Genomic DNA, 136,823 nt, shown 5'->3' on the forward strand with positions numbered 1-136,823 from the left:
CAAGTAGTGCCATTCCCTGATGACAAGAACTCAAATATGTGAGCCCATGGGGCCATTCTTTTTTTGTTTTTTTAATATATTTTTAAAATTTATTTTTTACATTCCCAGTTCCCCCTCCCTCCTCTTCTCCCGCTCTTCCCACTCACCCCCTCCTCCCATCTGCTCCTTGGGGAGGGTAAGCCCTCCCCTAGGAAGTCTACTAAGTCTGTTCCATCATCTCCTTGGGGCAGGACCAAGGCACCTCTCCACCCCCATAGGCCATTCTTATTAAACCATCACATTCTACTCCCCAGCCTTCATAGGATTATAGTCATAATGCAAAATTACACTCAGCCCATCTTCAAAAGTCCCCATAGTCTATCAGAGTTCCATTTAGACACCGTTTAGAAGTCCAAAGTTCCCAGTCTCTTCTGAGACTCACGGTAATCTTAACTGTAACCCCAGTAAAATAAAAATTAAAAATCTGGCAGGTAGTGATGGTGTACACCTTTAATCCCAACACTCAGAAGGCAGAGGCAGGTGGATCTCTGGTGGGGAGCCTGGTGGCATACAGGCAGACACGGTGATGGAGGAGTGGAGAGTTCTACATCTGGATCCATAGACACCAGGAAGAGAGAGCCACTGGCCTGGCTTGGGCTTCTGAAACCTCAAAATAGCAAAATCTACAGAGTGAGTTCCAGGACAGCCAGGGCTACACAGGAAAAAAACCTGTCTCGATAAATAAATAATTGCATACTCCCAACATACGATGGCACAGAAAAGACATTACCATTTCCAAAGAGAAGAAAGTAAGCATAGTGAGGAAATCTGAACCAATGCAAGACTGAGAACCAACAGGGCAAAACTCCACATTTTCATATGTGATGACAAAGGGCTCTTCAGATCTTCAACTCTTTCCAGCTTTGTTGACTGCATTTCTCCCTCTTAGGCTGGTTCCACGCCTTTTTATGAGCTGTCATCTATGGGGAAGTAATCCCATGGCTCTGTAATCTCCAAAATCTTGGAGTTTCCAAAGCAATCCAGGCTTTACCTTACAGTTCCACACACTGGCTTCCCTGGACTTCCATGCAGGGATTCCCCTGACACATGCTTGGCCTCAGCAGCTTTCCTTGCCTGCAAAAGGGAGAGTCCACAGTGCCTTTCTTATATCCTCGACTCTATAGCCAGAACCACGTGGCCAAAGCTGCCAAGTTCTGCCACTTTCTGGGGCTAGAACATGGCCCTCTCATTCAATTACATCTGTATCAGCTTTCTACTGTTGGTTTCCTTCACTGCAGCTTTTTTAAAAATACCTTTCCACAAACTGGAAGCTTAGCTGGGTGGGGGTATTGCCCTGAGGTCATCAAACCCTTTATTCCACTTAGCTTTGGGGTTTTCTTTAAAATTTTTATCTCTTTAAGCACTGAACTTAGGTTCATTACATTTCACGAAGCTCTTTTTCTCCTCAAGCTTGCTTCTTTTCATTATATATTTGCATAAGTGTAACTACTAATAACCACACTAGCGAGTGAGTCAATACTAGGCTGCCAACACCATTAATCCAAAACTCTTCAGGCAGTTTCTTTTGGACAAGGGCAGAAAGCAGCTACATTCTTCACTAAAGTATCTCTTTCTCTCTCTCTTTCTGTCTCTCTGTCTGTCTGTCTCTCTCATTCACACACACACAGAGAGAGAGAAAGAGAGAGAGAGAGACTGAGACTCCAGGCCATTTATTAATATTCTTCTCCTCTGAACCTTCTTGAGAAGGGCCATCATAATCTACATTGCTCTCGGCGTCACTGTCTTCCATGCGCCTACTAGTATGGCCCATTAATCACTGCTTAAAGCATTCAACTGCTTTCCTAATCCAAAGTGCACATTCTACAAACAAGCAGCATTATCAGGCTGTCAAAGCAATACCCCACTCCTGGTACCAACTTCTGCCTTAGTGTTGTATTGCTGTGAAGGACCAACTCTTAGAAAATAAAACACTTAACTGAGGCTTGCTTACAGTTTTAGAGGTCTTCCTGAATGTTCCTAGTTCTAAGCCACCTCTTGGGGTCGCTGGAGATAGAGTTTCCAGCAGAGATATAGTGAGATCCATCCTGTGCAGAGCCAGGGTGATTGTAACTTCATTTTTTCCCCAGGACTGATCCCTAGTACAGGATATAGCTAAGGGTGTATCCTGGAGAGGTTTCTCCCTGAAAGTGCAGCCCAAGTCCTTCCTCCTTGTCTGACAATGGTTGTCCACTTTACAGTAACTAAGACCTTCCCAGTTCACTGAGCAGCAGCTATCCCTCTAAGATGCTACATTCATGCTCAGGGAACAGAGTTCAGGCTCCTTCCCAGAGTCACCCCTGGCCTGCCCCTCTCTCTCCCTGTCTCCCTCTCTGCCACTACCTTCTCCTCACCAGATAGGTCCCTCTCAAATTCTCTTCTTCAGAAGAACCTGCCTAGCCACATTCACAGAGATCACTTACCCTTGACTTATATATGACACATTAAACTTATCTCAGGAAAAGGTTTTTATTCTTGCTTTTTTTCTCTTTCCCTGTGTTCCCTGTTTAGAAATTCTCTCCTGTAGGCAGAAGTCATGATGACAAGGCCACAGTTACTACCCAACACTTACTCTTAGGGCTCAGTGGAAAGAAGCAGAGTTGCCTGGAAAGACTGGCCACCTGAGTTTGATCCCCAGAGTCCATGTGGAGGGAGAGAATCCACCAATTCCACAATGCTGCCTCTAACCACCACAGATGCACTGTGGTGGTGAGAGGCACAAGGCGCAAGCCCATCACACACACATACAATCAAAATAAATAAAATGTTTACCTTTTAATTAAAACAAAAATAGTTTAGGACAATGGGCTGTTGAGACAGCTCAGTGCATAAAACTGCTTGCAACCAGACCCGACAATCTGAGTTCAAACACTGGAACCCACAGGATGGAAGGAGAGAACTGACCTTGATATATAAGTGGAGAGCATCAACACACCTACACACCCATGCGCACGCACACACATACACACAAATAAATAAATAATAAATGAAAAAGAAGCATTTAAGACAAAATGTCCCCCTAGGATGTTTAGCAGCCTCATCCTAAACACAGATGGTTTTGACTCTTTTTCTCATGAAGTAGGGAACTCTTTGTTCCTGTGACAAATGTCTAAAGCAGCTAAAAGAAAGGTTTGTTATGGTTCAGGGTTTCCAATGTTTTAGTACAAGGCCGGCTGAATCTATTGTGTTGGGTGTGAAGTGGGGCAGAATACCATGGCAGCAGAAAACATATGGTAGAGGCTGTTCATGGCAGCCAAGAAGAGACAAAGTGAGGCCAAGGGGCAACCAGGTGAAGTGAGCTGAAGTGAGGAGAGATAATGTCTTCTTCAAGCTTACCACCACAGATCTACATCCTCCAGTGGGGCCCCCATTCTACAGTTTCCAACTTCTCACAAGATCACCACCAGCTGAGTACCCCTACACCTAAACCTGTGGGATATGCTTCACATCCACACTCTTGACATACCCCTTCAAAAAGAATAATCACACCCAAATGCTGCTGCTTTGGAGCTCCTTGATCACATAATTGGAGACTCTCAGAAGCCAAAGAGACTGAGAAATCCAACTGTTAAGGGATGCAGAGATGGCTCATTGAGAGATGACTCAATACATAAGGGCACTGCAGTGCAAACTTGAGGACAGAATTTGAATCCCCAGCTGGGTGTGGCCCCATGTATCTGTTACCCTAGCATGATAAGGGAGGGAAACAAGATGACTTGGGCTTGCTGGCTGCCAGCCTGGCTCCAGGTCCAGTGAAAGACCCTGTCTCAAGGGACTAAAATGATAGGGCAGAACACCCAACGTACTCCTCTAGCCTGCACGCACACACACACACACACACACACACACACACACACACACACACACACATGAAAGACAAGATTTTAAAAAGGAAAAGAAAGAAACCCAACAGTCTAAACTCTTATTTTCCAAAGAATACATTGTTATGGAATAATCTTTCTGTACACTGTGAACATGTGTCTTTGCCAAAGTGCCTTCTGATTAGTTTTATAATAAAGGAGCTAAATGGCTGATTGTTGTAGAATATTATTTTGAGGTGCATTACTTTGGTTATGCGGTGGGACATTTGTTTAATGATGTGAAGATGTGTTGCTTTTGTTTATGCTGCATCTCTTTAACTCTGTGAAACTGTGAGTCTTTGCCTGTCTAAAACACCCGATGATCTCATAAAGCACTGAACGGCCAATGGGGAGGCAGGAGAAAGGATAGGTGGGGCTGACAGGCAGAGAAAATAAATGGGAGGAGAAATCTGAAAAAGGGGCAAGAGAGAACAAGTAGAGGAGGACATTAGGGGCCAGTAAATCACAGAGAAAGAAATAAAGGCATACAGAAATAGAGAAAGACAAAAACCCAGAGGTAAAAGATAGGCAGGATAATTTAAGTTAAGAAAAGCTGGCTAGAAACAAGCCAAGCTAAGGCTGGGCATTTATAAGTAAGAAAAGGTCTCCAAGTTCGTATTTATTTGGAAGCTGGGTGGAGGGCTCCCAAAGAGAAAGGGCAAAGAGTAAGAAGAGTAGATAAGCTTCATGGCATTACATAGATTAATAAAAATGAATTAATTTAAGTTGTAAGAGCTGGCCGGAGACAAAACTAAGCTATCAGCCAAACAGAACATTTATAATTAATAATATTAAGTCTACGTGTGGTTATTTGGGGAGCGGTTGGTAGGACAGAAAAGTCGACCTACAATATACTGGAGAAACTGAGGCCCAAAGAAGTAGCCTTACTGCAGAGGGAGTTGTTGAGATAGTTTGAGCAGCTCTATTGGAAACTGTCATTACTTGGCAAAAATGGAAAAATCACAATCCCTAAGGCTCTGCAGGTCTACTCTTATGTATACATTCTTAAGAATCTCATACACCCTTGTGCCAGGAAATACCTGTGAAGTTGTCCCAGCAGCACAATTTGGTGTGATCCCAAACTGGAAAGAGCCCGGCTATCCTTCAGCAAGGGATGGATGGACGGGTTATAACAAGCAAAATAAGTGACCTGCAGCTATGTGCACCAACATGACTGCCTTAGTCAGGGTTTCTATTGCTGAGATGAAACATCATGACCAAAAAGCAAGTTGGAGAGGAAAGGGTTTATTGGGCCTACACTTCCACATTGCTGTTCATCCCTGAAGGAAGTCAGGACAGGAACTCAAACAGGGCAGGATCCAAGAGGCAGGAGCTGATGCAGAGGCCATGGAGGAGTGTTGTTTACTGGCTTGCTTCCCCTTTCTTATAGAACCCAGGACCACCAGTCCAGGGATGGCATTACCCACCATGGGCTGGGCCCTCCCCAATTGATCACTAATTGAGAAAATGCCTTACAGCTAGATCTCATAGAGGCATTTTCTCAACTGAGGCTCCTTCCTCTAATGACTCTAGCTTGTGTCAAGTGGACACACAAAACCACCCAGCACAATGGCTGACTCTTAAATGCAGAGTGGAGAGCAGAAGACAGTAGAAAACAAGGTTCTGTTTCATCCCTGCAATTCCAGCACTCAGACTGAGGCATAAGGATTACCTTAGTGGTGCATGCCTGTAATCCCAGCACTCAGGAGGCAGAGGCAGGTGGATCTCTGTGAGTTCAAGACCCGCCTAGCCTACAAAACAAGTTCCAAGACAGCCAGAGTTGTTATACAGAGAAACCCTTCTCAAAAAACAAACAAACAAAAAAAGACAAGATTACCTTCTAAACTACATTGTAAAGTCTTATCTCAATGCACCACCCCCTACTAAAAAAGAGAAGTATTTATTGAGTACTACCAGTGTGCAGGCAATTATTCTACAGTGCATAAAGTGGCAGCCCAAATAAGAAATGGCTGTAAGATATGAATATTTACTTGTGCAGGGAAGATAAATAAAGGATGCTAATCAACACATGAGAAGATAGATGCTCAGCATCTCTACTCAGGAAAAACAAAAACCAACAGCAGTAGAGCCAGGCATGATAGCACATGCCTATGATCCCAGCACTTAGGAAATGGAGGCAGAAGGATTGTGAATTCAAAGATACCCTGAACAAGTCGTATTTCAAAAACCCAACAAACCACAGCCCCTGGGAGGCACCACAATAAGGTCCTGTAGGGACCACCACAATAAGGTCCTCTCTCCCGACCACCTTTCCACATTAGAAAGACAAAACTTTCCTTTCTTCTTCTCTTCTGCCCCTTTCTCTGCTTGTTGTTGTGGCTTGAGCCAGGGTCTTTTTGTATAGTCCTGAGTGTCCCAGAGCTCACTATGCAGATCAACTGCCTCAAACTCACAGAGATCTGCCTTCCTCTTCCTCCCAAATGCTGGGATTAAAGGTGTATGCCACCATGCCTGGATTCTACCTTTTTCTTTTAGGTGCTGGCCAGCGCTTAAGGATGCTTTCTCTGGTATTTCTGGCTTGTTCACTTCCTCTAAAGCTCCTCTCTCTGCCATATGGCTGTTTGTCCATGGTGTGGCTATCCTCCATGCCAGCTTAACTCAAAGTGCAGCATGGCTTTTCCTTTATCTCTCTACCTCCCTGCTCCTGGCAGCTACTGACATTGACAGTTGCTGGCCCTGGGGTTTTTCTTTAAAACTCGAATGAAACTGTCCCCAACATGAAAAAAAGAAAAGGAAAAATCTCAACAACAATGAATGAAATAGTAAAGGACTCTGGGTAAATTCCTGGCTGCTCTTCTAGAGGACAAGGGGTTAATTCCCAGTACCCACATGACAATTTACAACTGTCTATGACTCCAGTTCCGGGGCTTCTGATACTCTCTTCTGGCCTCTGTGGGCACCAGGCATACACATGCAAGCAAGACACCTACACACATAAAATAAAATAGCTTCACTGAGATGTAATTAATGTATGGTAAACTGCACACAGGAGCTAGACCTGGCCATATATTAATCCCTGCTAGTCGGGAGACAGAGGCTGTGGATTTGCCAGCTCAATTCCTACCTGAGGTAGAGAGGGAGTTACAAGGCCAGCCTGGGAAATTAAACATCCTATCTCAAAAATACAATGTAAGAGGCTGTACTTACAGCCCAGCTGATAGACTGCTTCCTAGCGTGCCCAGAATCCTCGGTTTGCTCTCTGACAACACAACACATAAACCTGGAGTGGCAGCACAAACCTGTAACCCAGCATTCTGAAGGTGGGAGCCAGGACGAAAACAGCAAGGCTATCCCGAGTTGCACAAGGAATTCAACAACAGACTGGTATATATTATACCCTCCCTCACTCAATCAGTAAAAAAAAATAAGTAAAGATGGGACCGGAACGGACAGGTTAATGGCAGAGTGATTTCTAGCCTGCCTGCACAAGGCCCTAGATTCAGTCTCTAGCACTAAGGGGGAAAAAAAAACTGACAAGCAAGCAAAACCCAAGCTGAACCTTGTTTTCTACTGTCTACAAATGACATCTGTGCAGATGTCATTTGTAGAATTCGGTTTTACCACATGTGAACATCCAGGAACCTATTAGCACCACCAGGCTACATAAATTGCGACTGGACCATGCCTGGGTTTGGGGGATCCTGCTCCTACGGACTGAGCTATCTCTACAGCCATTAATCCACTTTATCTATCTATCTTTGTTATTGAAGGTTCTGAATCTATGGCGAAGGTTGTCAGAATATCTTAGTTTAGATTTGCTATTAGCAAATAAATAGTTCATTCAATAAATGTGTGAAATTGAAAGCTAAACCCATCCTACTCTCCATTGTATTTTCATGCAAATCCTCAAGTCCCTGAGGCTCTATTATTTTTTGTCATTTGGCAGGTGGAACGTATACTTTTCTGCTCCCTAATGTACTTGGTCCAGGATCACGCGGCTAGAAAATGACAGAAGCGAAGAACTGCCCTAGCACTCTGACTTCAAGTCCAAAATTCTCTCTCCTTTCTGATGGGACCTGGAGCGCCTAAGCTTTATGCCTACTTGGAATTTTGCCTCCAATTCTCATTTTCTTGGCTGCCTTGTCGGAGAGGCTTTCCACGTGGCGACCGGGGAGAGAAGCAAGCTGAATGGAACAGCGGTCACTCTGGAGCGCCACCGCCCTGCAGTCGCCGACCACGCGCTCAACACTCGTCCGACCGGTGCGCAGCATGGCCACACGCGCGCATGTGCACACTGGGCAGGTTCGCTCGGGATCCTAACACCGCCAGGGGGAGGGGCCGGAAGTCAAACTATGTCTCTGGGTTGCTAAGAGACGGGACTGCCACAAGCCAGGTGAAGATTCTCTCCTGCCTCTTTCCCTTTCTGGATCCGCTTCAGCATCTTCAAAAGTCGGGTGATCATGTCCGACGGCGAAGCTGATACCTTGCGAAGCACCTTTCCCTCTTACATGGCAGAGGGTGAGAGATTATATCTGTGCGGGGACTATGCTAAGGCCGCCCAGAGCTTCAGCAACGTGAGTCACACTTGAACCTATCACTGCTTCTCCTTCTTCCTCATCCTCCCCTTCTTTCTCCCTCCTCCCCTTTCACTCACTTCCTCCTCCTCTTCTCTCCCCTCCTCTGCCTCCTCTTCCCTCTCCTCCCTTTTTTCTCTTCTTCCCCCTCTTCCTCCTCTCTCCCTTCCTCAATACGGTCTTGTTCTGTAGACCAGGGTGGTCCCAAACTTGGAAGTCTGCCTGAGTGACGATCGCTGGTGTGTGCCACCTTAGGAAGTTGGTTTCCTTGTATATTCTAGAGGCCAGCTCCCTATCTTGCAGTTGACCTGTGGAGTGCTGGAATCCCCCTATGTGGCTCAACTACCTTTTTAAAAAAAGGCTCTGTGTGTGTGTGTGTGTGTGTGTGTGTGTGTGTGTGTGTGTATGCATGTATATTTGTATGTGTGTATACTACATGCATGCCTGGTGCCTGTGGAAGCCAGAAGAGGGCATTGGATTCCTTGGAATTGGACTTACAGGCTGTTATGTGTCACCATGTAACAGCTGGGATCCAGACCTGGGTCCTCTGCAAGAGTAATAAGTGCTATTACCACCGACCATCACCATTTAAAAGTATTTTTACGTGTATGGGTGTTTTCTCTGCCTGTGTATTCAGGCACCATACGCATACATTGCCCTTGGACGTCAGAAGAGGACACCAGATCCTCTGGAACCAGAGTTACAGAGGGCTGTCAGCTGCCATGTGGGTGTTGGGGCTTGAACCCATGTCCTCTGGAAGACAGCTTTCCTAACTGCTGAAACCATCTCCTGCCCCACCCTATCATCACTTTCATCACCAGCAGTATGAGGTCCTGATGATGCCTGACAACGCATTTTGTGTCTCATATTCCTGGTTTCTGTGATACACTACTGTCACAAAAGCCCTGGCCTTTGTCATTTTCTCCTATTTGTCACTTATGCCTGTCAGGTGGTGGCGCTTAAATGTTTCACAATTACCTTTCTCTTGATAAACTTAGTTTCCAGTCGGTAGGCGCAGATTGCCAAGAGGCTACATGTAGAGGCCATAAAGCCTCTGACATAGGATTGCTTGTAAGAAAGTGCTCAGTGAAGTTAGTATATTGTAGTAATCTTACTAAAAATTGCACCATAGCACCCTAAAGGGATTGGGAGTTGTTCTAGAATACTAGACAAACTGCTAAACACAGTGATGTCTGTGTGTGTGGGGTTTACTATTGTATCTCTCCTCCATTTTATAGATGAGGAAGTTGATAGAGGAGTTAGGTAACATGCCCAAGGTCACTGTACTGAACTAGCAGGTGGGGGAGGAAGATCCTTTGAGTGGAGCATTCAGACTCCAGTTGCCTGAGGTGCCAGCCTCCACGCTGTAAAGTGTTCTTACAAACTTTTCCTTTTACTGGAGACGTAGTTTAGTTGGCAAAGTGTTTGCCTCCTAAGCATGAAGCCTTGGTTTTGATCCTGCTTAAAACTGAGCACCTGTGGACTGGGGAGCTGTTCTGCCAGAGGTCCCAGGTTCAATTCCAACCACCCAGAAGCTCACAACTGTCTGTAACTCCAGTTCCAGGAGATCTGACACCCTCACTCAGACATACAAGCAGGCCAAACACCAATGAACATAAAAAAATTAAAACAAACAAACAAACAAAAAACCAGAGCACCTGGCAGGCAAAGACAGGAAGAACAGAGATTTAAGATCATCCATGGCTTCTTAGCAAGTTCAAAGCCAGCCTAAAATACCAGAGACCCTGTTTCAAAAACAAATGAACAAAATAACAATTTCCTTTGCTAGAAAGATATACTGTATATTTAGGCTGTAGTACTGGGACTCAGACCCTTCTGTATGCTAGGCAATCGCTCTTCTACTGAGCAACATGACCAGCCCATAGCTTGCACCTAATTTCCTTTTGTTTGTTTTTCAAGACAGGGTTTCTCTGTGTAGTCTTGGCCATCCTGGAACTTGCTCTGTAGACAAGGCTACCTCAAACTCAGAAATCCACTTGCCTCTGCCTTAAGAGTGCTAGGATTAAAGATGGGTACCACCACATCCAACTCTACTTATTTCAAATGGCATAGCAGTAGGGTATGGTGGTACTTGTAATCTCAATACTCAGGAGACTGAGACAGGAAAAATTCAAGTTTGGGGCCAACCTGGTCTACATAATGAATCAAGACAAGCCTGGGCTAAATAGCAAAAGTGTTTCAAAAGAATCAAATAAAACAAAAACAAAGCAACTGCCAGGCAGTGGTAGCCACACATCTTTAATCCTAGCACACGGGAGGCAGAGACAGGAGGATCTCTGTGAATTCAAAGGGAGGCCAGCCTGGTCTACAGAGCAAGTTCCAGAACAACCAGAGCTGTTACACAGGAAAACCCTGTTTAGAAAAACAAATAAACAAAAACCCTTATACAGGGGTCCAGAGAGCTGGCTCTGTGGTTAAGAGCCCTGGCTGCTCTTCCGTAGGACCCAGGTTCAATTCCCAGCACCCATATGACAGCTCACAACTGTCTATAACTCCGTTCCTGGGCATCTAGCAGGCAAAACACCAATGCACATAAAATGAAAATAAATAAATAAGTAAAACCCTTAAATGGAGTATCAGCCTAGTAACCAAACCCAAGACTTCCATAAACTTGAGCTTCTCAGCTGTTCCCAATCTCTGCCTCTTCCACCTCTTTACACTCTTCAAGAGAAATGATGACCAGATAGACAGATTTAGTCCAGGAGCCCTGCCCCTGCCCAGAGCTCTTGCCCCAAAGCTGTCTGGTCCTGGAGCAGCTGAAACAGAAAGAGATGATGGCCCCAACCAAGGGCAGGTAGCTAAGGAGAGAAGCCCTCCCATTCTAGGAAAGATAGCAGCTACTTCCTCTTCCTGGGGGGGGGGGAGGAAAATGTCAGAGAGGGCAGCCACCATCTGAAGCCTAGGGGATGCCTGTCTGATGTCTGTCTTTCCTAGAACAGGGGAGGCCTTCTCATACATAGCCACCCTCCCTCGAGGCAATGTTCCTTTCCTGTCCTGGCTCCTCCAAGACCAGGATAGACATTCCCCACAGCTGTAATGGTCTCAATCAGATGGTGACAGGACCTAGCTGAGTGTGATAGCACACACTTATAGACCTAGCTCTTGAGGGAGGCTGAGGCAGGAAGATCAGGAGTACAGGGGGAAGCCATCATGGCCCATATGAGGCCCTGTCTCAAGTGACAAACCAAACTAGGCTGGCAAAATGGCTCAGGGGATAAAGGCACTTTGGGCCAAGCCTGATGAACTGAGTTTGATCCCATACCCTCCTGGAAAAAGGAAAGAACCAAGTCTCACAGATTGTTCTCTGACCTTCATATGCACACAAATTTAATTAAAAAAAATAAAAATAAAAAAACAAAAGATGGACATGGGGAGCGAGGGAAGGTGCCCATCCTTACACTAGGGACCCCAGATGATTTCTGTCTTCCTCATGTTTCCATCTTAGTCCCCCCCACCAAAAACAAAGAGGACTCAAGCCAGGTGTGATGGCATGCATCTGTAATCCCAGCTACTCAACTGAAGAAGTAAGAGAAGAGCTGGGTATGGGGGCACAGGCTTTAATTCCAGCACCCACAAGGTAGAAGCCGGAAGATGGCAGGGTACTTAAGGCTAGCCTGGTCCATCTACATAGCAAGCTCCCGTCCAGTCAAGGCTACAGTTTGAAATCATCTGTCCAAGCCAAACAACAACAAATCAACAAGTGGGGGTGGGGAAGGGAGAGGAGTGGGAGACAAGACTTGGGCTAAGGGTATACCTCAAAGGTGGAGAGCTTGCCTCAATTTTCATGAAGTCCTAGGTTCTAATCCTCTCAAACAAAATCTATTTTGTTTGCATCGGACTTTGACATTTACATTGCAAATGGTACACAGCCAACTGAGGCTTGCTACTGAGCTTGGTATACACAAACCATCTTGAAGTTGTATACCTGGAATGAACTAGAAGGATTTGGCAGACAATCGTATATCCACAGCACAGCCGACCGATTCCCATGCCTCAGCCAGTGGCTTCCTTAAGTAACCGGAGATTCAGCTTTCTCCAATATGAGCCACCGGAGATTCAGCTTTCTCCAATATGAGCCAACATGCAGATAGATGTTCATGTTCACTGAGTAAAGACTGGGTTGGACTGCCTGTGTCTGATAAGACTCAGAGGCCAGTGTACTGACCTGAAGGGTCCTCTGGAAACTGTGGGCTGCCCTGTCGGGTCAGGCTGCTGCCTTGCCCATCAGAGTGCTTCCTTTGCCAGGCTCTTCACCTTCAAAGCGGAGATAAGAACTGTCTGGTCGCCCGCTCCAAGTGCTATCTGAAGATGGGAGACTTGGAGAAGTCCTTGAAAGATGCTGAGGCCTCGCTCCAGAGTGACCCAACATTCTGCAAGGTGACTGATTGACTGGCTGCTGGGTGGGAGGACTCAGACTTGCTTTCGCCATTTCCATTACTGCAGACTCTGGTTACGGGGAGTTGAAGAACCAGCTGGATCGCTTGGTGTCTAATGCCCTTTTCTCTTCAGTACCTATCTGCCTGGCTCCCTGCCTCTTGTATTCCAACCCTGACCTCCAACCTAAGACCCTTCCATTCTACCATACAAGCCCTTTAAGGTCTTGTCTTTCCATCTGGATTTGGCTGTCTTTCATTCCAGGGGATTTTACAGAAGGCTGAGACTCTGTACACCATGGGAGACTTTGAGTTTGCCTTGGTGTTCTATCATCGAGGCTACAAACTGAGACCTGATCGGGAATTCAAAGTTGGAATTCAGAAAGCCCAGGAAGCCATCAACAACTCAGTGGGAAGTGAGTGAGCAAGGGGCTGTGCCCTTGCCCGGGAGGGTGTGGGGAAGGTCTAAGGTGCAGTGTGCAAGCACCTACCACCGGGGAGCCTCACATTTGGATTTGGCTGTTGCTGATGCCACAGGTTAGATTCTGTCCATGGAGTGACCTTCTAATCATTGCTAGGAGGGTGCCCCCTGAAGTCATACACATAGGATCCTGAGTCCAGCTTTTCTGAGGCTGGCTCTCCCCTCATCATATAAGTATCAAGAACTGGTATCTTTTGGGTTTTTGTTTGTTTTGGTTTGGTTTTTCAAGACAGGGTTTCTCTGTCGCTTTGGAGGCTGTCCTGGAACTCGCTGTAGAGCAGGCTGGCCTTGAACTCACATAGATCTACCTGCCTCTGCTTCCCAAGTGCTGGGATTAAAGGCATGCACCATCACCAGCCCAGCTTCAAGGGCTGATTTTTATCCTTTAGGTCCATGGCAGGGGAAGAGGGAGGTGGTTGAGAGCTTGTCCCTGTGGTTAGCAGAGCGAGAAAATGCCATGTGACAGAGTCTCCCTGAATCCCAGATCTCCCTTTATTTGGAAATCTGGCTGCCATGGCCTTGGGCTAGTGGGGGCCGCCAAGTGTCTAAGAGAGTGTTTCACCAAACACTCTGCACCATTTGTGTGTTAGGGTGGCTCAGAGCCAGCTCTGCCACAGCCTCTGCCATCTCCTTGCAAGAAGCAGCCATTTCCACATAAAAGTATGTGATAGGTCATGCCTGAGAGGTTTGGCCCAGCTGAGTTCCAGCCTCTGTCCTGCAGGTCCTTCTTCAATTAAGCTGGAGAACAAAGGAGACCTCTCCTTCTTAAGCAAACAGGCTGAGGTAAGGTGCTTTGTTCTGAGGGCCCCGCGTGCCTTCCACACCCTACTGCCCAGGAGCATTTCACTTCTGCCCATCATGGGCTGCAGTGAGATTCTGCCCCAGCTCCAGAGATATCTTGGGAAATGCAGCTGTGCCCAACCAAGGGCATCTCATGGTTCTCAGCCCATAGAGAGTCATGGAGGTGCAGGAGGGTGGAGTCTGAAGACTCGGTCCACGCTGTCTGTGCTCCTTGGTGAAGCCCCATCGGATGTTGCTCCATTTTCCAGAGTAAGAAAGCCCAACAGAAGCCTCCACCTGTGAAGCAACTTTTATACAACACCAAGCACGAAAGCAAGCGAAAGGGCTCGCTCAAGAGCGAGAAGACGGTCCGGCAGCTGCTCGGGGAACTGTACGTGGACAAGGAGTACCTGGAGAAGCTCCTCCTAGATGAAGGTCTCAGACCCGTTGTGGCTAGCAGGGCTGGGGCAGTGGAAACCCTGGGTGGGTGCTTATGGCACAGCCTGTCTCAGGATACAATTGACACAGACCTGCGGCTAGGCTTCACAGTGTTCTCACCTGACTCAAGTCACATGGCACTAGGCAACATGACAGCTCAGATCTGAACCCAAGAAGTCCACATTCGGGGCCACTGCTTTTAAGTATGTGGGCTCCTTTGTCTACTTTCCATCACTGTGACAGAACACCTTTAATTGCAGTAGCAACAGAGGCAGAGGCAGAGGCAGGTGAGTCTCCAAGTTTAAGGTCAGCCTGGTTTATGCAGCAAGTTCCAGAACAACCAGGGCTATACAGTGAGTCCTTGTTTCCAAAGTAAATAAATAAATAAATCATCATTTTGACTTAAGTTTCAGAGATTTCATAGTCAGGTATTCAGGTAACTCCCTTGTTTGGGAGTCTGAGGTGAGGTAGAACATTATAGTAGTGGGAGGCACCTAAGTAGGGCAGAGGTAGGCAAGAGGTAATGACAGAGGAAGGGACACAGATTCCAGTGTTCAGTTCCCTGTTCAAAGGCATGTCCCCAACAGCCTTTCAATAGGTCCCACCTCCTAAAGGTTCCTTCCACCATGTGCCAGTAGTACTCGGGCTAGGAACCAAGCCTTCAAAACACGAGGCTGTTGGGGGAGGGGCATCCAAGATGCAAATCATAGCCACCGATATGCTCATCAGTGGGTAAAGGAAGCTGATGGACAGGCCCTGGGATCTGAGTGCGTTAGTCTGCTTGTTCTGAATTGTCATCCATCCCTCATTTACGGAAATAGAATTCAATGAATGTCCAAGGTGATAAACTAGCCAGTGGGTGGGGTCCTCACTAGGATCCAGTCCAATACACTTCCCATCACACTGTGCAGACAGAGCCCTGAAACATATACCTGCCCCCCCCCACTAACCTGGGGTGGGGGTATTGCTGTGAACTGAGAAGCCTGAGCAGGGGTCACCGTGGAAACAAGTACCTTCCTCTCTCCTGAACTGGTTTCCTGAGGTCATCTGCAGGGTTTTCCTCAGGGTTGTGGCACGCTTCTGGACATCTCCTTGGTAACAGGCCTGAAGGCTTCCTGCTCTCCAGAGGACCTGCTGTGGAGGGCTGGAGTGGCCTGAGCAGGGTTCTTGTGTCATTGCAATTGGCTCTAACCTCAGGCCACACAGCGCCCCCTACAGCTCCCAGCACACACTACTTTCCTTAGCTCCTGGCTACTCAATGAGGACTGGCAACATGGGCCAAGTTTTACATTCACACTCCCCCCCCCTTTTTTTCCCCTGAGGACACTGCTTGAAAAGAGGGACCTCCCCCCACCCCCAGAACAGACTTCTTAGAGAGCTGTCCAGAGAGCTTCTTATCCCTCCTACTTTGTCACGGAAGGCTTGTCCCTTTCCATCCCACCCACACACTGCCTTCCTTCCCTGTTACTCCCTGTTACGATGGCACCCAGAGGTCCTCACTGGGTCCTAGAGCAGGGACTCCAATCTTAGCAAAGATGACTCCTTACTTCCATGTGTGACCTCAGTGACTCCCCCTCCAACACCTCCCCGACAGATCTCATCAAAGGCACCATCAAGGGCGGCCTGACCGTGGAGGACCTCATCATGACTGGCATCAACTACCTGGACACCCGGAGCAACTTCTGGAGGCAGCAGAAGCCCATCTACGCCAGGGAGCGAGACCGGAAGCTGATGCAAGAGAAGTGGCTAAGGGACCGGAAACGCAGCCCCTCGCAGACAGCCCACTACATCCTCAAGAGCCTGGAGGACATCGACATGTGTGGGTGGTGTCCTCTGGGCAGGGGGAGGGAGCGATGTGATAGCCTGAGCTCTGTTCTCTGCTGACCCATGGACGGGAACGATCTGGGAGGCAGGTGAAGGGTGAGTCTGTCTGCCAACAGTGAGGAGGCTGCCCTCACCTCCACGCCACCTCCTTCCCTTCTCAGTGTTGACCAGTGGCAGTGCAGAAGGGAGCCTTCAAAAGGCTGAGAAAGTACTGAAGAAGGTTCTGGAATGGAACAAAGAAGAAGTGCCAAACAAGGATGAACTGGTTGGGAACTTGTACAGCTGCATAGGCAACGCCCAGATTGAGCTGGGGCAGATGGTGGCCGCCTTGCATAGCCACAGAAAGGACCTGGAGATCGCCAAGGAATAGTGAGTGCCTTAGGGTGGCGGGGTGGCCAAGGTCCACAGGCCTCTGAGAACTTTTGCCAGGGATGTTCATAGCTTTGTTCCCATTTTCTGTCCTGCAGATCGGACCTGAGGTAGAGTGCAATGGAAGGGCTGAAGGTAGAAAGCAAACCTACGCTGGTAGCTTTTTTTTTTTTTGCCACACACTGGAGTACAATGGCTCAAAATTCCAATGAGCTCCAAGTGGTCATGTTCTCAGGGATTTTTTTTTTTTTTTAATTCTTGTACCAGGCCCAAGGCATACCAGATATTTCTAGTATTGGGAATAGCAGTGACTAGATATAGGTTTGGTTATCTGACAAGAAGTGGTCTAGCCTTTAAATCGCAATTGTGATCATGTAAAAAGCACGTTGTGGGTTGCCTGGGCAGGGGTATTGGTGCAGCATACTGGCCCCGTGGGAAAGCCTGAGGCTGAAGGAAGCTTCAGGATGGAGTGAGAGGGGCCAAGAGGAAGCTGGATCGAGTTGAGCAGAGCTTTGTGAACCATGCCCGTGGTGACCCAGAGGATAAGGCCTGGGTTCCGTAGATCTGATTGGGCAGTGGGATCTGAGGTGAGTCCTTCAGAGGCTCTGTCTCAGTGTTCCACTCGGTGGAGTGGGGACGGCTGTTCCTGCCCTGGTGTGGAGGAGAGGATAAATGTAAAGGTACAAGGCAAGAACTTGAGACAATAGGGCTGGGAATGTAGCCTAGTGGTAGAGCAACTGCCTGCATGTTCAGTCAGTCCCAGTTGACCTATAGACACACCACACACCACAAACATCACACATGCACACTACACACACCACACACACACACCACACAAACACACACACACCACAAATACACACATACACACACCACACACACACCACAAACACACACACACCACAAACACCACACATGCACACCACACACACACCGCACAAACACACACACCACAAACACCACACATGCACACCACACACACCACACAAACACACACTGCACACCACACACACACACACACCACAAACACACACTGCACACCACACACACACACACACACACACACACACACCACAAACACACACTGCACACCACACACACACACACACCGCAGAGGCACACCACACACGTGTGCAGACGCAGACATAAGAAAAGAACAGAGACTGTAGCTAGTATTTATCTAACAAGGATCCCAAGTCTCCCTGAAATAAGCTGTTCTCAACCTGGAACTTCCTGACAGGGGCATCACTTTCCGGGCATCCTGGTTTTTTGGTTTTGTTTTAATTTATTACGTATTTATTTATGTATTTATTCATCGCATGTATGCACTCATGTGCACATGCATGCCAGAGCATATGTGTGATCATAGGACCAGTCATGGGAAATCAGTTCTTTTCTCCTACCGTATGGGTCCCAGGATCAAACTCAGGTAATCAGGCAAGTTCCTTCCTTCACCCACTGAGCCATCTCCCCGACCCTGAACATCCTGATTCTGCATCATTTGGGGTCATTCATGGCTACAGTGTCCATCCACCCCACAGTCCTGAACTCGTCTCGGTCTCCTGCCGCCCTGTGTGTTGTTCCGTGTCCCTCCACTGTGACAAAATAGCCCAGAGAGCTTAAGGGAGTAAGGATTTATTTCTCGCATGGTGTGGGAGGTTTCCATCCACTGAAGACTGGCTCCGTTGCTCTTGGGCCAGTGGCAAGGCCCTAACATCAATATGGAGGGACGTGGGAAACTCTCCCTTCATGGCGTGCAGCCGGTGAGCAGAGAGAGAAAGGGCCAGGGAAAAAGAGATTGAAAACAATGTCCCCAGTGGCCTACTTCCTCTAGTCAGGTTCCACGTCCTCAGCAGCCATTCCGGAAGAACCCATCAGGGACTGTTGGTGTTCTCCTGACCTAATCTCTTCTCTCTAGTGCCATCAAGTGGGGACCCAGCTTTAACACAAGAGCCTTTTGGGGGAAACACCTCATGTTCAAATTGGACCGCCCCATTTCCCCTCAGTGCCTCAGCCCTTAGTCACAACTGCTGCTCCCACACTGCCTTGGTGTCCCTCTCTTGCCATCTCTACAGATTTTCAAAGCCCTTTGTCTGAGGACTGTCCTTCCCTACTGACTGACAGGGAAGCACCTAGCATGCTTCATAACAGTACCGTCAACACTCCCAGAGATGAGCTCTTCCCAAGACTCAAGGCTTCCCAAGACAACAGGCCATCACTTTCTGGGCCAGAGCCCCCATTGCCCATAGTCACTCACAGCCTTGTGCACACTGGCTCCTGCCTTCTCTCTTATCCATCCACTCCTGGGTGATTTCTTATATGTCTCCAAGGACCAAGGAAGAAGATCACATACCAGCTGCTCTAGAATGGAGCAAGGGGTGGGATGGACCCAGAGTTGGAAATAGCTATGTCCTTGATTCCCAGCTCTGTCACTTAGAGCTGTGTGGATTTGAGTTGTTCATCCCCTCCATTTCTTCATCTGTGTTGAAGGTCTAATAATACCACCTGATGGCCGGGCAGTGGTGACACATACCTTTAATCCCAGCACTTGGGAAGCAAAGGCAGGCGGATCTCTGTGAGTTCTAGGCTGCTCAGGACTGCATAGTCAGACTGTCTCCAAAAATGAAAACTGTGCACATAACACCATGGATGCACCCACCCCCATAGGTCTTTACTTCTTCCCCCACAAGCCCCAGACCTATATGTTTAACAGACTCCAAAGCATTGCTCTTTGAATGTCCTGTGGCAATCCCACATGTAACCAGTTCCAGTCAGTCCCTTGAATCTCTCCTACACATCTTGCTCCAGGAGTCCCTGCTAAACCTTAGGTAGCCACTCCCTCAAGGAAGGCCAGGAGGCTCCTGTATACCTCCCTCTGTCCTGTTTACCACGTCCCTTGAAAGGACAACCCAGTGGTCACAGGCTGCTCTGGCTCCCTTAACCCCGTTCAGCCTGGCCTGAAGTCAGAAGGGTCCCGGCAGGGCTCTGCCTTTGTCCCCTCCAGCGGGGTGTCCCTTCCCTCATGTCAAGCCACTACCACTCATTCTTCAGCTTCTACGTGAGGCTCTCACTCTAGGAAAGCCCTTGGCATTGGGTGGGGGTAGGGATGGGGGGAAGGGATATAGAAATCCCACCCCTGTTCCTCCATGTCCCCTGGTGTCCTAACCATCCTCTTAGACCCTGGGCTTTGGGAGGAAGGTCATTCTCTTCTCATCAGACCTTGTCATGTAACGAGTGCTAAGTGACTGGGTACACAGCAGTGTTCTTGATAGTGTCCCTTTTTTATTTTTGTGTGCTTTGAGATGGGATTTCACTATGTAGCCCAGGCTGGCCTTGATCCTCCTACCTCTCTCTCCCAGGAGTTGGGATTACAGTTATAAGCACAGATCACTTGGCCTGGTTAGTTCCTGCCTCTTCAGCATCTGCAAACAGGGCCTTACCTGGAAACTCTAGTCTAGGTGAGTGCCCCTCCCTCATTCTAGTCAGCCACTCACAGGCCAGCCAGTGATCTGTCCAGGGGGACCTCTCAGTTCTCAGTACTGCAGCCCTCATTTATTTCCTGGGTGGATGGAGATGTGATTTATGTGCCTTCTTGATGCTGGAAGTTTGTGGTTGTTTTCATTGACATAGGATTTCAAGTAGCCCAGGTTGGCCTGAACTCCATAACCTCCTGATTGTTGGGATTATAAAGGTGTACCATCATGCCAGGTTTACGTAGGGGTGGGGATCAAATGCCAGGCCTTGAGTGTGTCTCCAGCCCTTGCTATTATTTTTCATGACTTTAAATTTTGGATGGTAGGGCTAGAACCTAGGCCTCATTGCACGCCAGCCAAGTACTCTAACACTGAGCTATGTTTTCAGCCCTCTTTTTTGGAATCAGGGCCTCACCATATAACCCTGGCTCACCTAGAACTTGTTGTATAGCCCAATCTGGCTTCATACTCAGATATCCACCTGCCTCTGGAATTCTGGAATTAAAGACATGAAGGTATATACTGCCACTCTTGGCAGCTCTCGTTAATATTAAGACTAAATTAAGAAAGCACAGCATATTTACCTGTCACACCACAGCAGAGTGCCCACTCTTTCAGCTGTTATGTGGTGCTCAGGGTTAGTTAGGAGAGCCACTCTGAAGTCATAGGTTAGGGAGGGGTTCAAGTCTCCAGGGCAAACATACACAGGACAGGGTCCTATCTTTTTCTTTTGCTTTGCTTGGTTTTGTGTTTGAGACAGGGTCTCACGTAGCCCAGGCTAACCTCAAACTCACAGTCTAGCAACAGCTAGCTTTGTACTCCTGGTCCTGCTGCCTCAGCCTCTTGAGCGCCAGGATTACATGTTCAAGCCACCATGCTGGGCTGTTTTTGTTTTAAAATGACAGTCTTGCTGCATAGCCCAGGCTGGCCTCAAACTCCTGGCTCAATTGCTCCTTTTGTTGCAGCCTCCAGTGGAGGTTGGAGCTGCTGGCATGTGCCACCATGCCTGGCTCTGGCTCCACAGAAGGATGCTGAAGAGAAGGTGAGGAGAGGCCAGCCTGTGACAGGAAAGAGTGGTCCGCTATTGGAAAAGGAAGTTGGTGGAGCCTGCATTGCTAAACTGAAGCTACACTGTCTAGCTGACCAGAGAAGAGAGAATAACCCATGTCTCATAAATGACCCAGTCTTAATTGGCAAGACAATGAAGTTTCTCTCTGACTTAAATGACCCAGTTTTAATTGGCAGGCTAATGAAGTTTCCCCCTGTCTGAAATCTTACATAAAACAAAACAAAACAAAAATCCTAACAGGAAGTAACCTGATGTTAGCTACTCTTATTTTTTTTTAATTATTCCATCTCTGTGTCTCATGGAAAGTAATTTGGAAATGGCCATCCTCTTCCATCCTCCTCCATTCTCCTCCATCCCCCTCCATCCTCCTCCATCCTCTTCCATCCCCCTCCATCCTCCTTCATCCTCTTCCATCCCCCTCCATCCTCCTCCATCCTCCATCCTCCTCCATCCTCTTCCATCCCCCTCCATCCTTCTTCATCCTCTTCCATCCCCCTCCATCCTCCTTCATCCTCTTCCATCCCCCTCCATCCTCCTCCATCCTCCTCCATCCTCTTCCATCCCCCTCCATCCTCCTCCATCCTCCTCCATCCTCCTCCATCCTCCTCCATCCTCCTCCACTATCCTTCATCTTCCTCCATCCTCTGCTTGCTTGCTTGTCTGTGCTTTCTTTCTTTCTTCCTTTCTTTCTTTCCACCCATCCCTCCGTCCCTCCTTTATTTATTTTTGGAAACTTGTATTTTATACATGGCCAGTCTCCCTCCTGTTCTCCTGTACCGGAGAGGGAGGTAAGAGGGGTGGGTTTCGGGGAGAGGAAAGGGGCTAGGGTAGTGTAGCTTCTCTTGCAGCCATCCAATGCGGTGGCAATGATGCACATATCCCGATCGCTACTGAGTCCAGTTCTCCACGTCACCATCTTCCTTACGCTCTCGGTTGAAGTTCTCCACCGTTCCAACCCACTGGTCTGTCTGCTTGACACACCGGGCAGCCTGGGCCCTGTAGGGCCCACCCTGTAGGGCCCTGTAGGGTCTCCATCTCCTGGTACAGCTTTCTCCAGTAGGCTTGGGCCACACCCACGTTGGGTCGTCCATCAAAGCTTTGGTCAGGCAGGTTGCTGCAGTGATAACCTCTTGCCTCCTTCTGTCACTCCTTGCCGTTCATTCTGCTTGGCCTGGTGTTCTTGGAGCAGGCAGGATGACAGCATGGCCAGAGTCAGACTGGGAATGGGCACAGCAGTCCCCTGCCTAGGGGTGCAAGGAGCTGGATTGCACCTTCCCTCGTTGTCTGTGTTTTCTTGAACCCCTTTCTAATTATATACACACTCTTGTCAGTTCACTGAAATAATTATTTTATTTTGTAGAATAGTCTTGCCAGATTCTAGAACCAAAAATAAAGCCAATTAAGATCTTCAAGCTAAGTTTTAATTGTCCCTTTTGATGGTGAGAGGGTTTTTAAAAGTTATTTGTGTATGTAAGTATATCTATGTGATTGTATATGTACATGTTTGGGGGTGTGCATGGAGGCCAATGGAGGCAGAGGGGGTGTTGGGCATTCACTTCTAACACTTGTCACCTATTCCTTTGAGACCGTGTGCTTTGCTAAACCTGGGTTGTACTTTTCTTTACTATTCTCTCTCTCTCTCTCTCTCTCTCTCTCTGTGTATGTGTATGTGTGTGTGTGTGTATGCATGTATGTTCATTCCATGGCTCTTATGTCCCTTCTGCATCTTCAAAGTCAGCAGTGTGACCCATATTCCCCCCTGTTGCTGAGGAAAGCTCAGGGTCTTGCACACGCTAAGCAAGCACTGCATGACTAAACTACATCCCCAGCCCCCTGAATTTTCACTTTATACAGCATAGACTTTTTTCAAACCTACCAATTAACAATTGTTAGGTTACCCCTATAGATTGTTTCTAAAATAAAAACATTTTAATTGATCTTCTTATATTAGCCTTTTTTGAGGGAAGGGGTTTCGAGACAGGGTTTCTCTGTGTAACAGTCCTGGCTGTCCTGAAACTCGATTTGTAGATCAAGCTGGCCTTGAGCTCACAGACATCCACCTGCCTCTGCCTCCCAAGTGCTGGGATCAAAGGCTTGAGCCACCACCACCTGGTCTGTTACATTATCTTGAGGTAAATTCTAGAAGAGGAAATTGTCGGACTAAAGGAACATCATTGTAAGCTGTCAACTCTGGAAAGAAAGATCCTTATAACCTATCTTAGGCTAAGGACACAGATTGGCCTGTGCACCACAGCCTTGCTAGCCTGGACATCTTCCTCCTAGAACCGTGAATCCCTAGAGCTGGGGCCCCAGTGTTTGCCTTTTCCACTGTAATGTCTGTTTTCTACTTAATGGCTATTTTTGCTGCTTCTCCATAGTGACCTTCCAGATGCAAAATCAAGAGCCCTTGACAATATTGGCAGAGTTTTTGCCAGAGTTGGGAAGTTCCAGCAAGCCATTGACACGTGAGTAACATGGACTGCCCTTTCCCTGCCCAAGACTGGGACTTTCCTCCCTCATACTGGGATTCCAGTCTGGGACATAAAGCCAGGCAAAGCCATTAGTAAACCCAGTGTGGTGGTTCATGCCAGTGATCCTAGTTACATAGGAGCCTGAAGTAGGAGCATTACCAGGGGTTCTGGGCCTCATAGAGTTACATACATAGCAAAATCCTATCTCAAGGCCAGCAATGGTGGCAAACGCCTTTAATCCAAGCACTCAGGAGACAGGGGCAGGCAGATCTGTGTGAGTTCAAGGTCAGCCAGATTGAATTCCAGAACAGCGAGAGCTACACAGAGAACCCTGTCTTGATGGGGGGGGGGGATACCAACCCTATTTCAAAAAGAATAAGGAAGGGGGAAGAAGAAGAGAGATGACCACAGGAAGGAAGGGGGACCGGCCAACCTAGACTCCTAGCTCTGCTGGGTGACAGTTGACTGTCCTAGTCTTTTGGTTTGTTTGGTGCTGGGGACCAAACCCATGGCATATGGAACACCAGTGCTCAAACAGCATGCCACCTTGTCAACCTCAACAAGTTCTCCCCCACCTTCCAATGAGCCACCCCCCCAACTGACAGGCCATTTAAAAACATTTGCTTTTTAAATTATCTCAGGCATGCCAAGCAAGCATTCTACCCACTGAGCCACATCTCCAGCATCAGGCTCTCACTGTGCAACCCATGCTGGTCTTGAACTCACCTTGTAGCTGAGGCAGCCTCGGGTACTGGGATTATAGGATGAGCTACCACTTGGTTAATACTTCTTTTCATTCCAAACGTCTCCCCGTGTTGCTTTTTCTCTCATAGAATGTTAGTTAGGTGTTTTTTTTCCCCTCCAGAACTGAGATTGAACTTAGGTCCTTGTGCATGCTAGGCAAGTGCTCTGCCACTCACTCACATCCCGGCCTTCTTTTTACTTTTTATTTTGAAATGTGCCTTCTCACGGCCTTTCCGTCTGCCCTTGTACTCATACTCTCTTGCCTTCTCCTCCCCCCTACTTGGAATTATAGGTCTGTACCATTGAGCCTAACTTAGTAATTCTGAAGCATTACTTTTGTGTTCTTTTTTTTTTTTTTTTTTTTTTTTTTTTTTTGGTAGATTTATTATATATACAGTGTTCTACCTACTGTTGGCCAGAAGAGGGCACCAGATCTCATTACAGATGAGCCACCATGTGGCTGCTGGGAATTGAACTCAGGACCTCTGAAAGTGCAGCCAGCTCTCTTAACCTCTGAGCTATCTCTTCAGCCTTGGCTGTTTTCTTAACTGTTTGGTTTTTGTGGCTCTGGAATTAGTCTAGGGTCTCACGTGTAGCAGGCAGTTGCTCTACTATTAAGCTACACCCCCAGCCCTCTTTCCAAACATTCTTTTTCAATCGTTATGCCAAATATGATCCCATAAATGTTACCAAAATAGCTTTGGCAGTTTGGAATAGGTTGGTACTCACTAATCCCACTCTGGGCCAGAAAGAATTTTATCTGCACCCACAGGAAGCCAGGGTCTGCTGTGGCTGAGTGCAAAGTTGGGAGGGAACTGACCCCCCCCCCCTTCTTTCTCTTCCAGGTGGGAGGAGAAGATTCCTCTAGCCAAAACCACCCTCGAGAAGACCTGGCTGTTCCATGAGATCGGTCGCTGTTACCTGGAGTTGGACCAGGCATGGCAGGCCCAGAGTTATGGTGAAAAGTCTCAGCAGTACGCGGAGGAGGAAGGGGACCTGGAGTGGCAGCTGAATGCCAGTGTTCTGGTGGCACAGGCCCAAGGTATGGACTTAGAGGCCACCATCCTACCCGTTTCTCCCAGCATCGAGCCTGGCTACTGCCTGTGGATGAGAGTCCCAGGGCCCGAGCCTACCATCTGTGTTTCCATTCTACCTTAAATTTGAGAATGAAGACAAGCCACTCCATTTTTTTTTTTTTTTTTTTTTTTTTTGTTCGTTTGCTTCTCTATTGGCTTGTTTTAGTTAATTAACTAATTTTCTATCTTTCTAGATAGGGTTTCTCTATGTAGCCCTGACTGTCCTGGGACTCACTCTTGTAGACCAGACTGGCCTTGAACTCACAGAGATTCCCCCTGCCTCTTCCTCCGGAGTTCTGGGACTAAAGGCGTGTGCCACCACTATTTTCTCCACGTCATGATGTCATCCATCTGGCTCTTACAGTGTGTCCTCTCCCTCTTCTGTGAATATTCTTGAGACTTGGAATGATATAGCCATCCCATTTAGGCTGAGCACATGTTATTTGTAGTTTGTTCTTCTGGGCACAAGTTATGTGCAGCCCGTTACCCTCTTCACGGTGAGCAGCCGTGGGTCTCTGTGTTAGCTGCCATTTGCTGCAAGGGAAACTTCCCTGATAAGAGATATGCCGAGTCATTGGGAGTCCGTTGAAAGCTCTGCTCATTTGGGTTCTCTCCTAAGTGCTTTATGGTTTTTCTGGCCTCAGGTTCTTGGCTCCATCTTGTAGATTGGGCTTTAAATGCCCACCCCCTCAAAAAAAAAGATGCCGCTATTGCAGCAGTGGGTGTGTCTTGCTAAGTCTGTCTTTATTGTTGCTCTTGGGGTTTACAGCTGGGTATGAATGATGATTACTTTTTCCCTCTGGTAGTGTGCATCTAACTCCACTGAGCCATCGCTCCAGGCTCTTTTTAAGGGAACAGATCTTTCGCTCTGTCACTCAGTGAATCAGTGCAGTCTTAGCTCCAGCACTAGCTGGCTGGGAGAGCGCTGCAGACTACTTGTTCTCCACTCTATCAGAGAAGGGGAATGGAGGTTACAGCAGCTGTCTGAGGCACACGCCCACTTCTCCCCGTCGCCTTTCTTTCCAGTGGGATTATTATTGCTCTTGTTGTTGCTTTTGTTATGTGCATATGTTATGTGCATGTGTGTCCTTGTACATGCACCTATGCACAAACATGCAAGGCCAAGGGAAGACAGATGATGTCTTCCTCTCAGGGTCTCTCAGTGAACACTGGAATCTCTCTATGTCATTTAGGTTGACTGGCAAACGAACACCTGCGATCCACCTGTATCTGCCTCCCAATGTTGGGGCTACAGGCATATGGAGTACCTTCTCCATGGGTACTGAGGATTTGAACTCAGGCCCTTATGTTTGCATAGCCAGTGCCACCACCCACTCAGCCATCTCTCCATCTCCCCATTTTGTGTTACTTGTATTAAAAACAAAAAACAAAAAAACAAAAGACAACCATGAGACAGGTTGTGTCCCAGGCTGGTCTAGAATTTGACATAGTCAATAACGACCTTACATTTCCCCTGCTCCAACCTCCCATGTGCTGGAGTCAGGTCCAGTGTTTCATACATGATAGCTAGGTAGGTAGTCTACCAACTGAGCCACGTCCTCAGCCCTATGTAGTGTTTTCATAACATTTAAAAACTGTCTAAGAAGTACGCATTGCCTCTCTGGGAACCATTTCCACATGGGGTCATATTCCCCACCCTGGAGACACATGCTGTGTGCACTGCTCCTGTCCTGAAACCTCTCCCCTCACTGACTCCTCTGTGGGGCCTGGGATTTCCAGTGCTAGCCCGTGTCCCAGCCCTTAGGGCCACACAGCTTCAGAGATGGGGCCGGGCAGCTCAGTGGTCACACAAACATGTAATGGTCCTGGGAGTGCTCAGGCAGGGCACGAGTGTCTCAATTTGTTCTCTGCCTTCTCCCCTAACCCTCCAGTGAAGCTGAGAGACTTCGAGTCAGCTGTGAACAACTTTGAGAAGGCCCTGGAGAGAGCCAAGTTGGTCCACAACAATGAGGCACAGCAGGCCATCATCAGTGTGAGCCTTTGTCACCTGCTGGGCTGGGGGGGATGCGCCAGTGGCAGTGGGTGGTTGGTCCCTCAGCTCCCCCTCAGCCTTCCCCAGCTGCTTTTTACCCGTGTCACCGACACATGCTGGTTTTGACCTTTGCCACAGCTGTCCATCTCTATAGCAGCTGATCTGAGTGGTTTTATTTGAAACAAACAAACAAACAAAAAACAAAACTGTTACCAAACCTATTCACTTCTTCCATGTACTATGCACCCCGACACTTAACTATTATCTTCTTATATATTAGTTAATCAATTAATGTGAGGTCTCCTTACATTGCCCGGGCTGGCCTCAACCTCATAGACTCAAGTGGTCCTCCTGCCTCAGGCTCCAGAGCAGCTGGGAATATAAGACTATAAGTGTGTGTCTTTGCACTTCACACATGGCTTTCCTCCTCCCCCTTTCTCTGTTTTCCCTGTGTGGGCGTGTGTGTGTGTGTGTGTGTGTGTGTGTGTGTGTGTGTGTGTATTCCTGTGTGCACGTGTGTGCATGTGGAGACCCAAGGTTGACATCCTTAATGGCTCTTCCCCTTAATCATCCGAGACCAGATCTTCCCAGCAAACCCAGAGCTGACTGTTAGGACTGGTCTCCCTGGCTGGGAGTCTCACTGGCTGTTAGGACTGGTCTCACTGGCTGGGAGTCTCACTCACTAGGATCCCCTGTCTGGAATCCAAACTAGTTCCCAGGGTTGTGTAGCAAGTATACATGTCCTCTACACCATCTCCCCAGCCCTTGACTGAGACCTTTCTAAACTGACTAGAGGACTTGCAGGTTGAAAACTCCTGCCTTCTCCAGGGACAGCTGGAACCATCATGATTCCCTTTCTCTTGCATCAACCTTGGTCTCTGGGGGAAGGCTCTGTGGGGCCATGAAGGCCTTTGGTAACCCCCCTTGGAGGTTCTCCAGCATTCCAAAGCCCAGCTCCCAACCCACCTCCAGCCAAAGATAGCTTCTGCCTTGTCCTGAACAGACTGTCTTGTGTCTATAATCAAATGCTTTTATCTCTGTCTAGAATGTTCTAAGTCTTCCTGGGCTCCTGGGCTTGCCTGCTCCAGGAGGCTCTCAGACAACCCTTAAGTTTTGGCTTAGAAACCCTCTTTAAGAAGACCATCTCACCAGGTGGTGGTGGCTTATACCTTCACCTTTTTTTTTTTTTTTTTTTAAACAAGAGTTTTCTCTGTAGCTTTGGAGCCTGTCCTGTACTCGATCTGTAGACCCGGCTCACACCTTCTTTACTCCCAGCAGAGACAGATGGCAGATCTCTGCGAGTTCCAGGCCAGCCTGGTCTACAGAGCTAGTTTTAGGACAACCAGGGCTACACAGAGAAACCCTGTCTTGAAAAACAAAAAACAAACAAAAACAAGGACCTTCTCTGACCCTTGGGTTTGGAATCATGTAGTCCTGCTCAGGAGGCAGCTGCTTGCCGACTTAGGTTAAAGTGAACTAAAAGGAGTAAGATGTAGCGTTCAGCCATGTTTTTGAGTGCATAGTAGCCACATGTGGCTGGTGGGACCACATTGTACAGATTTAGAATATTCCCATTGTTGCAGACATTCCTGTTTGGGCAGTGCTAGGAAGTGCCAGGAAGAGTCCAGAAGTAAAGCCAGGAGGCACTTCAGACTCACATAGCCCATCCTAGTCTTCCCTCGGAGATACTGCTTAGGGTGAATGTAGGACCTCAGACAAGTCAAATCTGCTCACCTCAGGAATCCCCAGTCATCAACCTCCTACTGCCCACCAGATTCCTCAGGCACTTCCCACAGTGAAATCCTGAGGGCACAGGGGTGCAGGCCTACCCACAACCATCATCTGCTATGGTGGCTCTCAGTGGGGACTCCTCTTCTCCGAAGCAGGCCCCCAGCTGGGAGGCCAGAGCACAGGGCTCAGTAGCAATGGCATGTCTGGACTGGGCCAGACTGGAGCCACATGTAGCAGGAACTTGAGGAAGATACAGGGCACCTTGACGGTGACATCCTGAGGACCTACCCAATTGGAGATGGGCCTCGTGCTGAGGTTCAGAGGACGGTTGTGCAGGATTGGTTAGGGATAGCAGGGGCCTGGGGGAGCCTGCCCTGGAAGAATGGGGAATACCAGGAAAGTTTGTGGTGTGTTTGGGAAGATGATAGTGCTTTGAGAGTGTGTGCTATTGCAGTAGGGAAATCCCTCCCAAGAGCCCCCAGACCTTGAGGGACAGCCAGCCCCTGTGATACACATCTCTCCCCTGCCTCTGTCCTGCTGGAGGACTTCTTGATTGTCACTCAGGTCTTCCGAATGACCACCCTACAGAAAGTTCAGTAAAAAGTATTTACTGAGCACAGTTAGTGTGGACCGTGAGTCCCTGTGTGGCTGGCTGTGGTACTGGCCACAAGAAGCTTGGTGGCTGTGGGAAAACCGAGGCATAAGCCTTGGTTTGTGACTAACATCTTAAGGGACCAGGGAGGTTCAGAGTGAGAGCCCTGGTCTCCTGGGAGTCAGGGCTGGAGGCTATTCCAGAGGCAGGGTTGCAGTGACCCTGAAGACTAGGCAGTGTTGCATTAATCGAACCTCAGTGGCTCTTTGTGGGACCAGGTCTGGAGACCCCTCACCGTCTCACATGGCTGTCTCCAGACACGAAAGCTGACAGGGACCCTAGAACCATGCTGCAGAAGAGTAGCCATGCCCAGTGGGCATCCAGCACACACATCCTAAAGCCGCAGGTAACTGTGTCCAGTGCCAGCGTCTGAGATGACTGTGACAAAGATAGGAACCTCATGACCCCACAGAAAGCAGGATCTGGGGGAGGCTTGTAACCCCAGCTGAGGCAGAATACTGTGAGCTGCAGAGGGACAATGATTTTGGGACCGGCTTGGGCTACATGATGAGATCCTATTTCAAAACCAACCATCCAGGTATGGTGGTGCATGTTTGTAATCCCAGCACTTGGAAAATAGAGGCAGGAGGATCAGGAATTTGAGGCCAGCCAGGGCTAGATAGTTAGACCCCTGTCTCAAAAAAAAAAAAAAAAAAAAAAAAAAAAAAGTTCACCAGCCCCTCTGCCTTCCACAGGCCTTGGACGACGCCAATAAGGGCATCATCGAAGAACTTAAGAAAACTAACTACAGGGAGATACTCAGGGAAAAGGCAGAGAAACGTGAGTCACTAACTCCGGGCCCTCCCCTGCCCTTCTCTCAATGGTCCTGCCCCACTCGCCAGTCACTCAAGGCCAGGTTGGCACCGCCTTCCGAGTCCGCTCACTTAGTTGCCAGCAGCAGCCTTATCCTTTCCCAGGCCAGGCCAGGCCAGGGTGAGGATTCAGTTCACCTCCGTCTGGCTTTGCCCCAAATCCAGCTAGCTGTCCTATATATCCATCCATCTCTGTCTTGGGGTTGGTTATTCATGGAGTATTTATCAAGCACTTGCCACATGCCCCGGTAGGTGTTAGATCCTCAGAAGATAAGGCTCTGGCCTGCAGGAACCCAGAGGAAGACCACAGAGTGGCCAGCACTGGGTTCTACATGTGCCGTGTGAACACACAGAGCAGGGTAGACATGTGCCGTGTGAACACACAGAGCAGGGTAGACATGTGCCGTGTGAACACACAGAGCAGGGTAGACATGTGCCGTGTGAACACACAGAGCAGGGTAGACATGTGCCGTGTGAACACACAGAGCAGGGTAGACATGTGCCGTGTGAACACACAGAGCAGGGTAGACATGTGCCGTGTGAACACACAGGCTAGGGGGTGACTCTGGGGAGTCAGGAGGAGCCTCAGGGAGGAAATGGTTTGCCCCTAGTTTCCAAAGAAGCCCAGCAGTTTTCCTGATGAGAGGTAGGGGCGGGAGGAGGCCCATTTCCAGCAGGACGAAGTAAGAGCAGACACTGGCCAGATGACAGGACCACACCCAGGGCCACTACTGCCAGTCAGGTGTACGGTGACTACGTACCTGTCCCTCTCATTCTGTCCTTGTACTGATACTAGGTGGGAAGCTGAGTGAGGGCGGTGACTACCAGGTCACATGCGAGGGAGTGTGCCTGCCTAGTCACTCTCCTAGCTCAGCTCATCTGGGACTTCTGCAACGATTAGATTGGCAGCTTCACTCTAGACCTCCAGGGAGCAAAGGCGACTTTGACCAGTCAGGCTCTGCTTGCCCATTGGGGAGGTCTGAGGGAAAGAGAGTCAAATTATGGGTAAGCCCAGAAGAGCTGGTTTGGGAAGAGAGAGCAGCAGCTGGTCTCCATTTGGTGCCCTGGTGCCGGACATGCTAGGGGTATGGTAGATACTATTGCCCCTCCCCCTTCCAGGGACACTGTCACAGTACCCCGCTTTACAAAGGGGGGCAGTGTGGCAGAGGACTTGGAAATCCACAGTGGCTTTCAGTCTGGCCATTTAGCTTTACCTCTGGGCCCTCAAATATGATTCCATACTGATTTTGGTGACAGATGGCCTTTGTCTTCCTCCCTCTGTGGGACCCTGACCTCAGAGCTAAAGCCCTCCGAGATTCAAGGCCAAGTCCTCTCTAGTCCTCATGGCTGCTACCACAGCACAGCAGCCAGATGACAGCATGTGTACGTGGATAATGTGTGTTGGAAGTTGATACACGTGTATGTGGAAAATAGAGGCTGACCTGTGATTCAGGTCTGTCTGGCCAGTCACATTTGCACTCCAGAAATTACCTGCTTCAACCTCCTGAGAGCTGGGATTACAGGCAGACCTCCATAACGGCCCAGTGTCTCATGTAACCCAGGCTGGCCTCAGATTTTCTCCAAGTATGGTCATCAACTCCTGATCCTCTAGCCTCTGCCTCCCAAACCCTGGGTTTCCAGGTATGTGCCTTCACTCCCAGGGGTCAGGACTCAGGCTTATCCACCGAGTCTCCCCAGTCTTCTCTCTTTTTCTTTTCTTCCTTTCTTTTTCTTTTTCTTTTTTTTTTTTTTTTTTTTTTGAGACAGGGTTTCTCTGTGTAACAGCCCTGGCTATCCTGGAACTCACTCTGTAGAACAGGCTGGCCTCGAACTCACTAAGATCCGCCTGCCACTGCCTCCCAAGTGCTGGGATTAGAGGCGTGCACCACCATCTGGCCAACACCCCTTTCTTTTATTTTCTTTTTCTTTTTTCTTTTAAGATTGATTTATTATATATACAGTATTTTATCTGTATATATCCCTGCAGATCAGAAGAGGGCAGCAGATCTTATTATAGGTGGTTGTGAGCCACCATGTGGTTGCTGGGAATTGGACTCAAGACCTCTTAATCTCTGAGCCATCTCTCCAGCCCCCAACACCCCTTTCTTATCCGGTAACTGCCATGAAGAATCTGATTCCCTCAAAGAGAGGCCAAGTATCTGGTTGTACATCACATGGAGCAGTTAAAAAGCCACTGGAGCGACAAATGTAAGAAAAGATGGCAGGGAAACTTAAGGTGCTCCAAGCAGGCCCCCAGTCATTCGGGCTGGCCACATACTGGGAAAGAGCCTTTCCCTTTCTGCCTTCATGTGGGGGCACTTCCTTCTCTGGACAGTAGAGGGCAATGTTGTACATACTTTTTCCTTTGGGATGATTGTGAACCTGTAAGTCTCTAATGCTGGCTTCCATAGGAACAGCTTCCAGGAAGAGCGTGAAGGACATCCAAGAGGTGACAGTGACTTTCCTGTAATTATCAGAGACAAGGAGCAAGAACTCCTTTGGTCACAAACAGCAGTCTCTCCTGCTTACAGCCTGCTCACCTGTTTACAAGAGAACCCAGTGCTGACTGCTCTCCAGGGGCAAACACAATGGTGGCAGGACAGGGACACTGGAGTAAAGAACCCGTGTCACTTCCCAACAGCTAGGCCATTTTTGTTAAGGGAGGAAGGATGCCTTTTGCATCAACGTGGGGGAGGCGTGGTTGTGGGAGCAGTGTGGTATGCAGGAGCCTGTGGCAGTGGCTACTCATGTGACACGGACCAAGAAACAAGCGCCAGTGCCATTTCTTGTAGGGAAAAGCACCTGTGCTTGGAGGGAGACCATGGTGTAATATCCTTTGTGTCGGTCTTGGGTTCCTGTGCAATCCTGTGGTCATCACATGTGCAGCATCCCGAAGGGTGCCAGAGCAGGGCTGACCTTAGGCCCTGAGTAGTGACTAGGTCTACCGTTTCAGAAGCCTGTGCCGTCGTCACGTCACACCATATGAAAGAGCTGTTGACAGCAGCCAGTTTCAGGGCTTTGTTCTCAGAAGCCCAGGTCTTGAAAGGCCTCGTCACAGCAGGTTTTCATCCTGATGCCACCCTGTTCTGTTTTTCAGAGGAGGTCACTGCATTGATGGAGTTGCCTGGAACCGTATTGGAGAAGGAAACGAGACGTGTGGTGAGAGAGGAAGTGGACAATGTGATGAAATGGGAAAGGGAGCCAACCGAGAGCGAGAGGGACACCACCGACGACGAGGGGCCGAAGCAGGCGCCTCAGAAGACAGAGGAAGAAGACGGAAAGGGCTCTGGAGGACTTAGCAGGAAACTGTTAGGGGAAAGTAGGTCGCCAAACGAAGCAACCAGGAGGGAGTCCAAGGAAATTTTCAGGAGGCTCTCAGAAGACTCTGACCACACAATCTCAGACAATGTAAGCCTAAAGGAGCTAAAAATAGAGAAGAAAATGGCTGAAGGAGCCAGAGAGGAGGATGAAAGTTTGGGGAAGACAGAGGAGGAGGAAATCAAAGACTAAAATGCTTAACAAAAACAGGAAATGAATGAAGACTTGCCTAACGGGCATTATAGGGTCAGGACAGTGCTCCCAGGAGAGATGTTTTTGGTAGGAAAAGCTGGAAGACTGCCACCTACAAGTCACCCCACCTGCCCCTGTTCCCTCATTAAACACGTGTCTTTTACAAATCCTGAGCGTGTCATCGTGCCTCCTCCCTCCCCAGCATTCTCAGTAGGGAACTAGCAGAAGGTTAGAGGGGTGGGTGGAGAGGCAGGTGAGCTGCAGAGGGCCCAGATCCGCTCAAAGGACAGGAAGCAAGCCTTGAGAACAAAGATGTTTCTGCCTGCTTCTCAGCCATTCGCTCACTTTCCCCAGGATGTACTATTAGTTCAAGGCGGAAGTGGGGTATACAGAAACCACATTAGTGGGCCAACTCAGCCTCTCTCAGGGTGGGCTTCTAAGCACAAGAAAAACAACAACAACACACACACACACACACACTCACACCTCAGCCAGAAGCATAACTACAAATGCCAAAAAGCAAGGCTAGTACATTTAAGGACTTTTCCATAATTACGGACTTTGATGCATTAGATCGTTGTTTTTGTTTTGGCAGGTGGTGCTGCCTAGCTGCCTGGTACTCACCATGGCTTCGGTTGTGTTAAGGTCTAGAGGCCTGTTACACAATTTTAAGGGATCTGACTTTGCCACACGCATGCCTATATCTCATTAATTTCCTCCTAACCTGCCTGGGGACGCAGGAAAGGCAACTGCTTCCTGTTTTAAGAGTTAAATCTTTCTCTTCTAGAAGTGGCCCACATCTTTAATCCCGGCACTTCCAGGGGCACGGACAGGCAGATATCTCTGTGAGTACCAGGCCAGCCTGGTCTACAGAGAGGGTTCCAGGGCTACACAGTGAGTCCCCATCTCGGGGGGGGGGGAGTTAAGTGACAAGGAGGTGGCTGACTCTTGTGGCATAGAGAGTCCAGCTGTGCCTTTGCGCTCAGCCAAGGCTCAGACCGCTGCTTCCCAGTACCCTGGTTTCGATTCCCCTGTAGCGCGTGCGCGGAGGCCTCGGCTGACCCCGCCCCTTCCGCGCTCCCCGCCTTCGAGCTATGAAAGGCGCCCTGCGTGGGGTCCTGACACCCTAAGACGCCCGTGTCCCCTTGCGCAGGCGGGCGGCCCCGGAGACATAGTGCCTGCAAAGGCGGTGACGGCGGTGCGCCCACTCATCATGGTGAGCGCAGCGCACGCGTGGGGGTCGGGGCGGGAGAGAGTCTTGGGGGATGCCTAGGCAGAAGTGGCTTGCAAATGAGGGCCCCAGGTTTCGGAGTTGAAGTCCAACCCCTGGACCCTCCGAGGCAGCTCAAAGGCAGGGGGAGCGGGGAAGCTTGGGGGAGAAGTGTCTCAAAGCCTCTGAAGGAGGAAATCCTGTAAGCCCGGAAAATGAAGTCGATGCTCCCTGGCGACACCAGCTGGCAAGTGGGTCTGGGCCCCCCGGGTGGCCAGTGTAGGAGACAGTTGAAACTGCCATTACTTGTTGCTTTTGCAAGAGAGGTACTACTAACACAGCAAAGTAGGGGGCAGAAATTCCTGAATACAGGTGCCCTGTGCCCCCTAGTCCTACAGACCAGGGAGGGGGGCGCTGAGAGGGCAGAGGAGGAGGTGGCTGTGAATGAGGCCCTTTGTCCAATGCCCTGCCCTGCCCCCTACCAGCCCTCTGTGGCACCATTGTCCCCCCACATCCAGACAAGAGAGTATTATCTGTTGATGCCATTGTTGGGTGTAGGGAGGCGGTCTTTGGGTCACCCTCCTCTGCCCTCACCCTCCTCTGCACACTCTGAGAGCCAGGGCAGCTGTGGCTTTGCCCATACATAGAGCCTCAGGCCTCCAAATAGGACATCCTTAAGAAGTGTGGAGAATATATAAGTTAGGGCCTACGGGGAGTAACAGGCATTTGCTTCCCTTGCATGTACTGCCACCAAGGTGTTTTCTCCTAGGGACAGCAGAGAGCGATCCTCGGAGCCAAGGGAATAAGAGGTTAGGTAGTGTCACTGAGGATCCCCCTACTCACCACAGCCCTGCTGCTGAAGACACTGAAGGACCAACTGGGAGGGAAAGGAAGCCACCACTCCCTGCTGGAGAAAGCGCCCACCACCCAAAGGTGCTTTAAATTAGGCCTGGTGATTCCTCAGCTGGCAACTGGTCCCTTGCTGGGAGAACTAGGCCAAAGACTAGGGTTTGGTCCCTGCGGGCCAACATCCTCTCTTCCCTCCTTACACAGAACACAAGCTTTTCTCGAAAGAGCCACACGTTCCTGCCCAAGATCTTCTTCCGAAAAATGTCATCCTCAGGAGCCAAGGACAAGCCAGAGCTGCAGTTCCCCTTCCTCCAGGATGAGGACACCGTGGCCACACTGCATGAGTGCAAGACACTGTTCATCCTGCGTGGCCTGCCAGGCAGCGGCAAGTCCACCCTGGCTCGGCTCATTGTGGATAAGTACCACAATGGGACCAAGATGGTATCTGCCGATGCTTACAAGATCAACCCTGGTTATCGAGCAGACTTCTCCGAGGAGTACAAGCGGCTGGACGAGGACCTGGCCACCTACTGCCGCCGGGACATCAGGGTTCTTGTGCTTGATGACACCAACCATGAGCGGGAGCGACTGGATCAGCTCTTTGAGATGGCCGACCAGTACCAGTACCAGGTGGTGCTGGTGGAGCCCAAGACAGCATGGCGGCTAGACTGTGCCCAGCTCAAGGAGAAGAACCAGTGGCAGCTGTCGGTCGACGACCTGAAGAAGCTGAAGCCCGGGTTGGAGAAGGACTTCCTGCCACTCTACTTTGGCTGGTTCCTGACCAAAAAGAGTTCTGAGACCCTCCGCAAAGCTGGCCAGGTCTTCCTGGAGGAGCTGGGGAATCACAAGGCTTTCAAGAAGGAGCTCCGACACTGTAGGTGGTTGTGGGGAGGGAGCAGGGCCGCTCGCTCAGTCCTGTCCGCCTGCCTGTGTCAGAGAGCCCGCCTTGCCAGGCATTGGGTGCTGCTCCAAGGATGGGGTAGAGGTGGGTGCGGGTGGAGGGTACAGGTGGTGGCTCTCAGGAATAGCCAGAAGCAAGGCTTTGGTGGTGACACTATGGAGAAGGCCTGTCCACAGCAACTTTCTTGCTGCACCCTCTCCCCAGCACCATTCTCCCAGCATGGATGTAGACCACCACCCCAGTCTTGGAGGAGGGAAAACTAAATAACTCTCAGTATAGGAAATGACACCACACGCCATAACCTCCGAGGGAGACCCTGGCTTTTAGCAGCAGAAAACATGTTTCCAAGCAAAATATGAGATGCTTCAGCTACCAAGAGTAGTAAGATCAAGCCTGTTGTGACTTCCCTGGGGCTGGTTCGCAGGCCTTTGGCTCCCGATGGCGCCATTCCCAGTGCTAGAGAACTCAGCTTCATGCATTCCAAACATTCTCTCCTCACAAGAGACATGCCCAGAAAGGATGTGAGTTGCTACCCATACCTGGGTAAGATCCAGCAGGGTTCTCTCCTAACAAAGGCTGTTGGATCCAGTGAATGGGTAGTTTGGGGGTAGGGAGGGTCCTAATCCCCCACAGTGTCCCTCAGGCTGTCTTCCCCTAGCCCTTCCATGCCTTTAAGGCTTTGTTTTTTGAGATAGTCTCACTATGTAGATTTCCATGGGTGGCCTGGAACTCATTATATTCATCAGGCTGGCCTCTGACTTGCAGTAATCCTCTTGCCCCTGCCTTCCCTTTACCAAGCCTGATCTCCTTGAACTTGTTTTTAGTCTCTCAATTTTAGCTGCTCTGCAAATTTGAAATGACCTGGTTTTGTTGTTAGATTGCTTAGAGGCAAACAAGTCCTTTGTGCCTTGTGAGTTCTCAGAACACTTGTTTCTGGGCTCCTAAGGTTCACTCTGCAAGGAAGATGCTGGCTGGGAGCCAGCCTACTTCCTGTACAGAGTGAGGGGCAACCTCAAGAGCCAGGGCTTCTGGCCAGAGCTGGTGATGCTGGCTTGGGCATGCTTGCTGATTGCTGCTGGCTTTGACCACAAACACCAGAATGCTTTTCTGCTCAGGGTGTGGCAGGAGGCATCAGAGGTGATAACAAGGCATGCTCAGAATAGAAGACCCCTGGAAGGGTTAGCCTTAGGGAACAAGTAGGGAAAAGCTGGAGACTGAATATAGCCACAAAGCTTGGAGTCCGGAAGATCAGTTTTGACATTCTAGTCCTCAGCCACCTTGTCCCAGTATACCCAGGACCCTTCCTGTTCCAGGCCCTCCCTTGGTATGCTCAACTCTCCCAAGCATGCCTGAAAGGCATTGGAGGGTAATTGGTGACCCCTGGGTGAAATGGTTGCTGTAATCCCAGGCCCCGAGGAATTTGGGGGATAGCAACTGTTGCAATGGTCTGACAAGAGTCAACCATGTGTCCCACATGGCTAGTAAGTGACAGGATGTGTTTCATTTTCCCATGTCCCACCTTCCCACCCTGCTTTCCCATTCCAGGTATGATGCTGGCCTTTGGCTAGAATTGCCTAGCCCGATTTCATATGCCTCACAACTCAGAGGTGTAGAGATGTATACATTGTAAAGCCAGCATGGTTAGAGTTTAAATTGTTGCCCACCCAGCATTGAGCCCAAGACCTTGGACACCCCCCCCCCAGAACTGCTGGTCCTCTTGCATCTACTTTCCCAATGTTAGGGACTCAACTCAGGGCATTGTGCATGCTAGGAGGTCAGCACTCTACCAACTGAGCTAGCTGCACCTCCAGCTAGCAAATGAGCAAAGCTCAGTGGGCTGCCTGAGCACATCTTAGTGAGGGCCTCTGCCCCTCTGGGCTTGCAATTTCTGTTAGGTGTTGGTAGACCCAGCTCACCACCATGACTGGATCTTCTTTCTGTTCTGCAGTTATTTCCGGGGATGAACCCAAGGAGAAGCTTGAGCTGGTCAGCTACTTTGGGAAGAGACCCCCAGGTGTGCTGCACTGTACAACCAAGTTCTGTGACTACGGGAAGGCCACTGGGGCAGAAGAGTATGCTCAGCAGGATGTGAGTTCTCCCCAGGGACACCCCCTGGGTTAAAGTATCTTCTGGAGCTGTGGCATGGAGACATCACACAGTGGCTGGGAAGTGTGGTTTGTCTTTGGCTTAGTCTCTGCTCTTGTTTCCCTCTTAGGGACTTACTAGCCATCTGTCCCCAGAACCTGCTCAAGGGCCTTTTCCCTCAAGTACATTCATGGAGAATGCCAGGCAGCAGCAGGGTCCTACTCTGGCCTCTTGAACCCATGTTAAGTCCCAGAGTCCCAAATGCTAAGAGTCCTGTGTTCCATCCAGAGAGCCTGCTACACTGGGCTCTAGTCTACTTCAGAGGCGTGGCCTTGCTCCAGAGGGAAGGAGTGGCTCAGGGTAGGGACACACCCATTCCTGAACCCTGAGCACACTGCACACAGCCAGATGCAGCCATCCTAACGTGCTTTACCATTGCCTTCCCAGCAGCTATTTACTGCTCCTCACTGGCCAACCCCACTGAAGTGGCAGCTCTCTAAGAGGCAGGTGTTTGTAGCTCCCTTCACCTGTGTTCTCAAAGCCTAGTCCAGTGGAAGGGCTGAATACAGACCCTTGCTACTTTCTGCTGTCCAGTTAGCAGTACCAACCCTGCACCTCTCACACACTATCAGGTATGGCCAGAGGCATAAGCACATGTAAATCCCAGTGCATTGGCTGAGTTGTGAAGTAACAGTAGTAGCTGATCCAGGCTCTTAATCTCATTTCCTCAGAGTAGGCTCTAGTGTTTCCCCTCTCTCACAAGTGAATAACCAAGGCAGAGAGGCTAGCTAGCAGCACACTCAGAGCCCTGGCCCTAGTAGGCGGGGCTTGTGTCTGGTGCCTGAGAGCCTTTGCCCAACATTAGCTTGAATGGCTTGTGTCTATTTGATCTGCCTTTTAAAAATAACCCCTGCACAGCCACACTTTCTTCTCTGGGGATGGTCTACCCTTGCCAGCTGTCCCTCTCTCTAACTTGGGCCCTCCTCTCTCCCTAGGTGGTGAAGAGATCTTACAGCAAGGCCTTCAAACTGTCCATCTCGGCCCTCTTTGCGACACCCAAGACAGCTGGGGCCCAGGTGGTGTTGAATGAGCAGCAGCTGCTATTGTGGCCGAGTGACGTGGACAAGCCATCTTCCTCTGAGAGCCTGCCCCCAGGGAGCCGAGCTCACATCACCCTGGGCTGTGCAGCCGATGTGCAACCTGTGCAGACAGGCCTTGACCTCTTAGAGATTTTGCAACAGGAGAAGGGGGGCAGCCGAGGTGAGGAGGTGGGCGAGATCTCCCGGGGCAAGCTCTATTCCTTGGGCAAAGGGCGTTGGATGCTGACTTTGGCTAAGAAGATAGAGGTCAAGGCCATCTTCACAGGGTACTACGGGAAGGGCAAACCTGTTCCTATACATGGTGGCCGGAAGGGGGGCGCCATGCAAATTTGCACCATCATCTGAGGGCTCTCACCACTTTACCCCTTCCGCTCTCTAGAAGGGAGGGAGAGGGGGTGGACAGGGCAACATGCCTTCAACTTGATTTTTAAGAATTTTTTTTTTTTTTACTCGAAGCTAACCTATCTGTAACTTTTTAAGAGTCTATAAAGTAACTGGCAGTCCCTTCCTGCCCACCCTCTTCCCCTTAACACTCGAGCTCTCAACACAGGAGAGTGGGTAGAGGAAGATACCATTCAGGAACCTGGACCAGTGGTGATAATAGAAGGCCTGGAGCCACATCTGCCTCACATCCAGGAGCTGGTTAGCCCTCCTTTGGCCCCTGCCTGATGCCCATCCAGAGCTGGGCACACCTCAGAGCTGCACACATCATGCTAAGGACAGTACTACTGCCACAGGAAACAGTGGCAGCTCAAGGGGTCGGAGCCCTGGGTGCCAGTCTTATTTTTAATCACTATAGTGCCTAGGAAGGCTTGGGCTATTTATTGGTGTGTCATTTCTAAGCCCGTCACCTCCTTCACACCATGCCTAGGTTTAGAGTGTGACCACTAGGGGAGTGGGACCACCAGAAGCCATCTCTGGCTTGCCACTGGGTCCCACCCTTCACAGCAACACGTCCCTGCTGTGTGCATAGAGTCCTAGGTCAGAGAGACATAGCCTGAGAAGCTGCAGCTTTCTTCCTACCAAGCCCATCCTACCTCCATGGTGCCTCCAGCCTCCTCTAAAGGAGGGTGATGGGTACCAAGAGCCAATGGAGGGGACCCTGAGCTGGCAAGAGTGTGCCCCATCTCCTGCTCTGGGGAAGGTGAACGAGGTCATGTGTTCCTGGAATATCTCACTCTGCCTTTGCTCAGTAACAGGACCTTGCTAATTGGGTTGTCACCCAAGTATCTGAGATTTATGTTCCTTTCCTGGTTTTGCCCACCTCAGCAACTTCTAAGACTGATACCGAAATAAATCATGTTAATCCCAACTGTGTGCAGTCACTATTGGCCTTCTATGTCCAGCTCAGTCTTCCCTGTGGCCGGGGCTGGGTACATTAAGACTAGCTTTGTCCCACAGCTTGGGGCCATCGGTCCTGTCTCCCTTCTGCTGGCTGGGCACAGCTGTGATGAGGCCAGGCAGTGGAACAGTGTTGGCTTTCATGAAGCAGAAAGGCGAGGCTGGCTTCAGACTCATGCACAAGGTGGGGTTGGCTGGGAGCCAGGAACTGGAGCACAAAGCCTTTATCTGACAGCCAAGGCTACCACATGCAGGTGTCCTTGGCCCAATCAAAGTCCTTTGAGCAAGTCCCAGAGTTTCCTCTGGGGAAGGCCACCTTAAGTTAGTGTTCTTCAAACACAAGAGAAGACCTACAACAGCCCCACCAGGCCCACGGGGCCCCCTTCTGCCACTCCTTAGCACCTGCAGCCTAGCTCCCACGCCTCACGTCTGCCCAGAACAGTAAATTGACTGAGTAGTATGACAAGGGTACAGGTTCCTTCTCCACTTTGCCTCGCGCTAAGCAGGAAACCAGTCAGGCATTTGCAGAGAGTGCAGTTTCTAACAGCACAGGCCTTCACAGCCAGCAAACAGGCTTGAGCTCTGGAACTGCCTGGCACAATTTAAAAGACCCTGGAAGTCAGGAGCAGAATCTTGTTTTCATGTCCATGTCACAAAAGCCTATAGTGACAGTAAGAAGTATAGGAGCATGACAGTGTGGTGGCTCATATTGTAATTCCTGTACTGCAAGGGGCTGAGGCAGGAGGACTACCCTGAGCTCCAGGACAGCCCGAGCCTATGTTGTGAGAGCATCTAAAACAGAATAAAACAAAAGCAAAGCGCGCACGCACACACACACACACACACACACACACACACACACACACACACACACACACACACACGGATATCGAGCACCTATGGTCTTCCATGAATGTCAGGTACAGAGCAGTCACCACAGCTAAGGGCCCCAAAAAATTGATCAAAACACTTTATTATTTTCTTTTTTAATAAAGTTAAACAATACAACAAAAATTCACAAGCTGCCTCCCTGTCTACCCCTGGCTTCCCTCCCCTCCCCAGTCCTCAGCGCTGGCTCCCTTTCCTTCACCCCACTCATACAGACACAGGGCACCCAACTGAGAAAACGAAACTGCTCTAAGTACACGGGGACATGATGGAGGAGGTGAACCATCCACACTCATGGTTAAACTGAGCAAGTCTGCATTTTCTGGGTTCTGAGTAGTTGCCCTTCATTAGCCAAACTGAAAGAAGAAATTCCCTGGGCCAGATGCTGAAAGGGAAAAGAAAGTCTTGTTAGTTACTCTGTGGGTTTTCTTAGGAAAGCCATGGTTGTTATAGAAGTCTTCAAGGACAGCTTAATCCAAACACAGAGACTCCAAGGGTACCAAATCGTCCAAGCCATGAGTGCAAAGGTTAGCATGCAAGCAAGGCACACCCTACCACTAGGCTGGAGTGCGTTTTGTGTCTAGGTTTGGAAAACCTTTACTCTTGTGGAGAAGGCTCATTACTAAGGGGTTTGATGATGCTTCTCTGCCCCGGCCAAGTGCACTGAGAATGGTTCCAGGCAAGATAAGCCCAAGAGCTGCCTCAGCCACACTAGAGTCCATGCATGTCCTGTTGAACAAGGGGCCAGGGCTGGCTCATGACCTGGGAGCTCTCAAGAACAGCAGGCACACCTACCTTCAAAGCTGAATCCCCCAGGGCCACCGAAGAATGCCTTGAAGATGTTGTTTGCATCAAAATCTGGAAGGGACAAAATGGGAAAATCAGAAGGGTCTGAGGAACCAGACACAGAAGAATTCTGAGTATCACTTCCCTTTCCATCATTTCAGACTAAATGTTAGCAAACCTCTCCCCGCCCCGCCCCACCCCAGGCAGAGCCTGCTGCTGACATGCTTTCTGCCCTAGGGCGCAAGGCAGGTGCAGTCCAGAAGGAAAGCCTCTGCTCAACCTGCTCTGCCTACTGTCTCCTTACTTAGCGATGTCATTTGCACTATGCTGCTTTCCGGTAATGCTGGGGCTATTACTGAGAAGGCTCAACTCTTATCACCTGAGTGACTCCAAAATCAATGCAGCAGATCTGGAGATTCCCAACTCCTGAGACTAGCATGTGCTCTTTTCTTCCAGAGCACAGCAGTTCCAAAGTTTCCTGCCCTAGGTCATTTTTTTCTTTTCTTTCTTTTTTTTTTTTGATAGCCTATTGTCTCACATCATTGGCTGACCACTTACAGACTTCCCCTCTGGAGGGTCCCAGGTCAGCTGCCCAAAGGGCAGAAGCCTTGGTAAAAGCAACAGGGCCCTTTCTGGTGCTTTAGGGGGGAAAAAATGTCTCCCAGGGACCATCTTCATTCCAGGTGCCCAAACCAACTCACCGCCCATATTCATGCCCTCCTCATCCAGGTCCTGTCCACTGTCATAACGAGTCTTTTTCTTGGGGTCGGAGAGGATGGTAAAGGCCTCTCCCACTTCCTTGAACTTCTTCTCCTCCTCCTTCTGTACCTCGGCACTGGCCCCACTGTGCCGATCTAGAGGATTCGGTGAAACCAGGGTCACAGAAAAACAAAGTCTGTTTGTGTCCAAGTTTGGAATGTGGCACTTGCCACAATCTGTAGGACAGGGAGCTCAGCACCCCTTCTTCTCACTCAAGAGTGTCTCCCGGGTGCCCACTGCATCCGCCCTGTGGGTTCTTCCTGCTGCACCCCTCTGCGGAGCTCACCTGGATGGTGCATCAGGGCCCGTTTCCGGTAAGCTTTCTTGATCTCCTCCTCAGAGGCATTCTTGTCCACCCCCAGGATCTTGTAGTAATCTTTCCTCTTGCTCTTCTTCAGCTCCAGCTGTGCGTTCTTGAGGAGCTGTTTGTGTTCTGGAGGGACACAGGTGGCATCGACACACAGACACAATGGTTTCCCTTGCTGGGCCCCAGCCCAGCTGCCCAGGGGGCAGAAGCCTTGGTAACCATAAAAGGGGCTTTTTTGGTGCTTTCTTCTGAAGACAGAGGAAGTGAAAATGGCAGGGAGGAGCTAGAATCAGAATACAGGTGCCCAAGCCCCCACCCAGGAACTGCTGATTGCTTTTAGGCTAGTGATCAAACAAGCTCCAGATCCACTCCGAAGTGCTACACCCAATACGCCCACCTTTACATACACCAGACAACCGCAGCTGCTCCGAGTCTGATGGCCCTGTGTTTTCATACCTTTTGTTTTCTCCGTCTGATATACTTTTTCATAGTCCCGCACAGCTTCTTCATACTGCTCTGTGTCCATGTAACTGAGAAGGAAGTACAGGGTAATACAGCACTCAGAGACAAAGAGCAATGGACCGTGGGGCCTTCTAAGGAGAAGGCATCACTCACGAAAGAGATACACGCTTTCGGTAGGATGTTTCAAACAGTAGAATCACTTATCTAAAAAAAAAAAATAAATTTTCAGTTCCTCAAGGCAAAGAAGCCTTATGGCATTTGCACCCAACCAGCAATCCTCTGCTAAAGCAGGCGGTGGCTAGGGAAGAAAGCTCTCGGTGACACAGCATTGCCGCCTCAGGAAAGGTCATGTGAAGGCACCTACTTGACTACCCTGGACTGAAACCTGAGGAAAACTGCTGTGAAAGAGCTTTCAAATCTTCAGTGCCACAAACATGCAGGGTCAGCTCCATCCCAGGGTACCGGTGGGGTTAGTTGAGCCACTAGGAGGATCAAGGTCAGGGTGGAAGCTGCTGCTGATCGCTTCCACTAAGATCAGTCAATGGTAGAGGTCAGACAGAAGGGACTCTCAACACAGCCTTGATTTGATTTCAGAAGCACAAAAGCAAGAGGGATCCTTGGGCCAAAATGGGAGGACTGAAGGGAAAAGGCAGAGTCAGGGCTTTGAATGTACTGCTTTCCACAGAACTAAGTGGTACTTAGACTTATGTGTGTCTGCGTGAAGGTGTCCGATCTTGGAATTAGTTGTGAGCTGGGAATTGAACTAGGGACCTCTGGAACAGCAGCTAGTGCTCTTAACCACTGAACCATCTCTCCAGCCCACTAAGTTCTTATGACCTGATGTCACTAGGTTTGTCCTCTCCATCTAACAGATACAACATCTGCTAGGAATGGGGAGAGCTCACACAGTGTAGCTGCCTGCTCCACACCTAAGAGTCAGCTGATGCTTCCATCATGCCAGCCCATCTTTACACACATCAGCTTTGGAGGCCAGGGCAGGGACACTGATACCAATGTGGCTGGCCAAAAGAGGTTTGGCATCTAAGGCATCTCTGAATTTCTGGAAACACACTCATCTATGACTTTAAAAAAAAGAAAACTACAATGTCCTAAAGGCAGAGGGTACTAGGAACATAGAAAAACAATTCACAGAACAAAGTGTCAGATAATCTGAAGTAAAATAATTTAACATACATTGCTGGGTAGTGGTGGTGCACACCTTTAATCCCAGCACTCAGGAGGCAGAGGCAGGCAGAACTTTGAGGCCAGCCTGGTCAACAGAATGAATTACAGAACAGCCAGAACTACAAAGAGAAACCCTGTCTCAAGAAACAAAACAACACATCTGATACATGACATGATCTCCATCTGTGCATAATCTTTCTCATTCTGTAGCCTGGGCTGGACTGGAACTTACATTGTAGTTCAAGCTGGCCCTGAACTGGCTATCCTCCAATCTTAGCCTCTGCAATATGGGATTACTGGTGTGAGTTGCCCATCAGGATCTGTATTATTTTGCACTTTTTAAAAGTCAAAAATAGCCTTCCAGGTCTCTTAATATTGAAGAAGGGGCAGAAAAATAAGGGAAAGAGGAATCACTCACTCTAGCTTGTGGCAAGGGAGGTGGCAAACATTTATCACCTTGCCCAACTTTAAGGCCGAGTTGAGCCCAACTCAGTGGCCAGGCCTCTAGGAAGTCCAGAGTTAACTGCTGGCATGCTTTAGCAATCCACCTGCTGCAGGGGACTGACTGTTACTACATTCTCAGCCAATTATGCCAGAGTGTCCACTGACCCCCCCCCCCCAAACTGGGGTGGAGTTTCAGAGACAAAACCTCAAGGGCAGGTCTATCCATAACACAAAACAAGAACTTGTCAGATAAAGCAATTACTGATTTTTGCTGACTGTAAGCAAACAAAATCATCTTCTACTCTACTATCTCCTAGCAGATTAAGAATGCACTTCTCTTCATGTATCCTGTTCCCATAATGCAGAGCATCAGGGGAGTAGATACTACAGGGCTCTACTATTTTGCTGCTAGAGAAAATTGCAAGGAAAATAACTTATATAGCATTTTGTGTTGCTTAAAGTCTTTAGTTGGGTTAAAGGTTTTTTGTGGTTGTTGCTGTTTTAAATTTTATTTATTTTGAGACACAGTCTCATGTAGTCCAGGCTGGCCTTGAACTTGTGAGTTTTTAATTTAAAAAAAAAAAAAAAACCATTTACTGGCTGGGCAGAGGCAAGTGGAACTCTGTGAGTTCAAGGCCAGCCTGGTCTACAGAGCAAGTTCCAGGATAGCCAGGCTGTTACACAGAGAAACCCTGTCTCAGAAAAAAAGAATATTTACTGGCTGGGTGGGGGGAGGTGGTAGTGACGGCACATGCCTTTAATCCCCGCACTCAAGAGGCAGAGGCAGGTGGATCTCTGAGTTTGAGGCCAAGTCTACAGAGTGAATTTCAGGACGGCCAAAGTTGTTACATAGAGAAACCTGGTCTCAAAAAAACCAACCACCCTCCCAAAAAATACATTTACTGGCAGGGCAGTGGTGGTGCACAGCTTTGATCCCAGCACCAAAGAGGCAGAGGCAGGTGGATCTCTGTGTGAGTGTAAGACCAGCCTGATCTATACAACAAGTTCCAGTACAGCTATGGCTACACAGAGAAACCTTGTCTCAACAAACAAAATACATTTACTGTGTGCACTCTTGAATACAGATGGTATGTGTAGGTCAGAGTTGGTATCTCTTGGGAGTCAGTTCTCAGTGGATAGAGTTCAGGCTGTCCAGCTTGATGGTAGACTCCTTTACCCAAAGGGCCATCTCTAGCCCAGCCTCTAACTTTGATCCTCCTGCCTCAACCTCTTGAGTGTTGGGATACAGGCACATGGCATCAAGCATAATTTATACAGCGCCAGGGACTGAATCCAGGGTTCTGTGCATGGTAGGCAACCCTACCAATTTCATTCTCTTTTGTGGGGCAAGGAGCAGGTAGATATTAAACCCAGGGCTTTACACATGCTAGGCAGGTTCTATACAACTAAGCTATACCTCCAGCCCAAGCTTTCATTTCTATCTGACAATAAAGTGAGAAGATGGAATGAATAAGAGTTAGTTTTCCAGGATCAACAATACAAGTCTTACAGTTCTCCTGTCTCCGTGGTGAGAATATGAGGTTCTGTGATGCTGATGAGGGAGTTTTGGGCTCACACATTAGTAGTAGTTTGAACTTTATAGTTTATAAAAGGAATGAACTGGGTAATGGAGGAATGACACCTAAGGACTTCCATTTTCCTTTATGATTTTTTAAAACCAGTACCAATTAAATCGCCCAAGCTGAAATGGGGGAAAAAACTGTAAGGCTAGGGGGTGTAACTCAACTTGCATAGTGTTTTCCTAGCATGCATAAAACTACATAAAATGCACTGATGCAGGCCTACAATCCCAGTACTTAGGAGAGGTGGGGACAGGAGGATCAGAAGTTTAAAGTCATCCTTGTTATACACGTAAGTTTGAGGCCAGCCTAGCCAATATTAAAATACAAAAACAAAAACCACCACCACCACAAAACCAACAATCAGGAAGTTCTCGATTAGAGAGTAATAGAAAATGAATTGACTTCTTTTGGTCCGTTCTGCCAGGTGTTAAACCCAGAGCTGTGGTATGTGCGTGTTTCTGTGAATGCAGGCTCGCACTCACTGAGGAACACATATGGAGTTGAGAGGACAACTAAGTGTTAGCCTCATCTTCCACTTTGAGGCAGGGTCCCTTGTTTACCACTCTATAATACGCCAGGCTAGATGGCCTGTGAGCTGCTGGGGATTCTCCTATATCTCCTCCATCTCATTGTAGGAGTGATGGAATTACAGACATCTGAATTCATGTGGGTTCTGGAGATCTGATCTCAGGTCCCCATTGGCTGGCATCTCTCCATCCCTGTTCTACTTTTTTCGAGACAAAGTCTTACTCTGAAGCTCAGCCTGGTTTGGAATTAACCATGTAGCCCAAATTGGCCTTGTATAATGGTGACTCTCCTGCCACAACCTCACAAGTGCTAGAGTTAATTATATTATAGGCACATGCCACCACACCTAGGCTAGAAGAAATACTATTGAGAGATTCTGCTCTGTTGGTACTGTTTTGTCTGAGTAAAATTCTCTGAGGGGATGGATTCCAGAGTAAAATGAAGAGCACCTAGCATCTGGGCCAATATGGGTAGACATGATCCTTGTCACAGAGCCCATGATGCTTGGAACACTTGGCAGGGACAATCGGTCCCAGGTCTATCAAAAGGTTTTGCTTACATAGCTGCACCAATGACTGAGCCAAGTGAAATGGCTTTCACCGGTACCTTCTCTACCCACAACAAACAGGCAGGTACAGCTCAACTGTCTCTGAACACTTCTTTCCTTTTCAAGCACCGTCCATCCATTCAATAAAACACTTACTGGATGAGCACTGACGTGCCAAGCACTGTGCCAAGTTAGAGCGGAAGTGAACAACACAAAATAAAATCTCCAAAGGAAATGGATCACATGTTAACAAAAGGAATTTGGGTCAGGCATCAGAGAAAACTTACTGACCGTGAGGGGCGTTAGACACAGGCATGGGAGACTGAGGGAGCGTGTGCAATCTCCTCGGCTGGAGGTCTATAAAGATAGTCTAGGGCTGGAACAATCCCACCTAGAGGCAGGGGGAAGGACCAAATGACCTCACAACATCCCTGGGTCTGTTTCGTCAACCACAACGCAATTCCCCTAGTTGACCAGTGGCGACCCCATCCTCCACCCTCCAGAGGCACTCACCACTGAGCTCTTCTCAAGTAGGCTTTTATGTAGGTGTCATCTAGCTTCACCGCATTTGTACAGTCGTCTATGGCATCATCTAGTTTTCTAAGCTTCAGGAGAGAGAGAGCAATCACACTTTACATCTTCACTGACGGAGGGAGTCCAGAAACTGAACATAGCTAGATCCCTGTCTTACTATGTTCTTGGTCACTAGAGGACTAAGGACACCAAATTTCAAACTGGTTTCTTTTGAAACTGTGATAAAAGTCACAGTTACCAAACAGCAGACAGAGGGTGGGAGCAGGTCAACTACAGGGGCCAGAATGACTTGCAGTTTAACCACTAGAATTCTACAGGAGCAGAAGTCTCATCTTCTTATGATGCACAGGGTCACAGGACGACTATGGTTATTCTCAGCTGTACATGGTGACCACCAGTTATTTGGGAATTGTAAAAAGTCTGGCTAACACTGTCAGTTTCCTCTGTCTCAGTCCCAAAGAATGAACAATGCAATCCTTGCTCAAAAAGGCACAGACCCACTAGCTACTCTCACAAGAGGAAAGAGACAACAGAGGATCAGCAGGAGACACCCTGCCAAGCTGCCCCTCAAGTTCTCAAAAGAGGCAAATTAGCATCTCAGAAGTAGTTCCTTTACAAAACAGGGCAGCCCTCCCTCTTTTATCTGGCTTACTCTTGCTGAGCAGATCTCCGAAGAAGAGCTCTGACATCACAGACCAAATGCTTACCTTGGAATTAACCGTACCCCGATTACAGTAGAGTTTAGCATTTGTTTTTATGTTGTTTGGGTCTATCCCCAAGGCTTCTGTGTACAGTTCATATGCTAGCTTGTAATTTCCTTCCTTAAATGCTTTATTCCCATCTTCTTTCTTGGCTTTAAGGGCTTTGGCATTCTAGAAAAAAGTAAGGCATAGTCAGTTCAATCCAGAAAGCTTCAGTTCATTGAACAGTGAGGACAGTATTCTCAAATTCTTCAATCCCAACAGTCTGGTAGGACATCTCCCTGTTCCTCTCCCTCCCCCAATCTAGACTACTCAGGGATGCTCCCAACAAACTGACAAGTGGAGCTGTCACATTCCTTTTGAGTCTCAATTCTCCCACTCTAGCCAGCATCTTTATTCTCCTCTTTTCCCACTTAGCTTCCGGGGATGGAACCCAGGGCCTAAGGCTTGCTACACTGACACCCTACCACTGAGCAACAGCCCTAGTCTCATTCATAATTTAAGACATGAGAGGAAGTTTTGTGCCCACTCTGATTCTTCCTTCCATCACCATGACGAGAACTTACTCTACAAGCAACACAAGCCTTCTCGTGGTCAGGAGCCATCCTGAGAGCCTGCACAAAAAACTGAACTGCCTTCTCAATACAATCTTCATAATAAAGGCAAAGACCCCGGACATACAGAGCATCAGCATTGGTGGAATCCATTCGTAAAATGTCACTGCAATAAAAAGGACATATTCAGCTGTGGTTTGGAACATACTGACCATTTCTACCATCTATGGTCTGACTGTTCCTCGATCATTGCTCTAACATTCAAAGAACCCAAAGGTAAATGGATACCCAAGAACTACTCCCAAACCGTGTCAAAATAAACTACCTACTGTTATCCTCAAGAATTTTTTCTTTCTTCATTCTCTCCACCTCCAGTAGTACCAGGGAGTAAACCCAGGACCTCGTCCATGATACCCAAGCACTTTGCTGTTGAGCCTAACCTCTTTCCCCTGACATTCCCACACACTTCTTGTGTCTCATCATCTTTTCTTGTGACTTCTTTTTCAAGACAGGGTTTCTCTGCTTAACAGTCCTGGCTGTCCTTTGTAGACCAGGCTGGCCTCAAACTCACAGAGGTCTACCTGTCTGCCTCTGCCTCCAGAGTGCTGAGAGTAATGGCGTGAGCCACTGCCGCCCAGCTGTGTCTCACAATCTTTTATTGGACTAGAAGAGGGGTGGGAAAACTACTGCCCACAGGGCTAAGTCCTTTCTTTTACTGTTTTATTCTCTTCCTGTCATATTTTGGTGATAACAGGTATTGAACTAAAGGCTTAGTGCAAACCAAGCACAAGTTCTTATCAAAGAGCCACACAACATGCCAGAACTTCTGCCACTGCCTCCCTACCACTGGGATTGAAGCTACACAAGCACTCTACCACTGAGCTATACCTAACCCTGCCACTGAATCATGTAAATAAAATGTGATTTACACCAACTCAGCTATTATCTGTGGCCACCTCTGCACTATAATGGCAGAGGGTAGAGCTGAGCAGGTTTAACAGAGACCTGTGACCTACCTGCAAAGGATAAAACAGTTATTATATGTTTACTTATTTTTGTTGTTGTTGTTGCTTTTCGACACAGGGTTTCTCTCAGTAGCTTTGGAGCCTGTCCTGGAACTCGCTCTGAAGACCAGGCTGGCCTTGAACTCACAGAGATCCACCTGCCTCTGCTTTCCAAGTGCTGGGATTAAAGGCACGTGCCACCATCCCTGGCAATAGTTACTATATGGATAACTAAAGGAGTTTCCTGAAGGAGAAAGGACTGCATCCAAACAAACCAACCCAGGCCAGTGAGACTTCTCACTGGCTGAGAGCATTAGTCGCCAAGCCTGACCACCTAAATTCAATCCCCCAAACCTTCCAAAGGGTGGAAGGAAAGAACCAACTCCCAAAAATACATCTGTCTATCCTAGATATGCATGAAAATAAAGTTTAAAACAAATTCTGTCTCAAACTGCTCAAACACCCGCTATACCACTACATCCTTAGTACCTTGCAGGTCTCGGAACTAATCGGGTCTGACCTTTGGCTGTAAGCTCCAGGAAGGTCTGAACAAACCTTAGCTGACACACCCACAGCTCCCAAGTAGAGAGCAGCTAGCTAGCCGGCATCTGCAGTCCTATCTGCATCTCAGTGACAGATGGGCCAGATTGCATACCTGGCCACAAACTGTGCTTCTGGGTATCGACCCAGCATTGCTAAACATTCTGCTTTGAGGATTTTGAAGCGATGACAGGCAGGGGCAAATTCTAGGGCACGGTCCATGCAGAAAACAACCTAAGGGAAGAGGAAAGCAAGTAAGCTTTTCATCTTGAACTCCAGAAATCTCTTCACTTGAGTTCAGCCACAACAAAAAACAGACAAGACTCAATGCTCAAAGACATTACCTGGGTCTACTGCTTAGTGGTAAAGTAATATCAACATTTATACACATTCATTCAATGAAAACAATGAAATGAAAACAGCAGTCATATAATGACAGCTAACAGTAAGTACTTCATTAGCCCACAGAATTAATAGGTGATATGATTACCTCTATTTTAGTAATGCAAAGACTACAGAATAGAGAACCAAGGCTCTAGGTCACCAAAATTCCACCTTAAATACATCAGGACTCCAGAGACTCTAACCTTAACCAAGCTAAGCAGCCTGCATGAAGAATCCCCAGTGACCATGATCAAAGCTCACATTCTTCTCACACACACTGTTATTTACCACTTTCACTGTTTGTTAAGCTTAACCTGTTAAGCAAGACAAGAATGGCAAAAGTAACCATGGCACAGAATCAGTGTTGCACACATTTCTGCTGTATTTCTTTTTCTGGGACAACAGCTTCATCTACTGAAAAGATTAGGAGAGAGAGATGAGCCTGGAGAAATAGCTCAGTGGTTAAGAACACTGGCTGTTCCTCCAGAAGACCTGGGTTCAATTCCCAGAACCCACATGGGAACTCATAGCTGTCTACAATTTTAGTCCCAAGGGATCCAATGCTCTCTTCTGGCCTATAAGGGTTCTAGGTATGCACATGGTGCAGACATACACGGAGGCAAAACATTTATACACTAATTTTTGAAAACACTTAAAAAGACAGTTTCTTTGTGTAGCTCTAAGTGGCCTGCAACAGACCATGTACACCAGGTTGGCCTTGAACTCACAGAGCTTGAACTCCCACCCTCTTCTGCCTCCTGGGTGGTGGGGGGGGGGTTAAAGAAATCTGCCACCCCAACCATCAAGTTTCACACCTTACTATCGGCTTGGCTCTTCTTACACTTATTTCAGTATAGAAATTCCACAGTGAAAGAGCCCATCTGGAAGGGTTCTAATGGCTGTCACAACAGGCTGCTACATGTAAGTCACAAGCCCAGTATCTCACGCATACCTACCAAAGTTGCAGTGAGTTCACTCTTTCAGCCACATAGGTCTCCATGAATTCATTCCCCTTTCTTTTTTCACAACTTTGGTCTCTGAGCTTTCATTTCTTATTTAGCTGCTATTCCTGGGATATTCTCACTAAATCACATTCTCCCTAAGAATAATGGACCAAAGGAGAAATCTGGGGTTACAGGTACCATTACCTCTGAGACTATGAATAGGAATCCTAAAAGCAAGAAAAGATAACTTTCATCAATGTAGACTGCTATAATAGCATACTCTGTAACTCTAAAGTATAATGTACAAATGTTCCATGTACTACTGTGGAAAGACTTCCAAGACCTATTCAGTTGGGGGGTAAAAGTATAGAATATGAACAGCACACTACCTTTCATGTAAACAAACCTAAAAATCTGTATTTGCTATATGTACAACACTATGGTACAAGAAAATGGAAGATAACATGAATACTGGACAGGGGCTGGAGATACAGTTCAGTGGTGGAGCTCTTGTCTACCATGCTTGACACTGAGCACTTCTCAGCACTGGGGACAGGGAGAAAAGAGAAGAGTAAAAACTAGGCAGACCAGAGAGCCTATTAGAAGAGACACTCATCACTAGACTTTTTTTTTTTTTTTCATACTTTTTTAGCTTTTGCACCATGAATAAGACCTTTTCAAAAACCAAGATTAAAAACAAAGCATGATAGGTACTGTGGAATGCAGGTCTCTGTGAGTTCAAGGCCAGCCTGGTCTACATAGCAAGTTCCAGGAGAGCCAGGGCTACATAGTGAGACTTGACTCAAAAAAGCCAGGCAGTGGCAGTGCATGCCTTTAGTCCCAGCACTCAGGAGGCAGAGGTAAGTGAATCTCTGTGAGTTCAAGGCCAGCCTAGTCTATAAAGTGAGGTCCAGGAATGTCAGGGCTACACAGAGAAACCGTGTCTCGAAAACAAACAAAAAGAAAATCCACAAGCAAGAAGCAAATACTGAGACACTGAGCTGTTGGCTGAGACTTTTTGTACTGCCAACACAGCAATGACAAAATGGCATAGCATAGGTGGCACAGGTCACTGGATGCTCTAAGAACAGTAATGACAACTGAGGCATCTTGTAGGTGGAGCTGTGATACTGATGTCTTTAAACAGAAAAAGAATGAGGAGAGGAAAAAGCCAGCTGACATTTCAGCAGCCACACCCTTTGGCTCAAAAGGACCACGTTCTATGCAGAGCTGGCTCTGCTCATCGTGAGGAGCATCATCAGTTGGAGGCTCAGGGCTGCATCTCCCACCCCCTACCACATCCCCAGTAGGGACAGCTGCAGGCAAAGAAGATCTTTGTTTCTTCCAAGTTCATCTGTTTCCCCTGCCAGGATCATAATTCTTCATTTGTGACATCACCATGAGCTACAGTGGGGGGGGCTGGGATGGCAGAAACAGAGGACTCTGTCACAAACTCAGGCTCCAGAGGAGGCAAGAGAGAAAAGAAATCCAAAAGACTACTTTTCAAGACAAAGCTTTTGCCTATGTGAGCCACAGAAAAAAACGTGACCGTAGTTAGAACTGCTCTCTAAACAGACAGACAGACACACATACACACAGACATTCACACATACACACACTCTCCAGCAACAAACGCATGAATCACACTACAAAGACATTATGATTATCAAAGCCAACGAGCAGGAGGATGACAGTAAGTGCATATTGGGACTCTGCACAAGCCAGTTAGATGTATTAATTCCCGGATAAAGGCCCGCACAGCATGAGGGTTAAGAAAACATTTACTCTACACCTGTTACAGAAAACCCTGAGCAAACTTCTACATAAGAGGCAATGCTCCCTCCCTTGAACTGAAATCTCTTTGTCAAATGGATCCTTAAAAATCTCCCGATCAGGATTTTTGATGTCTGCTGGCCTTCCACTTCCTGCTTTGATTCTTTACTAAAAGCCAGCTCTCTTTACCATCTAAAAACCAGAGGGACCTATACTTCAGGCTTAACTCCATGATCTAGAAAGACCCTGGAACTTTCATACTTGTTCCCTGTTTCAGATACACCAAGCTCTTTAACACAGACTGTCAAAAGCTACCACACACTGTAATGTTTATTAAAGTCTAACAAGCTGAACATAGTGGCAGCAAGAGGATTGACAAGTTTCAGGCGAGCCTGGACTATAGAGCAAGACCCAAAATAATAACATCAAAAAAGGGGTGGTGGCTCATGCTGCAATCCAGCAGTTCGGAGACCGAGGAAAGGACATTGCTCCAAAAGCATAAATAAGGGCTTCTCTATATACTCTTATTTATAGCATCTACTCCATAGAAGGAAGAGTTTAGCTCTCTTAATCAGATAAAAATAGATTATTCAACCCCTGTATTTATTTCCAACTGGCTTTTCCTTCATTAATCAGTCCAGTTCTGAGATACTACCATACATCACCAATGTTAATAAACAAGTTGATTTTTGCTTTTTATAAAAAAGCCAAATATAATTAAGAAAACAACAAAAAGTAAAAGTAGTTTTGAGAGAGAAAAAAGCAAAAGCCACATCTGAATGACAATGCACTATACTTGCTTTCTCTGTAATTATACAGCACAGGAAGACAGACTCTATCACTTCTACTTTACCTTCCGGAAATCTCGTTTTTCAAAATCCGATTCTGCTATTTTCTCATACTCCATGACTGCATTGGCGTTCTTGAACTACACCATACAAAAAAAAAAAAAATATATATATATATATAAAGTTTAGGTTGATCAAACACAAAAATCAGTAAGAAAGACCTTGATGAATTTGTTCTTTTAAAAATATCACTGAGGCCAGGTGTGGTGGCACATACCTGTAACCCCAGCACTGGGGAGGTAGAGGCAGGCACATCTCTCAAGTTTAAGGCCAGCCTGGTCTATAAATGAATTCCAGGATAGCCAGAGCTACATAGTGAAACTGTCCCAACAAAAGCAACAACAACAACAACAACAAAATCATTGAAGCTGGGCTTGGTGGCAGATGCCCTTAATCCCTGCACTTGAGAGACAGGGCAGGTAGATTTCTATGAGTGTGAGGCCAGCCAGAGCTACATAGCGAAACCCTATCTCAAAAAAGAGGAGGGAAAAAAAAAAAGTCACATCCAAGAACCAGGCATGGTGGTGCCTATTTATAAGACCAGCTCTAGGAGTTTGAGGCAGGAGAATATTAAGAATATCAAGTTTGAGGTTAGCCTGGATTACACAATGAGCTGGACAACTTGAGATACAGAGAGAAGATGTCTCAAAAATCCAATTAAAGGTAGGAGAGGCATGGGGGGTGAGGGGGATACAGGAGTGATGGCTCAGTGGTTAGAGGAGTTTTTGCTGTTCTTCCATAGTACTGAGTTCAGTCCCAGCACCCCTGTTGGGCAGCTCACAATTTGTAACTTCAGCTCCAGGGACATCGATGATGTTTTTTGGCTTCTGTAGGTAAGAATATACAGGTGGCATACACATAAATATATATTAAAAAAAAAAAACAAAAACAAGGTTAGGGAGATGACTCAATATATAAACACTTGCCATGCACGTGTGAAGTCCTGAGATCTAATCCCAGAACCCATGTTAAATCAGACATGGCTATGTGCATATGTAAACCTAGTGCTGCTACAGCAAGATGGGGATGGGAAAAGTCGAATCCCTAGTAGCTGGTGTGTCAGTTGGCCTGGAGTCAGCATGTAGCAAGCAAGTAAGAGACCCTGTTTTGCCAGGCATGATAGGGCACACTTTTAATCTCAACCCCTGAGAGGCAAAGGACAGCCTGGTCTATATAGCAAGCTCCAGGCCAGTTAGGGATACATAATGAGACCCTCATCTCAAACACAAAAACTGGAGACCCTGTTCCAAACAAGATGGAAGGTGAGCTGACCTTTAAGACAACAACCCTGACCTCCAATATCATTGCCACAGCCAGTGCAAGCCTGCCTTCATATAAACAAGAACATGACACACATAGGCTTAAAAAACAAAACAAAAAACCCCACATTGGGGAGAGGGGGATTAGAATTAGACATGTCCTTAAAAAGTTGGTGACAATAAAGACCCTCCCAGCACTTGGGAGTAGGCAAGGGAGGATGGGAGGAGGGGTGGGAGGGATAACTTTGGTTGGCATGTAAAATGAAACTAAAAAAATTATTTAAGAAAAAAAAAAAAAAACAAAAAGACTCTCCCAGCACTGAGGATGAGTCCAGTTGGCCTGAGCTACATGGTGACAATGTTTCTTGTTTGAGACAAGGTCTCACATAGCCTTACACTTGGTATATAACTGGGATTCCAAAGTATGCACTGCCACATGTGGTTTTATTGGTAATGGGGATCAAGCCAAGGGCCTCAACCATGCCTGCTGAGCTACATTCCCAGCCGTGAGACCCTATCTTTTAAAAGAAAACAAGGCAAGACTCAAATTTTAAGTTTAATTTGAACTTCATGTTACAAAGACACGAGTCATATGAGTTACACAAAATATAGACAATGCATGCCAGGGAATGGGGAGTTTTGAGATGCTCACTAAAATGCATCCAGGCACCAACTGCATGAAGGTAGAATTGAAAGATGTGTGCTGTCAACTTTAGCCAGATTTGAACACACTCTGATTCTTCTTGACAGCACCTAGGTCTGAAACCAGGAATCAGAGCATACTAGACAAGTGCTCTGTAACTGAGCTACATCCCAGCCCTGAATTTACTCAAAGGCTTTAACTTTACTCAACTCCGTTCCTGGAAGCATCTGCCTAGTACCAAGTCATCTCAGAAACCTTGCACTTTTCACAGACTCAAAACCCACTCAACATTTAAGGAAACAGTCCCAGAGACTATGAGAATTGCCTCAAGTCAGCCAAGTATGGCTGTGGTGAAGTGCGACCGGCAGCCCTGCCTTTTGGGCCACTATCCCTTCCAGGTGCACCACACCACCACTTCTCATAGTAGCAGATCAGACCCACCTCCTGCTGTGCCTGGCCGTTTTTATGATCCAGTTCTAGGGCTCTTTGGAAACTGCGACATGCTGCCATTGCATTCCCAAGTGAGAGGTGGCACTTGCCTTCTCGGAGGTGACCCTAGAAGAAAGAGCACAGAGGAAAGGAAAGCAGAAAGAAATCAACACCAATAGCAAACACTCCATAAACCAACATATGGTGAAACGGCTAGGGTATTGACTCCCAATGGGGAAACTCGCTCTTCAGGGGACAGTTGTCACAACTAGGAGATGGCAATGAAAAGAAGAAGTGCCTTCCTGATGGTTAGCAGAGATACTGTGCAACATCTGCACTGCTCAGGACAGCACCCTAGAGAACGATGCGCAGGCCTGGGCTAGAGGAGCACAACTACAGACCAAAGAGCCACATTACATACCCGGACAAAACTGTCATCCAATCTCACTGATTGCTGTGCATCTCCAAGAGCTTCCCGGAACCGTCCAAGCATCATCAACGTGGCTGCTCGATTACCATAATAGCTAGCATTTTTAGGGCACATATCTATAGGAAAAGTAATAGAACACAAAAAAGTTTAGCACAGAGAGCTAGAGATGGCTCAATGGGTAAGAGTACTTGTTCTTACAGAGGATTGCACCTATATGGTGGCTCACAAGCATCTGTAATGCCAGTTCCAAGGGATTGGATATGATGATACCCTCTCTGATTTTTGTGGGTATCATGCATACACTTGATGCATGCAAAACACTCAATATACATAAAATTTAAAAATATGAAAATACGTTTTAAAGGAAGGTTCATCTGGGTATGGCAATTCACACCTTTAATCCCAGCAGCCCAGAGAGAGAGGTAGAAGATCTCTAAGTTTAAAACCAGCCTGATCTACAAAGCCAGTTCCAAACTAGCCAAGGCTACATAATGAGGCCCCGTCTCAGACAAAACAAAACAAAAAGTTCAGCAGAGGCTACTGATTTAAAACGACAGGGCTATTTCTCACAGAACTATTTCAAGAGAGGCCTGGAGAGCTGTCTCAGTAGTTACGCTTGTCACACAGTGTAAGAATCAGCATCGAGATCTCCAGAGTCCAAGTAGATGCTGGGCAAGCATGATGACCTACCTGCTTATAACTCTAACTGCAGAGGGCAGAGATAGGGGACCCCCCCCGAACAAATTAGCTATCAAGACTAACCCTATCAACTAGCTCTAGATTTGACTGAGAGACTGCCTCCATGAGTAACATGAAAAAGCAATTGAAGATGATCCTCAGCATCTTCAGCGCACACACACACACACACACACACACACACACACACACACACACACACACCCACCAAAAAATAAGGGGAAATAATTGAAACTATCTTGAGATACTTCCTCATCCCAGTCATATTATCATTAACAAATCTGACAATAAATGTTGGAGAGGATGTGGAAAAGAACATTTATTCACTGTTGGTAGGGGTGCAAAGTAATATAGCTACTGTGGAAATCAATTTGGAGATTTCTGGGAAAAAATATACATATACATACATATATACACATATATACATACATATCTACCATATGAACCACCAGTTTCTTTCCTGGCCATATATTTACCCAGAGAACTCCATATTCTATAGTAAAGGCATCAGCATGTTTACTACTGTTTATTCACCACTGAAATAAACTAGAACTGAAATAAACCTAGATGCCCAACAATATATGGGATTCTGTTCAGTTCTTAAGATGCAATCACAAAATGTGCTGAAAATGGAGGGACTTAGAATGTGTAATATTAAGTGAGATCACACAATTCCATAAAAAACAAAACTACATGGTCTCCCTCAAATGTGAATCCTAGCCTAATATATGTATGTATGTATGTATGTATGTATGTATGTATGTATGTATGTAAGCAAATGTACATGTAGTTATAGTGTAACATGCAGAAAAGACAAGATAATGGACATGTGTTATAAAAGAGAATATAAACCTAATTGTTTTTCTAGTTCTAATTCCATCATGTAGTTTTTTGGTTTTGGTGGTGGAAAAGTATATTAAAAATGTATTTGACAGTGAAAGTGTAAAATCTAGTGTAATGCTCCACAGCTTCAAAATACCTATTCTAAGCGGGGCATTGGTGGTGCACGCCTTTAATCCTAGCACTCGGGAGACAGAGGCAGGTGGATCTCTGTGAGTTTCAAGGCCAGCCTGGTCTACAGAGTTAAGTCCCAGGACAGACCCCAAAGCTACACAGAGAACACCCTGTCTCAAAAAACTTAAATAAAGAAAACCAAAAACCCACCACCAACAAAAACAGGGCCAGCCTTAGTAGATAAAGGCACTTGTCAAGCTTGATGGCCTGAGCTAGATCCCACATGGTCCACAGGGCTGAAGGAAAGCACCAACTCCAGCAAGTACCATAGAAGGACATACACATACACGCACATATACGACACACAAGAATAATAAGAAGTCTGAGGGGATGAGTGGGAAGCAGAGAGCAAGCAGGAACTCTGGACTGCATATAACCTCTTCCCGTGCTGACACACGCTAAAGGTCACAGCTAAAGATCACAGCCCAATTTCTATTTGTGGAAGTGGAGAAGAGCAATGATGCATCCAGTTTTAAAAGTTATGGCTTTAGGGGGCTGGCCTGTAGTACAAAGGCAGAGAGAGCCTTTTGACCGAGGCACTCAGAAAGATCTGATTTCATCCCCAGCATCTCAACACAGGAAAACAAGAGCTCTGGCTGTATATGTTCAAAATCATCTTCAACTACAAGCCAAGTTCAATGCTGATTAAATGACACTGACATAAAAATAAGTAAAATATGCTGGCATATTACAGCATGGCCATTTCCTAAGAAGGAAAGAAGGAAGGAGGGAGGGAAGGAAGGAAGAAGGAAGGAAGGAAGGAAGGAAGGCAGGAAGGAAAGGAAAGGAAAGGAAAGGAAGCACCGGTAATCAGATAATCAGATGCATCCGTTGGGTATCTCAGCTAGAAAAAAACAACTGATCCCGGGATGATAAAAGTCATGCGTTTACCAGCTGACTAAGCAAAAGGTACTTCTTAGGCGGAACCACTTACAACAGTGTCTGGCAAATAAATGTATCTAACACAATGACCAGGTCCTTCTCACCTATGGCCTTTGTGTAATAGTTGTAAGCTTCGTTATAGTCCTTCTTAGCATAGTATGCGTTCCCTTGTTCTTTGAAGGATTCTGCTTCCCTGCAAAGGAAAAGGAGAGTCACATGACTGTACTTCAGGATGACCTCTATAACCTCACAGGAGCAGTCTTAAGTCTAGAGCCAAGCTTTGAGTTGGTATGATACTGGAAGTGATTTATCCATCTGTCCAACAGGCCGATGGACCCAAAGGAGTCAATGAAATAATCCAACCCATTCTCATTCTACTCAGAGACATTCAAACTAAATCAGGAGAACTCTGTTCAGCTAAGTGTGGCAGTTCACATTTGAAATTCCTCAATTTCGGGAGGCCCAGAGAGAAGGATTGCTTCAAATTTGAGGCCAGCCTGTGTGTGCTATACAATGTCCCAGGCCATCCTGGGTTACAGACTGAGACTGTCACAAAAATACAACGTATAACAAAACAAAGCCCATCAGGTATAATACCAAAAGCCTGTAATCCCAGCACTTAGGACGCAGAGTCAGGACATCAGGGTTTCAAAGCCAAGCCTGGTTACATATCAAGTTTGAGGACAGCTGCATTATCTGAGATCTACTCTCAAAAAAACCAAACCAGGGGTCAGAGAGATGGCACAGTGGTTAAGAACAGTAGTTGTTCTTACTACCAGAAGACCTGGGTTCAGTTCCCAGCACCCACATGGTGGCTCACAACCATCCGTAACTCCAGCTGCAGGGGATCCAATGGCCTCTTTGGACCTCTGAAAGCACCAGGAACACAAGTGGTGCACATCCATACTTGCAGGCAAAACATTCACGCACGCTAAAAAAAGGAAATAAAGTCAAAATAAATCTTAAAAGAAACAAACAAAAACACCCAAACCATAACAATGCAAACAAAACTACTTCATGCCCGAAACACAAAAATACTTCATGAGTACCCATTCATCTTGCTTGTTATTCCAGTCTACTGTCCCTTCCTACAGGAGACATTTAGCCATTTCCTCATACAGCTGATTTTCCTTCTCTGCTCTTAAAGAGCTCAAACGTCTAGCGCCTTGCACGTACCACACAGTGCTTTATAAGGAAACCACTGAAAGCCAACGCTGAATTTTTCCAGTATGTTACAATTACCCCTTTCATTTTGTTTCTGAAAGGCTGGGTTTGAAGGTTTGAGACTCTCTTAACATGTAGCCTAGGCTATCCTTGAATTTGTGGCAATTCTGCTGTAGCCTCCCAAGTGCTAGGCTTACAAGCCTGTGATACTTCTTTCTATATTTGTAAATTTCTAGGAAAGACATTTTCAGGTAATTCTGAGGGCAACTGGCTTCTCATTATGAAATGGTCACAGCCTTAAGAATCTTAATAATTTAGTCTCATGAAAAGTGGTTTTCCCATTTGTCACTGGAAAAAGGGGGAAAAACATGTGACAAAGGAGTGAAAAGCATACTGGTGCGTAAGATGGAGCTGAGTGATAGCAGAGACGCAGGATGCTGGAGGAAGTAGTTATCTCCTCACACCATGCTCATCTCTGTGATGCTTGCTGACCTTTTCACCACCCTCCCAACAGCTGGCTTCAAATCAAGACATTTGAAAAGAGCAAACTAGGGCTGGAGAGAGAGATGGCTTGGCAGGTAAGAGCACTCGTTGCTCTTCCAGAGGACCCAGGTTCAATTCCCAGCATCCACATGGCAGCTCACAACTGTCTGTAATTCCAGTTCCAGAGGATCCGACACCCTCACACTGTCATACATGCAGGTAAAAACACTGGTGCACATAAAATAGAAATAAAATTATTTAAAAAACAAAGAACTAGAAACCTCAATCAAAAAGTATCCCAAAGCAGCCAGGCAGGTGTGGTGGTGCACATCTTGAATCCTAGCACTCAGGAGGCAGAACTCTGTAACTTTGAAGCTAACCTAATCTATACAGCACATAGTAAGACCCTGTTCTCAGAGTGAGAGGGAAAAAAAGTACTTCAAAACATTCTATTTACCAAGTCGAATGATAGAGATGATTCTTTACTATACCATAACTAAGTATGTAAGCATATTTCTTTTAAAGATTTTTGTTTCCTTTCCTATTCTCCATACATGCAAAAGGAAAATCAATTCAGGGTTGCCTGGAGGAGAGACAAAAGTCATAGTTTTGGCTCCCCCTCTGGTACTGGGGATCAAACCCAGGGATCTGTACAAGACAGGGAAGTACTGACACTGGGCTACATCCCCAGCAGTAACAGTTTAACACTGGTGATGACACAGGAGATTGCAGCTTGAGTCTATGACATGGCATGTGAGAGATTTGTGTTTCAGTTCTTCCATTTTTTAAACTCCCTTTTCATACTTCCCCAACACTGTCCTGATAAGCCCCCCCCTAACATGAAAGGACGGCTGGAAGAAAGGAGAAGGAAAATAGGGTGACCTCTCATGCTGACAGATTTAAACTGTACTGGGTGGAAATCTGCCTGAAAGATCTTATTATACCAACTGTCACAATGCTGTAAAAAGGTCATCTGCTATTTAAAGAACCCAGGAAAGACTCCCCTCACTTGCAGGACTTTTAAGAGAAGCAACTGAAATCTTTTCAATGCAATATACAAAATTCCTTTAAGCATAAATTAAGAATGACATAAAAACTCCAGGAAAAGACCATGTTTTAAGAGCAGACATGCCAAGAGATTTCAAGGGCTTTCCCTAAACTGGATTCCAGAAGCTGAGAAAAACCACTCTGAAGAAATCTGGAGTCGATATTGACCCATCCACAAATAAGATCTAACCTCTTCTTCAGTCAGCAGTGACTAAGAATAAATAGCCAGATCCTTGAGGAAAAGCCAGAGGCATCCAGTCCCTGAACCAGCAGTAACAAGAGCTACTGAATGGTGGATTTTCCTCAACACTTCTCCCATGGAGCTTGAGTGCACTGCTGGATTAGAATATAAACCCAAACGTTTCAATGGAAATCACCAACAGGTATATTAGCCAGGTTCTTTCCATGCACAGGTAGCTAAATAAGGTCCATTCTAGTCGTGCCCCACTCCCTCACCCCCCTCAAAAAACAACCTCAAGTCTGCTGGAGTTGAAGTTAACTTGTCCACTGTCAGGGAGCGACAATGCTGTCAGAATCCAAAAGTCTGCACGTGTTACTATCTAAGCTTTCTTTCTAATGCTCACTTCTATGATATTGATAAGCACTTTAAAACTGATCTGTACTATTGGGAACAAGGCAAGGACAGTAAATAAAAATTTCTTTAAACTAAGACACAAAACAGTTCTGTCGTGAAGAATCTGTCCCAGGACTGACATCTGGATTTAATCAAGCAAAATGAGATCTCTAACCACCAGACACAGAGAGAGTGGGGCTCCTTTCTCTTTAAGATGTTAAGACTCAGTGAACTGTACTTTGCCTTCCCCAAGAAACACATTTCAATCTAGTAAATGGTGAGTAGATTCCATTCTAGAGCAAACAAAGCAAGTAATGTAGAGTCAGCCCACAGCGAAAAGAACAAGAATTGTGTTGTGACAAGTTGCCATGTTTTTAACCTCACATTGCACATCAGGCCAGAATTAGCTATTCCCACAATATCATGAAAAGGACTTATTTTCATAGAAACATAGCTGATTAGCAGCTGCCTAAACAATAGACTTAGGCGCTTGGTGCTTTTAGGCCAAATGCTTATTTTTTTGCATCCAGGTCCTTGGTAAGTGGAGCCTATCCTTATTTTGGATCTCCACAAACACCCATGCCATAACCAATGAGAATTGTAACCCAGTCAATTTGTATGTCTACTGTTATTAATCATATTGGAAATATTGATGTTTGTAACCTTTGCTGTGCTATGTTAAGTGTTCATGGATGTAAGAGCTCAGAGCTCGTTCTGACAAGATTTTGATGTGATGCTTATGGGTCTTTGGATACAATGTGATTAGAAAAGCAGATTTAGACTTTGATAGAGCCAAAGCCACTCCAGACAACCCAGACAAAATTCAAAAGGCCATTTTAACAATCTCCTACTTTTGCAGGAGACTGTGGTAGCCATAAAAGCGAATATGTTAGCTAACACTGAGAAACTTGCTTATAAACTCTTCATGAAAAGTTGGTTTACAGGTACATAGCATCAAGATAAGCAACCCCACCCACCCCCAGTCGCACGAACACTCTGTTACAGAGGCTGATAACCCAGGATGGATAAGACCTTCTTATCTCCAGGCAACCTAAGACAAGTTACACATGATGAAATGTGTGGTTCAAGCACTGGTAGGTTAAAGAGGGCGACCTAAAACAGGTACAGTCATCAGTCCTGCTACAGAAGCACAGGTATTTTATTAATTTAAGAAGGGGGAATTGTAGGGACCCTATATGAGAATCCATTCCATCTTGCCAAATCACTCCTATTGTCCTTCAGACATCAGCTACCCGGCCTCGGTGGTGAATGACTCCTATCTAAATAACAATAGATTTGGGCCCAGACAGTTTCACTTCCATCCTGAAGGCAGAGAGAGTACTGCAGTTATGGAGTGCCTTTAGGAGTAAGGGAAGTAATTGCTATTTGCCCTTTATACATAGTAACAGAAGTCTGCCACTGTCCCCACTTTTGGTTGCTACTTAAGTTGGTGTATGAAATAAACTGAGAGCATTCAGTATGGGCTGAATCTACCCTCCTGACATTATATTGTGTCTCTGTCCTTTCATCCTTGACAGCTAGCCTTTCCTTCATCGACACACCCCCACTAAGGTACGAACTTGGGGCAGCTCTGCTGGTTCCAATTGCAGCCCCACAAAGACCTGTCCCTTTGATTCCAGCAGAGGAAAAGGTGGATCTTCGGGATCTACCAGGACTGCAACCGGAATAATTCCAGAGCTAAATCATTCAAGTCTTGCCTTGAGAGTCTGGGAAAGCTGAAACTGTTCAAGCTGCCCTTGCAGCAAAGTGACTGAAGGATGGGGTGTCAAAGATGTGGGACGGGAAAAGGAGAAGAGCTAATTAACACTGGAATTGAGGGCAATCTGAAGGTGGCATCTGTCAGTATTGCCAGGGTTTAGTAATTCATTTGAGAAGTAAATGAGGCTTCACTATATAACTGCTAAAACATCAGTACTGAGAAAGAAAGAGTTGAGATTATTTTCTGTGGGTACAAAATTAAATTTGCAACATTCAGGAGGCAAAGGTAGGTGGATCTCTGTGAGTCTAAGGCTAACCTGGCCTATACACAGGAAGTTCCAAGCCAAGGGCTATCTAATGAGATCTTGGCTCAAAAAGACAAATGACAACAACTAAAATCCCTAAATTAAGTTCAGACTAAACCCTAAAATACTAAACCAAATTATCCATATCCAGAACTGGCCTGATGGTATTATTAACAACTATAATCCACCTCATGCTTTTCATACTCTCAGACACTTTCAGTCGAGACGTGCACAGGCCTTGATCCTTCCATTTGTCTTCCAACTGAGGACACAGCAGCGACGCACCATGGTGACGCAATGACGTATCCATCATAGTGGCGTCCCTCAATGACTACACAGGTTTCCTAACTTCTAGAAGCCTTCAGAGGTTCACTATTTTCATTTGCTTTGTCTGGTTTTGCCCAGGCTGACCTCAAATTCACTACAAAGCTAAGAATGACCCTGAACTTCCCACCTCAGGCTCCTAAACTGAGCAATTACAGACATGCGCCACTGTACTCAGCTTCACTTGTGCTGAGGACTGACTTCACCCAGTCCAACCTATATAGTTTTGGGTTTTTGTTTTGTTTGATCTGTCCTTGAAATTTTTACTTTTCCCCCCTGACATAACTACATATTTATGGTGTATAACATAGCATTTCAATGCATGTATATATCATATACAACTATAAAATGCTTTACTTTCTTACGGGAACTAAAATATACTGTTAGAGTCAAGATCTCATTAAGTTGCTCAAGGTTGGCCTTGAACTCACTGTAGCTCAGTTAGGCCTTGTAACTCCTAACTCAGCTACTCAAATAGCTTGAGATCACAAGCCTGTATCACTAGCTGGCTACATAAAATTAGTTTATCTAATTCCCCACCCAACCCTTGTGTCAACTCCAAACATCATAAGCACAGCAGCTGTGATTCAACAAGGATGCTGGGAATGACTCTGAATCACTAACAACCAATTCTTACAAAAATAGCTACAGAACAAATAGAAAACAAAACACAGGCCAGCAAGATTGCTCGCTGGCTAAAGATGCTTACCACTAAGCTTAACTACCAAGTTCAATCCACACCATACATGTGAATATCCGTGTCTGAAGTTGCAGGCATGCTCTCTCTGAATCTGTTCATTCACTGCTGCTCCTAATTACTACCACAAGTACTGCCAAGGAATCATTTAGCATTACATAGGTCTTAGCAGGATCATGTGATCAAATCAGACAACTTGGGCTTATGATCACCAGCCAACTTTGCATATCTACAGCTCACTAAATTAAAAATACAATAAAACATCATAGTTGACACTGCAACATATCCTAACTTAGACGGCCTATAAATACATCCATTTTCTCTCTAAATACCTCCAAGATCAACACTTAAGCAATGTTTCTGCCTTAGGCCAAATAGTTAACTTTTTAGCAATTACAGAGACATCAAAAACTTAAGTCAGTCTCTGTTAGATACTAAATTCACTGGGTGACAGTTTTTAAAAACTTCCTTAGCCTGGCAGGATAGATAGGTCGGGGGATAAAGGTACTTACCCCCAAGCCTGGGTTTGATCCCTGGGACCCATCTAGTGGAAAGACAAAATACAGTTCCCAAAGTTTCCTCTGACTTACACATGTGTGCCAGAGTGCATACACACAAGAATGTTGACACACACTCAGGACTAAGAGTCTTTTTAACTCAATAAATTACTTTTTTGTTTTATGTCTGTATCTATGCATCACTTGTGTGCCTGATGCCCTCAGGGGTCAGAAGAGGGTTCTGATCCCATGACTGGGGTTATAGGCACTTGTGAGTGTAACCCAGGAAATACTGATTATATTTCTGCATGACAAAAACTACATAACTGCTTTTTATTTCAAGTATCTGTAGTGTGTACCTTAATTGAGAAAATGCCTTTGTAAGATGGTTCTGTAGACAAGCCTGTGAGTGGTGCCACTGTTGGGAAGGTGGTCTCGGCCTTATTAAAAAGCAAGCAGAGCAAGCCAGTGAGCAATACTCCTCTGTGGTTCTGCTCGAGCTTCTGCCCTGACTTCCCTCAGTGCCAGTTATGAGATAAACTTGTCCCTCCCAAGTCACCTTTGAAGTCAGGTGTTTATCACAGCAACAGGACAAACATTTTTTTAAAATAAGTTGAACTTTTCCAATAGTATTAATAACAATTTAGATCAAGAAAGGTATGGCGGATCTCTGTGAGCTTGGAGGTCAGCCTGGTCTATAAGAGCTAGTTCCAGGACAGTCTCCAAAGCAATACAGAGAAACCCTGTCTCGAAAAACCTGAGAGAGAGAGAGAGAGAGAGAGAGAGAGAGAGAGAGAGAGAGAGAGAGAGAGAGAGAGAGGGTAGTTTGAATGAGGTGAGGTTCCTCCTTTTTTTGACCTGCTTTTTTTTTTTTTTTTTTTTTTTTTTTTTTTTTGCATTCCTTGGTATATTTTCTATTCTCATTAGGTAGCTAAACAGGCATTAGCAAGTTTAGAAGTCATTGAAGATGGGCCCACTCCCTCATGATCAGCTTTATCTCTCTTTAAAAATCAAAATACCAGCTGGGCAGTGGTAGTGCACGCCTTTAATCCCAGCACTCAGGAAAGCAGAAGCAGGTGAATCTCTGTGAGTTCAAGTCCAGCCCCGTCTACAGGACAGGCCCCAAAGCTACAGAGAAACTGTCTGGAAAAACCAAACCATAAATAAAATAAAATAAAATACCATGTGAAGTTATCAGGGCTTAGATCAAACTCATTAAAGGAAAACTATTTCCTCCTGGTCAAAATTGAATTTTTGAGCTCTATCAAGATGTGACTTTCTTCTTCCTTTTTTTTTTTCTTTTTTTTTCTTTTTGGTATTTCGAATTTCAAGACAGGGTTTCTCCATGTAACAGTTTTGGGAACTCAATTTGTAGATCAGGATGGCCTCAAACTCAAAAGATCCACCTGACTCTGCCTCCTGAGTGCTGGGATTAAAGGCGTAGACTATCACCACCCAGCTAAAACATGGCATCCTAAATTCCTACATTATACTGCTGTCCCTTCCCTTACGACTTAATCTAACAGGGACTGCCAAGAGACTACTCCTCAAGAAAGCCGACTTGCTTGCTTCCCCTCATTTAAACCGTGTATTTGTGCCCTGGGAAGACTCTGGCCAGTGCACCTGGGGGTCTTCACCACTTAGCCTGTTTTCCGAATTCTAGCTTTAAAAGCGGAACTTTCCTTTTCTTCCTTCTTATCCCTCCTTTGGATACTTGTCAAGTATTCTTGCCCTCACACTTTGCTGTTCCTTTGTTGAAGACCCTCCACTCAATGCCATGATGCTGCTTGCCGTCATCCACCGACAAACTTGCTGGCTTTTTTGGACCTTAATTGAAAAGGCATGGCTTCCTCTCTTGCTCTTCCCTATCTCTCTCCTCCTGGCAGCTTAAGAGATTTCTGATATCACTGTTTTCTTTTTTGAGGCAGCTGTCAGTCCTGAAATTCCAGAAAGAGGTAGAAGAGGCTGGCCTGGACTCACAAGGTATGCTCTAAACCACACCTACTAGCTTCAGAGATAAACCTTCTTTCTATCTTGCCCACCCTGGGTTTTCTGTCTGACCTATGATTCCTCTCTCAAATAAAAGCTTTCCTCTGAATCTGTTTTTAAATTCTTTCCTCTATGAGACCAAAAACCAACAAAAGGAAATCGCAATTATCCGGTAACATTCTTAAGTAGAAAAAAAACAACAGTTTTACTAAAACTACAACTAAGGACAAATTGCTCTAATTTTCTTAGAGCAGAGGAGTGTTCTTTAAAAGGCTTTGATTTTAAAGAATATTTATTTGGTGGTAAAAACTTAGGGGGAAAATCTTTCCTTTCTTTATGTGGTTGCTGGGACAGCAGCGTGCACCGCATACCTGGAAAACAGAAATCCCCATGTGTTCCTATTATGCTCACCGTATCTACAACACACCTTGCTCTAGACTATGTAAGGCACCTCATTTCTTCTAGTCAAATTTACTAGCTGCTTGTTGATTTAGAAATGCCTCCACCCTACAGAATTTATGAGAACTTGGCCCGTCTCAGAGTAGAAATTCTTTCCTCCTCCCCCTTCCCCAGACCTCTTGTCCCCAATGGCATGTCACAAGGCCTGTTTCATGTTGTACTCTCTCTGACCTTCATGAGAATAGAGTAAAAAAAGGAGCCCAATGGCCTCATGTCTATCACATCCTGCCAACAAGTAAGTCACTCCACTTCTCTTAAAGACATTAAAAAATTATACGAACTTTAACTCACAAGTACAATCTCAGTTAAGTGATAGCACTGACTTGTGAAGAAGTTTCTAAGTAGCGGAGTGCCTTTGAGCTACAGCGTGCTGGGTGTTCTCTAACTGGCTAGAGACAAGGAGAGCGCTAGTCATCAGAAAGCCGCCTGTTCCCCAGTTCCCTTCACCCAGCAGTAGTCTACCTTCCTTTCATCCCTACCCCTCACCCCAAGGTTCTTTACTGTGCTTTCCTCTCAGCCTGGAGATCTAACCCTTGTGTTTGAAATAAGACAGATTCCTCCCAGGCTCAGTGGCCATGCACTGGGATGGACCTCAGGCGCCAGGCAGCTGCCAATGTGGGAAGCAGCACCACTCACACTCCAAAGCACAGTTAAAAGCCCTCAGCTAGACATGGTGGCTTATACCCACAATTCCAGCACTCAGGAGGCTGAAGCACACAGACTGCTACAGAGTTCAAGGCCAGCCTGGGCTATACAGTGAGTTCTAGGCCAACCTGGGCTATGGTGTGTGATGTCTCAAAAACCAAAAACTCGGGGTTGGAGAGAATGGCTCACAGTTGGTAGCACTGACTGCTCCTCCAAAGAACCCAGGTTCGATTCCCAGCAACCACATGGCAACTCACAGCTGTCTAAAAACTCCAATTCCAGGGGATCTAACATCCTTATACAGACATATATGCAGGCAAAACACCAATGCATGTAAAATAGTTAAAAATCCACCAAAACAGAAATTCATCTTCTACTCCCCAAAAAGGAAAGGGGGAAAACGAAGATGGTGAAAATTTCTTAGTGGATGAGTCACAAATGGACTCTGGACATTCAAGGGGAAACGTCCACAGGCGCAGAACCAGAGGGCAAGTGCACTAAGGGGAGCTGTGGGTGAAGTCTACACAAGTCAGCAGCACTCTCTACTGCTGGAGTAGGGAAGGACACCGGACCATGTCTCTGGAGAAGCAGGATGGTGACGAACCAGCCAATCCCACCCCAATCTTCACAGGGATCCCATCGCTACAAGCATAGTGACAGTCACAGAGACAGCTACCTCAACTGTGACTTTCATGCATAACTAACAGGTGTCAGTGTTCTGGCATCTACTTATCCTGCACTTATCCCTGGGAAGAGGAGACCAGGGATAAGGCTGCTTCTGAGTTATGCGCCTCCCTGAAGCCCCTCTAAGAGTACAAGGCATTGGCTTTTCAATGCTGGCTTGAGGCTGATGTTCATACCACATTCCATCTTTTGGTTTTCCTTTCTATGACAATGCAGACATCCTCAAAGGAATGAGGAATTTTTTTTTTTTTTTTGAGACAGGGTTTCTCTGTGTAACAGCCCTGGCTGTCCTGAAACTTGCTTTGTAGACCAGGCTGGTCTCAAACTCATAGAGTATCACCTGCCTCTGCCTCTCCCTGAGTGCTGGGATTATTAAAGGCATGCGCCACCACCTGCCAGCAGGAACAAGAGTACTTTAAAGCACAAGAGTACTTGAGCTCCTCCTTTTGGCTAGCATATTATTTGGTGACGCGTGGTCCCATGGATTGGAATCCCCCAGGAATCTTATGCTGTGGGAAGGCCTAGTGTCAGCCAGGGAGGAACTTGTCTCTCAGAGGTCAGACTCCTTTGTGGGAGAAACTGGTACCCAGACAGTGATGGGTCAGCTCTGGGAAGAACCATACCTTTCTTCATCAGGACTGCTGCTTAACCATGCATACCTCATACCCTCAGTTAAAGCCAAACCTCAGATCATGACCTGACAGACTGGGGAGGGGAGGTGGCGCAGAAACCTCTATATCTGTTCCTCTTCTCAATATGGCCACACTTTCTCTGCTCTTCACTGTGACTTGTCTCTTTAATTGGCCTACTGAAGATGGTGGCTGAGCTCAGCTATTAGCACTGTCAGGGCCCAGGTTGAACCCTAACAGCTCTAGTGACGTCTGCCATACTGATAGAGACAGTGGCATCCCTCAACAATCTAGAACTAAGGAACTACAATTAAGAAAAGGCTGCTTTCAGGGCTGGCAAGATGGCTGGCTCAGTGAGTAAAGACATTTCCTGTTGTTCCTGAGAACCTGAGTTCCACTGGCTAACTCCCACGGGAAGAACAGAGCTGATTACCCCACGTTGTTTTCTGATCCTCATTCGCAGGTACACATGAATTCACAGAGGCTGTTTCCTGATTTTTTCGAGGATATGGAGGGTAGATATGGAAACCAGAGTGGCAGTATCTAACTGTCTCAGATCAAAAACTGACCAAGCAGGAACTTTCAGCCAGAAAATACAGCAGAGTCCTGCTTGTCCCTCATGCTGTCCTCAAACATAACACAGTTCCAGAAAAGACGGTCAACACTGACTGTCTGACAACCTAGCTTCCTCACACGTCACACACCAATAAAACAGGCCTTAAAACAAAACTGGAAAAGTCGTATTCCCCACACAGCACTATTCTCAAAAGTCCATCCATGCACACCCCTGCCCATCATGGTATAAGAACTGTTTTCTGTCTGGTTGGTGTGAGAAAGCAACTGTCCCACCAGTAGAAAGAAAAACCACTCTGAACCCTGTTCCTAAAGATGAAACTCAGCTTCAAAGAATACCTGGACCGTCGTCTACGGAACTTCCACATCATTCAATACTGGAGAACGAGGAGTAAACATTAGGGGAAAAGGAGACAAATGGATTCTCAAAAGCACTTTGTATCGGGTGACAAGGCACCTAGGCAGCAGCCAATCATTGTTCTCTAGTCCTAGAGAAAGAAATCGAAGGCAGGCGTCCAGTACTTTTCTTTTTAAAAACTAGCTTCAATGACCAAGCTAACCCTTATTGGCTGGAATGTACAATAAGGTTAGCCTTCAGGCCAATCAGAATTCCTGTTGCTGGCAAGTGACTAAGCACTAGAGCAACTGCCACTCACTTGGCCCAAAATCCCTAAAATCGCTGTTTACTCAACACTGTTCAATATTAGCCTGAACCACATTAAGGAAAAGAGACGTCCTATATCCTATTTCTGTCCCACTAATGACTATTTAACAAATTTCTATGTGTTATTATCAGGGTTCACCTAATTTGCTATATTCCTAAATTTATCCCCCTCCTTAGCCATAACCTATTTCTCCCATCTCCCATATCTTTACCTCTGAGCCACACTTAAAGCATACCAAATTGAAGTGTTTCTCATTAATTTGACTTTAAAAGTTGAAGATAATTCCCATTCAGCTTTCAGACTACTGAAATGTCTAACTACTTGCCCTACAACTCCACGAGAAGGTGGACAAATTCCTAATGTTAATCAGGTTGAGGGCAGGGATTCCCATCAATACTGGTTAAGTAAAGCTATCAAGTTCAAAAAGCCTTAAAAAGCTACAGTAAACAAATGATAACTACTGCAAAGCCTGGGATATGGACTCAGCAATGTGGACAGAGAAGTAAAAAACAAGTTCCTAATTCCCAAAGGATTTAAGATTTCTAGATAACAAGAGTCTAATAGGAATGGCTTTTTCATACCAGCACTCGGGAGCCAGAAGCAGGTAGAACTCTGTGAGTTGGAAGCTAGTCTGGTCTACATAGCAAGTTTAAAGTCAGCCAAGGCTACAATAAGAAGGCTGAATTGAAGAAGGGAGAGAGGGGCAGAGGAAGAGGAAGACAGGAAAAGGGAGGGAAGAAGGGAAGAAGGAAGGGAAGAAGGAAGGAAAGAGGGAAAGAGGGAGGGAGGGAGACTGTTGTGAAAAGATGTGAGCAGGTAAAACAGCTTTCCCCCAACCCTGACAATCTGAGTTTGATCCCTGGAACCCACATGGTAGAAGGGAGAGAACTGACTCCTAGATTGTCTTCTGATATTCACACACACACGTCCACACACAAAGTTAAAAAAAAAAAAAGAATGTTTTTTGTGTGCATTAGAAATGACACTGAATAACTGACTATTAATATTAGTTCAGGGGCCAGCAAGATGGCTCAATGGTTAAGAGCACAGACTCCTATTCCAAAGAACTCGAGAGCAATTCCTAGTACTCAAACAGTGGCTTACAACCACCTGTAACTCCAATTCCAGGAGATCCAAAGCATTCTTCTGACCTCTTCAGGCACTACACACATTTGGTATGCAGACATATATACAAGCAAAACACTTATACACATCAAATACAATAAAAACATATGTGAATATCAGATCATTGGGGCTCGAGAGATGGCTCAGTTGTTTAGAGCATTTGCTGGTCTTACAGAGCACCTGGGTTCAAGTCATATCACCCATATGGTGGCTCACAATTGTCTGTAATTATAGCTCCAGGGATCCAACGTTCTCATCTGGCCTTCATGGACACTCATACATATAAAATAATTAAATCTGAAGAAAAGAAATACCAGCTCAGGGAAGCAGGCAAGGATGTCCTAGTTTCCTATCTGTGACTCCCTGATGCTTTTGGATCTCTACATCCAGCCATAGCAGACACAAAGTGAAATAAAGATATGCTTCCTCTTTGGTGAACTGCTTAAAATCCACTAGTATGTCATAATAAATAAAGGCTATCTACAGAGACCAAGCTGCTCCTGGAATAAGAGACCTTTAACTCACAACAGCAACTTCCCAGGAACATAAAGCCCTTAAGTTAGATGAACTGTTGAAATGTCTGAACTTTAACCCTTTATCTATAAGTGGCAAGCAAAGAAAAACAATTTTGGGACCAGTAAAATGACTCAGCAGGTATAAAGTTGCTTGCCACCAGGTCTAACCACCTGAGTTCAATCCTTGGAACCCAAATGGTAGAGAACCAATTCCCACAAGTTGTCCTTTAGCCTTCAAAGTTAACACACACACACACACACACACACACACACACACACACACACACACATCACCCCACACTCAATAGAAGAAATTTTCACAAACAAAATTCTATTTTGGAGTATGCTAGCATTCAGCTTAGACTACCTAGAATGATGTAGACTTGGCTTCCATAATCAACACTGAAATAAGAGTGCACAGTGAAATAATGGGCTCTTGTGGGACCTAAGTGTGTATGCATGCTGTGTTAATGTGTGAACGCACATATATGCACATGTGGGTGGAGGACTCTCTTTTTTGGATTGCTCTACACCTCTTCACTACATCTGTTACTTTAATTTCTTTGCTGCTGTGAGTAAAGACTTGTGACAAACAGGTACAAGCACCTAAGGTTTCTTTCTCTTGACACATTAAAGCTAAAGAAATAAGATATAGGCACATAAAATGTTGCAATCATGAGGTCCTGAAGCTCCTCTCATCTTGCCCCCCTGTAGGATGGTGATAATTTAGCAGCAACAAAATCCATTTAGAGCCAAGAAGCAAGTAAGGAAGGATTCCTGCTGGGCCTCACAAAAACACCCCAAAGGGACTTCTAGACTGATGTGTCCCTAAATGAACTGGTAGTAGACGGAGTAGACAGAGTAAAACCAGAGACAGGAACTGAACCAGAGGGTTCTAATGATGCTAGGCAGTAAAGGGGCACTTCCAAGAAATGCCCTTCCCCACCATGGGCTATGGCTGCACAGGAGGATTCTAGGAAACAAGAAAAACATAAATCAACCTTCCAAAACTCCCACATCTACTCCATCTTCAACAATGGAAAAACTACACATCAACAACACTTTCATACTAAAAGATCCTAATGCTTACTCTGCTTTTGTTTGTTTTTGTTTCTTTTTTCTGAAACAGGGTCTCACTATGTAGCTCTGGCTGTCCTGGAACTAGCTCTGTAGACCAGGCTGGCCTAGAATCCAAAAAGACCTGACTGCCTCTGTCTCCCAGTGCTGAGATTAAAGATGTGCACTCTGCCTGCCTAATGCTTATTCTTCTCAGGATGCCTTACACAGCAGAGGTCAAAGTGATTTAAGTAATTTCCTTTTTGCTTTATATACAGAACTGGTATATAATGAACATATAAAACTGAATAGTCAGCTTTTGTATGTCTAAAATTTGAACTCCATAAATATATATAACATGTCTGTTTAAGGAAACATTTTTCGGGCTGGAAAGATGGCCCAGAGGTAAAGAACACTGGCTGCTCTTCCATAGGTCCTGAATTCAATTCCCAGCAACCACATGTAGCTCACAACCATTTGTATGAGATCTGTGCCCTCTTCTGGTCTGCAGGCATGCATGCAGGCAGAACACTGTATACATAAAATAAATCTTCAAAAAAAATTATTTTTTTACTTTTATTTACAATTACGCTGACTTGGTAATATGTTGTGGAATATTATTTTAATTATGTAAGATGTGCTGCTGTTTTACCTTGCCTGCCTAAGGTACCTAACTGATCTAATAAAAAGCTGAATGACCAATAACTAGGCATGAAAGGGATAGACAGGGCTGGCAGGTCAACCAGCCAGGCAGCCACCAGTTCACCAAACAGGGAATAGCAGGACACACAGAAGAAAGGTTAAAAAGCCCTGAGGCAAAGCAGAGATGAAGAGAAACAGGTCAAATTAAGTTATAAGAGCTGGAGGGACAAGCAAGCATAAGATAAGCCGAGCATTCATAATTAATAATGAGTATCCATGTCATGATTTGGGAGCTGGTTAGCAGCCCAAAGGAAAGTCTGCTACAGTGGTAGATAACTGTTTTATAATCAATGACATATTAAATTCCACAAAAATGGCAGTTAACCAAATACCATGGTTCACATGATGCTGTACCATCATCATATCCATCCACCCTCCCCTCCCCCGCCCAACACAGACACACAAAGAATCTTAACATGTAGTCCTGGCTAGCCTGTAGCTGTGCAGACCAGGCTGCCTTTGATTTTATAAGAGTCTGCTTGCCTCTGCCTCCCAAGTGCTGGATCAAAGTGAGCGCCACCAATCTGGCTTGTTTTGTTTTGAGACACTCTTTAAAATCCAGAATGATGAATTCTAGTTCTTTCTGTTTCAGTATCCTAAGTACAGGGGTTACAGATGTGTGCCACCATAGTCAGCCTTCAAATTTCTTGATATACCTCTCCATATTCACTTACTACTATTTCATGACAAAACACCTTATAAAGCTGCTTTGTTTCACTCTGAGGAGAGAATCTGCATTAGGAGGGACACAGAAATGAAATCTAGCCAGGCATGATGGTGCACATCTTTGATACCAGCACTTGGGTGGCAGAGGCAGATAGATGGATCTCTGTGAGCTCAAGGCTGGCTGGTCCACACAGACCCTGTCTAAAGTCCAAATGAGGGACACTCCCTACAGATTTACACTAACTAGGATATATTCCTTAAATGACATATGGCCAAAGTCCCTATTTACATTAGTAAGAAGCACTAAATTCTTCCTAAATACAAGTAAAATAAAACAAACTTAAGCTGTTTGTGTTCTCATTTCACAATTCCTTAAGACAGGTATGAGCTGCTGGTGCTCAACTCCCAATACTGTAATGTGGAAATTCAAAACGAAGGAGACTAGACTAGACTGATATCCCAGGGATCAACTGTGCTTTATCAAGCTTCTCAGCTTCCAACCCACACACTTGACAACTACAATATTCACTGCAGCTGCCCTAGTACCCTCTTGTATTTCTAACTTGGATAGCAAAAACCTCAGAATCCTGGTGTGTAGATCTCCTGATCTAATACCATCATCATCTCAAATTATTCAGACTGAAAACATACCCCACAGGCTTAGTATGAACAGACGAAGCACACGGCTAGAAAACTGAGGCCACTGAAGTCTGTCCTGAACAACAGGATAAAATTAATCTGCAACTGATAAGGCAATCAGTTCACCTTTGGCATCAGAGCAAGTACGCCTGCTCATAGCTGTATTCCAACCTCACTTCAAAACCCTGTCCTCAGCTGGTGCCAAAATTCACAGTGTTCTTGAAAACCACTCACTCAGCAGCTCCCTAGGCTAGTCCAGACTGGCAATCTCGCGCTAATGCAGCTGCCCAGCAATGCCAACTGCATTTAAACAGCTGTCCTCCTTGAGCTTAAGAATGGTCTTGGGAGGAAAGGTGAAGAAGCATCTGACCCGTACAGTAAGAGACGAGCTCCTCATTCTCCCTTATGCCTATCCAATTTTAATTTCCACAGTGATCGGGGGCGACCAGGTCAATAAATGGAGGCATGCAATCTTCTCGGACCCACACTAATGGCCACTGGGTGCAATTACTGTGGAAAAGGAGGTGTGGAGGAGAATGAGGGCTTTGGAGACGTACAGCGAAGACAGACAACAATGCACACAAGTTAACCACCAACAGAGCAGGCGGAGGTTGGGGCTATGTTAAGGAAGTCGTCATCGATGCCGCGACGCCTCCCCCACCCTGCAGCCGACCTCTGAGATTCCACCCCGGCCTGTACAATGAGAACGACCTTCCTATCGAGGCCAAGTCTCAGCTCCCCGCTAGGCAGAAGCAGAAGCGGAAAACCGATCTACGAGAACCTTCAGGGGGTCTAAGTCGACTCCAGCCCAGATTTGGGGGGGGGCGAGGAGTTTGCAGAACGCGGGGTATTGTCTATACATTTGGGGGCTGCCGCGTCGACCTTCCCCGATCCATAAACCCCAAGCTCGCCTCCTCCACTCTCCTACAACCTGGTTACCTCTTTGCTTCCTCGTCCTCCAGCAGTTCAGGCTCGGTCCCCGCCATTACCACATCGCACTCCGCGGTAGCCGCCATCTTACCGCCGGGACCAGAGAGCCGAGTGGGAGGCAGGCGGTGAAGAGCACTTCCGGTCGGAGCATCGAGCCGCTCAGCTGCGCCGCGCCCAGAGGGACTACCTCGAGCCCGTCTACCAACGAGAGGCTCCGCTTGGGGCCAGAGCGGCCTCCCATCCCTGGAGGTCCACGGTGGTCTCCGCCCTGGAGCGGGGGCCCAGGGACGGCTCCTGTGCGTAGGGGGCGCCACTTTACTCGCGGATAGGGGGAAGGTGCAGAAGGATGTTGCCTCTCTAGGCCTCGGCTTGCCTCAGTATCCCGACAGCCTGGTTGCCATAACAACTTGCAATCCTAGAGCGTCTCCTGTGAAGCTGTGGAGTCCCGGGTGAGTGGAGGTGGCTCACCCAAGACTCTTGAGGCGAACAAGCCCGGTATGACTACCTTCCCGACCTTGGAGTGTGTCCACAGCGTCCTCCCCGGAAAGGCATGAAGAGATACTTTGAGCCCAGTCCCCCCAGCTTTCATCGGCGACTGGAAGCCCTGCCCAGCCAAGCGAGGGGAACGCAGGGCGTCTTCACCCTGCGCCTTTCATCCTCCACGGATCTCCAAGCACCAGCTGGTTCATCACCCTAATGACGCGGACCCTTTTATGAGGCCGCTTTCATGTCAACCGCTTGGGAGTGCCATCTCAGCATTAAGTCTAGAGAGGATGACATGGCTCCCCAGCCCCTGCCCCGGAGTTTATAAGGCACCTCACGGGGTGAGGTCCCTTTTCCTTAGTGTCCCCTGTACTCCTACGTCTCGTAAACTCTACCCAGCACGCTTGTCTGGCCGAATGCGGTCTGGATTGGGAAGACAAGTTACGCATTTTTGTAGTCCCACTACTACACCCAACAGTATTTGGGGAGTTGAATTAAATGGGGGCCCTCTGAGGTTAAATGTGCAGAGGAGATGACTTTGGGATTATAATTTAAAGCCAAAAGGGACGAAAATAAGACAGTGGGATTTTAACAGTGTCTATGCCCCTTCCCTTTAGGAAAACTCTGTGCGAAGGCCCCTAACCTGTTTTGTAGAACCTTAGTTGTCATTACTGAGGGAAATGACAACGGGGCTACTGACTAGAAAATGAGAGCTGGGGTTCAGTGGATTGAAAGAGGTCATTCAGCCTTTACCTGCACTGTTTGGGGTGGGAAGGCAAAAACCTTACCACCCACCCTGACGGCCAGTGGCTCACCTCACAGTATGCAGTCTGACTCAGGGACCAATTTGTTTTTTTGCTTTCTTCCAACTTTCTGTCGTTTGTAGCTGAACCTATTGTTAGACCCTAATTCTGGGGTCCTGATGGGCCAATGGGAGAGCCCCAGCGAAATAAACACTAAAACCAGGAGATGCAACAAAAGGTGTTTATTGAACGAGTGCACTGGGGTATCAGCAATCTCGGGGAAAGCTGCACACCCCTCAAAGGGTCCAGGTTCTTTTTATAGAGACAAACCGCAAATCAGCATGCATGCATGGGGCCCAAGGTGATTGATTACAAAGTACGATCTCATGTTTGACAGATCACCCAGGTATGACCTGTTCTTATTCAAAGGATAAACCATAGAATGACTTGGAAAGTCCCCAGGCTGTCCGTTGGCCAGGAGTGACCCAGACAATGCTGTTCATCTGGAATCATTTATTCCAGGGTTGGGGGCCTATTTCCTTGTTGTGGGCCAAGACCTGTGAGAAACTTTTTTCATGCTCTGGCTTTCTCTTGGCTGTACCTTTAGAGCCTTCAGTTATTCCACAAAGGTTTGATGATTCAGTAACTAGCCCTATTTAACAAGATCAGCCTAGCATATAACCATTAGCCCCATCACCATAGTAACCTTTCTTGTTCTGGTAATTCCTGATTTTTTTCTCCCATGTTAACGTCCATTCTTTATGATTTTCTATATTCTGCTTGAAAGAACTATTTTCTTGCCCCTTTCCCACATCCTTGCTCTGCAAACTAAAATGTTTCACTATTCATCTACTCTCACAGCTTTAACTTCATCCCAACGTTCAATTCTTTCCGTTGCCTAGACATTTTTAAAAAGTATGTGTGTGTGTGTGTGTGCATGTGTCTTTGTGAGTGCATACCAGGTGTGTGCAGGTATCTGCAGAGGTCAGGCGAGGGTTTCAGATGCCCTGGAGCTGGAGTTAACAGGCAGTTGAATGTAAGCAGCTGAACATGGATGCTGGGAACAGTGTCCTCCAGCTGGTGCTCTTCGCCACCAACCCTTTTCTACAGCCCCCTCCTAGACTTTTCAGACTTCTATACTTCCATAACCAATTACCTATTATCTCTTAGGCGTTTCAAAAATCCCCAAAGCTTAACCTGTTTGTTAATTTCTTTTGAGACAAGGTTTTGTGTGGTCCAGTCTTTCCTCAAACCTGCTATGTAACCTTGACCTTCTGATTCTCCAGCCTCCGCCTCCAGGATTGCAGGCATCTGATTCCATGCCTGTTTTTATATGGTGCTGGAGATCAAATCCAGCAATTCCTGCTACCAACTGGGCTATATCCCTAGTCCCTTCACCCATTACCCCCCCCCACACACACACACAGGGTTCCTCTGTGTAGCTTTGGATCCTGTCCTGGAGCTAGCTCTTCTACAGCAGGGGGGGTCTTGAACTCACAGAGAAACACCTGCCTCTGCCTCCCAAGGCTGGGATTAAAGGCGTGCCCCATCACTGCCTAACTATTGTTTCCAGACAGGGTTTCTCTTTGTGACCCTGGCTGTCCTGGAACTCTCTCTGTAGACCAGGCTGGCCTTGAACTTTGAGATCTGCCTGCCTCTGCCTCCGGAGTGCTGGGATTAAAGGAGCCCACCTCTCCCTTCACCCATTTATTGAGACTACTTTCACCCATTTCCCAACAACAGAAGAAAAAAAAAGGCAAATTTTTATTCTTTCCTGAATTTCTTTTTTTTAATAATTTATTTAACTTAATTGTATGTGCATTGGTTTGAAGGTATCAGATCCCCTGGAACTGGAATTACAGACAGCCATGTGGGTGCTGGGAATTGAACCTAGGTCCTCTGGAAAAACAGTCAATGCTCTTAAGCCTGAGCCAGCCATTTCCTGAGTTTCTTATGTTGTATATTCATCTGTTCAACTGGCTACCACATGAAACATGGGGCATGGAACATGGAGTCGTCAGTGTTGTCCTTGACTTGCAATCTGTCATCAACTCTTTGTTCGCCTGATACACATTCAAATTTTCTTTTCATCCCCTAACTGTCCCTCAGTGTCATCTCTGTCAAGCCTAGGCCCTTCTGACAGAATGACCTTCCTTGCAGAAGCAGATGGATCATGTCACTTCCCTGGTATAAATCTACCAATGGCTTTCTATTGCTGTGAGTTTGGTCTCTGAGCTACCACGTCTTTGTTATTTGGCTACTCTTTGTAGTCGATGTTGAATGAACCCTTAGGGATTTGTGGCTCTAGAAATGTCATGGTTTTTGCTGTATTCCCTCTGCTTTAGACATCTCGGTCCTCCACAGTCCTTCAAACCTGAACATAGGCATGCCCTTCTCCTCCCTTTGGTATCTGTTGCCCCCAAGTTAAATGCCCCTCTGAAGTGCCCACAGCATCCCACCTCAGTAACGAAATTCATCATAATGTGTGATAATTTTTGGTTTAGCTGTCTAATTCTTCTACAGTGAACTTATGGGCAATCACCCAATCTAACTTCCTTTGCATATGGCAAGATAAAGTCTGGCTTTTTTATTTTTCGTTTTTTCTTTCATTTTTCATTTTTCTTTTTCCTTTTTTGAAACAGGGTCTCTATGTAGACTATTTTGTCTTTGAACTCAAAATCACCCCACTTCATCCTCCAAGTGTTGGGATACAAATGTGAGACCCACTCCAGGTTAAATTTAAAAAAAAAAAAAAAAAAAAAAAATCAGGTTTAGCCCGGAGTGATGGTGCACACCTTAAGTCCCAGCATTTGAGAGGCAGAAGCAGAAAGGATACCTGTGTATTCAAGGCCGGCCTGGTCTATAGCATGAGTTCTAGGTCAGCCAGGGCCACATAAAGAAACCTTGTTTCAAAAAAAAAAAAATAAATAAATAAAGCCAAAAAACAAAACTAGGTTCAAAGAGCACTATTTGCCTAGTATATGCAGAACCCTAGGTTCTATTCATAGCACTGCCAAGAAAACAAAACAAAAAAACACCTGTAGAAAAGATGATAGAATCAACCGGGCAGTGGGGGCCCACGCCTTTAATTCCAGCACTCTGGAAGCAAAGACAGGAGGATCTCTGTGAGTTCGAGGCCAGCCTGGTCTACAGAGCGAGTTCCAGGACAACCAGGACTGATTCACAGATGAAACCCTACCTAGAAACAAAACAAAACCTAACAAAAGATGGTAGAATTAGCGAAGAAATTAGTCCAGTAGAGAGAGAACATTTCGGTATCAGGGCCTGGAAGCATCAGTTTCGTATCCACACACAAGTTCTGGCCCGCATTTCCCCGCCGGCGTCTAGGGGGCGCTGTGGGACCAGTGCTTGCTTTGCGCCACCGGAAGTTGTCTTGAAGGCCTGACGTTAGGGGGCGGGGCTCCAGGGCAAGCACTTCACCCAGAGGAAGAGGGGCGTCCTTACAGTCGAACTGCCCCTCCCATGGTCCGGCCCACTCCGGGGGGCACCTCAGCGGGAGTGCTGCGGGGACCCCGGAGGTATGGAGCTGGGCGGCGGGGCTCAGATCGGCCTCGGTCCTTGGTTCACTTCGGTTGTCCCGTCTCTGCCTCTGATAGTTTCCGAGGGGCGTCCTTCAGAGGAAGTCTGCGGCGGCGGCCTCTGGCAGCCTCCAGAGCCCTTCTTTACTAAAACGCTCAGCCCATGGGGTAGAGATTGGTGTCCAGAGAATCTCCTGGAGAGATTTTTGCTTGGGACCCCTTTGGGGCTGGATCTCTGCTTTCTGAGGGGGAGGGAGGGGAGATCACTGGAGCTCCTCAGGAATCTGTGTTTGAGAGTTTCCCTTTAGGACACCTCTCTCAGGAGTCTGTTCAGAGAGTTTGTAAGCCTGAGCTTTCCTCCGTGCAGTCAAATACTTTTCCCGTGATTCCGTCACTATTTTCTTGTCTGATGTCCTCCCCCTCCCCCCGTGGATTTATTCTCACCCAGTTAATCATACCGGAAGGCAAGTTATTCTCTCACTTGCACACTCTCCTGGAGAAGCTGATTGAGTCGAGTCTTAATCTGTGCTTTTTTTTTCATGGGGGTCATGGTTAAAGAGAGAAATCAGCCTGGTATACACGTGCCTGTTATCCTAGCACTTGAGCGCTAGAGGCAAGAGGATCAGCTCAAAGCCAGCCTCAACTATTTCATTAGCTGGAAGCCAGCTTGGGTGACATGAGAGCCTGTCTCCAAAACAGACAGACAGACAGACAACAGAAGAGAGCAAGAGTACTTGTGGAGCTCCCTTCAGTAATTGGTGCCCTATACACCCTGTGCACTGGGAAGAACCTGGACACCTACTTTTTGTTTGTTTGTTTTTTTACCACTCTCTGGGCCTCTCCGTTTATGTTACCATTAATCGCACACCTGTTGTGTGCCCAATCCTGGCCACTCCTGGAACAAGTAGGTTAATTACAGTAGAGTTCACTGCTCAGTCGAGTGTGTAAACACATTAGGGTAGTGCTGAGTCTCTGATGCTTCCCCAGGCTACTACTGGTCTGTATTCTGTCCTCCCTTAACCACACTACTCCTCTTCTTCAAGGTTGAAAGCTAAGAATGGGGAAGAGCTGCAAGGTGGTCGTGTGTGGCCAGGCATCTGTGGGCAAAACTTCAATCCTTGAGCAGCTCCTGTATGGGAACCATGTTGTGGGTGAGTGTTGCTGGGGGCGGAAGATGTTGAGTAATGCAATAGAGTTTGATCACATCATGAGCGCAAAGGCAAAAGGGGCACCAGCTGCTTTTGCTCCCTCAGAATTGAGGCTGAGGGCATGCATGGCTGACTGTTAGAGTACTGATCTAACATGGAGTAGGGCTTGGGTTTGAACCCCCAGCAATGGGAAAAGAAAAGTAAAACATTGTATTCCCCAGTTCTATACCAATGAACTAAACTAAAAGGGAGAAACCCAAAGCCAAGATAGGGGAAAACCCCACATAGGGCTTCCATGCATCTGTGAGTGTGCATTTTTGTGCATGCATGCCCATGTGTGCACATTGTACACAGGCCAGAGTTGGATGTGCGGTGTCTGCTTTATCGCTCTCCACTTTGCTGTTGTCACTACTGTTATCTTTGAGATGACCTCACCACAGAGACCAGGCTGGCCTGGAACTCACAAAGATCAACTTGCCTCTGTCCCTGCCCCTTTAAGGGTTTCAAGGTGTGTGGCACCACACCCAGTTTTGTGTTGCACTATTGCTTAGTGTGATAATGACGTGACATTCATTCCCCAAGTCACTCCTGTCCAATGCTCTCAAGTCTGGCCTCTGAGCCCTCACATTGCTTATGCTCCTCGTCCAGTCAGCTCGTTAGGATGTCCACCTCTCTCACATTTCCCATCTCCCTTCACTCTTAATCAAGTCTCATTGTAACCCAGGTTCTGAGATGATTGAGACCCAGGAAGACATCTATGTGGGCTCTATTGAGACAGACCGAGGGGTGCGGGAGCAGGTGCGTTTCTATGATACTCGGGGTCTCCGGGACGGGGCCGAGCTGCCCAGGCACTGCTTCTCCTGCACTGATGGCTACGTCCTGGTCTACAGCACTGACAGCCGAGAATCATTTCAGCGCGTCGAGCTGCTCAAGAAGGAGATCGACAAGTCCAAGGACAAGAAGGAGGTACATGTACTGGACCTCTGCTGGGGGCCCGGTGACAGGAGAGCATGAGTCCTCGGCAGGATTTGGGGTGCTGGCGTGATTTCAGTTGTGCCCATTTGCAAAGAAAAGAGGTTATTTAGGAGCTAGAAGACCATGAAGGTCATTGGAGAGGGTCTCCAACCCATACAAGAGGTGGCCATATGATAGGAAAATTCAAAGAGACTTTTCTTTGGTTTAATAGGGTTCCTTCTACCACATGCGGCTCTCCCTAATTTTTCTTTGCTGTGGTTTCCTGCTCTTGCCAGTCCTCCAAAATTCTGTAAGCTGTTAGCCTCTGGGAACTGCATCTTCCCCAGTTGTTAGCCAGAAACAGCTGACAGCTACTCCTGACCCTGAGCCACTGCTATAGATATAGATAGAGATGATATAGATATAGATATATAGATAGATAGGGCGCTTCTACTCTTTCTTTCTTTCTTTCTTTCTTTTTTTTTTTTTTTTTTTTTTTTTTTTTTGAAAAGGGTCTCTTTGTACAGCAGCTCTGGCTGTGACCAGGCTGGCCTCAAACTCACAGAGATCCTCCTGCCTCTGCCTCCCAACTGCTGGCATTAAAGACATCTGCCACCCCTGCCCAGTCAGCCTCTACTCTTGCCTCTCTCTTCACCAGGTCACCATCGTGGTCCTTGGCAACAAGTGTGACCTTCAGGAGCAACGTCGTGTAGACCCTGATGTGGCACAGCACTGGGCCAAGTCAGAGAAGGTGAAACTATGGGAGGTGTCGGTGGCTGACCGCCGCTCCCTCCTGGAGCCTTTCATCTACCTGGCCAGCAAGATGACCCAGCCCCAGAGCAAGTCTGCCTTCCCCCTCAGCCGCAAGAACAAAGGCAGTGGTTCCTTGGATGGCTGAAGAGCTACCCTTCTTTCTTCACTATCCCAACCCCATGCCAGGATGGGTTGGGTCGAGGGTACAGGGATGCATAAGCAAGCTGTTCTTCCACTCAGTAAGGGAACAACCCTCTAGGCCAGGAAGCTGGGCTGGCCCAGGCCAATGCCACTTTTGTCCCCTCCTAACTCCAAGTGATACACGTGAACTTGATTGCTGGCCCTCCCCTTAACCCTTTCATGATAGTCCCCACCCCCAGCTCACATCACATTTTCTCTACCATTACCTGGACACATAATGTCCCTTCCATCTGCCTGGGGCAGGTAGCAGGGCTGTCATTCCAAAGTGCCCAGGCCAGGGTCAGGCTCCTATCAGGGATTCCAACTCTCTAAATTTCCTGCCGGTAACACAGCACCAGCCTGGGCTTGAGAAAGTGACCAGGTATTGTGAGCGCACAGTTGTATGTGCTGCCTTAGGGTTGGGCCCTCTTCCCTTACCCTGATCTTTCCCCTGGCTTGTCCAAAGCTGGGAAAAGCCAGGCTCCTGGGAGTGGCGTTTTCTGTCTGACCTCCACCCATCTCCCAGCTGTTTCACTTCCTCTTCCTGCTCTAGGATCTCATTGGTTGAGGTGGAGCAGAATGATGACTGGGCTGTCAGTCACCCTGGGACCTAGCAAGGCCGGTCTTCTCTGGGCGTCAGTTTTCTCATCTGTGAGGTGATAGGAGCTTGGATGATCACTTGGGGCCTTGGCATCTCTGTGATTCTCTAAAGCCAGTGGCCTGGGCCTCCTGAGTCTCTGCTTCACCCTCTTCAAGGTGCTACACCTACCAGCCCTGGAGGCTGGACAAGCCTCTCCTTTAACCACCAGGGGGCAGGAGTGCACTCTGTGCTCAGTGGTGCAAGTGGCATAGTCTGCGGACCTGCCCATAGTGCTGTCCATCCCTCCTGGTTGCTTTTGGTAGTAGCTGGACTTATATTTATATTCTCTCTCTGTATTTATATGCCTGCTACCCTGGTGAAGGTGGGATAAGCCGCTCCTCCAGCCCTTCCTTCTTACCTCAGATGCCTGAACAGAACCAGGCAAAGCAGTAGCAGTTTCCTAGGAGCTGACAGGTCTTGCAGTCGGCGGGGCCTGTGCTATCAAGTGAGCATCTAACCCACAACTTCTGGTGCCCGCCCTGAGCTTCTGCTATGCACACCTCACATGAGTTAGACACTACAGCCAGGCCACCTTCAATACCACCCCTTCTCCCCAGAATCAGTGAGAAGGGGCTGGTGCCCAGGGCTGGGCAAGGAGAGTCAGGGCATCTACAGGCTCAGGCTTGAAGTTCATTTATTAATGTGTTGGACACAATAAAACCACAACTGCTGTTATCAAAAAGTTTCCCTCCCCCGCCCCTTTTCTTATTCTATTGGAAATACCTTTCCAAAAAAAAAGATACAAGTAGATACTGGCAAAGTCCCATATTGAGTGGGGAGTGACCCTGGCTTTGGCTTTGGCAACATGGAAGTGGATTTGATGACCTATAGGACTGTGTATCAGCCCTGGGCTCCCCAGTTGGAGAGACTGGACCCCAGTCTGGAGTGGAGAGTCTCTAGGCTGAGGGACACTCAGAGCCCCCCCCCACCTTAGAGTTGTGGGGTTTAACCGGAAAGGACAGCTGTGATAAGACAGGTCACTTCTGCTAAAGGCAGGGTCAGGCAGAGTGGTACACCTTTACCCTCATCACTCAGGGAGGAGAGGCAGGTGGATCTGTTGAGTTTGCCAGCCTGGTCTACATCATTCCAGACCAGCCAGGGCTACACAGTCAGGTCCAGCACACCTTCTAGCATCACCCCTACAGAGATGGAACTTCCCCCAAGCCAGCCTCACTTTCACAGTACTTTGAAGGACTTTGGGGACCTCTTATTTTTATGGTTCTCTGTTATACCCCATGGTTGACTTCTGGTTTTTGTTTTTTGTTTGGGTTTGTTTGGGTTTTTTTTTTTTGTTTTGTTTTGTTTTGTTTTGAGACAGTATCTACAGTATCTAATTTATGGCCCAAACTGAACTCATGATCCAGATGCACCACCACACCTGGCTACCCCATGGTAAGCCTGGCTGATGGGTTCCAGCCCACATCAGTGTGAGATCCCTAGCTCCAGTGGTTTCAGAGGGTGCTAGGACATGGCAGGAGAGTTGGCTTCTAAGTCTCTGGTTGGGGTGGGGGTGTGAGAGCACCATGTGGCTGGGGCTGTGATTTTGCATAGATCTTTGGGATTCGGGAGCCATAGATGCAGGGCAGCCCAGGACTGGCCCGGGAAAGGAGGGTAGTGATGGTCCTCAGACCCAGGTGACTGGAAAAACCCCAGTCTGAGTGAAGAGCAGTTCCCCCTGGTTGTGTGGGAACTGCTCACACAGGGGCAAAAGATAGTCTCTGGGATGTGGAGACAAGTGCTTGCCAGAAAGAGATAGGATGTGGCCAGCCTGGGGCCACTAATAGGGAGCAAAAAGGATGGGTCCTGCAGCAGGACGGACAGCTCCTGCTGGAGTACGGAACAGAGCTGGGCCCAGGACAGGAGCTGGGAAGAGGGTAGCAGCTGCTGTTGCAGCAGGCCGGAGGGCCAGGGGCCCGGGCAGGGCACAGATGGCAGCAGCTGTGGTGGGCAGAGGACTGGGCAGGAAGCGGGCTGCCAGTGTCTTGGTGAGTTGCTTCTGCAAGGCCAATTTAGACTACAAAAAACAGAGAGAAATGGATAGGGTCTCCGATACCAGAGAAGCCCACCCCCTCCCTGGTCTACATCCAGGAGCTTTTTTGCCTCAGGGACGTGACTGTTAGAGAGTGCCAAGTCTAACAACCTCCTTCCCGCCCCCAAACAGCCATTCCAGAGGGCTTGTTGTGCCACCTGTCTTCCTGCCCAGCAGATGGGCAACCTGAGAACAGGCAGAGCCAGGACACTGGGCGGGGTGGGAGGAGATGGTCCCTAGAATAAGCACATCCACCCCTGGATTTTGCCCCTCATATTATGACCATAGCCCACCCCACCCACCAGAAATTCCTCTGGGCATAGCCCAACCCCAACCCTAACCCTGTCCCTGCCCAGGCAGCTGCAGAACCAGCACCTTCCTGCCACACCCCAAGTCTTTTAGCTGGCCCTTCCTCCTACTCTTCCCCCAGTAGACTGTTGCCTAGAGGCAGGTACCTTGAGGACACTCACAGCCAGTGCTGCCTGTTTCTGCAGTTTGCTGTGCTGGCTGGAGGGCTTGGGGGGCTTCCCAGCTAGGCGGTCTTTGTGCCTCCGGCTGCTCATATGCTAACAGACAAACAGAATGGAGTGAGATGAGGAAGATTACCAAAATTATTCTGTTGCCCAGACTATCTTAGACTTCCTCTACCTGCAGATTTTACATTCAGCACACATGATGGGTTCTCAGGATGGGGCAGCCCTAGGCAGCCACACCCATCCATCAGTGGGCATCAACCCTTCCTCCCTTGCTCTGATGCCTACCCAACCCCGGCCCCTTCTCCTACCTGCTTGAGTTGGGTCTCTGAATTGACCTGGAGCTGACAGAGGGCACAATGGTAAGGAGGGTTAGGTCCCTGCCGGCCTCCACGATTTCCTATCACTCTCTTTGTCTTGTGTCCAGACCCTCCCCGGGACACAGGATGTCCCCTGGCCCTTCGGGGAGCCCCTTGATGACCTTCCACCATCCATCGGTGCTTAGCTCCTGGAAAGAAAGAAGACAGTCTGTCGGTACAGAAGGGAGGCCACTGCACCAAACTAGGTTAGCTGGCTGCCCCTTGCAAACCTTGCTCTGCACACACACAGCTCCCCAGCCATGTGGGCTTCCCTTCCCAGCATCTCTGGCTTGTCTCTGGCTTCCTGTGGACATCCCTCATGGAAGAAGGTCTTATAGGCTTCTGGGTTAAAGTCCCTTCCTTTTGTTTTGATCCAAGGGGAATGGAAGAGGGTACTCCTCCTTAGCAACCTTCAGTTCTGGTTGCTGAGACTTCTCTTCCCGATGCCCCCTCCCTTAGGACCAAGAGGAGGACCCAGAAATGCCTGCATAGTAACAGTGGGTAGGGTTCCTCTGTCACCCAGCCATGGGTGACATGGATCCTGGGAAACACTGACCTGTGTTGTGAGCCTGAAGCTGCGAGGCCGAGTTTACCGTCACTTTACATGTAGGGCAGTAGAGGCGCCCCTTTTCACTCCTGCCTTCCCCATTGACTCTGCTTCCCACAGCCACTTCTGCTGGCTCAGGCCCTTGGGCTTCTGGGCCAGGATCCGGGGAGCAGGGTGGGCAGGAAGAGGAAGAAGAGGAAGAGGAAGCAGCAGCATCCGAGAGGTCTGAGTGTGCTGGCTCTCTGGTTGGTGTGTCTGGGGTCGGTGATAGCTGAAGTGAAGGGCCGAGAGGAGGGGATGCAAGATCTGCAAGGAGATGGGACACACAGGGAGATTCTAGCCCCTGAGGCTCAGCAGTGATGGTGGAGATAGAAAGGGAGGGTGGCCAGCTTCCTGATGAAAGGAAAGCTAGCACTGAATCCTAGGCTCACCTTCCCACCAACTCTCTAGGCAAACTTGGACCTCAGTTTCCTATATAAAAGTCATAATTCTGGAAGGAGCAGAATGCCCTGACGTTCTTGCACCTCAGTATTAACTAAGCAGAAGTCACCAGATGTGCTAGAATGCTTATAAACTATTAATTCATAATAGCATAACACTGGAAATAGCACCAAACAGGAGAATGGTGGTGTCTCCATGCACTATAGTAACACACAGCACACAGCGTGAAAAGCAAAAACTACTACATGTAAACTCATGCACATAATGAATACTGGCAAGTTATTTTTGTTGCTGTTTGTTTTTGTTTTTGTTTTGTTGGTCAGGTGTAAGGTGTACGGTTTTTCTTCCCGCCGCCTGGTCTTGTCCTGCAGCCGCGCCAGCCCCAAATAATGCACAGAGACTCTGTATTTGATACTATGCTGTTGGCCAGTTACTAGTTTCTTATCGGCTAGCTCTGTCTCAATTATTAACCCATTTCTATGTATTTCCACGTGGTCTTCTTACCGGGGAAAGGGGCCAGCGTCTCGTCTCCCCAGTCTCTCCATCTTGACTCCCTCCTTACTACTTCCTCTTTCCTCCTTGTCTCCTAGTCTTACTTTCCTATTGGCCAACAGTGCTTTATTCATTAACCAGTATGAGAAACATATACAGAACGACATCTCCCATCAGTCGGGGTCTCGTGTATCTCACTCATTATGTAGCTGAGGGTGCCTCTACCTCCTGAGTGCTGTGATCATGGGTTTGTACCACTATGCCTGGTTTTGTGTTGGTGCTGGGATCAAACTCAGGATTTCTCATGTGGTATGTACATTCTCTACCCACTGAGCTACAACAGCCAGCCCCCTGTCTTCCATTTTCTGAGACAGGATCTTATGGAACCCAGGCTGGCCTTGGATTCAATGCAGAGCTCAGGCAGACCCGGAAGTCTTCATTCTCCTTCCTTGGTCTATAAGGAGTGTAGAGGGCAGCGGTGCCCAGTAGCTGAGAGCTGGGTTTCTCCCTCTGGCCCCCAGGAAATAAAAGCAAACATACCCATTGTAGACCACGGACCTCTGGATTGTGGGGAAAATATGTTTCTACTGCTTCAGCCACCTACTTCATAGCCATTTGTTCTGCCAGGCATAGTGAACTAACACAGGTAGTAGTTGGGAAGGATCTCGCTCAGGCTTGACAGGCAGCATGTTACCTGATCCAGATTGAGTCTGAGAAGTCAGTGAACAGTAGGAGCCTGCCCATACATAGAGTAATTTCCTAGCAAGGAAGATAGTGAAGGGCTAGAGAGATGGCTCAGCAGTTAAGAGTATTTGCAGCTCTTGCAGCGGATAGAGTTCGATCCCTAGCACCCACACAAAGCCCCTCAAAACCACTTGTACTCCAGCTCCAGGGGATCTTACTTCCTCTTTTGTCCTCTGTGTTCCATGGGCACCCATACATACTGACACACACACACACACACACACACACACACACACACACACATACACACATGCACACAACACAGCACAACAGCAACAACAAAGATAACCCAAGTTTTACAAAAGAAAAAAGAAAGATGGTGAAGAGCAGATTCACTTAAGCCATGTCAGAAGCCAGCCCTGATGCGGAGACTTGAGTTCAGGGCTGACCTTTGCTCTGCGGGCTTCCAGGACCTCCACTGGCTGCATCTGAGGCCGAAGATGCCACTGTCCCATTTGGGGTCAGGTTTCGAGGCCTCTGCTTGCTCTTGGCAGCTTCGACCGCCTTGAGTTTTCTGGCATGTCTGTGGCCCTTGTAATGAGCTTCAGCCTGGTTCTGGAAAAGGGAGGGGAGGTCAGATGCCTCGTCCAGGAGTGAGGTCGAGCAGAGGGACAGGCCAGAGGGGTACAGGTTTAAAGGGGTGCAAGGCATGGGCACAAGAGGTGAAGTCAATGACACCATCATTACCACATGCATCTGGTCCTGAGGTTACAGAATGTGACCTCGCAAGTGCTCCAGCACAGGCAGCCTCTGCCTTCAGAGCCAAACTTAGCCATTTATAAACTATGCTTCTTCAGGTACCTCACTGAATTTCCTCGTGTGTGTGTGCGTGTGTGTGTGTGTGTATGTGTATGTGTGTGTGTGTGTAATGCTCTCCACTAGATCACATCTCCAGCCCTGTTTGATTTTACTGTGTGTTTCCAGATCTAGAAGGGTTGATCTCAGGGACATTCACCAAGTGATTCCCTTAGCAGAAATGGACTACTTGTTGTGTGGTCTGGGCTGGCTTTAAACTCACACTCCTCCTACCTCAGCCTCCCAAGTGCTGGCATCACACGTGTGCACCACTGTGCCCAGATTTAAGCTTTGTGATTGCCCAGGTTAAATAAATGGGATATGAATTATAAATCAGTTTACAAAGGAGAGGCTCCTGAATGTTAAGGGATACACATATGGAAAGCAAAGCAGGACTCACATTTTGGGTTTATGTGCTCCAAAAAACATTCATTCTATTCATTTTTTAAAAAAAAATAGAGCCATTTGCAGTTGGCCCAGCCATTCTGTGAGGGCCTAGGTATGGAGACATGCTCCTTCCAGCAATTTTCTTTGCATACTTTTTGTGCAATGATATGACCTAAGCATCGGGAGAGAACATCACAGCTGGGCTATCAGCACCCTCTCAACTTCACTAGGAGTCTCTACTTGTGGTTTCTCAACTCATTTCCCAAAGGTGGGAAAGATAAGCCTTCACAGCCCTTCCTGACCTCTCCAGGTACAATCCACAATGGTTTTGACATCTAACACAAACCCCACAGTAAAGGTCCTCCTCTCCCAGGATAGGCTGCAGTAGAAGTGTTCAGACCTCAGGGTCAGCCAGACTGGGCTCAAATCCTAGCAATGCTATTTCCCAGCTGTGTCCACAGGCAAACTATTTATCCTGTTATCTGAGACAGTGTCCTACCCAGAAAAGTGGAGATGGTAATTGTGCCTCTCTATCTCTCACAGATGCATCATGGGAGTCCATTAAGATGATGAAGTGTAGTCGTGCACACCTTTAATACCAGTATTAGGGAGGTAGAGGCAGACAGATCTCTGTGAGCTTGAGGCTAGCCTGGTCTACATAGTGAGTTCCAGGACAGCTAGAGCTACATAGTGAGACTCTGTCTCAACAACAACAAAATTCACTGGAGCCGGGCATGGTGGTCCACATCTTTCATAGCAGCTCTAGGGAGGCAGTGGCAGGTGGATCTCTGTGAGTTTGAGACCAACCTAGTTCCTGTAGCAAGTTCCACCCCCACCCCACCCCACTCCATCCCCAAAAAGATACTGGGGTGAATATATGCTGTAAACCTCTCAGGTCAAGACCAGGGGCTCACTCACACTATGGCCTCTGGGACATCCAAAATATAGGTGTGAAGCAGAGAGGAGGAAAATGGCATCCCAATATGGTACATGTGGGTGGGAGGGGTATGAGAAGGGGAGCAGATGATGGGGTGTCAGAGCACAGCCAAAAGAGGCCCAGCTCCCTCCCACCCCCATTCCCATGACTCCCCCTCACCGCTGAGTTGAACCTCAGGTGACAGATGTTACAGGAGATGAATAGCTTCTTCTTCAGAGGAGAGGGGACCCCAAATGTGTGGCTGATGACGGCTTTCTGGACTGGGTCCATCTGTGAGAGGGAATGATAGGGCTTAGTTCCTCCTGCATACTCCGGAGAGGTACAGTTCCAAACGAGCTCAGCCTTCCAGCCCTCCCCTGTCCTGTGGCTGTAACCCAGACAAGGGCACATCCTGGCAGACCTGATCTTCCTGGCCACAAGGGGATGGCCAGGGTGACCTGACTCTGGCAGGATCACCTTGGCATCTCTTGCTGCCCTTCTGGTCTTAGTTCTTGGTTTTTGGATTCTCTTTTTGAAACAGCACAGTATCGGGACAAAGAGTTGGGCTCAGACTACAACAGGGAAGAGACAAATATTCTTTTGGTGGGATTTCCTTTTTCCCAACCCAACTTTTGTGTCTGGACCTGCTGGTGAAGGCAAGAAGCCCTGCTACATCAGCTCTGCCACTGTCCCAGAGTCTGATGTCTGCTAAGGACGGTGAAAGCCATGGCCAGGGAGGTGGGTGGCCAACCAGGATAGCACAGAGGCCTTAGTGCGTCCCCCCCCCAAGTAGCAGGATTGTCCCTCTAGGATATGAACTTGAGTGTTTTCTTTTTTGAGGCAAGGTCTAATCTAGCTCAGGCTGGCTTTGGATGCCCTGTCTTCTTACCTCTGCTTCCAAGTGTTGAATTATAGGTATGTAACATCAGGCAATTTCCTTTCTTCCTTCCTTCCTTTCTTTCTTTTTTTTCCTTTTTCTTTTGAGATAGAGTCTCAATTAGTCTAAGCTGGTCTCGATCTCACTTTATAGCTAAGGATTATATAATTCATATCCCATTTAACCTGGACAGTCACAAAGCTTAAATTGTAGTCCCTCCTGCCTCTACCTCCCAAGTGCTGGGATTAAAGGCATGTGCCATCACATCTGAGTGCTGAGACTCAAACCCAGAGCTTTGAGTAAGTGAGGCAAGCACTCTGCCAGCTGAGCTATATTCCAAGTCACTTCAACATTTTCCCTATTGTCTTTCCTCAGGGGACTCAATGTTTTGATCGTTTGTTTGTTTTAATAGAGTCTCACTTCATAGTTCAGGCTGGCCTTTAACACACACTCCTTCTGCCTTCCTCTGCAGAACAGCAGGGCCACCGTGCTGTACTTAAGGGGTCCAGGCTGTTGGATTCAAACCAGAAGTTGTCTGGTTTAGTCAAAAGGAACTTTCCAAACCTTCCCATGGGAAGAAACCAGAGGCAGAGAAGAGAGCACGCTATAGTGACTGCCAGGTAGAGCAGATCCAGTATCAGGACCTTAAAGGGAGGTTCGGCACTGGGCCAATAGCGGCGTCACCTGCCTTTGAGAGACTATGCCTTTGAGCAGTGAACACATCTGTAAACGACAGTGGGGGCTGAAGCCCTGCCCAAATGTCTCATACTCCTCAGGACTCGTGTTCAACCCTGGAGGTGACAAAAGGGAGGGAGACTCCTATAGGTTAATGGGAGGAGGGCATGGGACATAGTCCCCTGAGGATGGAGTGGAGTTCACCCATGATTTCATTTGATTTTCAGAATTAAAAGGGGTACTGTCCCTCACACCTCATGGAGTACTCCAACATTGTTCCTACATCCGACACACACAAATGAGTGCACGCACACACACACCACAACCGAGTACATGCACATGATACAGAAATACACAGCCACCAAGCACATAAGGTTAGAAATACAGACTCGCAAGCAGAAACATACTCTCAAACACACAGATACTATACAACCATGGATGGACTCTCAGTCACCTAAAACACATACATACCCAGCACATAGGAGAAGGCACGATGATGACATCCAAATCTCTCAGATCCCATGCATACATATTACATACAATTGTCTAGGTACACACACAAAAGTCTTCACCAACAATACACACATTCACATCCGCCCATAACACATAGACCTCCAGTGATACAAGTTCCAATGCAAAGACATAATTCAAGGTCTGGAGTGACGACTCAACGGTTAAAAGCACTTGCTGGGCAATCATGAAGACTGGAGTTCAGATCCCAACACCCACACAACCAACCAGGTGCCCTAGCAAGTCTGGAACCTCAGCTCCAATAGGGATAGAGGCAGGACAATTGCTAAGTCTTGCTGGTTTCCAGCCTTGCTGAGAAAGCAGGAGCTCCAGGTTTAGGGAAAGATCACAGAGGACATGTCCGGCTTCTGCACATGCACAGGCATGTGCACCCACACATGTGAACATATAGTCACTCAAACACATAACTAAATAAAGAAATAATAAAATAAAATAATCTTTAACCCCAAATCAAAGACACAACCCAAGTGCACACAGACACACCTGGACCATCCAAAAATAAATAAATAAAAGTCATCTCTGGGCAGTTGTAGTGGTGGGGTGGGAATGACATCATCTTCATCTCTAGCCAGGAGACACCTAGGTTCTGGGTCTCTATTTGGTAGCACCTACGGTCAGGTCAGCTGAGTCACCTTCTCTGCCCACCCCCACGCTGGCATATGCCCCCACCCTCCTGCCCAGCCCATACCGTGCTGAAGTTGGGGAAGAGGCTGAGTGGGGTGGTGCCATTGAAGTGGAAGGCGAGCAAGTGCTTGAAGTCCAGCGGGGTTTGCAGAGGCCGGGCTGGCAGGGTCAGGGAGGCCAGCAGGGGGCTGGGGGCGCTGGAGGCTGGGCCTGCTGCAGGAGGAAGAAGGGCAGGGTCTGAAATGAGGAGCCAGAGGGCTCTGCCCCGCCTCTGCTGCCAGAAGGAAAGGCTGTAGTATACAGCCAGGCCAGGAAGTCCCGGCTCCCTTTTTATAACTGCAGCTGATCCCAGTTGCAGAAGCAGAGTCGGGGGGGGGGTCTACAGCTCAAGTCTCCTAGGCAGAAGAGTGACCCTCTCTCACAGACAGGGTCAGCACAGTGACCCAAAAAGACACCCAAAGGGAGTTCAGCTGAGAGAGGGTCAGAGGAGTCAGGGCTGACATACACATAACCATGGTGACAGCATGATGTGCTGTCTTCCCACTTTATCCCAAAGCACCAAACCAGGGAGTGTAGGGAAAGGCCAGCTCCCTTTCCTGTCACTAACTGTCCCCTCTCTCACTTCAGGTTCCACACCACTCACAGAAGGAATGAAAAAACGAAACAAAACAAAACCCACAGCATGGGGCTGGAGAGCAGGCATAGTGGTAAAGGGCACAGGTCATTCTTCTACAGGACCTAGGTTTTATTCTCAGGACCCACAAGGCAGCTCACAACTGTAACTTCAGTTCTAGTAGACCCAATAGCTGCTTCTGACCTCTGCAGATATCGGACACACACATGGTGCCCATACATATATGCAGCAAAAGCGTTTATTCATACATATAAAATAAGTCTAAAAACCCTCACAAAATTAAAAAGAAAGAAAGGAACCTACAGCATTTCAAGGTTTGGGTCTCCAGTTCTGGTGAGAGCCCAAACCAGTCCTCAGGACACCTAGGAACAACATTGTGGTTTTGCAGTCTTTGGTCTTAATAGTGTAAAGCAAAGGCAGGAAAGGGCTGGGAACCAACAAACCAGATTTTAAGGAAGGGAAGAAAAAAAGAAACATATCAGTCCAGGTTATTGGAGACTTTCTTGGGTCCTGAAATTGTAAAACCAGAAGTCCTTTTCAATTCTTGGGCGTTAACCCTCTGAAACATAAGATGGGTTTATTTAGCATCTGTAGATGTATGTCTATAAAAAGTCACGTACAGAAAAGCCTGCAGCAGCAGATGGAAGGGGGAGAGAGGGAGGGAGAACACCACTATCTCCCTGGAATCATTGTGTGCTTGACCTATTAGTTTGTGCACAGATAACACTGTGCTGTGGGTCAGAAACAAGCATTGGCATCTGGTTTACAATCTCTTCGGAAAAGAGATACTGCAAAGCATGGGTCAAGAAAATTCTCAGGGATAACCTTCTTCACTTCTGTTCCCCCAGTTCAGAAAGCCCAACCTTCTTCCCTCCAACCAAAACCCGAGGGGAGGGTCCCACAGAGGAAAAGCAAACTCTGAAAGGTCAGAAGGGACCAGAACTGTCCAGAACCTAGCTAGCACCTCTACCAGTTGCCCTGGTTCCCTTTTCTTCTTAGCCCAAGGGTCTATGAAAGGACAGCAAGCCAGTAGGTCAGCTTGAGTGTAGTATGGTTAATAGTGTGTCTGAGCTCCCTTCAATTTCCACTGCTGCCGGCTAAGGAGAGGGGAGGCTGTCCCCAGGTGAAGTGCCACCCCAGGAGTCCCTCCCCTATCTGCTTTCTAAGAACTCCATGGCCAGTGCAAAGTCAAACTCTTGCAGCCTGGGGACGAGCCACCATGATCTTCAGCACGTGGTCGCCATGGCCTGCCTGGGACCTGCTTTGTCCCCACCACCGCAGCTTGTGGCTGCGGCCCACTTTGTCCAGCAGCACCGCACAGGCAACACCAATGCTAGGGCGCTTAAGTCAGGAAATAGCTCGAGCAGCTAGGAATGCACACACAAGCTTGCCTGGTGACAGGGCCAGCAGGCAGAGGCGCCCGAGGATGGCCACCATGCGCTTGAAGAACTCAAAGTCGCCCAGTGCGCTGGTGCTCCAGTGCCTCGCAGCAATAACTACATAGCACCCTCGCTGTGTGTTCCTCCCTGCGCTGTGTGTTCCTCCCCGCATAGCGCGGGAGATCGAAGATCCTCACCAATGCGGCCACCGAATCCAGTGAGGGCATTCGGAGGATACCCCCTAGTCCATGGAGTCCAGGAAAACTTCCTGGAGGGGCTCCAAGCTTTGCAGCAAAGCTTCTGAGTAGCCCAGCAGCTCCACACCACAGTAGGTGCAGCGGTCATCACCCGAGTTGGGTGCTAGCTCCAGCAGGAAGCCCTGGAGATGCGCCCCGGGAGGCTGCGCTGAGCAGCAAAACTAAAGCAGTCATCACTACCGGCTACAAGTCCAGGTTTGGCTCTTTGTTCTGCAGGACAAGGCCAAGCTTCTACACCAGGGTAGAGGGTGTAAAGCAGTGGATGAAGGCTTTGAAGATGAACTGGAAACTGATGCCGACAGAGGCCAGGACAGGACAGTGGCTCCCAACGTGTGCACCAAGCAAGGCCAGCTCTAAACCACTATTTCTACAACAGACAATGCGAAGGACCGATATACTATTACCGAAATACTGCCGAGTCAGTAGCTGCAAGGTTCAAGGCTTCACAGAGCTCAGGGACCATGTGGGAATGGGGTCATGCAGACAGAATAAGGCATCTAATATGCTCTCATATTCACCCAGATGTCAGAACCTGAGCAGAGGGCAAGAGGCTCTGAGCCTCAGGTTAACTCTCCCCAATAGGTCACTGGGAGTCTTGAACTGAGCCAGGCCAGTTTGGGTACAGATATGCCAAAAACTTGTAGGCTATCCAGGAGTTGGCAAGCGATAGATAGCCTCATCTTCTTGTAGCTCCACACTGCCTAAGAAAGCGGTAGCAGGCTGGCCATCACATGAGGACACCGAAGTGGCAAACAGAGACAGAGTACGGGACTCTGCCCAATCCCTGGTCTCTTCTAATACTAGCCCCACATCTGGGAATGCCTTTAGGTGCTGACAGTGTGCAAGACACTGGCAATGATACACCTGGGATAGCCACGAAGAAAAAAAGGAAGGGCAGAGTTAGGCTTGCCCTCCAGGCTGGCGGTGGTGGGTGGTGTTGATAGGGGTGGGCAGGAGGGCAATGCAGGGTTGCTGGAAGACCATAGCTTGGAGCCAGACAGACTCTTTGCCACTTAACCCGGGAAGTCACTTTACCTGTGTGATCTTCAGTTTCCTCAGCTCTAATACCCGCCTGCCTGCCTGCATCTCCCTAAAAGGCTACCACGAGTTAGTTATACATGTAAATCTTTGTTGTTGCATTTATGGATGTAAAGTGATCTACAAACCATGAAAAATGCTAGGAAGGGTGATTGTTGTTGCTCTGTTTTTCTGGTGCTCTTCTCTGCAGTCTTGCCCCAATCTGCTCTATTCATGCAGGGGCGGGGCTCTCCCTTTAGTTGGGGCTCACTAACAGGTATATGTTCTAGCAATTCTGGTCATCTCAAGGGTCCCAGGTGCTGTTTGTCTCTGCAGCATGAATCCAACCCTCCACTCCAGGATTCACGCAGCTGAATCTAGGCAGAGATGTAAGGTTCACAACTCTAAGGACCACATGGGTGGTTTATAGCTTGAAGGAGGGCCAGGGATAAAAGTGGTCTGGAAGCAGGAAGACTTTCTTTTCCAGATCTTTACCATCTCTGAACTTTTTTTTTTTTTTTTTTTTAATGTATCCAGGCTGGCCTCAAGTTCACTGCATGGCTAAAGATAACCTTTAACTTCTTTTTTGTTTGTTTGTTTGTTTATTTTGTTTTTGTTTTTGTTTTGTTTGTTTGTTTTTTTTTTTTTTTTTTTTTTTTTTTTGTGAGACAGGGTTTCTCTGTATAGCTTTGGAGTTTGTCCCGGAACTAGCTTTGTAGACCAGGCTGACCTTGATCCACCTGCCTCTACCTCCCAAGTGCTGGGATTAAAGGCCTGTGCTACCACACCTAGCTGTGTTTTTAAAATGGAAACTAAATTGAGTTTTTCAAAAGTGTGGTGAAAACTCATCAAACCCAACAATAAATCAATCAGGGCTCCAGATCACCGATTTACAGCCTCTGGCCCAGGGACTGAGAGGTGTGGCTGTGTTCACCGGGTGATAGGGACAGGTCTGGGTTCTTCACTGTTGTCGTCAAGGTGACGGATCCAATGCCAGGCATGCAGGCAGGCAGCCCTTAGACTTAGAGGAGGTATGAATGAAGTGTGTTGGTTCCTACCCAGGGCCCTGGCATACTGGCGCTTTTCCCAGATGGCTCAGTGCCTCCCTCCCCCTTAGCCCTCCCCTTACCTCTGGCTGCCACCCACCTGCATGTCCCTTACCCTCCTGGGGCTGTAGTATTCATCATGCCCAGCAGTGCCTGACACAGGCTGGACCTCTGCAGCTCAAGCAGGGCAGAACATGGAGCTATCAAGCACATCCTCTTTAGCCATGTAGTACACAGTGGTCAGCACAGCACGGTCTGCCTCCACCTTGATGGCCCTGGAGGTGGGAGTGTTTGTCAGGCTGTGGTAGGTCCCTTCACCCTCAGCAGGGCCTTCCAGAGTGGGCTGACCCTGGTTGACTGCCAGAACCTGGTGGGAAGCTCCTGAGGTGACATGACACAGCAGGGCATGCTGTTGGAAATGTCGCTGCCCAGTGTGATGGCATTCCCAGCTTTGCCATGCATGAACATCAGCTTCTGCTCGCAGCAGAGACAGTGGAGACTGAGCCAGGCCCTGGGTTAAGACCCTACATGACTCCCCAGAGAGACCAAGATTATTACTATCTGTGTGTGGGGAAGCTGAGACACTGGATTAAGTCACTCCCCAAGGTTTCTCAAGCAGCCAGCAGCCTTGCTACAGTCAGAACACCCATCTTCCTGCTGCCATAGGCCACACTGCAAATGGTAGGCTGCATCGCCTCTCATCCCAACAGCTCCGCCTAGGCCAGGCCTGGTGCTTACCCTCTTGCGCTGGTCCCTGAAGGAGCCCCTGATTCTGCACTGTTCTACAGTCAGAGAACAGCCAGCCCAGCCGATCCAGCTGCAGGACTCCCTTGTTTTTGCCTCTTCAGTGGGGCCTCACTTACTACTTGCCAAGAGCCAAGACTTCCCCATCCTCTGAACATTTCTGTTCTTAGTACTCCTGTCTGCCCAGCCACTTCCAGAAAGACTGTTCCATAAAGCTGCTGAAGTAGTTACTGTGTTCTGTCTCTCTATCTCTCTCTCCATCTCTGTCTCTATCTCGAGATTGAACCCAGGACCCCAAACACTCTAGGCACCCTCATCCCCCCTCCCCCATAACTTTCCTCTGAGCCTAGAATTCCCATTCTTCTCTCCTTGATCAGACCCCCACACACTCCTTGAGATGATCTCAGACACCCCAGTCTGCTACCCCAAACCCCACAGCTGGGCTGGCATCTGGCCTCCTGTCTGAGGAAATTCCCTATATGCGGGAGTCCTCTGTGTGTCTGCAGCAACTGAATGTCCTTCCCCAGGGAGCCTCACCATGTCCCATCTCTGCCCCTGCCTGTCCCTTCAGCCCACCCCGGACATGTTTCTGGTTCTGTTGCCTCACACCACTTCCCTCCCTGTTTTCCTTTCCTGCTGCATGTTCCCCAAGGGCAGGAAAGACAACCAGTTTCTCTTTTCTTTTTCTCTCTTTGAGACAGGGTCTCACATGTGGACCAAGCTGGCCTCAAGCATGCTACAAAAAAGGATGACCTTGAACTACTTATCCTCCTTCCTCTAGTCCCTGATTACAGCTGTGTCCACTACATCCAACTCTGTGCATGCTGGACCAGGATTCCCTGCATGTTAGGCACGCATGCTACAGGCTGAGTCACATCGCTAGGTCAATAACTTCTTTCTTTATGTGTGAACCCTGGATAGGGCAATAGTACCTGGCGTCTAAACATGTATCACAAAATCTGGAGAAAGAATTTGAAAGAGCAATCTGAGTGTGTGTGTGTGTGTGTGTGTGTGTGTGTGTGTGTGTGTGGTGTGCCTGTGTATGTGTAGCAGCAGATGGACCTTTTGCACCTGCTAAGGGGTTAAAATAACTTCCTCCCTCATCTTTTCCTTCCAATAGCCTGCCATTCCAACATTTTATCCTGCCCACCACCCAAAAGATGGGAGAATGGGAGACAAATGACCAAGATCAGGTGACAGATCCTACCTATATTTCTAGAGCCCGACTGTCCCACCCCTCCTGCAGCACGGTAAAAGAAGTACAGTAAAATAAAAACACTAAGATGTTTTCAACAGAAGACTGTACTGTGGAACCTGGGAAGATGAAGGTCATATTCGTCACTGTTCCAGACAGCAATCTTTAGACCCTTGGGGGTGTTTCATTGGAATTAAGGAGCAGGACAACAGGCATCTTATGGAATAACATCACCCTGACTGATACCCAACAGAGAGGGCCCAAGGAAACCACAGGCACCCACACAGACAGTGCTAGATAGATGCCAGGCACATATGCATCTCCCCATGGTAAAACCAAGTCTAATGTCTAGTACGTGATGCTCATGCAGTGACACACAGATGTCCTCAGGAGCCCAGTGTGAGCCTGCATGAACACACAGATGAGCATAATCAACAGATCAGTGGACACAGACCCTTACAGATGTCTCTGGGTCACTGGAAACCATCAGCATGAGCTGAGCAGCACATGTCAAAGAAAGATGCAGACACACCGAGATCGATACCCAGGACAAGTGCATGCACACACCTCCTTACAGAAACCAGATGCCTCTGACTAATAACCATACGACCAAACAGTTCCCATTTCCTCTCACTTCACTCTAAGCCACAAGCCACTGGGCATAGGTAGAGACCTCCCAGAGGCACGCATACGTGCACACGCTTGTGCATATAAAATAACAATGGCATTTCTGTCATAGACAAAATAAAAACTCAGAGGGAGGGCCTCATGAAATCCTACAACTTCCTTGGGGTCTACAAGCAGTTAGTGCTTCCTAGGGGAGGGAGAGGCATTTTCTTCAGGGGCATAGCCATGGGCAAGGCACCCACAGTTCTGTAAAAGAACCTCTCCTATAAGCATGCTCCAGCAAGCAACCTTAATGAAACTCACCAAGAAAGAAAAGAGCAGCAAAACATGGAAGTAGAAGGGAGGTTATTTGGGAAGAGGGGATCAGCGGGGGCAGACAAGAGATGGAGGGGTAGGGGGTCGGGGCGATGACGGGGAAAGAACCCACACACAGCATATTGCAAGTATGAAAATGTCACAATGAAACCCATTAGTATGCAATAAATAACATGCCAATAATCTTTTTAATCTGCAAAGAATTCAGAGGAAGGACCAAAGGTGGGGTGGGGGTGGAGACTGAACTGCCCAACACTTGCCCACTCCACTCCCCAGTGGGATCCTAGGTGTGGCCAAGGTTCCCCCTCACACTCATCAGAACCTCTCTCTCACTTTTGGGATTCTGGAGTGTGCTAATGCTTCAGACCCTGTCCAAGCTAGAGGAACTCCAAAACCCATAGCTAGAAAGCTCCGTTATGCCCCCTTAGACCCACTGCCTCCAGACCCTTGTCCCCGGAAGAAGTTTCCAGAAACCTTTGAAACCTGCCTCCCTCAAAAAATGCCTTGCAAGCCAGGTGTAGTGGTTTGAAGCCGCCCTAGGCTACAGAGTAAGTTCAAAAGCAGCCTGGGCGACAGCAAGAGTTTGTGGGAGCTGGGTAGGCAGTGGGGGAGATGGACAAAAGCAAAGGCCATGTAAGACCCTGTGTGGGGAGGTAAGTAGGGGGTAGAGACACAGGTAAAGCACGGTGTAAGGGGGCATAGGGGTGCTGGTACTGTCTCTCTCAGCTAGGAGCTTTCTGGCCCTCTCTTGTCTTCTCTGTCTCTCTCCAAGAGGAGGCAACAGCTCTTCAGCCACATCCAATGCCTCTCTTCCCTTGGCCCTCAGAAGAGGTAAAGGTAAGATTTCCTACAAGGAATCTGTAGCTCAGGTTCTCTGCACACATTTACCCAGATGTACAGCACCCTTGAGTCCTCAGGCCACACTCTCCATCTGTCCCTCCTTTATCCTTTGTCCTCAGTCACGATCCAGGCTAGACAGGACTGGGGAAGGTAGAAGTCAGAAGACAGGTCTACTGACTTTGGATCCCCAGCAGACAACCTCTGGGGGCCAACAGTAGCAAGGGAAGGGTAGGGTGGGGTGGGGGGAGGTGAGCATCCTTTTCCTGGAAGCCTCTGAGCCTGGTCCCCACTCCCCAGCTCAGGAGACCTCAGCACTCACCCGAGAGCATTGTCAGCCTTTGGAGACACCACAGGGCAGAGCGAAGAGCAGAAGCAAATGAAATCCAGCAAGAGTGACAGAGGGGAGGGGGGCGTGAGGGACAGGAGGGGAGGGCTTGAGGGAGGGACTCCCAGTTAGGCTGTAAAGTCCTCTTCCCCTTTGCCAGAAAAGGAGCGCTGCTCCCAGATTTCTGTGTCCCAACCGTGGGGAGCAGAGTGCTGGGCTGGGCTGCGAGGGTGTGGGGGAACGGGAAGCCAGGGACAGAGGAAAGGGCAGAGTGCTCCTACTCACCCCCCTCCTGTGCCCCAGGGTCCCTGCCTGGTGCCTCTGGTGCTGAAATCAAGGGCTGACTTTGTCCACAGAACCCTGCAGGGTCAGAGGTACTACTCCCCTGCCTCACCCCTGCACTCCTGAACTGCCGGAAGGCTGCCCTGCTCCTGGACCTGCCGAAGCCCCTCTTCAGGCCAGTTCTTCCTCTCCGGGCCAACACCTTACATTTACCTGCATTTAGTGAAGGGGAAACGGGCTCAGAGAAGTGTCCCAGAGGGTTGCCACTGAGGTAGGGAGGGAGCCCAGGTTAGCCCCTTAGATCTGTTACCTCTGCAACGCCAGGAAGGAAGTGGAGAGTAGTCTGCCAGGTCAGCTAGGACTCCTGACTCCTGGCCGGGGTTCCCACCCCTTCTCTGCGGCTACTCTTCCTCCCCCTCCAGCTGCTGACAGCCGGCTCTCTACTCATCTGAGCACCTGGTGGCTTCCTGTGAGCAGTGGGGGGGGGGGGGGGGCGCGGTAAGGGTTGAGGGTGAGGGTGTTGGGAAAGTGGAGACAGCCAGGCCATAGCTGGGATCCAGTCTCAAATTCCAGACCCTGTCTGTACCCAGTGCTGGGGGGCGCAGGCATCCATTCGGCATCCTGTCTCCTTCAAGACAATGACCAGATGAAAGCTAGTAATCTCAGGGCAGCCAATGCCTGCCCCACAAAGCAAGCTTAGGGAAGAACTGACCTCCACTGCCTTTTGTTAGGAAGGGACTCTGAGGGGAAGAAGCTGTTTGTGTGGGGTAAGAAAAGAAACTCAAGCCCAGAGTTAATGAACCCATCCAGACACACAGAAGTTCTTCTTTCTTCCAGGCAGAGATCTAAGCTAAGCCCCTAATTCTCTACCCAGACAGCCTTGCCTCTCTGGGTGGCCAGGGTGGGTGGGGTGGGTGGGCAGATCTCACCTAGGGGAAGAGGATGTTTTGGCTGTAGGACATTTCTGTCACCTGTCACCAAAGAGGATGCAGTAGGAGCCACTGGCTGGGCTCAGTGGTGGTGGAGGGGAGGGGGGATGGCTATTTCTCTTAAGTTTGCACCTGAAGGCCTCAGGATGATGGTGCTGGAGATGGGGGTGGGGAGGGTGGTACCCTCATTGAGAAGGAATCTGCAACCCAGAGAGATGGGAGGGACGGGCATGGGGGGGCTTCCGGAGCCTCCTGGGGGGACTGAAATTAATCCATCTGTGGGTAAGGAGCTCATCAAGCCAGTGATGCACATCTTTGGTTTCCAGGGCTCAGGATATAGCCAGAGGCTTCAAAGATCAAAGTTGGAGAGGAGAACGGGTTGGGGGAGCTCTGGGGTGTTGGGAGGGTTGGGGGAGCATGGAAGATTCTACTCTGACTGCCACAACTACAGTCATCTTTGTCTTAATCTGACCAGTCTCTGTTTACCTGTCCCTCCCAGTGTCTATCTTACATTCTCCCTCCAGGGTTCCTCTGGCCACTTCAGAAAGCCAGAGCTTAAGGCATTTCTGAAGTCCCTGTTCCTTCAGGTTTCTGTTACAGCGTACACGGTGGATGATGAGGGAAAAGGCCTGGGCTCATTCTAAATTAGACAGTGCCATTAACTCTTTCCAGGGAGGAAGTGGCTGGCTTTAGGAAGTTACCCTTATTTAGCCATCTAGAGGGGCAGGAGATGGATGGTGGTTTTCCTTCCTTTCTCCCACCCTCCTTCCTTCCTTCCTTCCTTCCTTCCTTTCTTTTTATTTTTTATTTTTTTAAATTTTTTATTGTTTATTTTATTTTTTTTATATTTCTTTCTTTTATTTATTTATTTTGAGACAAGGTCTCACTATGGAGTCCTCCCTAGCTGACCTACACCAGGCTGGCCTTGAACTCACAGAGAGATCCACCTGCCTCTACCTCCTGGGTGCTGGAATTAAAGGTGTGTGTGACCACCATGCTGGGCCTGGTTCCCACTTTAAGTTGGGGAAACACAGACCAGAGGTGTGGCCTGAGATCATGAGCACCTAGATAATCATTTTGCTGAACCTACTTTCTCAGGCCAACCCCCTTCCCCATTCTCTCTCTCTCTCTCTCTCTCTCTCTCTCTCTCTCTCTCTCTCTCTCTCCCTGTCTCCCTTTCTCTCTCTATCTCTCTCAACAAGGTTTTACTATACAGCCCTGGCTAGCCTGAAACCCTCTATCTACAAGCCTTGAACTCTTGGTAACCCTCTTATCCTTGCCTCCCAAGTATGGGATAACAGACATATGCCACCATGACCAGCTCGACTTCTCTTCGTGTATTGGCTGCTTTCTTCAGGCAGGTAGGAGTGTGAGATAGGATCAAGAGTCAGACAATTGGATCAAAACCCAGCTAGCTGGCTTTGGGTATGTTGTTCTCTCTGAGCCCCCATAATCCCATGTATAGAGAGAGTGTGCTGAGCATCCATCCGAGCATCCATCCTCTGGGTTGGGATTAGGGGCTGTCTGCTGGGTATCTACCTGCTTTGTGAACAGTTTGGCTCTACAGTAATGCTCTATAAGGCAGTGGAAGGCCACAGCTCCTCACTGGACAGCACCAATATTCAGACTGAAGCCAGGAAGTTGAGCCTACACCTTTGCATCTGCAGATGCATTCATTCAAGTGGTTTAGGGTGGTGTCTGTGTGTGGTGAGTAGGGTCACTGGCCTCAGACTCACTGCTGGAGGTTCCTGGTGCCCACATCTCTGTCCCTTGAGAACAGTGTAAGGGAGTAAAGGATAGCCCAAGACACATTCCTACAGACTGAAAGGGCTTCCTGGGCGGCAGACAGGTGATGGGGGCAGATATGGAGCCTTGGGGAGTAGCAAGAGATGGAGATGTGTAACCCAGGTTTGGTTGTGAGACCTAAGAAAGGAGGCCTCTGACCTGAGCCAGGGAGGAAGCTTGAGGAGGGAAAGGCCACGCCCACCTCTATAGCTCCTCCTACACACCACCTCAGGAAGGAGAGCAGGAGCATTTCCTGGCTTCACTGCCTGTGACTGCCTGTCACTAGGGAAGCCTCTAGCCCCCAGAAGACCTTAATCAAAGTGACAGCTGTGGCTATAAGAGACAAGGACCTCGGGTCTCCTTGGGTGGTGAGGGCCAAGGAAGTTAGCAGCTTGTTGAGGGTTCCTTGAATACCGCCCCCACTCCCAGCTTCTCTGAACTAGGTGGGGACCTCTCCATTTGCTTAGGGAGCTCCAGGAGCCCCAGTCTGGTCCCATACCAGGCTGGAACCAGTTTTCAGCGGGACTCAAAATCCTATGGCTTTTCTTCTCCCCCCTGACTTGCACTTTGGGCATACCTAAGGCCATGGCCCAGTGAAGGCCCAGAACTAACCACCAGAGCTTCCAAATAACAGGGCTACTAGAAATCCGAGACCTCAGCCCTGGCCCTAAGCACAGCTGTCATTCCCTTGTACTCCCAAGTTGCTGGTCATACCTCTTAGAATGGCCAATGGGAAGGTCTGGTACCATATCTGCCTCCCTGCCCCGTGTAAGTGCTCAGAGGTAGGCACCAAGCATCCCTCTGAGGTTATCTCAGCATCTTGCATTAGGCCTGCCTAGGGCCTCTGATTTCTTGACACATCCTGGGTACATGGTAACTTAATTGACCTAAAATTTAACAGTCTGGAGTGGAGAGCATTTCTTGGTGACTGACCCCTAATTTGGTGATCACCCAAACTAACCCCACCAACACTGACTCTCCTCCCCTTTTGGAACCTCTTTCTAAGAACTGAACTGCCCTACTCTCCCCCTCCACAAGAGTCTGCCTAGCTGAAGTCACCCATGCTTCACCCCTTCCCCTTGGTCCCTAAAGCCCATCAGTCACCAAGCCTTGATGTTTCTCCTACACAAAAGCCTACAGAAACTGTTTTCCTACTCGATCTTTCTTTACCGTGTATCTATAAGTTTCACTCTTGTCCTTTGCTGGGGACATCTGAAACAGTCACTACTCCGGCCCACGATGCTGCCACGAAGCCCATAGCCTCTGAAACAAAGGCCAAAGCTAACCTGCAGGAAGATCCCTGCAGGGGTTACTAGCTTACCTCAAGCAAGCTCAGCCCATACCCTGCACAAGGCTCCACACTGGCCACTGTGCAGCAAGGCCAGGAGCTTCTGGTACCTATTCCAGCTCTAGCTGTGGTTCTGCCCATGCCCTTTCTCCTCCAGGAGCCAACATCAGTACCATGGCTCTTGAGCCTCCCTGAGGTCCCACATCAGCTCACTCACTGTTGCCTTCTCTGGTGTCTTCCCCCCAACCCTTTTCTTTTTTCCCTCTGGTACCCAGAGATTGGACTCAGAGCCTCATGCAGGCTAGGCAAGAGGTCTAAACTATATCCCCACGCTTCGTTACTTTTAATATGGAAACAGGATCTCACTAAGTTGCCCAGCATCTTTGAGCTCCCTCTCTAGTGTAAGTTAGCCTTGAACTTGAGATCCTCTTGCCTCTGCCTTTCAAATACTGGGATTACTGGCCTGTGTCAAAAGGCTTGGCTTTCTCCAGGATTCCCTTCACACACACCATACATACATACACACACCACACACCATACATACATACACACACCACACACCATACATACATACACACACCACACACACCACACACACACCACACACACCACAAACACACCATACACAATACACACCACAAACACACATACCATACACACACACACTACATACACACACCACACACACACACCATACTCACACACCACAAACACACCATACACACACACAACACACACCATAACACACACCACAAACACACACACACCACACACACATACCACACACACACATATCACACACACCACACATACAACACCACACACACATACCACACACACACCACACACACACACACACCTACCTCTACAAGGCCTAGTACTACCTGAGAATAAATTCATCTTTATGTAGAGTAATTTATACAGCTCTTTTTTTTTTTTTCAGATTTGAAACTTTAAAAATGTGAGCCCCCTTCCCCGAAGCTGGGTGGTGATGGCTCACACCTTTAATCCCAGACTAAGGAAGCAGAGGCAGGCAGATCTCTGAGTTCAAATCCAGCCTGGTCTACAAAGCTAGTTCCAGGACAGCCAGAGCTACACAGAGAAAGCTTTGTCTTGAACAACAACAAAAAAATGAGCTCCCTGAACAGCAGCTTGAACCTCCATAGATAAATAAACATATTTGATGAATAAATATTTGATGACTAAATGCGTGACTTTTTAAAAGATAATCTTGCTATGTAATCCAGACTGGCCTTGGATTTACAGCCATCCAGCCTCAGCGTCCTGATTACCAGCATGCACCACCCACCCAGCTGAAATTAATGACCTTTGAACCTCAGTTCTACATGCTCCAGAAATATGGAACCACCAAATTGTTCAGTCACAGGCTTGAGAGTCCAATTCTAAGTGCCTGCTTGGAGGAGTTAGCCCCCACTACCACAGTCTTCCTGTCGCTTGCTGTGGATACCACCTCTGTCTGAAATGCCCCTCAGTCTCTTCCTCCCAGGCCTTTGTGCCCCTGGGGGCGTCTCAACTCCCATCATGCTAAGGGGGCACTGCATAAATGTCACACAACAATTAGGAGCTCTCAAAGTTCAAGGTAGCCTCTGGCGAAACCACCCAGCTGGGCTGCAAGGTGAGTTTCTCCAAGTCACAGCTAGGATCTGGGGTACCAATGCTCCCTACCTCTCCCTCCTAGGCCTGTGTGTAGATCTGTCTTCCCTGCCAGCCTGCAGCTCATGACCCCCATGTGCCTGTCAGCAGGCATCACCCTCACGGAAGCATTCACCCATCTCCCCCAGAACACTGCCTGGCAGCCAGCTGCCCCTCCAGCATTGGCAGCTAAACTCCTACAAAGTCACCCCTGCCAGGGAGAGGCAGAAATCCTGGCTGGGAGTCCAGCTGCTATGGGAAGAGCAGCTCCTGTTGTTCCTCGGTTGGAGTGCTGTGCACTGTGCTGATCCCGGCCAGAAAAGCAGTTTGGAACACCCTGAAGATGAGGCTGGAAGACTGTTCCTGCCGGGATGCTCCAAGCTGGAGAAATGTTATGAATGTCCTAACCACCCACAGGCAGAGCTCCTAGCACTGAAGAGACCTCAAGAGGACACTTCAAGACTCTCACATCCCAAGAGATCCCATAGAAAGCTGCAGAAGCAGAGCAAAACTTTCAACTTTCTTTAGTTTTGCGGTGGAGCACTGCGTGCTTGCATGCTGGGTAGGCACCATGCTACTGAGCTACAACCCCAGCTCTATAAATGAATAAAACCTGACAGTATCAGGGATCTGTCCCTTAAAGGGACCCAGACCCAGCTTATAGAAGGGGTGCCAAGCTCAGTGCCACTCCACACTGACCTGGCCCTGTGGCGGTCTTGCCCAGGCTAAGCTGGCGAAGCCTCCGCTGGTGGGCGCGTCCCCCGCAGTGCACCTGGGCCTGGGCAGCAGAGTTCAGCTGGATGTTGCAGACATCGCAGAGTGTGTAGGAAGGTTGCTTCTTCTCCCGCTTAGGCTTCGATGATTCTGATTCTGGAGAGTGAGGGGGGCACTCAGATGCTGCCGCTGTGGGGTGCTCCTTCTCACCTGAGGGGGATGGGCTCAGTGGCCGCTTCATACCTGAGCAGATAGAGAGAGCCAGACAAGTATGGGATGGCTGAGTGTTTGTGAATACATAGAGCAGGAGATGCTTGAGATCTAGAGACGCTGGTGGGTGTTCCAGGTGACCCATGCCTGACTTCCAAAGACACCCCTCAGCCAAAATGTCAAGAGAAAACGTGATGGGTGGTCTGTTTTAGGCACAGTAGCATTAAAATGGCCCTACACCGGGAGGTTGGTGGCACACAGGGTCTCAGGGACTGAGAACAAATCTCAGAGAAGATGAGGGGGGTCTTGGAGACAAAATGGCACTGGACAAACAGCAGCAAACTGGCAGAGTCATGTTTTGGGAAGCCATTGTCCTGTTCTCAGCCTCGAGGCGGGGACTGACAATCCTGTGACAGACGGGCATGTGGCACCTATTGGAGACACAACAGCCCTCTGGCCAGAAACCCAACCATCCTGTGCCTAGCAGGGTGACATTCACCGATAGAGACAGCCTGCAGAGACATCCCAACCCCTGTCCCTCATGGCTTGAGATGCCCTTACTGTCTTGGTTACCGGAGCTGAGGACCCAGTTGGTTGTTTGGTTGAGGCCTGGGTCTGCTGAAGACAGTATTCATACACTGCCCATTTTCCAAATGGCATCTCCTTCCTAAATCATTTCTTGGCACTTTCTCTCACTTGTCTGCTTCTTGCTTCTACTCAGTAGCCAGCTGCCAAATTCCCTTTCTCAGACAGAACTTGTAGTATTCATTTCCTTCCTGGTGTGTGTATGTGCATGTTTACAATATGTGTGTGTGCATATATGTGTGTGCATGTGTGTGTACCCATGCATATGTGTATGTGCATACCTATGCATAAGTGGATATATGTGTGCACGTGAATATGTGTGCACATTTACACATGTGTGAGCTCTTGTACATATGTGTGTGTGTACCAACACATAGACGTGTGTATATGTGCATGTGCATGCATGGGTGCATTATGTGGGTGTGCGTACCTATGGATCAGTATATGTGTGTATGTGCTTATGTGTATATACCTGTGCATTGTGTGTGTGTGTGTGTATACATGTGTGTGTATTTCCTACCTGAGCTTCTTCACTGGGAGACTTCCTGATGTCAGTCCTGTTCCCCTCGGACTTGAGCAACCCCAAGGTTTGGGGAAAGCATGCCTGAGCCATCTCTCTAGTTACAGATGAGCTGCTCAACCCTTTTCCTTAAATATACCAGAATGTGACTGTATTTGAATAAAAAACTTTTTTTTTTCTAGGCATGGTTGCTCTGGAACTCTATAGACCAAGCTGGCCTTGAACTCACAGAGGTCCGCCTGCCTCTGCCTCTCCTTCCTGAAGGGTGCTGGAATTAAAGGCGTGCATCACTACCACTTGGCTCAAATACTGTCTTTATAAGACAAAAAAATTTGAACAAGGCTATTTCAGAAGAAATCTACCCTGAGACTGGGTGTAACACACATCTGTTATCCCAGCTTAAGTGGAAGCTTAGGCAGGAGATCAGGAGCTGGATGCCAGCTTGGGCTACATAACAAAATGTCTTTTTTTAAAAAAAAAGAAAGTAGAAGATTGGTCTGTAGCTTTGTTGATAGAGTTGCTTGCCTAGCACAAGGGAAGTCCTAGGTTCAATCCCCAACACTACATAGACCAGCATTGGTGGCACATGCCTGTTATCCTAGCACTTGGAGGGATGAGAAGTTCAAGGTTATTCTTAGCTACATAGAGAGTTTGAGGACAAACCTAGGGTACACCAGACCTTGTGTATGAATTAATTAATTAAAGAAAATCATAAGTAAGAAGAGAAGCCACCACTGTTACTGCCAACACTGTGACACTATGATCACTCAGGCCTTTAGCTCCAGAACTAAGATACAACACATTTCCGTCATTTAAGCCCCTGCCTCGCAGCGCTTTGTGACTGTAGCTGGGGAAAGCTAATACTTCTCTTTCAAGGTCATTTCCTTTGTCCTTAGACTCACTCTGCACAGCAGCTCAGTCAAGAAATACTACAAGGTTTTCACGGGTACACACATCTGGTGGGGTTGACATCTGAAGAGGAGATTGATTACCTAAGTCCATGGCTGTAAACCCGCATACTTTTTCTGAATGTTTTCTATGAGCTGTTTGGTGTTTTTGTGGACAGTGGTCCATGTGATACATGCCTATCATTACTCATATGGGGACTGTGAGTGGGTGGAGGAATGGCTTGGCTTAGAGTAGGTGTCCCCTGATGGTTCACACCTCCAGTCTCAGCTCCGGCCTGCATGCATGTCAGCTGTGATGTGTTAGATCCCTGCAAATGTCTCTGTTCACTGTGGGTGGCTAAGGTGAACCCATCTCATTCACTCTGTGTGCATGTCACAGTGGAGCTCTATCACAGTGTAATTGTCATTGTGTTCGTGTCACCATTGTTGAATGTCTGAGACTTCCTATGTGTTGCAGGTTAAGTCACATCTCTGTCCCCACATTTGATATGTTAGGAAGTAATTGTGTTTGGAGCTAAGGTTACTGGAAAGGACTGGACCAGTGTAGGGTGGGTGGTATTGTGTAGTAATTTCCTTTAAATTGAAACACTCCCTCTTAGAGGGAAGAAAGAGGCTGGCTCATGGGACTCTCTTCGAGAAAGTTGACAAAACCTGGGCTGGAGAGATGGCTCAGAGGTTAAATGCATTGACTGCTCTTCCAGAGGTCCTGAGTTCAATTCCCAGCAACAACATGGTGGCTAACAACTATTTCTAGTGGGATCTGATGCCCTCTTCTGTCATGCAGGAAAACATGCAGACAGTTCACTGTATACATAATAAATAAAAATAAAAACCTTAAAAAAATTGACAAAACTTACTGGGCAATGGTGGCACACACCTTTAAACCCAGCACTGGGGAGGCAAAGGCAGGCAAATCTCTGTGAGTTTGAGACCAGCCTGGTCTAAAAAAGTTCCAGGACAGCATCCAAAGCCACAGAAAACCCTGTCTTGAGAAACCAAACAATAAAAAAATTAATTAAAAAAATAAATTGACAAAACTTATAATGCTCAGAAAACTTCTAAAACTCTCAAGATTCACCAGGCTTCCCCCAAAGTTGTAGAAGCAGTAGCAGCCCTAGGGAGAGGAGGGATACAGTTTTCTTGCAACATCACCATGCTGGGACTGACCACCTCGGTGATGCTGTTGCCCATACTTCTATAATTCTAATAACCTCACTGGTTCACTCAGCTGCACTTGGGTAGAATAATGTCTTTGGTCTGTCTTTGATTGGTGCCCTATCCAAGGTGAGTGGACATTTTTTATGTCTCCCTAGGAATGATCACACAACAGGTGAATCCAGTACATGAAGGGTGTGGTAACACAGATGTGCACATAGGTTCATGTGAGGATGGTTACAGAGATCAGGCAATGCGCCTATAAGCTGGGGGATCCCAAAGATTGCCACATATCCTCTCCAATTTAGGGGAATGACTTGTAACAGATCCCCCTTCACTGTCCTCAAAGGCACCAGCCTTGAGAACCCAGATCTGTGAGACAATTTCTGTTGTCCATTTTGTATTATTCTATTATCCCTATTCTACTAAACTAATACACTGTGGGTTTGAACCTCATACAGCCACAGATGTCTGAGAATTTTGAGGCTCCCATTCTGGGTACAGGGTGGTACCCCTGGGCTGCAGTACCAGCAATCGCTTCCATGTGGTCCAGTGGGCATCTATCGGGAAGATGAGAAGCATCCTGAACAGGAATCTCTCTCTCTGTGTCTCTGTCTCTCTTTGGTTTTTCGAGACAGGGTTTCTCTGTGGCTTGGAGCCTGTCCTGGAACTTGCTCTGTAGACCAGGCTGGCCTCAAACTCATAGAGATCCACCTGCCTCTGCCTCCCAAGTGCTGGGATTAAAGGCACTGCCCAGCTTATACCACTCTTGTAAATGCAGGAGGAATCAAAGTTGTCCCCTTGCAGCACTGCCCTCTCCACAGAAGACACACTGGAGGTCACTGTCATCACTTTGTGAGAAGGTCCCCTGTGCTGCGTGGGATCTTCCACTAATATTTAACCATCTTCTGCCTGCAGATGGCAGGCCCTATAGCTCTTCTGTGTTCTCCAACTTTTCCTCCACTCTCTAGCAGGAGACAGGAAGGAGGTCTCAGTTGCCAGAGTTAGAAGAGGTGGCCCAGGTGTCAGGGCCAGGTGGAGACCTCAAAGGAATGAGACTTTCTTAGCTGTCCAGGAAGAGCTCAAGGGGACAGGGATATTTTGAAAGCTCAGTGCAATTTATGACAGACCAGACAGGGACATGGCTCAAGAGAGGAGACAACTATGTGCCACACTGCTGGTTAAACCTCTGTGATATACAGCCTCTGGGCTCACAGAACTGCTGGATTCTGTGCTAATGTGTGTCCCCTGCCAGGATGCTGGGCCTGCTGAGGCCTGTCCTGCTTGACCCAGCCTTCCCAGCTGTCCCCTCCTGGGCTACACTGTTCCAGCTAAGCCAGGGCTGTCAGTCATATGGAGGCATGAGCAAAGTGTGGGGATGCACACGGCTTATCTAACTCCAACTGTGAACATCATGGGCACGCACACACGCAGGCACGCGCGCACACACACACACACCACCAACCATATGAAACACCACCATGACTCACTCTCCTGTGACCTCCACTTGAGTCTTAGTGATATGCCAAGAGAAGAAAACTGAGTCCAAGACCAAGGGGTAGTGGACTTGCCTCAAAGACCATGGAAAACCAGGGTGGAAAATGAAAAATTAAAAAAGCCCAGCAGTTTCTCTGGGTCTGGGCTACAGCCCAGTTAGTATCGTTGCCTGCCTAGAATGCATGAACTTCTGGGTTTGATTCCCTAGCAGCGTATAAAGCCCAGTGTGGTGTTATATCGCCTGTAGTCCTATAGTCCCAGCATTTGGGAGAGGCAGGAGGAGCAGAAGTTCAGAGTCAGCCTTGGATACAGAGAGAGTTCAAGGTCAGCCTGGGCTGTGTGAGATCCTGTCTTCTTTTTCTTCACCTCTCCCAGCTCTACTTCCTCCTCTTCTTTTGGCTTTTTTTTCTTTCTTTTCTTTTCTTTCTTTCTTTTTTGTTTTGTTTTTGTTTTTTGTTTTGTTTTGTTTTGTGACAGGGTTTCTCTGTGTAGTCCTGGCTGTCCCAGGCTGGCTTCCAAAACAGAGATCTGCTTGTTTCTTTCTTTCTTTTTTAATTATTATTATTTTTAAAATTTGTGTGTGTGTGTGTGTGCCACATGTGTGGCCCACAAAGGCCAGTAAAGGGCATCAGATCCCTGAGAACTGGAATGAGTTGCTCTGTGGGTGCTGGGAACTGAACTTGAGACCTTTAGAAGAGCAGCAAGTGCTCCTAATTGCTGAACCATCTTTCCAACCACAGATCCTGTCTTTCTAATGTCAAAGTCCATTTAGTGAGGGCTCACTGTGTGCCAGGAGTCTTGCACACAAGGCCTTTTTTTAAACCCCACAATAGCCTCATGGGATGGACACTGTTAATAACCTGATGTGCACCTGCACAGATTAGAGAACTTCAAGGTTCCCAGCAGGTCCCAAACTGTACTGGTCTTACTCAGAGCCCTTAACCACTACCCTGTCCCACCTCTCTTGACTGGACAGTCTGGGATGGGGGAGGGGTTGTTCACAGGCCCAAAGAGGATCATGGGAGGATGCCGGCCATGTATCCCCTATTAAGCTGAGAATGCTCTCGGATGAGTGCTGAGGTCTCCTGAGCTGGGGAGTGGGGACCAGGCTCAGAGGCTTCCAGGAAAAGGATGATCACCTCCCCCCACCCCACCCTACCCTTCCCTTGCTACTGTTGGCCCCCAGAGGTTGTCTGCTGGGGACCCAAAGTCAGTAGACCTGTCTTCTGACTTCTACCTTCCCCAGTCCTGTCTAGCCTGGATCGTGACTGAGGACAAAGGATAAAGGAGGGACAGATGGAGAGTGTGGCCTGAGGACTCAAGGGTGCTGTACATCTGGGTAAATGTGTGCAGAGAACCTGAGCTACAGATTCCTTGTAGGAAATCTTACCTTTACCTCTTCTGAGGGCCAAGGGAAGAGAGGCATTGGATGTGGCTGAAGAGCTGTTGCCTCCTGTTGGAGAGAGACAGAGAAGACAAGAGAGGGCCAGAAAGCTCCTAGCTGAGAGGCAACCTGGACACTGGGGCCAAGGAAGGAAAGTGCCACACTCTGTGTGAGAAGAGATAGGGTCAGAGCCAAGGAGGCCAGATGGAAGGACAAGATGAAAGAGAGAAAGAACATGCATGGATCCATCTGTCCAGTGTATCCAGGATTGGGGTACATCTCCCTGTTCCCACATTCCCTGAGAAAGGGTCTAATGCCGAGACAGATATAAGGGGTACAAGCATGATAATGGTCAGCCTCTGAAGGAGCTGATAGAGGCTTCCGTCTAGCCTGCTCACATGGAGCTGAGGGGTGGGTGGGGGTAGCACTCAGGCACAGCTCCCGGGGTCCCCCCTCCACTGCTCTGGATGGATGATGACTGCACTTGGAACCCTGGCTTTTCGTGGCCTCCTCAGCTACTGCTCTCCAGTGAGGTCCTCTGCTTGCCTATGCAGAGGACAAGAGGGAAAGAGATCAAAGGTCACAGCATAAAGAGGAGAGGATTGTCTCCCAGAAGGCCAGGGAACATGTCCTCTTCCAAAGGGGATAACTGGAGGAGAAATTTCTAGGCCTCTTCCCAACTTTAGCCAGGCATGGACACTCCCTCAGCAAACACTTAATGAGCCCAATTAAACTCTGGCATTTCCCCCCATGTCTGCCAACAGCCACCTTGTAACCCTCCCAGCTAGGTCCTAGGCTCTGAGAAGGAGGCCTGTCTAACAGGCCAACCTCAGCTGGTCCCTGCCCTTCTGGGATTTGGTTTCCTGGTCTCTAAAGAGAGAGGACTAGGTTGAACATGATCTCTTGGGACCTTTACAATGGTAAATCAGTGAGAGCAGCTGTGTGTGTGTGTGTGTGTGTGTGTGTGTGTGTGGGTGGGTGGGTGGGTGCGCGCGCGCGCGCACCAGTCCAGGTTGTGTGACCCCATCTTAGTTGCATAAAAGGAGTTGCTGGGTAGGTGAGTACCCATCAAGGCACAGTAGGAAGCCACCTGCCAAACACCCCACCACGCCCCAGGATTCTCAGGAGGTTTTGCAGGCTCAGAGTAGAAGAGGTCAGTGAATTGGGCTAGCCCCCCACCCAACACACACACACCCATAACTATCATACACAGTCAAGGTGAGGACCCAAGCACATCATCTCAGTCACTCTTGTGGCTACGAGCAAAGTGGGAGGAGGCCACCCTACCATGGACCCAGTCACACAAGGAAGTTTCTAGAAGAGACGTCTTCTAATGCTGCTGTCCAAGTGGAGCCAGAGCCCCTTCAGTGAGTCAGAGGAACTGCACCAAGCTTTGTGGCCTCTCTACCATCTCTGCTACCTCCCTACTGCCATCTCCCAGGGCGAGCAAAGAAAACAGCTCTTGAGTACATTCAATTTATGGTACCTAGCCAAGCCGGCTGGGACCCAGGGAGCTGATGGAGGCTGCTGTCTAGCCTGTACTGTTCATATGGAGCTGGGGGATGGCATGGAAGCGACCATTCTCCTGTGAAGCCTTCTGCCTGTCCATGCAGAGAATGGGATGGAAAGGGCCCAAAGGCCAAACATGTAGGGTAGAGGGTCATCTCACGACTCAGACCCCACAGGAGCCAAAGGCCCCTACCTAAAGGGCTGAGATGTGTGGTCTGAGCAAGTCAGCCCCGCCAGCCCCCCCCCCCAGTCCCATACAACAGGATGCTTGGGGTCGGGCCCAGGAAGCAGAGGCCAGGCCTGAGGTTCCATGGGACAAATGCCAGACAGCCGTGTCTGTCTCCTGTCTCAAGTAGTGACAACAGAAACCTGTTTCCTCCCTGGGGACTTGTGGGTGCTTAGGATTGGGAGTGAGCTGTCCAAGAGTTTTGGAAAGTCAGGGTTGCATCCAGCTCCAAGGAAGGGTGAGAGGGCAGAGGAGGTGAGGGAGTGTGATGGGATGGGTAAGATCACAGCCTCTGTGTCCCCATGTCCTGCCCTGCCCTCACTCCTTGGTGTCTGGGAGCTCCAGGGGATTCCCCTCCTTCCTCAAATAGGGGCTTCCTGTCCTGACCATTAAGACTCCTCTAAAAGACCCACAGTCCTCTCTTAGGAAGTAAGGAGATCCTTCTTACTGTCTAACCTGCATCCCACCTTGCATGGTCCTCAATTGCAATTCGGAGTAACTACCTGTCATGTAGGGGAACAGAGTGCTAGCCTCAGTACCCTTTCTGTTCCCTCTGCTGCCCCGAAAACCCTAACTTGTGGGAGTATGTACGCTATGCCCTATGACCTCTCCTAGGCTCTTGGACCTGCATCCTGCAGAGCTCGCCCTGATCCTAGCCCTGCTCTGTAAAGTACTAAGAAGAATAGCACACCAAAACTCATCCTCTGCCCTCCACAGTCCCATCAATCAACATGTGCAAAGTCAGAGGGTCCTGGGAGTTGGGGGGGGCGGGGCTGGAGGATCCAGGATGGCTTTAGAGGAGGGGTGGGGGTGGGTCAAACTAGGGGAACACCCTCTTTGTTGAGATGAGGCCCTGGGCTTGGTGGTGATGGGGGGATTGGACAAGAAAGGGGTTGATGCTTGAGGTCACAGGTGCAAGTGGTAGAAGTAATCATTGCACCCTCAAAACACCCAGGACTGCCCCCCTCTCCTCCATTTTAGAGCCCACCCTGGTGGGCTAGCTGGACTTTGGGCTCCTATGAGCTCCTGAGGAAAAGGAATGGGTTGTTTGGTGGAGCCCGTGTTCCCAAAGGCAAATCTCTAGCTGCCAAATGATCCTGGCCTCTGCCCATCTCGTAGGTCCTCCCTGCCATCATCATCACCCAGGCTGTCCCCCTTCCCAACCTCAGCTTCAGGTTTAGTTGGAAATACCTAGGTCACAAGGCGGGGCAGGGACCTCTTTGCTGCCCCCAACCCCACCAAGCCACCCTACTGAGCGTGCCATCCCCCCCCCCCACTTTGCCTCGTCAGTCTGCGCAGGGAACTGGGAGTCCGGCGCCCCCGCCTACCTGAACAGGATCAGGGACGCACCCCGCTGAGCGGCACCAGGGTGACTGTGATCTCAACTGCAGCTGGCCAGTCCCTGTCCCGCGCCTCCTCCGAGCCCGCCCCTGCACGGCCTGCGCCCGCTGGAGTAATTGCCAGGAGCCTCGCCAGCCCCACTCTGGAGAACCCAGAAGAGAGGGGCTCGTCCTCCTTGATGAAGAGCTGGGCCAGCGCAACGGACCCACCCTTCTCCCAGGGACCTTTTTGTTTTGGGAAGCAGCAGACGCTGCCCGTTCAAGGCACACTCCTTGATGCCAGGAGACAGCCACACTGCCCAGACTGGCTGAGGCCCGGCTTCACAGAGCAGGAAAGATCCGGGTCCAAAGTCACTCAGGAAGTGAGTACCAAAAACTTCAGACTGGCCTAGGACTGTCCAGAGGTGAGGGGAAGGAGGGCAGACTGCTGAGGAGGCTACAGCCAGAGAGAGGATCTGTGGACATAGGGGCTGATGTCATGACCCCCTGTTAGCCCTGCCACTATGCCTTGGGGAAGCAACCACATGATAAGAAAGCAAAAAACCATAGAAAAGGGTCACAGGTGGCTTTTGCATGCTTTCCACTCCTTGACCTGCGGTGAATGAACCCTTAGTGAACAGGCCACCTAAAGAGAAAGTTCCATAAAGCCATTGGACTGGGCACTGGACTGTCACCCAGGCTCCTAGCTGGTCTTGGCCTTCTAATCTACCCCCAGCCCCAGGGGCTTTGCTGTTCATTAGTCTGGAACATTCCTTCGACCCTCACTATCTCCTTGTCGCTGGCACCCTCAGCTCGGATGTCACCTCCCCCGCCCCTTTCCCCAGCTCTTTTCTGCTCTGTCTGGGCCATCTCTTGCACCTCCCAGGTGACTGTCCTTTTGACTGAACACTTACCTGTCTTCCCCACGGAGGCAGGGCCTTTATTTCCCAGGTATGCAAGACCCCAACGCAAAGCTTGATGAACACTTAGGAGATTCTCCATAAAGAGTCACCGAGGGCCAAGTTCGCATCCAGTTTAAAGTCCATATGCCAGGTGGATGGTATGGTGCATGGGCTACATCTCAATGAGAGGGTTGCCCATTTTTTAAAAAGGAAACCCACGAAAGGGATGGCAGCTCTGATCCACCCTGTATACACGGCACCCCACGGGATACTCATCCTCCCCTCCTTCCAGACCCAGCCGCACTGCCTTCCCGCAGTCCACACCCCACATCTGTCAGTGGCAAATACAGTTGCTCAGACTTGGAAGGGACCTTAGAGGTCACCCTGTCCCTTTTACACTGTCCCTGACCAGTTACCCTCTGTCCTAAGCTCGAACATGCCCATGGCAGATACCCCAGGACCCCACAGAATGCCCCATCCCATTGCTGGCTAGCTCATCTCTGGGCTAGATTAGCCTTTTTTCCAGTGACACCCATATCCCGGTCCTCCACGTGACACAGAACAAGCCACTCTGCTTCATGTAGAGACCTGGCTACTGCCTCTTCCATAGAGGTCTCTTCTCCCAGCTTGAAACCGTCTTCCCGCATAGGCTGCCCTCGATGTGGCCTCCTCCTCCAGGAAACTCCCAGAACACACTAAACTCATCACACCATATTGTTGCCTTCTGAAACCCCACGCTGGCTCTCCACTACTCAGAGCCTCCCGCCCAGTCAACCCTGAAGCTTCATGTCCTGCCTAGTGTCTGACCCACCATCCCCCTCCCCCCACACACAACTGACTTGAACTTTCCCCTATTGGACACAATAAACAAATTCCTCCTGAATCAACTCCATGCTCTATTAATGATACCACCCCTTAATGCCCCTGCAGTCTAGAAAGAGTTGAGGGCCTGTGAAATCCCCAGACCTGCTTCCCTGGGATCTAGCTATGAGATGACTTCATCTCCATGTTTAACCCCCTAGTGAGTGACTCCCCTTCTTTTATTTTCGAGGTGCTTAGAATCAAACCCACAGAGTCACGCACGCTTGGCAAACACTCTCCTGCACAGTCCTACAGCACAGTCCCCAAGCACTTTCTGGATAGATAACAGCACACCAAATGTTTATGCTCTTTGCCCTCCCATCTGCTAGGCCTGCAGTATCACTCAGCAGGGCCACAGGCGCCAGCTCTGGGCCAGCACAAAGACGTGGCTTCACCTAGATACTCAGTAATAAAACACATCCCTAAAAGCAACCCTGTCCATTGACAAAACATTGCCCTCTGTCTGTGGCTGGCTTTGTCTTCCAGACACCCCCCCCCCCCCGCCCCTGCTTTAGCAACCCATTGGCTCTGATGATCCCCAAGAGATCAGTGGGACTCTCGTTCTGCAGCTATTGATGGAGGGGCTCTGAGAGGTTGACTTACCTGTCCCAGGTCATACAGCAGAAGAAAAGTGGCTGGCACCGGAGTCTAGGCTACTTTTTTTCTGTTCCAAGCAGCTTTTAAGGGCCTATTCCAACGTGCTGGGTGACTTTTGCCCCATAGAGGTGGGATGGGCCCAGGCATGATCATGGCATGTCTGAGAGCCCTGCACTCTGGAAGCTGAGGAAGAAGGATTATGAGCCCGAGGCTAGCCTAGGCTACATAGACAGTTTTAGTCTAGCCTGGACTACATTAAAAACAAAACCAAATGAAATGGGTAGGGTAAGGAGGAAAGAAAAAGAAGCCCTCTGCGTAATTATGGTACCAGCTAGAGCTGGCTTTCCCCTGCCCATCTTCCACTTGCCCAGTGAGAGATCCAGTCCCCCTAGCTCTTGTTCTCCTCCAGCCAGAAAAAAATGACCCATGCTCTAAATAAAGACACCAAGTCTCCAGCTCGGTCATCCTGGGACTCACCAGTGCCAGCTCATCCCATCTCCTCTTCCTCTCTCTGCGCCTGTGCGTGAATCCCCAGGTGCTGGTCAGCACACCCATTTGCAGTTAACAAAATGACTCCCAGTGGATTTGAAAAAAAAACAGACCAGGCACCTTGCTGTGGCTGTGTGAGCTCAGGCAAATCACTTTCCCTCTCTGAGCTTGTAAAACAAGGCAGTGAACAATATATCACAGTGTTAGGTGTTGCGAGACCTTCTTTACAGAATCCCAGACAAAACAGATGCCCAGTTGACAGTATGGGCACCACCAATTAGGCATTTCTGGTGCATGCCATACAGATGGGGTTACTATCATCCAACTTGGAAGTGGCCTTGGAGAACAGGGGCACTGGAGAGCCTAGTTATAAGGCTGTCCCTCTCGCCCATCACCAGGGATCTTCCCCGAGGGCCCAATAAATGTAATTTTTTGTTTTCCTTCCTTTTGAGTCAGGGTCTCATGCCCCTAGGCTCGCTTTATAGCAGAGGATGACCTTGAACTTCTGCTCTTCCTGCCTCTACTTCCCGGGTGCTGGGATTACAGGCCTGTGCCACCATGTACAGTTTTATTCCTATTGGAGACTGAACTCAGGGGCTTCATGTATATATGCTTGGCAGGCATTCTACCAACTCAACTATATCTCTACCCTCTCAATAAGCTTAATCTTGGCTATAAATATATGCAACTGTTGTAATAAGTATCCTTTATAATAGCAGTGAGAACTCTGGTGGGATCACAGTCCAGGCCATGGGAATCAGGCCAGGAGCCTCATCCCTCCCCAGCTGCTCCTCCATCTTGCCCATTGTCCACATGGGGTCAGATTGCCCTGCCTTAGTTCTGGGTCCATGGCTTCCAGAAGGAAAGTGGGAGGGAACCCCAATCTTGTGTCTACACCCTCCCCTATCCATCCTGGGTTCTTTAAGCTCCTACTGGAGGGACAGAGCCACCGGCCCCTCCCCCCACCTCCTCTTAAAATAGCTTTGAGCCAACCATGTGGCCAGGGCGGCTCCCCACCAGCCGCAAATCCCCCTGAAATCAAATCCCCATCCTGCCCCAAGCAGGATGGCACCACCTCCTGCCACTGCTGGGCTAAGCACTGGCCAAGCTCCCCCATGGAAACCCGGACAGTTGTCCTTCACAGTGACCGGGACAATCATAAATCCCCAAATAATGAGACAGGCGCTGGGAACACAGAGTCAGACAGGGTGCTAATTGGGTGGCTTCTGAGTAGGGATGCCTTGGGGACAACAGCTGGCCTCAGTTTCCCAGCCAGGACATTGGGATAGGGCAGCAGAATGGCCTGTGAGTCCCTGACTGGGTTGTTTCTAGCCTCTCCCATCAGCTTCCCAGCCAGATGAGCCAGTGTCACCATTCTGGAACATTCTATAGGTCAGTATGGAAGAGAAACCCGGCCCCCACCCCACCCCATCCAGGTCTCAAATTGGGAAACCTGACTCACTTCCAGCAGTGTCTGGTAATTGTGTCTTGGAGCTAAAAGAACAAACAGATCCTTCCCAGCATGCATGGGGGCAAGGAGGCAGATTGCCCAGTGCAGACACTGAGCTTTCTCCTCCTGTGAGGTCCCTAATGGATTCTTGGATGAACCCAGGGAGGCCCTTGGTGTGCAGCAAGCAGGCTGAGATTATCACATTATATGTTCAAAGGCTTTGCCCAGGAAGGAGGACAGCAGCTGAAACCCTGACTCCCCAACTCACTACCCTCTTCTCCTGGGCCTTGGCCACAGGAGCTGCGTATACACTGGGCAGGGATAGAGGCAGGGGGATGGACAGGATGACCTCTCTAGGACTAAGCTCTTCGGAGTTGATGAGATTTGGGGGGGCACATGTGGAGAGGGGGTGTGTCTCTGGGTGTAATTTGAGGGATTCACATGAGGATAGGTGTGACTGAATCAGGCCAATACATTTGTGTTATAAATTGATCACTTATTAGCCATGAGGTTGGGAACATGCCCCTTCTCAGTAATGCGGACGACAGCACCAAGCACCCTGCAAACTGTAAAATCCACTCCATGAGAAGGATGAAATTATTAGTTACAGCAGAAGCAATCAGGATTAGACCTCAGAAAGAACTTCCTCACAGCCATGCTTTAGAGCCAATGACTCAAAAGTAGTAGTAGGAAGGAGAAGCAGGCCTAGGCACAATGCCAGAAAGCCTCAATGTGCCCTCTCCCAAGTGATGGGTGCCCATACTCATGTCTAGGCTGAGCCCCTCCCTGACTTGCCCATCATATTGGGTCCCCAAAACTGCCAGCCTAGCCTCAATCTTTCCCAGAGCAGAGCTGAATCCTGCTTTCGGTTAATGTTAAAGCAATGGAAATTGTTTTGACCTCCTCACCCAGATTGGAAGAGCTGTCTGGGGTGTGTAGTAAGGCCAGAGCAAAACTGAAGGAGGCTGGAGAGCTTGGATAAACACCAACCAGTAGGGGCAGCCCCTTCTCCATTATGAGAGGCACTAATAGCAGTCTAGAAGGTAGTCAGCTCTTGGGAGGACTTCATGGGAGTTACTTCCTGGAAGGGAACATAAAGACCAAGGGTTGGAGTCCCCCAGGGACAACCCTGGCTCCCTTCCTCTTACTTCAAGAGAGGCATTCAGAAGATGCCCACAAGAACCCTGACTATAATCCAAGGCCAACCCTGAGGAAATTAAGATCTCGAGGCTCCTGACCCACCCTTCATTTCCTGTCCCTTTTATTTAATGAGTTAGCTGAGCAGGATCCTCCCCGCCCCCAAGATCACCCCATGAACCCATAGTTGGTCCTTTGTGTGACACAACCATTGGAACTCAGGGTGGAAGAGAGGGAGCTGAAGATGATCCTAAGGGTTGGAGGAAGGATGGCTCTCCAAGCCCATTGGCCAAGAGTCAGAGGTATGGGTTGGCCAGAGCCCCATTTGGTCAACCAGGGAGCAGCTGACCACATCTACACAGCAGTTCTTCTCTGGTGACCTGTGGCATAGACCACTAAGAATCTGTCCTTTTTCTTTCCTTCTTTCCTTCCTTCCTTCCTTCCTTCTTTCCTTCCATTTCTGTCTCTATCTCTCTCTCCCTCCTTTCCTCCCTCCCTTCCTTTTCTTCCAAAACAGGGTCACATTATAATAGCCCTGTCTGGCTTAGAACTGGCTATGTAGAACAGGCTGGCCTTGAACTGCCTCTGCCTGGGATTGAAAGTATACACCAGCATGGTTTCAGGGAATAATAGATATAGAATGTGTCACTATATCCTTGGGCCCCTATCCCCTCTCTTCAGTCCCCAGAGACTTCCCCTGGCTGAGCTACCCAAAGGTCCCAGCTATAGAGGGCCCAGGACACAGCCTGGCTGTGGAGCAATACCTCACCTCTCCGCTCAGCCTCGTGGGATCCTCGGGTCAATTGAGACATAAGGATAATGTCTCCCAGGCCAGATCTGTCTGACAAGTGGGACAGGCCCACTGGACAGGTCCCTGACTCTGTGTACTTTCTTAAAACCAGAACCACCAATGACTCAGAGAACTTCTAATGTCCAACCAAGCCCCTTGTAGGCTCTGATGGGCTTAGCTTGTACTGTGGCTTGAGAACTTTGAACTTCTGCCCAGGTGATTCTAAAGTGCAGCTAAGGGCTAGAATCCTGTGTCCATCAGCCTTCCAAAGACATACCTGGCCTTGGAAGGAAGCATCTCCTGGGGAGCTTGGCAGTGTCCTCCCCAGTTCCCACCCCATGGCTGCAGATTCACGAACCTGGGGTAAATAGTATTGTTGTTTAAGGTTTCTTTGTGTAGTAGTTTGAATAAGAATGCCCCCCCCCCAATAGGTTCATACAGTTGAACACTTAGTCACTAGAGAGTGGCACTCTTTGATAGGATTAGAAGGATTAGGAGGTGTGGCCTTGTTGGAGGAAGTGTATCATTGGGGGTGGGCTTTTTTATTTTTAAGATTTATTTATTTATCATTTATACAGTGTTTTGTCTGCATGTATGTCGGCTGCAGAAGAGGGCACCAGATTTCATTACAGATGGCTGTGAGCCACCATGTGGTTGCTGGGAATTGAACTTAGGACCTCTGGAAGAATAGCCAGTGCTCTTAACCTCTGAGCCATCTCTCCAGGCGCCCCTCCCCGCAGGGGGAGGCTTTGAGGTTTCAAAAAGCCCATGTCATATCCAGATCCAGTCTCTCTATCTCTTTCCCTTCCTCTCTCCCTCCCCCTTTCTCTCCCTTACCCCATCAGGATGTAGCTCTCAGTTACTTCTCCTGCACCATGCTTGACATTTCTGCCACCATGCTCCCTGCCATGATGATGATAATGGACTAAGCCTCTGAAACTGTAAACCAGGTCCAATTAAATGCTTTCCTTTGTAAGAGTTGCCATGATCATGGTGTCTCTTCACAGCAATAGAACAGTGACTAAACTATTTTTCTTTTTATTTATGAGTATGCGTGTGTGCCTATGTGAGTTTATGTATACTACCGAGGCCAGAAGGTGTTGGGTCCTTGGAACTGGTGTTATAGGCAGTTGTGAGCCACCTGATGTGGATGCTAGGAATCAAACCTAGGTTCCTTAGAAGAGCAGTAAGTGCTCTTCATTGCTGAGCCATCTCTCCAGCCATTCTCCTCTCCCTTTTTGAGACAGGGTATCGTGCGGTTCAAGCTGACTCTGAACTCACTACGTAACCAAGGATGACTGTGAATGCCCGATCCACCTCCTAAGGACATGCCCAGATGCTCTACGTATTGGCTGGTTTAATATGTCAACTTGACACAAGCTAGAGTCATCAGAGAAAGGAGCCTTTGCTGAGGAAATGCCTCCATGAGATCCAGCTGTAAGGCATTTCTGTTAGTGATCAACAAGGGAGGCCCAGTCCATGGTGGGTGGTGCCATCCCCGGGCTGGTGGCCCTGGGCTTTATAATAAAGTAGGCTGAGCAAGCCATGGGGAGCAAGCCAGTAAGCAGCTCCTCTTCATGGCCTCTGCATCAGCTCCTACCTCCAGGTTCCTGCCCTGTGTGAGTTCCTGTCCTGACTTCCTGCAGTGATGAACAGCAATGCTGAACTGTAAGCCAAATAAACCCTTTCCTCCCCGACTTGATTTTTGGTCATGATGTTTCGTCACAGCAATAGAACCCCTAACTAAGACTCTCTATTTTGGTTTATTTTTATTTATCATTTATTTATTTTTGTTATTGTTGTTTGAGACAGGATCTGAACATGTAGTTCAGGGTCTCGAACTCTAGATGTTCCTGCCTCAGCCTCCCGAGTGCTGGGATTACAGTCCTGTGCCACCATGCCTATCTGTGGCTGCTTTTTCAACTGTACCCAGGTGATTCTGAGGAGCAGCTGAACACAGATGCTATAGGAAAAGCTGTCTGAGCCTGAGGCTTGGCTTTTGAGTCCTCATCCCCCTGCCTGGTGACACTGCTTGGTGCCTCAGTTTCCCTGAAGTGTAATTTAAGGATAAATACTAACAGTTCTTACTTAGTGGGTTTTTATAGGAATCAAATGAGTCAGTATCTATGAAGTGCTTAGCAAATATGCTAATGATAATGTTGTGTGTGTTAAATGGTACTTGATGGTCACTGAGCCAGTTAGCAAGTAGTGCTAACCTCTGAGAAGCTGGGGGTCTAGATCTCCATCCACATCTTACGGGCGAGGAAATGACCTAGCCCCTGTGACGCTCAAACCTCAGGTGTGTCACCGCAATGTCCCTCCCTTTCAGTACTCTCAGGCCACTTCCTCACTCCTCAGGCGCCTAGCCTGGTCCAGGTGGGCACGGTGCCCCAGACTGACAGAGGCTCCTTTGTACCCTTGCTCAGGGTCACACCCTGAGCTCCGAGCCACAGCAGGACAAGCGCCCTGTGTCTGAGGCTGTTTCAGGGCCAGGTCTGTGGCTGGTGGTTGTTCCAGCCCCGTGACTCTGGATGGGTGGGGTCATGCATCCCCTCCCCAGCTTGCATTCAGGGACAGACACCTTAGGTAGTGGTTCCTACCCTGCACAAAATGTGGAGGCAGACACTTGTTTCTGAGCTGTTTTTAATATCAGGAGGAAGGGAGGTGTGGGAGGCCATGACGGGATCCTAGGGAGTTCTTACCTTTTCTGTTTTGCTAAATCCCCAATCCTCTTTCCTCCTGCCTGAAGGGGAATAGTGAGCACCTTACCTGGTTGCTCTGTCTGTACCTCCCTCTCCCTCTTCTTCCTCCTCCTAAATATTCCACACACAGCCAGAACATGGGGGGTGGGTAAGAGGTAGATCACTCACCTAGCATGGGAAGGCCCTGGGTTCTATCCTCAGCACCACAACAAATAAATTAATTAATTAATGGACAATTTTTGAGCTCACCATCTATCTGTTTATAAGCACGCAGGGGGCCAATGAGATGATGGGGCAGGGGTGGGCAGGGGGTGTTGAGGGGACAGCTCTTTCTACCATGCCTAAGGATTTAAATTAGATCCCTGGAATCCACATGAGGAGAGAGCTGGCTCGCATGAGTTGTCTTCAGACCGCCATATAAGCACTGTGGTACACATGAGTGTTTGTACACACGAACACTCATGCACACACATGCATGCATATACACACACAAATAATTCTAAATGGTAAAGCACTCAAGAGGCCAAGATAGTTGAGTTGCTGTGAGTTCAAGACCAGCTGGCCACACAGTAATGCTAGGCTAGCCTGGGATCCAAATTGGGACCCTGCCACAAGCAAAGAAACTAACAAAAGCTCCGAAAGTTCCTTTCTTCTTTGGGAAAATCCTCACCCCAGCTGTAAGGGTATAACGGTACCAGTTACATCCTGCTTTTCAATATTGCAACATCACCATTGTCTCTTCTACAAAATTCCACTCAAGAAACTTGCAAATGAGTTACAAAAGAAGAAGAAGAAAGGAAGAGGAGAAGAAGAGAGACAGAGAGAGAGAAAGAGAGAGAGTTGGAGAGGTGGCTCAGCAGTTAAGAGCTGTCAGTATTTGGCTCCCAGCATCCACATCAAGTGGCTCACAAACAAACACAACTCCAGCTCCAGAGGACCCAACACTCTTTTCTGGCCTCTCCAGGCACCTGCACACATGTGACATAAACCCACACAGATGCACACACACATATATACATAAATAAAAATAACCTTCAAAAATAATAAAATAAATCTAGTCAGTTTTTATTTTCTAATCATATATACATATATATTTGAGACAGGGTTCTTTGTAGCCTTGGAGGCTGTCCTAGAACTTGATCTTTAGACCAGTCGGGCCTCGAACTCACAGAGATCTGCTTATCTCAGCCTCCTGAGTGCTAAGATTACAGGCATGCCCCACCACTGCCCAGCCTCTCATAATGTTTTTTATGTAAGTTTACAGTTTTGCACTGGGACACATTTCATAGCTTTCCATAGCCTCACGTGACCTGAAAACTTTAGGTTGGATGGCTGGGTCCTTCTTGGCCTCTTTCAAACCTTTCTTCCTTCTCCCAGCACCCTGTCCACCCTGCCCTCCCACAGATTAACTGAGATATAAATACTACTTGCTGACTAGAAATATTCCTAGTAGAAGTTAACAGTGTGATTACTAGAAACTGGCTTCAAAACTCATTCTTGCCTGAAACCGGCAAAACAATGTAACCTTTCCGATCTTCCCAAACTACATGGGGTTACCTAGTCACACTCACAGTGGCAGAGCCTGGTGCCCAGAGCCTGCAACTCCCAGACCAATCAAATCCCATGGCAGCATGCACAAGGAATTGATGTTGATGAAAAGAGTTTTAGTTGGAATTACAATAAAGCATGGCTATTTACCTGTTCCACTGTAGGACATTTATTTGTTCCTCCATAGGGAGAAATATCAGAAGAAGAAAAAAAATCTCATCAAGGGAATGAAGTTGGGTGACTAGAGTTCAAAGTGGAAAACATCTACCCAGTGAGTTGCCATCTTTTAGTTTAAAATGTTTGTATTTGCCAGGCATTGGTGGTGCACGCTTTTAGTCCCAGCTCTCCAGAGGCATAAGCAGGCAGATCTCTATGAGTTCCAGGCCAGCCTGGTCTACAGAGCTAGTCCAGGACAGGCTCCAAAACAATACAGAGAAATCCTATCTTGAAAAACCAAAAAAAAAAAAAAATGTATTAAAAACATTCTCGGGGTTAAAATATCCAGATCAAAATAGTCAGTGTCCATCCCATCTATTTCCGTCATCTCCAAATGAGGAATATTCCAACCACACTAGGGTCCTTCTGTCCCTGGAGCCTATCATGCCTTTCTCCCTAAACCTGGGCTTTTTGCCTTGAGCACTCCTTGGCTCTGGGCTCCTCCTCCACAAGAAACTTCCTCATAACCCTCTCTAAAACAGATTTTCTGTCTTGTCTCCTTTAATAAAGTAGAAAGATATAATTATATAAGTGTGTGTGTGTGTGTGTGTGTGTGTGTGTGTGTGTGTGTGTACACGCGCCCACACTTGAGTGCTCGAACACCGATGCTCGAACATCCCTGTGGAGGTCAAAGGAGAACTTAGAGGGTTTGGTTCAGTCCTCTCCTTCTACTATGTGGATCCTAGAAGTACTCGGGCCATCAGGCTTAGTGGAAAGTGCTTTTCCCTGCTGAGCTGTCATTTCTGTATTTTAATGACAAGTTCTCATATCTCTAGACAGGACTCTGGAATGTAGCAGACGATGGACTTGAACTTCTGATCTTCCTGCCTCCACCTCCTCAGTGCCAACCCAGCTACATCCCTAGCTTCCTCTGTCTGTCTCTTCTTAGTCTCTTCTCTTTATACTCTCTTCTTCTCTCTTGAATTCCCAGGGCAGATCCCAAGGTAGGCACTCAAGAAATGTTTGTTGAGTGAATCAGTGCCCATGGGACAAGGATGGGGAAGTGGGGGGGAAGGCTCCCAGGGCTCTGGGAGAAAAGAGAGACAGTGTATAGTACCATCCCTTGCACACCCTTGACAGCAAGCTCCAGAGAAGCCCATGTCAGCAGGAGAGTAAAGAGACCTACCAAGATGGCTTTATGCCCTGCCCCATCCCAGGCCCATCTTCCCAAGGGTCACCCATACATGCCAATAGCTGCCCAATCTGGACTGTCCCTTCATGCCTGGCTCCTACATTTGGCTGCTGGCAAAGCTGTCCAGGAAAACCTTGTGATCTCCACTCTGGCTTCTTTACCCCTAACACACACCTCAACCTGAAGATCCTGGTTAGATGCCCTTAGCCTTAAGCAAGGGCTATAGTCAAATTCCCAATTAGCACTCAGCTGGTTAAAAAGCCTTTTTCTAAAAGCCTTGAGTCCCTTTCCCCCCACAGGAAGCTGTTAACTAGGACATCAAGTCTCAGAATGAGGTCATAGGAATACTACCTACCCCTAGCCTACCTACCTTCCCAGTCAGAGACACAGGTCCAGGATGAGGGATTCTGGGTGGAAGGTCCTCCAGGAGGTGGGTCAAAGATGAGAGTAGGAAAGCCAGAGGCCATTTGGGTGGTGGTGGCACACACCTTTAATCCTAGCACTCGGGAGTCAGAAGCAGTTGGATCTTTGTGAATTTGAGGCTAGTTTGGTCTAAGGAGCTAGTTCCAGGACACCCAAGGTTACACAAAGAAACCACTTAGTCTTGAAAAACAAAACAAACAAATACCCCCAAACCAACCAACCAAACAAACAAACAAAATAACAACAATAAAAGGGAAGCCACAAGCTACTGCACCCTGTGGGTTTTTTTTGCCCAAGGAGACCTGGGTTTGAGGCTGCACTCTGATGGAAGATTGACAAGTAGCCTTGACCTCTGCATTTGCCCGTCACCTGCACAAGTGACTTTTACTTCTGTGGTATTCCCAGGGCAGAACCAGACAGTTCTGGACTGACTGTGCAAAATCAAGATCATGGAAGACCCTGGGGTTCCAGGGATATTCCTCCTGCTAAGATCCTAGAAGGGGCCATGGGGTGGTTCCTCAATTTGATGGGATTTAGAATCACCATGGAAACAATCTTCTAGCATGTTTTGAGGGATTATCCAGGTTAAACTGGGGTAGGAAGATCCACCCTACACGAGCAGTACCATTCATTGGTCTGGAGGCCCCAATCAAATAAAGAGGAATTGAGCACCTGAATTCATCCCTTTGCTCCCTGGCTTCTGAGCCAACGTGTCTACGCTGCCTCACGTTCCTGCCTCACTTGGCTTGAGGGGCTGTACCTTCCAACCGTGAGCCAAAACAAACCTTCCCTTCCCAAAGCTGCCTTTGTCAGTTATTCTGTCATAGGGACGAGACAACTGTCCCAAGCCCTGGACAGAATCCTTCCTCTCTCAAGTGTCCCTGAATAGCCAGCTCGAGCTCAGCCAAGGAGAACAGGCTAGAAAGTGGGCAGATTTCTCTGAAGTTCTAAAGTTCATGCCCCACACACCCCATAATTCTTTGAGATTCCTGATATCCCCCCTTCTAGAACTCTCAAAGCAGGGCGGGGCTCACTCACATCATGTAGGAATTGGCAAAGTGAGGCCAGGAGGGTGGGGAGGAGAGGTGCTGGGCCCTGGAAGGCAATGAGGCAGGTAGGGCAGCTAAGATGTGGCCAGGCCTCTCCATGGGCATCTGGAGTTCGGGAGGGTCTGTGGAGCTGGCTCTCACCACACCCAAGGAAACCTTAGGCAAATAAACAAGCAGCCAACACAGCAAGGCCTGTGCAGGAGCTGTGGCCATGGTGTGGCCAGCAGCAGGGGGCAGAGAGGCCAGGGGACTGTTTAAAGAGGCCGGGCAGCCACAGTGGCGGAAAGGCTGGAGCAGGGTGGGGGCATATTGGTGGTTTGGAGCAGGAAGCTGGGCCTGGGGTGCATGGGTTAAACTTGGCTGCTTCAGGGTAAAAAGAAAGGTGTTGATTCAGCCCTGCTCTTGTCCACACTTCTGAGAGAGGTTCCGACTCCTTGCCTTTCATGTAAGCTCAAACTGGTCAACAAGACAGACAAGGGCTGTCCCTCCATCACTCCGAACCCCCAGTTCTGCTTCCAAGCCTATGGCTCTGGGCCTTGTCATTGAAGAAAATTCCATTTCTAAAGGCAGAGTTAGGGACAGAGGCAGGGACACTGACGCTTTGTCTGCAGGTACTGCCATGCCTCATTTGCTTGGAGGAGGAGAGGGGTCCAGGAAGGGACAGTAGTGTCCCAGGATGCTCTGCCACTCATCCATACTGTTCCCCTGAGGTTCCTCAAGACAATGAGTCCCAGAGACACAAACCAACACCCGTAGGCTGAGAGGTGGAGACACACAGCTGAGGGTGTTGGCTCTTATCTGCAGTCCCCATACTAAGGAGGCTAAAGCAACTGGGTTGTTGTGAGTTGGAAGCCAGCCTGAGCTACCCAGTGAGTTCCAAGCCAGCCTGAGCTACAGATTAAGATCTTG

General features: G+C 48.2%; 5 protein-coding genes across 7 annotated transcripts; 3 read left to right on the top strand and 2 right to left on the bottom strand.

The window, feature by feature from the left end:
* The first annotated feature begins 8,201 nt into the window (after positions 1–8,201).
* Positions 8,202–34,386, top strand: Odad4 (outer dynein arm docking complex subunit 4). The gene is made up of 12 exons (XM_051176596.1): positions 8,202–8,431; positions 12,698–12,829; positions 13,091–13,241; positions 14,028–14,089; positions 14,356–14,521; positions 16,119–16,343; positions 16,510–16,717; positions 23,638–23,724; positions 25,320–25,516; positions 27,443–27,543; positions 30,622–30,706; positions 33,836–34,386. Exons 1-12 carry the CDS (start codon positions 8,318–8,320, stop codon positions 34,246–34,248), a joined length of 1,941 nt encoding a protein of 646 aa, XP_051032553.1. The 5' UTR covers positions 8,202–8,317; the 3' UTR covers positions 34,249–34,386.
* A 914-nt stretch (positions 34,387–35,300) lies between these two features.
* On the top strand, positions 35,301–41,705 carry Cnp (2',3'-cyclic nucleotide 3' phosphodiesterase). 2 transcript variants are annotated; one of them, XM_051176769.1, is made up of 4 exons: positions 35,301–35,464; positions 36,512–37,181; positions 39,157–39,296; positions 40,289–41,705. In XM_051176769.1, the coding sequence occupies exons 1-4, from the start codon at positions 35,462–35,464 to the stop codon at positions 40,736–40,738; spliced, it is 1,263 nt and encodes a 420-aa protein (XP_051032726.1). In that variant the 5' UTR covers positions 35,301–35,461; the 3' UTR covers positions 40,739–41,705. The 2 variants fall into 2 exon arrangements, with proteins under 2 accessions (XP_051032726.1, XP_051032734.1); XM_051176777.1 differs by having other exon boundaries at positions 35,315–35,464; positions 36,228–37,181.
* A 977-nt stretch (positions 41,706–42,682) lies between these two features.
* Dnajc7 (DnaJ heat shock protein family (Hsp40) member C7) lies at positions 42,683–80,358 on the bottom strand. 2 transcript variants are annotated; one of them, XM_051176664.1, is made up of 14 exons: positions 79,955–80,358; positions 61,963–62,051; positions 59,258–59,382; positions 58,849–58,962; positions 56,511–56,585; positions 52,672–52,790; positions 51,025–51,178; positions 50,465–50,629; positions 49,737–49,828; positions 44,931–45,004; positions 44,454–44,600; positions 44,110–44,262; positions 43,418–43,480; positions 42,683–43,007 (listed from the first exon to the last, which is right to left on the bottom strand). In XM_051176664.1, the coding sequence occupies exons 1-14, from the start codon at positions 80,029–80,031 to the stop codon at positions 42,970–42,972; spliced, it is 1,485 nt and encodes a 494-aa protein (XP_051032621.1). In that variant the 5' UTR covers positions 80,032–80,358; the 3' UTR covers positions 42,683–42,969. The 2 variants fall into 2 exon arrangements, with proteins under 2 accessions (XP_051032621.1, XP_051032623.1); XM_051176666.1 differs by lacking the exon at positions 61,963–62,051 and having other exon boundaries at positions 79,955–80,357.
* A 4,224-nt stretch (positions 80,359–84,582) lies between these two features.
* Positions 84,583–89,067, top strand: Nkiras2 (NFKB inhibitor interacting Ras like 2). Its single transcript, XM_051176926.1, has 4 exons — positions 84,583–84,710; positions 85,754–85,861; positions 86,583–86,824; positions 87,471–89,067. The coding sequence occupies exons 2-4, from the start codon at positions 85,768–85,770 to the stop codon at positions 87,708–87,710; spliced, it is 576 nt and encodes a 191-aa protein (XP_051032883.1). The 5' UTR covers positions 84,583–84,710; positions 85,754–85,767; the 3' UTR covers positions 87,711–89,067.
* A 1,030-nt stretch (positions 89,068–90,097) lies between these two features.
* Znf385c (zinc finger protein 385C) lies at positions 90,098–113,546 on the bottom strand. Its single transcript, XM_051176982.1, has 8 exons — positions 113,291–113,546; positions 98,340–98,488; positions 95,749–95,859; positions 93,860–94,025; positions 91,803–92,099; positions 91,199–91,395; positions 90,870–90,980; positions 90,098–90,399 (listed from the first exon to the last, which is right to left on the bottom strand). Exons 1-8 carry the CDS (start codon positions 113,544–113,546, stop codon positions 90,163–90,165), a joined length of 1,524 nt encoding a protein of 507 aa, XP_051032939.1. The 3' UTR covers positions 90,098–90,162.
* Between the last annotated feature and the right edge of the window lie 23,277 nt (positions 113,547–136,823).

The sequence above is a fragment of the Phodopus roborovskii genome, unplaced genomic scaffold (assembly GCF_943737965.1).
Source record: "Phodopus roborovskii unplaced genomic scaffold, PHOROB, whole genome shotgun sequence".
NCBI lineage: Eukaryota > Metazoa > Chordata > Mammalia > Rodentia > Cricetidae > Phodopus > Phodopus roborovskii.

What these genes read in the sequence shown, in the direction of transcription:
- Odad4 (XM_051176596.1), top strand. Translation starts at nt 8,318, where the DNA reads ATGTCCGACGGCGAAGCTGATACCTTGCGAAGCACCTTTCCCTCTTAC. An exon ending in GTGACCCAACATTCTGCAAG is followed by an intron (nt 12,830 to 13,090) that starts GTGACTGATTGA and finishes CTTTCATTCCAG; the next exon opens with GGGATTTTACAGAAGGCTGA. An exon ending in CTGGAGATCGCCAAGGAATA is followed by an intron (nt 16,718 to 23,637) that starts GTGAGTGCCTTA and finishes GCTTCTCCATAG; the next exon opens with TGACCTTCCAGATGCAAAAT.
- Cnp (XM_051176769.1), top strand. An exon ending in CAAGAAGGAGCTCCGACACT is followed by an intron (nt 37,182 to 39,156) that starts GTAGGTGGTTGT and finishes TCTGTTCTGCAG; the next exon opens with TTATTTCCGGGGATGAACCC. An exon ending in AAGAGTATGCTCAGCAGGAT is followed by an intron (nt 39,297 to 40,288) that starts GTGAGTTCTCCC and finishes CTCTCTCCCTAG; the next exon opens with GTGGTGAAGAGATCTTACAG.
- Dnajc7 (XM_051176664.1), bottom strand. Translation starts at nt 80,031, where the DNA reads ATGGCGGCTACCGCGGAGTGCGATGTGGTAATGGCGGGGACCGAGCCT. An exon ending in GAGGACGAGGAAGCAAAGAG is followed by an intron (nt 62,052 to 79,954) that starts GTAACCAGGTTG and finishes TTTCCTTTGCAG; the next exon opens with GGAAGCAGAATCCTTCAAAG. An exon ending in TGGATGACAGTTTTGTCCGG is followed by an intron (nt 58,963 to 59,257) that starts GTATGTAATGTG and finishes TCTTTCTTCTAG; the next exon opens with GGTCACCTCCGAGAAGGCAA.
- Nkiras2 (XM_051176926.1), top strand. Translation starts at nt 85,768, where the DNA reads ATGGGGAAGAGCTGCAAGGTGGTCGTGTGTGGCCAGGCATCTGTGGGC. An exon ending in GTATGGGAACCATGTTGTGG is followed by an intron (nt 85,862 to 86,582) that starts GTGAGTGTTGCT and finishes ATTGTAACCCAG; the next exon opens with GTTCTGAGATGATTGAGACC. An exon ending in AGTCCAAGGACAAGAAGGAG is followed by an intron (nt 86,825 to 87,470) that starts GTACATGTACTG and finishes TCTCTTCACCAG; the next exon opens with GTCACCATCGTGGTCCTTGG.
- Znf385c (XM_051176982.1), bottom strand. Translation starts at nt 113,546, where the DNA reads ATGAAGCGGCCACTGAGCCCATCCCCCTCAGGTGAGAAGGAGCACCCC. An exon ending in CAAGACCGCCACAGGGCCAG is followed by an intron (nt 98,489 to 113,290) that starts GTCAGTGTGGAG and finishes TTCCTCCTGCAG; the next exon opens with CAGGCCCAGCCTCCAGCGCC. An exon ending in GCTTCAGGCTCACAACACAG is followed by an intron (nt 91,396 to 91,802) that starts GTCAGTGTTTCC and finishes CTTTCTTTCCAG; the next exon opens with GAGCTAAGCACCGATGGATG.